Consider the following 106,216-nt stretch of genomic DNA (forward strand, 5'->3'; position numbering starts at 1 on the left):
CACCCCAGGTTTATAAGGTACCATTTGACAAAACAACCCGCAGTTGTCAACAAGGATTCTCTATCATGTTAGGTCGACTACTTCATCTAACTAAGTAGACCAGGTATCATGATGAGCCAGGACGATGGAACCATGGGATCTTGATCGGGTTTATGATCAGTTCCCCACTATGATGCACGGACACGGACACGACACGACACGGACACGGACACGGGACACGGCAATTTTTAAAAATATAGGACACGGGTGCGGCGTGGACACGACATAATATTTTTTTAATATAATATATAATAATTTTTAAAAATATAGGACACAGACATGGCGTGGACAGATGGCTCTTTTGAACCTTTACCTAATCCACCCCCGCTAGTAGCAGAGCTCATTTTGCTAACAAACCAATCATACATATGAATACATCAAATTAAATTGATATGAAGTGAAATCAAAATATCCCAATAATAAGACAACATGAATACAACAATATACCAGTCTGCCGGGGGTCCAAGGGGGCGCTGCCCCATGGCGGGGTTCGACCTGCCCGGTCAGGTCGCGGGGTCAAGGGGCAGCGCCCCCGGAACAAAATTTTATTGTAAGAGTAATTTTGAAGTTCTGCTTGTTTTTAAAGTTCGTAAGTTGTTTCTATGGGAAGATACCGAGTGGTACCGAGCATGTACCTAGCAGTACCGAGCATCTACCTAGCAATACCGAGCATGTACCTAGTGGTACTAAGCGGTACCGAGCATGTACCTAGCAGTACCGAGCATGTACCAAGCGGTACCGAGCATGTACTGAGTGGTACCGAGCATGTATTGAGCAGTACCTAACAATACCGAGCATGTACCTAGCGGTACTAAGCGGTACCGAGCATGTATCTAGCAGTACCGAGCATGTACTGAGCGGTACCGAGCATGTACTGAGCGGTACTGAGCATGTACTGAGCAGTACCGAGCATGTACTGAGCAGTGCCGAGCATATACTAAGCAGTACCGAGCATGTACTGAGCAGTACCGAGCATGTACCTAGCATATACCTAGCAATATCGAGCATGTACCTGGAAGTACCAAGCATGTACCTAGCAGTACCGAGCATGTACCAAGCGGTACCGAGCATGTACTGAGCGGTACCGAGCATGTACTGAGCAGTACCGAACATATACTGAGCAGTACCGAGCATGTACTGAGGGGTATCAAACATGTACTGAGCGGTATCGAACATGTACTGAGCGATACCGAGCATGTACTGAGCGTTACCGAGCATGTACTGAGCAATACCGAGCATGTATTGAGCAATACCGAGCATGTACTGAGCGGTACCGAGCATGTACCTAGCGATACCTCATTTAATAACCGGACATGCGTGTCCGACACGCGTGTCCGATTTTAATTTTAATTTTTTTAATTGCGACACTCCAATGCCGTGTCGGACACGTGTCCGACGTGTGTCCGTATCCGACACGTGTCCGACACTGCATACCCTCTCTAAGTGTTGTGTCGGTGCATCATAGACACCATCTGCTTTGAAGTGCAATGTGGTGACCTATTTTAAATATTAAAATTTCAAATACTAAAATCATGTTGATACTATATGCTAGATACTATGTATCTGTGTATAATATGTATCTATTTGACAACTAGCTTTAAGCGAAAGTTCTATCTCGTTATCTAGACTAGTAATTAACTATAAGGGCTTGAGCCTATAGGAAACCTGAACTCAGATCATAAAGTCTTCGTAAAATGAGGACGAAATCTCTAGTTAATGTCTTATTCAAAACCCAATCTGTCTTCTAGAAATTTGCCTCTGAACTTATCTCATTAAAACCCGAAAGAAAGAAGGCCAACATGTGATTTTTTGGAGCCCACACTAACCATTCTTCACTCAATCTGCTTATATTATCACACCCTCAAACTTCACAATCACACACAAGTATTGAATTCTTAACATTCTCAAAGCTAATGATCTCTTCATACAATATGTTGAAAAAAAAAATTGTAAGAGGGAGGGAAAGAATAAAATGTCTATAAAATTTAATCCTCATAATTAATCATCGCATTTATACTCTTAAAATTCCTAATAATTGAATTAATTGTAAGCACACCTTTTTTGTACAAAGCAAGTATGGGATTTCCTCCTCTTCTACGCTCATGTTCTCTTGCCTCTTTGAATGCCTTGTTATTGCTTTCTCAAGTCTCTATTAAATTTGCATAACATGTATCTAATTTCACCAATCCCTAAATTTTTACGATCCATCAAATTTCTTTTTTCATTGTCATATTATTCATTAGGCTTTGGCCCTAATTTATTGAAACAAGAAGGCTAGTCAAATATCAAATGATAGAACAAAAAACTCACTGTGCGTAAGCGTCCACCAGGATTGTATTTCCTGAACTATACTTTGTGGTTTTTAGAACATAGATCTTGTCCTGTTTGTGACCTTAATCTGCCATGTTCAAGCAGCTAACAGTTTGATTATGGCTTCTCAGAATTAGTTTTAGTTTCTCCATTTACATGTCTCTGTGATGCCTTTCTGCATCCAAGTTCCGTAGCAATGCATCTGCATTATACAATTTCTAAATTTACACGAGCTGTGCATGTTAGTATGCACTAACGTTCAAATATTAAGCCTTAAAATATCCATTATTCTCCACTGCAGATTAATGCAGCTGTTCTCATTCAACTATGGACAGCAACCTACCTTTGCAGTGCTAGTTGGCTGAAGATACTTACAGTTGCATACTTCTTTGGCTCTTTCCTCAACCACAACCTCTTCCTTGCCATCCATGAGCTAAGCCACAACCTTGCCTTCTTAACCCCTTGCTACAATCGCTGGCTGGGGATCTTCGCCAATCTCCCCATTGGCGTTCCGATGTCCATCACATTTCAAAAGTACCACCTCGAACACCATCGCTTCCAAGGAGTCGACGGCATTGACATGGACATTCCTACCTATGCTGAGGCTCATGCTATCAAGAATGCTATCACCAAATCCATCTGGGTCATCTTGCAGCTCTTCTTCTATGCGTTCCGGCCGCTCTTCCTAAAGCCGAAGAAACCAGGCATGTGGGAGTTCATTAACCTTCTAATCCAGGTTTCCATGGACTCCTGCATGGTATATTTCTGGGGATGGAAGTCTCTTGCCTATCTTATCCTATCAACATTTGTTGGTGGAGGAATGCATCCAATGGCTGGTCACTTTATCTCTGAGCACTATGTGTTTCGTCCAGGACAGGAGACTTATTCTTACTATGGCCCTCTGAATCTTATGACTTGGAGTGTGGGTTATCACAATGAGCACCATGATTTCCCCAGAATTTCAGGAAGCAGGCTTCACAAAGTGAAGGAGATAGCGCCAGAATACTACATGAACTTGTCGTCATACAGATCATGGAGCCAGGTGATCTACATGTACGTCATGGATCGAACAGTAGGACCCTTCAGCCGGGTGAAGAGGAAGTTGGATGCAAAAGTGAAGAAAGCAGCATAGATTGCTCACCTGCTATTTGCTTGGTTCGACCAAATTCGATTTTCTTTTGATGTTTATATCATTTTTTTTAAGAAACATTCTTATAAAATTTTGTATTTCTGTTAGCGGCTGATCTAATGAGTTCAGTTGTGTGATTTCTGTTGTGTAATATTATTTATTCGTTATTTGAGTAGTATACTGAAGTCTTCCTGGTCCATCATATTTGGTTGGTTATTATTATTATTATTTTTTCACCAGAGATATTGATGATGATCGGTGAGTGCCAAAAGCATTGAATGGTTTCTCAATTTATATAATGCTAGTAAATGCCTGTGCGTAAATTGAATTCAAATTGAAAAATAAGCCCATGGGGCAATTTAAAATTATTCAGCAACCTGTTCATGATCCGTCATTGTAGATTCAACAGCAGATCTTTCTCCTCATTCAAGTGTGCTGTTCCATTCAACATTTGAACATAGACTTGGCCGTTTTCTTCTTGCTTTGGATCGCTGCAACAATGGGTAAAATTTTAAAGTATCTTAATAATCTAATTTATGCGGTTAACCAATGAAAAAAAAGAAATTTTGATATCGCTAAAGTCGCCCGTTTATCTTAAAGAACAAATTGTCTGTTAAACGGGCGACTTACCCTTGTCACTTTTATCACATGAAAAGCTCTATTTTTCGATTTCGTCTCTCTAACAATCCACAACTGCCAAGTCCAGGCGAGGAGCATTGTTCTTATGTATGGCATTAAATTGTCTTTAGATGATAAGTATGTATCAACATATTTTGGGGGAAGTTATCATCTCTTGCAAGTGCCAGCTAACATGGACTTGGAGCAGTTGAAGTTTAGGATACTCAAAGAACTGAAGTATAATACATCGAAGTATACAACCTTCCCTCCAAAGTTTGGATCTTGCCCCTCCATCCACTTTTCGCCCATGGATCCTAGCTTCGTTAGAGTTGATTGGTGTGGGAAGGTTGACAAAGATTGGGCATTGTACCACCAATCCTAAATTGCTATGTGGGAGAGCAAGAGAGCAAGCATAATAGCAGCAGAGGTTCATGGTCTTGACTATGACTACAGAGTGACTAAGTACTTGAGCACATTCAAATTTTGGGCAACACTATATATGCTTAAGGCACTGATGGATCTTCCAAGAATATATTATCCCAAACCACCATCAAAATGGCATATGGTGAGTATCCTTTTATTAAATTACATTATCTACTGTTGAACTTAACAAATTTTACAAATATGTGTTGTGTGATCTCTTTCTGACAATGGAGAGGAGATTACAACCATATATTGGAGGGACTAAGGATACAACCATGCAACGGGATGCTTTTTTTGTAGGTGACTTATGTCATATGATAGAATGAGCTGCATGATTGTATGATTTTGATGAGTTTTGATTGTACGGATTTGATTTGTATCAATTTTGTGCCCGAATCCTTAAGAGAAATGTACGAACACACCTAAGATATGACAACTGAAATATGAAAATATTTAATAAAATTTACTGCTACTCTCTATATGACAAGACAATACATACCTACAAATATAATTTGGTGATACACCATAATTTGATAGGCAACTTTAAAGCTCATATAATATGACTTCTCCCTACAACTTACAACTCAAAAAAAAAAAAAAAAATTAGCTCAATAACTATGCATCTGTAAACCATATCTTTAAAACTTAACATTGAATGACTAATATATATATATATATATATATATACTTTGGCGATTTCAAAAAAAAAAAAAAATTCCGTTGATTAGCTAGTTAAATTAGATTAATTAGATACTTAGTTTAAAAATTTCTACAGCACTGAAGACTCTAGATAAGGTTTCGTTATATCTTCTATGTTGTACTATTAATTTGGTTTTCACTGCTTCATTAATGTGAAAAAAAGAGAAGTAGGACAGTTTTAAATAATAGGGTCCAGTTGTGTTTTTTGTGCCAACCTTAGGACAAGTCAAACTTGGCAAATGGGCTACATGCCATGGAAAACCACTGTGGAAAAAGTTGATCTTGATCATTTTGAATAAAGTCAAGCAATAATTTTGGCCCTGTTTGGATAGTGAAAATTCAGATGAAAGAAAATAAAAATGAAATCAACATCTCATCTAACATGAACATCAATTGAATAAAAACAAATTTTAAAGAGTTGATTTAGAGTAATCCTAATTTCAATTTCAACAAATTTATAATGAAAATAAACGTTTCGGTAAGATTAGCTTAACAACATGACAAATGTCTTGATTTGAGTCCATATGAATGACCAAATGATTTTTAAATACTAGGGGCATATAGTCAAAATGAGTTTTTTGACAGGAGAAATTTAATAAGGTTAAGATATCTCAATTCCAATATCATTAAGTCATTTAAGTGCTTAAGAAATAGTTTATGATTGAAGGAACAACATGGGCCGGATAGAATGTTTGAGAATCCTAAATAGAATGACTCCTTTGAAGTCACAAATTATAGATAAAGGCTTCTTTTAGGCCAACTTTCTTACTATTTTTTAGAATAGATTTTTAATGCATTTTTAATAAAAATTTTGTACTAGAAGTTGCTTTAAAAAATAAAAAAAAAGCCATCACAAACAAAACTTAAGTTGAAATTGTGTTTTACTACTTAATTCTCAACCTTCCTAATCTTATAAGTTTTGTAGGTTGCAATATTTGCTTGAAATATAGTCCACAAGAACATTATCTCATCCTCTTGATTCCAACCTTAATTGAGTGTTTTCTTTTTCTTTTTCTCTCTGTTCTTTGTATCATTAATGTATTAAATTTATTCTTATTCTTTTAGATTTTGGATGCCCCTCTTGAACTTTGCCACTAGTTAGGTCCATATCATGAAACCATCTGATTTGCCCCAATAATTACTAGTGCTCACCATATTTCTAAGCTTGTAAAATGCAGGGTTGGTTAAATTTTTTTTGGAGGGGAATGGGGTATCCACCCGTAGTTACCCCCGAAAGGGTGCTTGACAGCATGACTAATCCTCGGCTTACCTAGAAGAGGTACACACCCTAGAAACCTCCTGACTCGCACCTGATTGGGCCCCTCTTAAGAGGTGCTGCTGCTCGAGGTGAATCGAGCACGAATTAGGAGGTTCTCAACAATATTCGACCATCAACCAAGCTATAAATTGATAGGTGGGTTGGTTAATTTCAAAGCTTGTATGTACTCGTATTTGTGATCCTTTCATTTGGTTTTTGTTTGTGAAGGAATTAAACTGTCAGTCATTCTCTCCTTTTGTAAGCCAAAGTATTTTGTTTAACTGTCAATCATTCTCTCCTTTGTTTGTTATTAGGGGTGTTTATTTGGGTTAGCAGGTCGGGTTTGGGTCGAACCTGAATTGACACAGCTTTAAACGGGTCAACCTGAACCCTACCCATTTTTGTAAACGGATCGACTTTTTCAACCTGGACTCGACACACGCGGGTTGCCTGGTTGACATGACCCGACTCGGATTTTTGAAATACTCATGGTGGCGCAATAGCAGTGGCAGCGGGAGCAACGAAAATACGGGTCGCCGCTTCGCGTTTGGGACGCACTACGGAGTCGGGACGCATGCGCGCGGTACGCGACTCGACGCTTCGCCACTTCGGCCTTCGGGACGTGAGTCGAGGTTTCGGAGTTCAGGCGGCACCGCGCAGACAGCACACAAACTCGGGTTCCACCGGGCAGGTCGGTTGTAAGCTATTGTGCTTTAGTTTCTTATGCATTATGAGGATTCGAAGCAATTATTTCCTCCTTTGAAAAATTCAAGAGTATATTAATGGGTGTGATATTAATAATTACTATTCAGTATTAGTACAAGATAAAGTGATACATGAGTGTAAAATGTTATTATGAATCTATTATACAAAAGAATTATGATATAAATAATGGTATAATTTCTAAAATTAATGTTAAATGAAAAAACATCAAAATATTATTATATATGAAGATTTAATAGATAAATTTCATAAAATTAAGTCAATAATGATTTTGGATTAAAACGTCTGGCATAAAAATTTGCTGATATTTATCTTTATTAAGTGTGAATATTGAGTGTGACGTAACTAACAATGTTAACATAAATATATGAAAAAAATAAGATGATAAATTAAAAATTGCTTACATAATAACTGAAAATATATTTAATTGATTTGGATATGTAGGAGAATGATATACAGTGTGCTCATTAGTGTGGGCTCCGAAAATTAACTCCCCGGCCTCTCTGCGGACCCCTTTCTTTCTTTTCGGGTCGTCGAGGAAACTTTTAATGCTCAAGTTTCGAGGCAAATTTTCAGAAGGCATATTGGGTTTGAAATAAGACACTACCAAGAGATTTCACCCTCATTTTGCGTGGAATTTATGATCTAAGTTTTAGTTTCCTATAAGCGCAAGCCTCTATAATTAATTACCTCCTGATAACGAGAGAGAACTTTTGCTTAAGGCTAGTCGTCAAACATATACGTAGTATCCAACGTATAGTAGTAGTATATTTTGGTATTTAAGAATTAAATATTTAAAATTAGAAATTTCACCATCTTGCACTTAAAGCGGATGGTGGGAGAAATGGTGATGAACCCGATCAAGATCCCATGGTTCTGTCGTCCACGGCCATCATGGTCCCTGGTCTGGTTGGTCAGAGGAGGTAGTCGACCCAACCTGACAGAAGGATCCTTATCGATAATTATGGATTGCTTTGTCCAAGGATATATTGTAGAGTTGTAGTGAATATTTATCTAAGGGGATAAATTTGAATCTACCTTAGCTAATAGAGTGCTTTGTGCTCTATCGATTTTATATTATTGATTCATATCTCAAGGACTTGAAGCCATTGGGGAACATACGAGCTCTAACCATGGTCATAATATAATGATGTCATTTTGTGGAAAAATCATCCGGTCATAATCGTTTATCTGTGCTGCCATTTAGCGGCGAAACCATCAGTGTAGTGCCATTTGGAGGCAAAATCATCGATCAAATGACATGTGTCATGCTCTTACTGACAAAAAATAGATTGAGAATGAATCCTAATGATATTCTTGATCAGAATTTTGTTCTTTGTGAGCTGAAGTAGTTTTCAGATTTTGGCTACGTTTGGGACGACGTCTGGGCTGCTTCACGGCTTAAAACGCGCGCCCCATGTTGTTTGGGGCACTGCGTTGGACCGGAGGTTTAAAAATTTGTACGGTGGCAGCCTATTTTTTGCGAAGCAAAATACCTCCCGCGGTCCCGCCGCGTTCTGCTGTTCTGATATGCTAGAAAGTTGAAATTAACCTTCTTCTTTTCAGTCAGGATCCTTCTTCCGCTTTGTCCATCTGCACACACCCCACGAAGCCATCGTTTCTCCTCTCTCTCACGGCCGACCCAGACGGAAGCCACGCCTCTGCCTCTCATCCGTTCGAACTGTACCAGGACACCACAAAATTCCCTCCGCCTGTCAACCCTCTCTCTCACACAAGGTAACTGCATACTCTCTTCTTCCTTCTCCTCCTCTTCTCTCTTCTCTTCTTCTTTCCCCTTTCTTCTTCTTCTCATTCTTCTCCTTCTTCTTCTCCCTTATTCTCTCCTCTTCTGTAGTTAGGTTCTCAATTTTTCTTGCTAGATGTCATAGATAGGATTACAGTGGTTGTTAAGATGCTCAACCAGTATGGTTTACAGGGACAAAAGAAATGGCTTGTAGAAGTAAAGTTTCTTGGAATTGTTGATCACCCAAATCTTTTTTTTTTTTTGATTAAATGCTTATTATATGATCAGTAAGTTGTTTTTAAGACAAAAGAAATGGCTTGCGAACAACGACGATGATGTGTTAGTTATCGGACTTTGAATGATCTCTTGCTGTAGGAGATTCCTCTATCCTGCTTGTTTGCATTGTTTTAAAAAATTAAATATTTTCTTAGTTTATTTTAAAATATGATATTACATTGTTTTAAAAAATTAAGAGTTCATTTATATTTAAAATTCATAAATTATTTAGTTTAAAAAAAAATTAAGAGTTCATTTATATTTAATAAAAAAAATTTCATGCTAATATATAGAAGGGTATCAAGGTAATTTGTTGTTATACAGCAGCAGCACAGCAGCTCGGCAGTTATACTACCCAAACAAAATTTATTAATTTACGTATAGCAAATGTATAAAGCAACTTTCTGGATAACAACTTCACAACCTGCTTTATCGACAGCAGCAGCCGTCCCAAACGAAGCCTTTGTCCACCTCGGTGAACTATTGTGGATGATGGATGTGTATTTTTGCTTTAAGTGTTTGATGATTTATTTTAATTTTAAATATTTTAAATCATAGTATTTTTATGATTTTGAATTCTTATGGGCATCTATGAGACATTATAATTTTTTGTGGAGCCATCCAGTTGAGATATTTTGTAAACACGACCATTATTGGGGTTTTCAAATGTTATTTCATTTTTTGTTGATTGAACCTTGTCAACTCTGTTGACTTACTAACAGAGGATTGTGTTCAAATATAAATTCATTTCTTAACCTGCATAACTTTCTCAGCATCACATGTGTACCTACAACATGTTTGTCGGGATCCATGCGGGTATAGGTTGTTACATGCATTTTGCATTATATGATTGTTATACGTATGCAGTGGGTGTATGTGATGCATCTACATGTATCACATATATTAGCCTATACATTTTATATTTTGCATTTGCACACTATATAGTTAAAGTGTGCGGCCTTTTTGCATGTAGATAGAATACTGTAGGATATTACTTGAAAGAAATCCTCTGCATCTACAAATACATATAGGAGGACACTTGATTGCGCATATACAACATATCTACATGTAAATGCAATATTGAATGAGATATTTGAATAAAAGCCTCTATATTCTATAAATTTATGCATGAGGTCACTTTAAAATGTAATTGTAACGTCAAATGACACACTTGAATGAAAATCTCTGCATCCTACAAATGCACGCAGGAGCTCATTTTGAATTGTGATTGCAATGTCAAATGACATACTACAATGAAGCCCTTTGCATATCACAAATGCATGCAAGAGGTCATTTAAAATTATGATTGCAATGTCAAATGACGTACTGATCAATGAAATCCTCTGCATATCATAAATGCATGCATGTTATGGTTTGTATATGAATGCACGTTTTAATGCTTGAGAGGGATATTTTACATTTTTGGAGGTAGGTAGCAATGCAGGTAGTTATTGTTGACGAGTACACAAGACTTTATTTTGTGCTTTGTTGACACTTTTTGTCCGACTGTATGAATGTCGTGGATCCGATAGCATGACACATTAGTATAGCTTTCAATACATTTATGTAACATGCATGTACGCTTATTGTTCTGATGAGATACTTCATTATTCTGATGCAAGCTCCATATTCTTATCCTTCAAGAGATCAGATCTGTGAATCTTCTAATCCTTTCTTAGATTAGATGAGGACTTTAAAATTGTATGAGGTCATTTTGTGATAGATGATGTATCATAATCCGATGAGACCAAAGGCTCGACTGATGTGCTATTAAATTCCTTTGTCTCCTCTTCATCACAAGGTAGTCTCCTCAAAGCATGAATATGAAAAAGCACAAGATAATTTTCAGTATCCCAACGACATTCTAGCATATGATATGCACATGGTATATAGTTCTTTATAGCCCTTGACATGGCTACTAAGAGTAGCTCCCTTCAATCTACAACTACTTCATTTAATGGTGCACGTGTAGGACGTTAGATTGTGAGTCTTAATTTCTAGATCTTCATTCAAATGATGTAACATTTCTCCAGAACCTCAATATTTTTGAAGAGATGATAGAATGTGACATTTCTTCAATTCATCATTCTTTGAATCTATAGAATCATTTGACTTTGCATGCTTAGTGTCGCAGTTAGGGCTTTCTACTAGTAACACATCAGCTAACCTTATCTTTACACCAAGTTGTTTTTCTTTATCCCAATTGCCACCATCAGAACCTCTAAGGTTATCAATTGGAGGGTTTAATTATTCTTACTCAACAAAACCTTCAACTCCAATGTGAGATGAATGCGCTTCTTCTTAGAGTGGTCGTTAACTACGAAGGTCTTCTACAATGGTTCTTAGGCACTTGCAATTGTTGTAGTTTTCCTACATTTACTATGATCTTCAGTCCTTACTCGCAAATATCATATTGCATGTGAGCATCCATGCAACATATCTACTATCAGCGCTGCTTAAGGATGTTCGCAATGAATATTATCATTTGCAAGCAAGTATTGTATGTTTGTTGGCATGTTGATGTGGGATACTGGTTGTGCATCACTCCTTATGCTTGTTAGCTAGCGAATCACTACATTTGCTATTTTTGCTCATTAACTAGCTACTATTGAATGGAAGCAGGGTTGTGTATTCATTTGCATGTCACATTAACCACCAGAAAATATTGCATTCATTACTGACCTTCCTTGCCAGTTAACTGTTGTTAACTGTAGGGCATTATTGCATTCACTGTCTATCAATGATCAATGCCCCCAGACATATATATTGTGCATACGTCAAATCTTCCATTATTGTTAGTAGGCATTTACATTTTCTAAGATCTTCTATCTTATACTTGTAGAAGATCCATCACATTGGTGGTCAATTCATCATTATTGCTTGTAGATAGAATTGTTGTATGCATTACAAGCTCTTTGCTATTGTATGTGGGCTGCAATAAACTCGATTTGATTTTTTTAATTTTGATTTGATTTTTTATTCTCATTAATTATTAATGAAAATAATAATATTATCACTATATATCATAATTTAAATAACATAAGTTCTTATCTTGATTTACGTGCCATTTCTCGAAATTCGCGAGCCATTGCTTCGGGGTGCATGTCAATTTCTTCGTGTGATTTCCATTGAGCGAAATTATAGTCATTTTTTAGTATTGATGATGCTCCGAATGCAACTGCGATGTCCATTTTGTGATCGGATATGGTTTGAGCAACATCGTACATTGATTTTGGGTGTCGGTCGTCCCTTTTGATCGATCTAGTCCGATTAAACTGCGAGGGGTTCCCTCGTAGGCAAATTCGACGTTTTGATTGCAACGACACAGTTTGTTTGGCAATTAAAGATCGTTCGGCCCTTCAAGTGATGTGTCGAGTCGACACGCGCATCATTTAATTCGCCGATTTTGCTCCATTTGCGCTCATTTTAGTGTAGGGATAAACAATTTAATAAATAGAGAAAATTACAGTTGGAGGCCTTGGAAGGAGAATGACAGATGTAAGATTACATTAATATATAGTTAGTACAAAATGATTTGAAAAGAATAGATTTAACTCCTCATACTACAATTAACATGAACGAATGAAAAATTGGGATTCATAAATCTGACTACAAATAATTGGAATATGGATAATGTTAATGATGATTAAACAATAAAAAACCTGTACCTATCATTATCATCAATTAATCAAAAACATTTGTATTAACCCAACTATTTCTAACATAATTTTTGTACCTTTTTCTACTTTAATCTTATTGAATATGCAAACATTCCACGCCAAATTAATAGGGCTCATTTGGTTGCTTGTAAATAGAAAATATATACCAGAAAATGATCATTTAATTTTGTTTCTTTTATTTTAAGCATGAAAATAAATTTTTTATATTAATAAAGTTTGTAAAGTTTAAAATCTATATATATATATAAAACTTATCCAATCAAATGATTGAATTTAATAAATTTCATCAATTTTGTAAACAAAATTTCAGTTTTTTATGTTGCTAGAGTCCTGAAAGGGAGAAATTATTCTATGCGGACGCCAGACGTAGCTCTATGTCCGGATACCGCGGTACCGAGCAATACAGAGCCGTGGTATAGTAAAAGGGCGATTTGATGCATTTTGATTGGCCTCTAGACCGCATTCGGTGTCTGCACTAAATAATTTTTCCTTAAACACAGATAGAAAATAGTAAAAAGCTAGTTTTGGTCCAGCATCTGTCATGTTCATCTCAGATTACAAGTTTTACATTACAAGCTTAGCTGGCAGATAATTGTAGATATGCATTGCTGGGAATGGTAGGTAGGTAGTCATAATCCTTTATCATCAAAAGAAAGAAATGGCCGTCTCTTTTTATATAAGAAAATCACATGCATCTCAAAGCTCAAAGCTACTACTTTATTCTTGCACACTCAGCCTTCCATTTTTATCCATATCAACATTATTTATTATTCTTATTCATTTTGAGAAAGATGTGAGCGAAGATTTGACCTCAACGAATATTACAGATCATCTTATTCCGAACCATGTGATCAGTAGTAATTCTATCAATCATTTTATCTCATTTTATGACTTCAAAAGAGCTATATTTCTCTATGAATTTTTGTGTGGTAGCTTTTCAAAGTAGTCTTATTAGCTCTTTCTTCCCAGAAATCATTTTGGTAGAACTTTTTACTCGTTTTCAAAGCTCTTTTTGATTTCTATGAGAAATGTGCTATGAAAATATCAGTTTGCATGTGAACTAATTTAAGAACCGAGGAAAAATACTGAGGAAGACTGGCAAGCTTGTTGCAAGGGATCTCATTCATTCCTCCATCATATCCTTCTTATCTTCGGTAGCAGCTGAGGTTTTGTTTGAAACAGTTTTTTATCATTGTTTATTCGCTGTTTACAAATAATTTTTTACTAAAAAATTGTTGTTAGGAAAACATAAAAAAGGTGTGTCAAACCAAATCTAAGTATCTCAAAAGCACTTTTTTTGTAATGTGCAAAACTCAAAACACAAAATTGTCAAAATTTGATAACATTCAACCATTGATCAGTAACAATTCTGTTCATTATCGTCATAATAGTGCTCAGTGTTCAAACAGTGGCAAATTTCGTAGGATTACTTTTGAAAAATAGTACTTGTAATCATTATTTGGTCAAAACTAAAAAGATGTGGCTGTAATTTATTCTTGTGCTATCCTGTTACTGGTTCTTCAAAAGCTGTCCAATTGTACAGCTAACTATGTTTTTTTTGGAAAGGGTATCCATTCGTTGTCATTTTTGAAAGAGTGTTTGGCGGCGTTACTAATATTTGGCTGACCTTGAAGAGGCACCCACCCTAGAAAAATCATGGCCCGCACTTGATTGAGCCCCACTTAAGAGACGCTGTCGCTGGAGGGGAATCGAACACAGATTGAAGGATTTCCAACCGTACTCACCCATCAATCAAACTAAACAACGATGGTTATAATGTTGAATTTAACTTATTTAAAGCTTCAGTTTTTTTACTGTTTTAAAATAGCTTTTTAGTATAATATATGCCATCAATTTCTCTATTTCTTGCAGGATCTTATGGAAGGAAAGATAGCATGCACTGAATTTTGTTTGATTTTTTATCTTTTGACTTTTTTTTCTCTTTTTAATTTTTATTTCATGCTGAAATTTTCTGGCTTTGTTCTTTTACGTGCAAGTTATTGTAAGTCACAGTAATGGCTAACAAAAGATTATTATATGTTTTTTTTATTAATCAATGAATATCAATCACTCAAGCAGGAGGTCAACATGCATGCTTATTGATTATAAATTATGTACTAAACTATTTTATTAAGTCCATAGTTGGGTTTGGAGCTACTAATTATTACATTATTAACATGATAACACCAATCAAAGTATCATACTATGTTTCTATTTTCTTAGGCACCTTAATTACCAAGTTTTATGTTATTAATAATAAGTAATCAGTTGGAAGTATTGAAATTGCCAAGTCATTATTTAGTACAAATATGCATGTTCATTAAGGCACTCATATGGGAGTCATATATATTTAAATAGATTGATATTTATTTATATCAAATTCATATATATTTCTACAAATATTTGAATATATTTAAAATGCAGTAATTTTGAGAATATTGATGATATATTTGATGTAAAAAAATGCAACATAAAATTCTAAAATATTTAGAATGCACATTTGTCAATTTAATGTATTTGAGAATTTTTAGACTTGGTCAAGTTCCATCTGTCATTTTCCTCGCAAGCTACCACCAGCCACCACCTCTGTCATCAGCCACCGCCGACTGCCACTCGTTGGCCGATGCTATTGTTAGCCATCTTGTCATGCCTTCCGTCAGCCATTAAGCGCCATCATTTTTAAATTTTATATTACATTTATTTTATTTAAACCCAGATAAAAAATGATTATATATATTTTATACTAACTCAAATAATTTCAAATATTTTAAATACATTATATTTCTTTTACATTGTATCCTCTATTTTTTTCCCAAGCAAACTAAGCCACTCTAAGGTAAGAACTTTTATTACATCCAGTGAACGTACGCTCCTCTACGTTCGGTTTAGGCAAAAAAAGCGCCTGTACCGAGTACCGAGTTGTACCGAGTTTTTGCCTAAACCGAACGTAGAGGAGCGTACGTTCACTGGATAAAATAAAAGTTCCTAAGGTAAACCCTTTGAAGTCAGAAATTATTTTGTGCGGAGTTTGGACCCAGAAAAATCGTTCGGTTTTATGACTGTAAACAATAAAAGCATAGTAAAAGCACAATAACAAATAATAATTGCTCTTTTACTATTTATAGTCATAAAATCCAATAATTCTCTATGTCCAGACTCTGGACATAATAATTTCTACTTCGAAGTAAACTCTTATAACAACTGACACATTGGGCAGCTGGCATTGCCAAATATTCTGCTTTTTTGTCGCATTGCATACCATCATTAATCATTATCTACAGTTTACATATTAATAATACAACTAAGCCAATCATTAATTTAAAAAGATAATATTTTATTTTGCAGAAAAAGCGTGAAGATATGATTTAATTAATTAACAGGAGACAGTTTAAAGCCTTTCATTACCTGTAATGTACGTTTCAATAGTTTATTTAATTCAATTAAACAAGAAACATAGCATCTCTAGCTAATTTTTTGAGGAAGCCTAACTCTATAAATTAAGCACCAAGATGCTGAGGGACTATTTGGTTGATTAAAGTTTAGATTTTTTTAAAAAAATTAGGGATTATTTGATTTGATAATGTGATTAGATGTAATTGTACATTAATATAGATTTTTAATTCTAGAAAAATCTGTAAGTATACAAAGTGATGATTTTTTTTTTTGAAATAGAAAAATCCTTTTTTTTTCAATTATTATGTTTTTAATCTAACAGGAACCAAATTAAAAGCTTTTCCATTATATTTATTTATTATGCTTCAAACTTTAAAGCTGATATTTTTGAAAAAAATAAAAATTCAATCTATTTAAGCTTTTTTTAAATAAAATTTTCTGATACCTTAAGATTTTTTTTTCCTTGATGCTTAGTTGCATAGGCTCTTATATTTCATTTGGGGCAGCTTTTTTATTGTTTTAATTTTTTGATTGTAATCATAATTTTTATTTGATCACTATTTTTATACTAAGAAGCTGCTTTTTTCTACAGCTTTCAAAAAAAAATTTCTCTTCACAACAGCTTAATAACCACATGGCCACTTCTTTTTCACAGCTTTCAAAAAAGTTTTGAACTAAGAAACTGTTTTCTCCAATAACTTGAAAAAATAATTTTTTCTACAAAACCACTCTGGACGGCTCTCTTACTGCTTCCTAAAGTAGATTTACAATTTTTGTCCTAAAAAATTGTTTTAAAAAACAGTAAGAAGGCCGTCTCAAACGAAGCTTTAAACTTATATCGAGTACCTCAATGGAAGCGACAAAGCTTGGAATAATAGAGAATGTAATCCCACATGTAACAACTTTTCAAATTTCATCAGTTACAAATTTTAGCATCAATTTTTTATCATCCATCCTAGGTTACAACAGCCTCACATGAATGAAACAGATCGATGACAAAGAAACATAAATACTAGCTTGGTAATAGAGTTCTATAGTTAATACTTTCATAGAATTAATATATCTGGATGGATATTCACTTATGAGAATATATTGACTTTTCTTGCTCGACTGGTAGATGCAATGTCATTATACAATTAATAATAGACCTCACATAGATGTGATACTAGATTTGAACACATTATAATGATACAAATAAGTATTCTAATTATTATGATGAATGAAAGAGATTAGCATCATCAGTATTAAGTGGTTACTGGAATACTCACAAAAACATAGAAGGGGATATTCAATTCTGTTAGGGGAATAAAACTCGCAACGAAACAAATAATGAATAGAAAATGCAGTAGAAAAGAAAGAATACTAGGATTTATCAAGGAAAAACTCAAAACTGGGAAAAAACCATGGAGCCATAGTGCACCAAAAAATTCACTATGAAAATTCGGGAGAATTATTGCAGACCTTTATTCTTTCTCACTCTCTCATTCTCTTCTTCTTGCACCATTCACACACTAGAACATAAAATGAGATACAATAAAAATCACTGATGGCCACAACACTTAAAGAAAAAATGAGAAAGAAAATTGTTCAATCAGTCACGCAACGCTGAGGCGCCAAGTTGGAACGTCGTGACGCTCCCACTCTCTGATTTCATCATGCACGACACTACACAACACCGGGTCTGAAACGCCATGTAGCGGCGAGGCTTGTAGAGACACGTCACTCTGGTTCTCTGCCATTTTTCACCAAATTATACTGCATTGAGATGCTTTGGTACACAACGTCGAGGCCTCAGGTACACATCGGGACGCTGTACAAAAAAACTTTTTGGATGACACCCTGCAAATCCCTAGTGAGCTCAACATATTGAATTGAGGTCCGAGGCAACAAGACAACACAATCATATTCAAATAAATGGACCGAATAATCTTTGTTCAAAACACCTTATGTGTGGTTTCAACTTTCTATGTGCATAAGCACATTCATATAAATGGATTGTAAGTTATAGGAGACTGATATAAATGTAATAATAGAGATTTTATAAGAGAAAAGAAATTTAATGGAAAATAAGACTATTAATTCATTAATGCAGACATATTTTTCATTAATTTTCTTTTCTATCATAAAATCTCTATTGCTGTCCTTTTATTAGCCTTTTTTTTTTATTTCAGCCATCAAAATGGGCATGTTTGTGTATGTAGGAAGGTGAAATCATAAAAAAGCTAATTTGAATCATGTTTGCATGAGATCTGAACCTCCTTCAAATAGCATTTGAATATGGTTTTAATGTGTTTTGAACCAAGTTCAAACATTATTCGAATCTTTTTCAAACATTGATCCATCCTCGTTCATGAAGTTTGAAACTTATTCAAGGATTGCTTTGAACCTAGTTTCACATCTTTTATTTTTTTTTATTTTTTTAGTTTCGTATCTATTTAATGGTTAAACCCTACATTTGAAATAGATATACAATCTTTTGTTCAAACAAGATTCATCACTCAAAGTTTTTTTGTTTTCAAGCCTCGGGGACTTCATTCAAACATCTATAATAAAAAAAATATTAATACTAACTTTTATTTATTTGAAAGAGTTCATGTAAGGGGCAGAACTCCCTTTAGATAATTTGCCCATCTCCATCTATTTTTTAGTCTTTATTAGAAGGGGTTCTAGGTAACTGCCCCCCCCCCCCCCCCCCCCCCCCCAAAAAAAAAAAAAAAAATCATCTGTAGCTACAAGTGATCTTGCCGCCCACGCGCTTGCCTGCCAGCTCGCCCACCCGCTCACGCTCGCTCGCGCGACTGCGCGCTCCCTCTCGCATGTCCGTGCCCGCGCACCCACTCGCGCTCGCCCTCTAGCGCACCCGCTAGCTTGCGCGCGTCCATGCCCGCGTCCACGCATGTGTTCGAGTCGGGTCAACCTTTGTCGGGTCGGGTCAACACGGCAACCCGCTGGGTCGGGCCCGGGTTCGGATTTCCGACCCGTCTACCTACCCGGGTAGGGTTAGGGTCGACCCGTTTGAACCCGAGTCGATTCCGGGTTTGAACCAAACCTGACCCATGACCTGAAATTGACACCCCTACTTATAAGTTTGTCCCTCCTGAAAATTAAGACTAGTTCCACCCCTCGTTCATGCCAAGACTTTACAATATACAGATTAATGATGACTTGAAAGAGATGAACGACATTGCTTGGATGATGGAATTGGCACTTGAAAATAAGATGTTTCAACGTACATCTCTGTTGAGATGTTACGATGACTAAACTTTATGTTTTCATCCTAAGTGTAACTTTGTTTGAAAGCAATTTTTAGACATATTTTCGTAAGAAAATGATTGACAAAGACATTTAATTTGGCCGATTATTTGTATTATGAAACACAGAAATTCAAATTTCCCTTTTTTCTCAACTTTGCTTTCAAATTTTAATGACTTATATGTTTTTAAAATATCAATATAAAACTATTACCGCATTTTTTGTTTTCCCTAAACATATTTATTGAATTTCGATAATAATTTCTGCCTCTAAAAATTTTTATGGCTGAAAAAATTAAGAATCTATCTTTTTACTTTAAAATTTGTGACTAAAACGTATAATATTTAGTAGCTTTTTAGCACCATTCTGCACGTGGTAACTTGAAAACTTGGATTCACATTCAATATAGCTATAGCCTCGCTTACTTAAGAAATTTCTTAATCATTGAGGTTTGAATATACCTCATGATCTTTTTTTTAATTTTTTTATTATTATTATTAGGAAGCACTGTCCTTAGGTCAGTAAAAAATCTAGTCGACCTAGCATGGAACCAACACCAATTTACACGTACCAACACTTAAGACTTTCACTTCTTGCAAAGGGATTCAAAACAGGAACCTAGGCTTTGCCCATCCAGTTCTTCACCACCCAGACAAGCAGCTGTGGGTACCTCATGATCTAAGATACTAAGTTTTAAAGAATAGCCTAACAATTACTAGCTTATTATTTGAATCAGGTTACGAAGTGTACATTCAAATATTTAGAAAATTAGATTCAAGTTAAGTCAACTTAGTTCGAGCTATAAGTTGATTTGGTGCACGCTAAGTTAACTTGATCTAAGACTCATTGGTCTACAAGAGAACTTATATCGCCAGTTCACCTCATGATCCAGAAACTTGTCCAAGTCAGCTAGTAAAGCCTATTAGTTAGCCTTAGTGACAACTTCTCTAGCTAAGCTATTGATCGATAATACAACTACTTGACTACTCGGTTGACGAGTACATCTAATCAGACATTTTGATCATGCTACAAATTTTATTATTTTTTCTCTTATTTATGTATGATTATGTATTTGGTCATTTTAATAGGGCTTAATACCCAATAAGAATCCATAATTAGCGGGCTCGGGGAGGAGCTCAATTTAGCAATTTTTACATAATTCATCTAATTTTGCGCTTTTTATAGAAATCTTAGAGCTTCCTACTACAAAATTTTTTATTTCCATGTTCATATGCTCTTTCCACCAAGTTTTTTTAGTATAGCCGAAAACTCTGAAATCAACATTAAAGACATGTTTGGGATGACTATAACTTTTTAAAAACTTGGTAATAAACCTATTATAATGAAAGCTTTTTTTTTTAGCTGTTGGGAAAAACAACTTCCTAGAATTTTTTTTTTTTTTTTTTGAAAAGAACAAAAAAAAAGCACTGAAACATAAATTATAGTTGGGGTCTGAAAAGTAAAACAGTAAGCTGAAAGCTATATCAAACGAAGTATAAGATCTATAAAACAAAGATTTAATGAAACTTTTAATCCCATTTGACATTGCTTAGACAAAAAAAAATTGAAATTAATTCCATAAATATTCATTCTGAAGAGAAATAAGGTATTTCATAACTTGTTTTGCAAAGCAACTTATATCAGTTTCCATATACCCACCAATACAATAAAGATCTCAACCAACCAATTAATCACTTTTAATTAAATCGGAATTGAGAAAAGTAGAAGGATTTGACGAAATTAAAAGGAGGAAGAATAGACGGTTTTATTGCAGAAAGAGGAAGAATTTGGAGTGGCTTTAAAGCTCAGCAAAAAAGAAAAAGGTTGGAAGAAGACAATGGCGTCCATTCCTCGCCATGCTTTAATTGCTGGTGGACCTACTTAACTTCGGGCCCACGCTCGGTTCTAACCAACGCTCGCCAGCTACCACCGACATAGGCCGAAGGACCACATTGGCATTCTCTTTACCGCTAGTTCTCCTCATCTACAGTTTTTGAGTTTTTCAACCAAGTTCTAAATTTTAATTTGTTAAATAAATTTTATTTATTTTTTATAGGCAATGGTAACTAACTGTGGGCTTATATTTCTTTTTTTTTTTTAAATTCTGAGTGTATTATTATAATTTCTCTTGAATACTATTATTAATTGTCTTAAAATTATGACATCATCAATATAATAATTATAAAAATTTGTATAATTAATGATAGGGCTGAAATTCATAATAAAGATAATTGTATGGGGGTATCTTGAAGCATTTCGCATAAGGATGCGAATATTGTTTTTGTCATTTGCCTTTAATTTAATGTTTCAGATTAAAATCTTAGATAATTTCATTAAACTATTAAACAATTAAAATAAAATTATTAGACAATACAATAAAATAATTAAATATTTTAAATATTTTTATTGATCATGTCTCATAGTTTAGCTATATTGTCTAATGGCTTAGATTATTTCTCCAATAATTTAATTGAATTTTCTCATATTTTACTTATTGATATGTCACAAAAAATCATCTTGATCGAGCACGAACCTCGATGCAAATATAAGTTGGAAGCTTCAAAAATTAAAATTGGGACAATCCGAACTCTGATTCCAGCAAGCTTATAGTCAAATTGAATCTCAAGGAGACAAACCCAACGACACCAAATTCAATCTTATCCGAGCCCAAATGGGTCCAAATCAAACAACCAAAGCCTATTTGGAAGATTCATAGTATTCATTGGATGATCAAATAATATCCAAATGTTACGTGCTTATAGTTGAATCGAGCGGCTTGACGTGAAGAATCTAACGAGCCTAATAACTTTGAATTCTAACATCATTTAGACACTCAAATGCTAGATAAATGATCTATAATTGAGGGAGTTGATATTGAATGTCCATTGAAACACTCCAAACATATCATTGATCTTCTCCTTATTTACTAGCCAAGTCATTCTAAAAAAATTATGATTTGAATTCTCATTCTTCATTGAAAGGACGAGAAAGGAGGAACATAAGAGGAGCAAAATTAATGAGCTCTCTTACATTTGCCGACATCATTGCTGTCGACGATCACCATATACTACCATCGATAACCACCATCATCATCGGCCTTCAACATCAGAAATCATCAACATCTCTAGAATACTATCAAGATGTGACCCTATTGTTAGGTACAAACTTTTGATCTTTGGATTTTCCTCCTCTTCAATAGTGAAAGAAGGATTTTTGTATCATTTATTTGTTGAACTGAGTCAAACCCATGATTTCTCCCTTTGTAGGTTTTCCTCATAAAAAATTCTCTGATCTTATCATTTTTATTTATCCGTATTGAATTTGTTGTGCATTGCTAAGACGTGAAATGCAATCCTTATTGGCTCAAATTTTCTTGCACGTAATAGTTTGTTGTCGTTTGTGGGAAACTATCCCACTATTATAAGAATAGATGAATCCTTTTCAATGGTCAACAGGCGTAGTAATCACAACATTTGACCTCTAGCTCCAGCACTCATAAAAAAAAAATTTAAGAACAAAAAATTCCATTAAGATAGAAAGATACAGCACAAGTCCATAAGAATGACCACAGCAATAGAATTACAATTAATGCTAAAATAAAGAAAAGTATTAGCAAGGAAAATTGAGATTAGGAAAGATAAAATCGGAAGAAAAAAATAGCACATCCCAAACCATACAAAAGAAGAAAATCATTTCTTCTTGGAATTCTGTTTACTTTGCCTAACAAAATTATCGAACGAGCTCGTATCCAGGGTGTTATCAATAAAGTCCTCCTCACTATCAATAGTCATGTCATCATGTAGCCAATTACATTGCCACCTAACATCTCTAGCAACATGGGCTAACATATTAGCATTAGAAATGATAGAAATAGACACATCCACAAGAGGCATCATACTACCTTCCTCCCCAACAGCAGCCAAGGTTACTTCACCACAATCAACAAAAGAAAAAGAATTATCAACAGACAATTCTGCACCATCACCAACAATCGGACTATCACTAAGATTAATACAACAATTACTATTAGATACAGCCACAAGGGCAGAAGCCACATTAGGAGAAACAACCCCATTCATCAAATGAACAACATCAGCAGGCGCAGGGGCTGTAGGGGAGAGAACAGGGTAAGACAGTTGCCCGACAGAAGGCACACCCATAACAGAATAATTAATAGCAAGGATAGGAAAATCCAACATAGCAACCTGCTCCACCAAAATAATAGGAGAGCCACCCGAACAAATCCCAGCAACATAAACAGGGACAATCGGATAGTGAAATTGGCAAGACGGAATTAACTCAACCCCTACATCATCAATAACGGGCACAACAACCAGGAGACACAGCCACATAACTGTCCTGACACAGAGGCGGAGACCAAGTATAAGATTTTAGTAGATTAACTTAATTTTAGTATATTAACTTAATTTTTACTATGTTTAGGTAACATTAGATGGATTTATATTTGGAAGGAAGGAATGTGTTGAGCTAAATAATCATTTTATTGGATATAGTACTGAGTTGCTTATTTGTATGACAATTCAAGCATGCTCAATAATTTGGCTACTAAGACTTTATTAGAGCTCTCACCCCTCATCCCTCTTGTTTATATCAAATATAATAGGTGCAGAAAATGACATATGTAAAATTAAATCATAATGAATGTAGTATTGTGGTGTTGCACGCAACGTAGATGAAGAAGAGAGGGAAAACGTGTCGTGGGGCGGAGTGGGCTGACAACAATGGCGAGGGGACCACAACGGTCATCGTCGCTCGTCCCATGAATTCATTGATAGTTGACACCTGGACACTCGTCCACTACACTCTTCACTTTATGATTCTTTGGTCCTCACTCGCCAGCTCAATCCGTCGAACTAGGTCTTTCAATCATAAAAGGCTCGACCATCGGCCCATTGCTTTGTGTAGTAGATATTACTCAGAATTAAGGGTATAAATGGAATAATAATTTTATAAATGCAATTTATATGAAAATAAATTCATAATTAGTTAAAACATTTAGAAATACGAGATAAATATTCAAAATTAAAAATTATTTAAATTTCATGTTAAAAAAATTAATCTATGATATTGTTTTTTTATTTATATTCAAATACTTTTTAATTTTGAAGCATTGTTTTATAATTATAATTAAAAAAAAATATTTAAAACAATAAATTAAGTGTTTAATATATTAGTAATACAACTAATTTTTTCTATTAATTAATTTAAACTTTTGACTTAATATGTATTTATTTATTCGTGTATTAATTTTAGCTTGAGTTGCCTGATCATATTCCACCCTCTTCATCAACACCCTTAAATGCTAACAAATGGGTCTATTACCTACATGTTAAATATGAATAAATCTCAAATTCATGAAATTTAGAAGAAGAAATCAAGTTCGTTGCAATTATTTTGAGATAAAACGCTAGCATCACACAAAAGGCAAGTTGTGCCAATGACATTGATGCATTAACAGTATTTGATTGATGGTACTAATTATAAGGGAAACAATGAGTGGTTTTCATGTCATATTATGTTTAGAATGTCGTACATATTTGATATATCATCAAAAAATTATCTTGATCGGGCACGAATCTCGAAGCAAAATCAAGTTGGGAACTTCAAAATTTAAATTGGGAACCATTTGAACTCCGATTTCAGCTAACTTATAGTCAAACTAAACGTCTTGAAAATACAAACCCAACGACACCAAATTCGACCCAATCCGACCCATTCCGCTCAGATGAATCCAAATCAAAGACCCGAATCACATTTGGAAGGTTCAATCCATAATTTGGATTAGCAAACAGATTCCAAACGTGACATGATTATAGTCGACTCAAGCTGCTCGACGAGATGAATCCAATGAGTCCAAGATCGCCAAATTCTGATATCACTAGGACATTCAAATACTAAATAAATAGTTCATGATCAAGGGATTCAATATCAGTCGCCCATTCAAATCACTCCAAATTCACTCTTGATCTTCCTCTTATTTACTGGTCATACCACTCTCAGAAAACTATAAATAGACCCCTAATTTCTCATGAGGGGGGAGCCCGAGAAAGAAGAGAAGAGAAGGAAGAAGAAAAGAGAAGAGAATGAAGAAGATAAGAGAAGAAAGGAAGAGAAGGAAGGGAAGGAAGAGGCTCCTCCTCGACCTCCTCGGCCACTGCTGGACTTTCACCCGGTAGCCAATCAATGCCGAAATTAAACAAAGAAGCAAGAAGAGAAGGAAAAGATTCCTCCTCGATAATCGTCGGACTTCCACCCGACTGCCAACTGACGCTAGAATTCTTCCCGACTACCGATTGGCGCCAGAGTTCTGCCTAACTACCGACTGGCACCGGAGTTCTTCTTGACCGTCAATTGAAGCCAGATTTTTGCCCGACCACCAGAACATCATTGGATTCCCGATCGCTATTTGTAACTGAATTTCGATCGGTCCGGGAAATGATTATTGTAATCTGATCGTCCTCAATTTCATGGAAGAGTTAGCCACTTGTAATCTAAGGAAACATAAGTGAAATCCTTTCAACTGGGAGTGACCCCATAGTTTTTCCCTTTAATTTCAAGGGTTTCCACGTAAAAATTCTGGTGTTCCTTCTTTTTATTCTATTTGTGTGCTGGATATCCGTACAAGGCTAAGACAAAAAATTTTCTAACTCTATCGCCGTGTATATTCTAGCTCGTAACAATATTAAAATATCTTATTTATTGATTTAATTTTTTTTCATAATTTGTGGATGTCGAAGTAATTCCAAATGTCATCACCAATTTTCAATTTTACTAAAAAGAAAAAGTCCTCCTCGACAATCGTCGGACTTCCACCCGACTGCCAACTGACGCTAGAATTCTTCCCGACTACCGATTGGCGCTAGAGTTCTGCCTAACTACCGACTGGCACCGGAGTTCTGCTTGACTGTCAATTGAAGCCAGATTTTTGCCCGAACACCAGAACATCATTGGATTCCCGATCGCTATTTGTAACTGAATTTCGATCGGTCCGGTAAATGATTATTGTAATCTGATCGTGCTCAATTTCATGGAAGAGTTAGCCACTTGTAATCCAAGGAAACATTAGTGAAATCCTTTCAACTGGGAGTGGCCCCATAGTTTTTCCCTTTAATTTCTAGGGTTTCCACGTAAAAATTCTGGTGTTCCTTCTTTTTATTCTATTTGTGTGCTGGATATCCGTACAATGCTAAGACAAAAAATTTTCTAACTCTATCGCCGTGTATATTCTAGCTCGTAACAATATTAAAATATCTTAGTTATTGATTTAATTTTTTTTTTTCATAATTTGTGGATGTCGAAGTAATTCCAAATGTCATCACCAATTTTCAATTTTACTAAAAAGAAAAAGTAAACTAAATATCGAAGGATTCAAAGTTACAGTTAAAATGATTACTTTATCAAGATGAACTCATCAATATTAAAATTACCTAATTTAGATGGTTAGAGGAATCTAAACTATCTTGACTTGTGCCAAATTAGATCAACCAAACCGATCTTTATTATATGTACAAGGGGCAAGATCATGGATGCTAATGATCCCACTACTACCAATAAGTTTATTGTTGTTCTAAAGTGTTGTCAAATGAGCCTCCCCTAAAAACACTCAGTGAGTGCATAAAGCTAATGCTATATGATCCTACTCATAATTTTTGTAATTTGATTGACAACTTTTTGACATTCTGAAGGCTACAAGACTCTTCCAAAACTTTGGCTTTTGTTCCATTAATCCAACCAACATTGGTTGCCCGAGTTTGATCCTAACAGGGTCAATTCGATTAACATAGGGGCAAAAGACATATGATCATATTTTGATTATGAATATAGTTTACAACATTCAATATTTCTAAGTGAAATAGTAGATTATAAAAGTCCAAAAAAAAATATTTCTCGAAATCTATAAATAAGCCTCATATATACTCATTTGAGACATTCAAAGTTATAGGATTTTTCAAGCTTAATGGAACCCAAAGTAATGAGAAACCCCATGACCAATTGTCACTAAGGAGCTATAGGACTTTTCAAGCTAAGGAGGATTCAAAGCTAAAATAAATTCAAAGAGTATGCCACATTAAGTGGTTGTGTGATTTTAAATGCATAAAGGAGCCTAGAGTTAATTAGGAGAAATTCAAAATGTGATTGTCTTCAAGCAACTACAAATTTCTTAAGGGGGGAGGAGTCCAAATACATGGAGAAACTTTTTAATATCTATTTCCTATAAGACTTGCACCAAACTATATTTGTGTTGCAAATTTATCCTTTAAGACCAATGCTTCAACCCCTCTTATGCAATATTCATCAATTTATTTAGAAATATGGAGCAACATTACTTGTGTAATAATTGTCTCCTTTAAGATCATCACCACAACTCCACTCATATTATAATCATTACCACATAGAAACCTACGTGACATCACTGGTTGCATTATAATCATCCCCCTTTAGACCTTCATGTTAATATTGCTTGTGCCTTAAGCACTCCCAGATTTACACCATAGTCTCACATGTATGATAGTTTTCTCTCTCAAGACTTATGATATAATCTCTTTTATATTGTATTTTTCATAACATCATGATATATATATAGTACACAATTTCTTGAATCGTAGCCATATCCCTCCATGAATATATATATCATATAATACTAGTTGCATTAAAATTGTCTCCCCCTAAATCTATATTAATATTACTTAAGACACAACTAATTCCTTCTATACTTGCACCACACATGGATTATATAGATGTTGTCTCCCTTAATATTTGTAACATAAGGTTGCATATGTGAAATTCATTGGCACATATAAACCAACACTGTCATATTGCTTGGGCCATAATAATCTTGCTCTAGTTTTGTTCCACAACACTATATACTTGGATTAGTTCAATATATTTTTAGATGTGTGTTGCAACCTTGTTTACATCACAATTATCTCTAAATACTTTCACCATAAGATTGATTGCATCATTATCATCATCATATTCAAACATATACCACAACCTTGATTGTATTAGAGGCATTTTCTCTAGTTTATACACATCAAACTCACTTCCACATTATTCATAGTTATCTCAATACCTACGTCACATTCTCACATTTATTTCAACAATCTCTTTGAGGATGTATACCACAACATCACTTGTGTCATAATTATTATTTCATCAAGACATACCACACCCTCAAACATGTCATATTCACCCCTTAGTCTTCAAGACATTCATCACATATATCTTACCATATGTTCCACATTATAGCCATCTCTAGTAAGACTTGAACCACAACTAACTTTAAAAGGGTTTATATATACTAATGAACTTTAGTCATGTCAAAGTTCCTAGTATTATATACATCTCTAATATTAATAGCTAATGCATGTGAACAATAATACATTGGCTCAGTTTTATATTCTAAAATTACCTAAGAGCATCTCTTACTAAAATTTCTCAAATTACTTGAAGGTAGATCATTATTATAATGATCTTCTATGAATAGTGAAAGTTGTTAAACAATATTTGGCCCATGTTTTTTCCATCTAAGGCTATTCAATGCTAAAAAAAAAAAAATCCCGCTCACTATAAATTTGATGTGTATATGTTATGATTAGTAGCTAAGATGATCAAGTTTTACTCTCCGTATTAGCTAGATTTACTATATGCAATATTTTAGTTCCATTTATGAGAAACATACCTTTACACCTTTGAAGAGTTGCTAGCCTAATGCTTGATAATCATCTATGTCAAAGAATCTCAATACCTCATATTTAGATAATTATAGCCAATCAATTTCTTTTAGCCAACCATTTATTGGAGGATAATGCTCAACCTAAATAATATTATAAGAGTAAATAATGATTTCTCCATAGGAGGCTAATACGTGAAGATGGAGAGTAACCCTAGATGGTAACCCTAGATGCAACCACAAAAAATATTATTGTCCATATTTAGGTATTTTTCAAATATAATCGTGTGTGTCTATATATATATATATTGTTAAAACCCACAAAGGGGCCTACGTGTTAATATCAAAATAACGATTACATAGTCCTTAAAAGGATCCACAGACTCACTAATGCTTGACTGAGCTACAATCAAAAAGTAAAGAAAACCTACGAGTCTGTGGTTCCTATCATACTATTACAAAAAATAGAAGCGCTAAAACTAATGGTGCTTTGAGCAACGGCACCCAAAAGAGGAAGTTCTGAAGATAAGAGTTCAGCATCCACTCCCTGCAAAAAAGAATAAACCAAAAAAAGGAGCCCAAAAAGAAACAACCAGAAGATTACCTGGATAGCCAAAAGGGTAAAACTCGAAGGAACTAAACGAAACCTGCACAGAGATCTCCAAAAAATCCCATAAGAGCAAATGAAAAAACACAGCGAACAGGATATGGAAAGCTGAACGGAAACTCCATTCAGGGAGCAAGATTTCAACGACGTTAAGCACCAGTTCATAGAGCTCGGCCAGCATAAAAGATAAATCAAAACATAACGAGATCTCAGCTGCATGTCAATCAACCTAAACTCCCAATTACAAAACATTGGACAGGAGCAAATATATATGCTTATTATTATTAATATTATTAGTTCTGGTGCATACCTATTTTATCTATTTTTTGATTAATTAATTAAGCAATGACCCAACTAAACTAAAAAAAAAAAATTTAAGTATACTTACATCATTTGCCTTTTCTTTTAAATATACAATGTGAACTAAACCATACCTTCTCTAAACTCCAAAATGAACAAATAAATACCAGTTAAATAGCAAAGTAAAATGTACGTGTGCATCATATTATCACAAAAATTTTTATAATATTTAGAAATAATTAAAGCATATATGTAGCACGATAAAACAATCACAATCATAGCACTGATACTTATAAAACAAATGAGTGAAATTTGATTAAATTACTGTTGGAAGTTGTCTTTGCTTGCAATTGGCACGTTCACCAATAGATTATGTTCAGGTGCTTACAGCAGAAGATTGTGCACGTTTCAAATAATAATAATATATAAAAGCCTGAAGACTATCTACGTAAATGACTTGCATCATAAGTAGCGTATCCGTAAATTAAGGAACATTAGTACAAATAGTTGTTAGTTATTCTGATGAGAAAAAAAAAAGGTTGAATGAGGAAACTAATTAAGCTTGATTTTTAGATTTATTTATGGTATTCAAACTATACTCATCATGAATATATAGTATATATTAATATTTTTTAAGTAAGTTAGTTTAAAAACTTAAATATAATCTCAATTTATAAGCCATTTTATTGAGTTGATAGCTAAATTATATTTTTTTTAGGTCATTAAAAAGTCAGAATCAATTGCAATTATTGAAACTTAGGATTTAATTAATTGTTTGAGATGACTCTAATGCCTTATAAAATTGGTTGTAAAGTTATTGTTGAAAAATAGATAAATTATTTTAGTTGAAAAAATAATAATTTTTATTTTTTTAATGATAAAAAAATAGTAAAAAAAATAATAGTCAAATAAAATTATAATAATTGTCTACCAACAAAGCATAAAATAAAAATATCCCAAGCATATCCTTAAACTTTATTTGGAACAGATTATTGACACTTTCATGATAATAAAAATAATTAGTAAGAAAATAATGTATATTTAGAAGATATTTTTTATTGCTATTTCAAATCTATGGCTTCGTTTTGAACGACTTTCTTATTGCTTCTTAAAGCATCTACTTAGTAAAAAAATTAAAAATTTTGTGTTAAAAAAATATTTTAAGAAATATAAAGAAAACCATCCCAAACTAAGCCTATGTCTTTAAAAAGCATATTTGAAAAAACTTTTTTGAAACTACACTTGGCAAAATCAAAAGGTGGAAACTTCTAAAATTAAAGTTAGGACCATTCGAACTCCGATTTCAGCAAACTTACAGTCGAATTGAATATCTCGAAAATACGAACCCAACGACACTAAATTTGACTCTATCTGAGCCCGAATGAGTCCAAATCAAGCCCCGAAGCAGTGTTGGAAAGTTAAAATCACAATTTGGATTACTAAACGGTTTTCAAATGTGACATGCTTATAATCGAATCGAGCGGCTCGACGAGATGAATCCAACGAGCCCAACATCACTAAATTCTAATATCACTAAGACATTCAAATATCCATCAAACGGTCCACGATCAAGGGATTCAATATCAATCGTCCATGCAAACCACTCCCCATTTACCCTTGATCTTCCACCTATTTATAGGTCATACCACTCCAAGAAATCTATAAATAGAGTCCCCTTTCCTTTTGGAAATAGACCCCAAAACTTAAGGAGAAAATAGAGAGGTCGGAGATCGTTCTTGTCTCCTTGCCTCCTTGACCACTGCCAAGAGTTTCTTCAAACCACCACTTGAGGCCCTAAGCTCCGCCAGATCACCATCTAAGGTCCTGAGTTCCATCGGACCATCACCTGAGGCTCTGAGCTCCGCTGGACCACCACCTAAGGTCCGAACTTTTGCCGGACCACCACCTGATGCCCGGAGTTCCACAGGACCACCACCAAACGCCCTTGAGCTCCGCAGGACCACCTCTTGACACCCTGAGTTCCGTTGAACCATCTATTGATGCTCGGAGCTCCACCTGATGCTCGGAGTTCCGCGAAACCATCACCTGACACCCGGTGTTCTGCCATACCACTACCAAACGCCTGAATTTCTAAGTATCGCCGGACTTCCGACAGACCACTAAGTAATGCCAAACCTTCATCACCATTTGTTGTTAGATTTCAACCATACAGTTGGCATTTTTAATCTGATCGCACTCAAAGAGGAGTCAGCTTGTTGTAATCTACTAAAATTTTACTGTAATCATTTTCAACTGGGACAGGTCCCATGTTTTTTCTCATTCCAGGGTTTTTCATGTAAAAAATCTCATATTCTCTATGTGTGAGCTGGATATCCATACAATGCTAAGACGTGTGATTATAACTCTATCGGCACATATATTCTAGCCCACAACAATAAGTATTAAAAATAATTATAATTAAAACCAAAATTAAATAACAAAATCGTATAAACCAATAACTCCACGGCCGGGCCGGGTTTAAAAACCCCCCTGATTTGAAGTTTCATGCCAGGTTCGGTTTAATCCGTGATTACTACGTCAGTAGAATAGATCGCCCCCACTGACACTTACAGGAAGTTCAGAATAATTTCTTACCGTATTATTTTATTAGGAACAAAAAATATTATTTTATAAAATTTCTTACCACATTGCAATATTAAATTAAAGATGGTGCAAAAATGACATAATCAGAACCCACTTAAAGTCACTCTTATCATTACAGAGAACCAATAACAATTATTGGAGAGTTTAAATCACAATTTGGATTAATAAATGGTTTTCAATTGTGACATGCTTATAACCAAATCGAGCGGCTCGACGAGTTGAATCCAACGAACCCAAGATCACTAAATTCTAATATCATCAAGACATTCAAATGTCCATCAAACGGTCCACGATCAAGGTATTCAATATCAATCGCCCATGCAACCACTTCTCATTTACCCTTGATCTTCCACCTATTTATTGGTCATACCACTCCAAGAAATCTATAAATAGAGCCTCATTTCCTTTTGAAAATAGACCCCAAAACTTAAGGAGAAAATAGAGGGATCGGAGATCGCTCTTGCCTCCTTACCTCCTTGACCACCGTCTAGAGTTTCTTCAAACCACCACTTGAGCCCTAAGCTCTGCCGGACCACCATCTGAGGCACTGAGTTCCGTTGGACCACACCTAAGGCCCTGAGCTCCGTCGAACCACCACCTGACGCCCGGAGTTCCACAGGACCACCACCAAATACCCTTGAGCTCCACAGAACCACCTCTTGACACCCTGAGTTCCGTTGAACCATCTATTGATGCTCGGAGCTCCACTTGACACTCGGAGTTCATCCAAACCATCACCTGACACTCGGTGTTCTGCCAGACCGCTACCAAACGCCTGAATTTCTAAGTAAAGCCGGACTTCCGACGGACCACTAAGTAATGTCAAACCTTCATCATCATTTGTCGTTAGATTTCAACCATACGGTTGGCATTTGTAATCTGATCGCACAAAGACGAGTCAGCTTGTTGTAATCTACTAAGATTTTAGTGGAATCATTTTCAACTGGGCCATGACCCATGTTTTTTCTCATTCCAAGGTTTTTCATGTAAACAATCTCATGTTCTCTGTGTGCGAGCTGGATATCCATACAACGTTAAGACGTGTGATTATAACTCTATCGGTGCATATATGCTACCCCACAACAATGAGTTTTAAAAATAATTATAATTAAAACCAAAATTAAATAACAAAATCGTATAAACCAATAACTCCACGGCCGGGCCGGGTTTAAAAACCCCTGATTTGAAGTTTCATGCCAGGTTCGGTTTAATCCGTGATTGCTACGTCAGTAGAATAGATCGCCCCCACTGACACTTACAGGAAGTTCAGAATAATTTCTTACCGTATTATTTTATTAGGAACAAAAAATATTATTTTATAAAATTTCTTACCACATTGCAATATTAAATTAAAGATGGTGCAAAAATGACATAATCAGAACCCACTTAAAGTCACTCTTATCATTACAGAGAACCAATAACAATTAGAACCCAATAATTTATCATATTAGCAAATAAAATAGAGATAAGATAGCGGCGACAAAACATGAAACGCGAAAGAAGGTTGATAGCGTTCCTTGGCCGACGCTCCTTTCCCTCCCATGGATAAAGCTTATCTTGGGCTAATTCTGTAATTTTTTTAAATTTACTATAAAAGAATTTTATTTTCTTAGTTAATTAGCATTTGAATTGTAATACTAATTATTTTTTATTTAGCTATGATAAAGACAAACATTTCTCATTAAATTAAAGAATCACTGCTCACTACATTTCCAACTAGCAAAGACTTAACCCATAAAGTCCGTGTGGGCCCTCTCGATGTTAGATCCGTCATCCTGAGTGCTCTGTCAAGTTGGGTCTTGTAGTCTTTGGGCGAGTTTTCTTATGACAGATGGGTCAAAACAGATCAATGGGTAGAATTCAGAATCAACCTATTTAATAAATATAAGTCATCGAACTTGGCACTCTAATAACCCAAACTTTACCTAATAATCAATTTTAATTAATTGATTAAAAATAAGAATTTTATATCAATAAATAAAAGAATTTAAGAAAAAAATTATCAAATGTGTCATTTTTGAATCAACTCAAATCCAACCTATTTAATAAACGGGTAAAAATGCATAACCTGAACTAAACCTGTTATTTAAACGGGTCAAACTGAACCCGAATTCTTTTGGGTTGGATTTGAGTCGAGTTAGCATATCAGGTCATTTATTTACTCTCTTATCTTGTGGGTCCATAAGATATGAGTTCATTTGTTATGACCAACAAATTACCTATTGAATATCAGAAGATATATATACAAGTATACAAATATAAAATCAACAAAAATTAATGTGATAGTGGATATAATTAGAATTTATTGTAGCCCAAGCAAAAAATCAATGCAAATTTTGTTTGAAAGAAGTGAGCTTAGAACTAACAAATACATGTACATTATTGTAACTCAAAAGTAATTTAAAATAGCTCTTTGAAAAAACGATCCTATAAAAAAATTTACTTAAATTCCAATAAGCAAGACCAACCACCATAGATTTTACTTTAGAATAAAATCCATGAGAAAAAAAGTCACTAATTTCAACAATCCTAAAGTAAGATTTAATCGGGTATTCCTTACAGAAATGAATTCCTTATCTCTCTTTTTTTTTCTTTTTTTTTGAAAAAAATTGAAAACAAAAATTATAATAAAAAAAGTTTGTAATTCAAAATTACTTTAACCTACTAATTTGGCTAAGGAGAAACTAATGTTTCATTTGAAACAGCTTTTTTATTATTTAAAATAATTTTTTAGTAAATAAATAAATTTTTTAGCTAAAATAGCTTCTTTTAAGTAGTAAGAAAGTCTTTCCAAATAAAGCCGAAGTATAGTCTCTTAATTTCTTATTTATTTATAAAATTTTGAATTTTTTTAATAAATAAGATATATATGAGATATACTAATTACATTTTTTTCTCTTTCCCATTTTCATTGTGATGTGGATAAAGAATATTCAAATAAAAATAAATTATTCTCAATTTCTAAATAATTTAGTTTGCTCATTAATAAAAGTGTGATATAATTATATAAAAGTCTTAGCTTTCTCTCAAATTCTTTCAAATAAAACAGAGCCTATAAGATTTTTACTCCAAAATCACTCCTCAATATCCTCAACCGGTTTTTTCTCACTATTTTCCTCCCCACCCCTTCGCGCGCGCTCTCTCTAACTCTGTCCATTCAGTTTTATCTCTTCTCATTAAAGAGAAAAAAAAAAAACAATCATAATAAAACCAAAAAAGAAAAAGGAAACTCCATCATGACGATTCTGTAGGTTCCTTTTTAAACGAATTTCGATTACCATCGCCCACCTTCCTTCTTTCACATGTGCTCTTCATTTCTACTCCTTGCAACAATCTTCCTCCTCGTTATCCCAATTGCCTCTCTCTCTCTCTCTCTCTCTCTCTCTCTCTCCTTTTCTTCTGGGCAGGGAAGGAAGGGACCCTTCTAAAAAGGTTCCTGAGACCAACATCTCTCTCTCTCTCACTCTCTCTCTCTCTTTCTCTTTATCTTCCTCTCACAACCACCGCATAAAGAAGACCCCTGCCGTGGCCCTCTATCTCCATCACCATATATTTCAATAGCAACTGGTCGATCTCCAAATCTCCCTTCATCCAAGATGATGCAGGGAGACCCCCACCAAGACCTGGGTATGCATATCTCCACAGCAGCAGCAGTAGGTGAGTGCTCCTCCTCCGTACCGCCTTCAGCCGCCGCAGAGGAGGAGCACCGCCGTCTTCTCAAAGCTGAGATTTCAGTACACCCGTTCTTAGAACAGCTTCTCTCAGCCCACGTCGGCTGCCTTCGCGTCGCCACCCCCATCGACCATCTACCCCTCATCGACGCCCAACTCTCCCAATCCCACCACCTTCTCCGCTCCTACGCCTCCCTCCACCGCCCCCTTCTTTCCCCGCAGGAAAAACTCGACCTCGACAATTTCCTCGTTAGTATTCTCTTCATTATCACTCTCCACACATTCAGATTTCGATACATACTATTTAAATCCAAAAAAGTTCTTAATTTTTTTAGAATTTATATATCCTATTCCTTCCTCTTCATCAATTCACGCATATAATTTCTTCCTTAATTCATGCAAATTAATTCTACTGTATACATATATTGATGAAGATGCAGTATTCGCTATTATTGTGCTCGTTCAAGGAGCAGCTACAGCAGCACGTCAGAGTACACGCAGTGGAGGCTGTCATGGCTTGCCGCGAGATCGAGCAATCCCTTCATGAGCTCACTGGTACTGAATCATTTCCTCATATTATTTCATTATTTTTTTGAGCTATTTTGATTTAGATCGATCGATAATCTCTTATACATGGTGTGATGCTGAGCTAATTATCCCTATATGAAATTATAAATGGTGTTAAGTAAATTAACATTAGGTTAATTTCCTTTATTTTTTTTTCATCTCCCTTGCCTTACCATATGGTTTAGAGCATTGAGGGGACCCGACGGGGATGTTGGTTAAGTTAGGTGGGTGGAATTGGCGACAAAAGAACGCATTGTCATGTTTCTTCTGTCACTCTTGCATGGTAATATAGCAACCGACGGGATAGCAATATGGAGTTTTGTAGGTGGATTTAATTGTTTAATTCTACTTTATTATATTTATATAAGAGAGAGAGAGAGAGAGAGAGAGAGAGAGAGAGAGAGACCAAGATAACACGAGTGAAATTCGTATGTATATATATAGGTGGCTCGTCCTTCCTCATGGATCATCCTTTCTCTTTCCTCGCATGTTTTCTCTTTGAAATAGTAACACGAGAGTGAATGAAAGAGTGCATTGCATTCTTACATACCTTCGCAAAACTTAGGAAGTAGACCCATATATATCCATGCATCATGAAGAAAAAAAGTTAGCTCAAGATATCCAAAGAGAGGATAATCTCATCATTTGATATATATTGTTTTTAGATTAATATAATATATAAAAATATGTGTAATTATAGCCTATTTTATGATGTTCATATTCTCCTTGATTAGGACACCTTGAGCTAACACTTTCATTTAAAATTGGTTCAGGAAATCTGAGCGTTATTTTTCAATATCCGATTACTTAATTAGGTATATAAACCTAATGATCCTATCAATCCAACAACCGGTGGTTGAATACTTAATTATTAATTCCTTGTATTTAGTTATGCTGCTGCTATCAAGAGGCAGTTGTGTATGATATGAAGCCTCCCTCGTTTAAAGTAAGAGAATAAATATTTAACCATCAATTAATCGTTAATTAGGAGCTTCAGATCAATTAATTAAGAGGGAATGATTGTTTAATCTTGTTCATTTGCATGAAACAACAGTTCTTTGATACGTGAATGAGTATAAAGTTTTGCTTAATCGCAGCTTGTTAAGGCTGTCTTAAGCGAAATCCAAGATGAGAAGCTAGATTAATTGTACGTAGCTTTTGAGTTTTACATTGGATCTTTTCGTTAAGAGGATTTATTGGATAAGCTAAATTTTAATTTCTTTGTAGGTTGAATCTATTCATTTAGTATATTGCTTAGTATTAGTTTCTTTTGATGTTGGGTTAATTATTAATACAATTATACAAAATAATATAGATTAATAGCATAAATACAACACAAAATAAAAAAGAAACTATATATCTCATTGGATATTTAATATTGCACGTTGGAATTAATTAGCTTGCATTGTACCTGCAATCAATGCACCGAGAAATTAGAAGTGGTTATATTTCACTTATAATTATAATTAGAAGCAATTGATGTTGGCATTCATAATTAAGATTTTATTTAAGATAATTTTCTTACTATTTTCTTAAGTGTTTTTTATTTTAAAAAAATAAACTAAAAATTTTTACTAAAAATTTACTTTAGACAGCAATAAAAAAGTTGTCTCAAAATAAAATCTAAAGCAAAAGTAGAAACTCTTATGTATTAATGAGTCTTATCCATCATCTTAAAATTGTGGGCCAGCTGATATCCTTCTACTAATATATTGAGCTAAATTTGAATGAACGATGATCCACCTCAAATAGCTTTCCCAATATCTTAGATCTATCTTTTTTTTCTTGGGTGATTATAAGAAATTCCACCCAATGTGATGAAATTCCTTTTTATTGTAGCATATGTTGTATGATAAGTTCTTTTTCTTAAGCCTTGCTCTTTACAATAAATGAATTAAGTATAGATGAACTCACCACCCTAATCAGCCCTAAAAAAAATTATTGTTTATCAATTTAGTTTTCAATTAAATTATTGAATTTAAGATTAATGGTGAAGAGTGAAGGCATTTTATAATTAATATTATCACATCTAAAATACTTCTGTTTTGAGAAACTAAAGAATACTCAGTTGGCATAACAAATGGAATGACTTTATTTTTTAGTCATTTTCACTTTTATGATAGAAGTTTTCTTATCTTTGTCCTAGATTTTGCATTCATCGTCATGAAAAATAATTAGATAGCCATATTTTAACAATTGAAACATTGTTAACAAGTTTTGAATTCAACATGATACAAAGAGAACATAACAAACGTCTTTTCATACCTCCATTTATGTAAACTATAACGAACCTTTATCGTTGACTTCAACTTCATGTGGGACAATCTTTTGACTGCTTTCTAAAGTAATTTTCTAGTACAAAAATTTTAGAAAATTTTTTGAATTCAAATTTTTGCACTAGAAAGCTTATTTAAAAAATTCTTAGAAAGCTATCCGAAAAAAGCTTTCATGTATATTTTTATCACCCAGATTGACTTGAGAAGAGAAAACTTTGGTCAAGCTTAAGAGTTATAGATCACTTTTGATATAAGAATCGCAACCACCATATATATATATATATATAATTCTTGATGTGTGCTCATATAATATAATCCATTGCAAATTTTACTTGATTCTCTCTCTCTCTCTCTCTCTCTCTCTCTCTCTCTCTCTCTCTCATTCCAACAATCTCTTTTAGTGTGATTAGGAATTTTGCAATCCGTCCGTCATCTATTTCTATAATATCTTTAAACAAAGGCTTTCATTTTTTGCAAATAAAATATAGATTAGGATTAGGATTATCATTTCTTTGATAGAAATTTTCTTTTTGGCCTTTGCCTTTACCTTGAAAGTTATTATATGGCTATTTTCCTCTTACTTTTTCTTTGGTTCCCTTCATGTTGTGAAATTGGTGATTATTTTTCTCCAAATGCAAGCTTAAACTAAAATACTTGCTCAAAAGTTAAAGCAAAGAATTTGCTTATCCTTTGTTCATGCACCTCAAGAAAGCCCACTTAGTCCATACAAAGTGAGAGTACTGGATAAATCCTTCAACTTTTTGATTATAACAATGATGTGATCAATCTAACATACAAGCTTCTTAATTTTTTTTTCAATAATTCTCTTTTCTTGAATTATATCTCCATAGCTTCTAATTTGATTAATAATTCCAATAGCTTCAATGAAGAAATTTTTAATGCTCCAACTCTTTCATATATAAATGATCAAAATGAAGTCACAAGAATTGTAACCTGATTGAGAGAAACTTTTCAATTACTTAAATCTCTCTTTTAAGAATTTCCCATGCATTCTTAATTAGAAAGACCTCTTGTTGGATGAATAACAATACCTTTTCATTAGTCTTTTGGTTATCCTTGAACTCCTCTTACTTTGCTTGTTGGCATGCCATCAATGTTTCTTGATCATCTAGTTCCTCATATCCTCCTTTAATCGAGTCCCACGAGTCTTAGGAGATGAAGATACTAAAAAAATTAAAGATTACTCGAGTCAATAGCATGCGATGGACTAAAAAAACTAAAGAGTACATAAATTATATAGTACTACATATTCTTATAAAAGGCGTGTTAGGCTGGTAGTTACCTGTTAGGTAGTAATTTTGATTGAGTATTGCAAGAAGGGTGGATACCTCTAAAGTAATTATCTAGTAAGATCCCTAAACAAGACTTATCAGGAACCCCTACTTAGTGTGAGAGTATACTTGATAAGTGAGGATTCTAGCTAGTTTAATATTAATGAAGCATTAAGTGTTGGCTAGAACTTATTTTTCTTTGTATATGAATAATAATAGATTACTCAAGTCCATATCTGATTTCTAAGTTTATCAAGTTATGAGTTAGTTAAGTTGGTTAAAAATTACAAATTGTAGAATTTAGTGTAGGCTTATCAACTAACCTGAACATTCGGACCCAAGCTATTTTAGGTGTGCATTAGCTTCAAAATTTTATTGCACTTCATAAGAAATTAAAAAGAATTTGAGAATAATTTTACATAATCTACTTTGACATGAGTGAATTATTACATATGGAAGGTTTTGGTACAATTTGATAATTTTTTAATTTCTTAAATTAAGGTAATTATATATATGACACTTGACAATTAATTTATCATTATTCAAAAACTTAAAAATATCAATTATAAGGTTAGACATAAGAACTATTTAATTATTCTTCATTTACAATGTTAAAAGCTCTAAACTATGATTGTTGATCTTCAGTGTTTTAATAAGTTGAGGAGGTTAGAATGTCTTTAGAGTTAGCATATTTCTAAGGTTATTTAAAAGAGGTTTTGTGAGGCATCATTATGCAAAGCTATCAAAGCTATTGAAGTTGCTGCTAAGTTCAAATGTTCAATGAAATATATAAATATTGAATGATCATAAGAAGGTGCTCAAGGGAAAGCTCTATCACGTACCAAACTGATGGCCCATTAGGAAAATTTCAACTAAAAGGAAGTCACATCAAATAAACCCTCCAATTAGGCTAAATTCATTGAGAAGTTGACCTTGAAGGATATCAAGATAATTAAGGTTGTTTCTAAAAAGACATTAAACAAGTAAGAAGTCAATGTTGATAAACATCAATAAGGCTTAGGTCATTACTATGGGTATAGCGTGACTTTGACAATCATAATGGATGTTCATAATTAAGAGAGTGGTTCATGTGCAAGTCAAAGTTGGCTTCTACTTCAATGGTTAGTTGATAAGTTAAAATTGGAATCATCTTATCATGGAATATTTGGTGATTTTAAGAGATATTTTGGCCAAGTAGAATGATCGTTGATGGTGGCGAGCAATTAAAGAGACAACAACTACAACAACAATACATGGGGTCAGCTACATGTAGGGTGTCAATTTTGGGTCATGGGTCGGGTTCAGGTCGAACCTGAACTGACCCGTGAACTGACCCGAGTGCAAACGGGTCAACCCTAGCTAATCCGACCCAGGTAGATAAACGGGTCGAAAATTCGAACCCGGACCCGACTCGTCGGCTTGCCGGGTTGACCCGACCCGACACGGGACCAGCGGGGTGCACGGGAGAAGCGGGTGCACGTTGCAGCCCTAGCTACATAAATCATTTTTCTTCATTGTGTTCTATTAAGAGTCAAATTCTTATTTAAATATAATAAATTGAGTTGAATTAGATTGTTGTGGCGAGTGTGAGTTCTCTTTACGGGAAGATAGTAATGCTACACATCAATATAAATGTTTTGGTTTCTCAACCACTTGATTATGAATCCATGAGGTAGAATTTTGCTCACTTTCATGTCACTCTCTGCATGCGTTCCATATGAAGCACTATGAGTTGAAATCTTCCCATACGTATTATAATGGTGAACATCATACTAAATATATTACAACATATACTTAAGTTAATGTTTAGAATTTAGGTGTGATTCCTATATTCCAATATCTAGTCTAGGAACTAATGAACATGAAATCCATCAATGATTTGTCTTCATTGGTAATTAATAAAGAATGAGTTTTAATAGCTAAATTAATAAATCACGAGTTTTAATAACTAATGAGTGTTGATTATTATTGATTCATCTAATTTTTTTATTGGATGAAATTCATGTTTTAAATCAAGTGTTAAGAAGATTGTGTTGCCAAGTGTGGACTACATGACTTATTAAAGTCACTTAGAAGGAGCAATGTCACATTGTTTGATTCAAAAGACATTTTTTCCCTTTAATTGTTATAAAATTTACAATTTTGTCAAAATTTTTTAAAGATATATTCCCATTTTCTTTCATTGATAATCACCATTGTTCGAAGTTTGTGATATTTCTTTTTTAGTATAAGTTTAGAGTATGTAAGAGTCAGACCCGAGTTGTTCATTTATAGTGTAATATATTTTCTAAGTGGATTTGAGTTTTTTTATGTATGTATTGATGATCTTCTTTATCAATCTTATGAAGAGTAAAATCTCAAGAGTGGATGCACTTCTTACTAACATTAGCATCATAATATCATGCTACTTGCCGTTTTTCCCCTTTTTCTCCTCAGTGTGATGCTTCAAGCCACAACTCTTCTAGCACTTTTAAAAAAGTTTGTAACATGCATTCATTAAAATTTCTCCACTTGTTGATTTCTTCCTCTTCCAAATAAATAATAGCAATAATCATTTGACTCCATAAATGTTAAAGGTTATTCAAATCCATAAGAGAGAATGAAGGGAGTTTGACCAGTTGCCAAAGATGACATAGTTTGAAGGTTCTCAAAAAAGATATAGTGACATCTCAACTCGCTTATCTTTGGCACCTTTAACTTTTTTTTAAAAGAAGGTTTATGATATGCTTGTTCACAACTTTGACTTATTCATTCTTCTTAGGGTGGTGCACCAAAATAAAATTAAGGAGAATGCTTCAGCTCTAGTACATTTCTTTCACTTTTAATTAAAATTTTTAGGATCGTTATCATAAATGAAAAATATAAGAATATCCTAATGATAAGTAGTATGAGCTTGAGATAGGTTAAATGTAAGAAAGTTAAAGTAGTATGGGAGTAAACTTTTGATACTAAATTCATTTCTTTGAGAACACCTCGCTTAATTTCTACAAAAATAGTGAAAGCCTTATCTAAATATTTAATTTACTACAGTCTTCCCTCCAAGTCAAATGGTTGTTACATACTCTCCCAAATGAATCTCCTTAAGGATGATGATTATTTTGGTCTCATATACATAATAAATATTATTCAAAGTAGTTGATCTTTTTAAGTAACTCATCATCAATGAGCATTTCAAGGGGCCATGATTGTAAATCTTCTTGTGTATTTACTAGAATTCAAAATTTGAGAAATATAAATTATTTAACAACTAGGTCAACCCAACTATTAGTGGCCTTAACTTGTGCTTTAACTTCTTGAATTCTCAAGCAAAAAAATCTACTTCATGTTACCCATAAGAGTTGCAACTCTTTGGTAATAATTATTGAATTGATTATTTGCTTGAGGGTATGATTAAGGCAAATGTATTTGAACTTGTTTATTTTAGCTTTTACTTTGTGAAGATATGTTTGTATTATTGGATCATTCTTCTTATTTATCATTAAGTTAATTTATAATAAGTTTGGAGTTAGAGAAAATTGTGTGATATTTAACCCTTGAGATAGAGCAAATTAGAAGCTAGCAAGTATATATATTTATGTATATACTTTGCTTGATTATGTATAACTTGGGAGCGAGTTTTCAAAACCTGAGAAAGAATGATCCCATATGGGTTCTTCAAAAAATCCCGTCGCACCAGCCAATAGAACAGAACAAACTCATTTTAAATGTGAAGTCTTATTTAAAATTAGCTAGTGATTGCACTTTAATAATGATCCTTGGAATATAAGAAATCTAAAATTTGTCTAATTTAATTTATAGTTTAAGATAGCCTAAGTTAACTAGCTTTGACAATATATTATCTAGAGGTTTTCTAATGGCAGATTGAATTAAATGAGCTTGAATGAAAGAATGGAGTTGAAGAATGGGGATGATTGTTGCCTAGGATGGTTTCTTCATAACCGAGCATCTTAGTTTATCCCCATAAAGGATTTTATTAATATAAAGATTAGGAATTATTTTCTTTCATCTTCTCTACTATGAATAAAGTGAATTACATAAATGAAAAGTAGCAAGGAGAGTAGTTCTTTCAAATGATTGTGAGCTTGGTTACACACTATAGGAAAATAACCCTTTTGCGGCGAAAAAATCCGTCACAAAATAAGGGAACATTTTCGTAAAATCAAATTTGTGACGGATTTCTTTCAGTCGTAAAAAATTGCGTTGCAAAATCATTTGCGATAGAAAAAAAATCCACCGCGGCGGAATTTAAAAAAAAATAAATAAAAACTAGAAATTCGAACCTAAAATGGCTACCCGCTGCCCGAGCCAAATCGCCCTCCTAACCGGCTGTCAGAGCCTGACTGAACACCCACTCCCAGGTAACCGCGCTACCCGCACTTGACCGGCTAACCGCTCCCGCTTGACCAGACTGCTTGCGCCGCATGACCTGCCCCGGGATTTGAACATGCTCCTCTTGCAAACCAACCCCCTTCTCCACATGCTCCTCATAGTTGAAAGCTTTTTTTGTTTATATTATAACTCAGCTTACGGTGGATTTGCGATGGCAAACTCCGCCGCAAATCTGTCGCAAAAAATTCATCGCAAATTCATTGTCATTTTTGATAAAAAAAATAATCCATCGTAAAGTCCTTTGCAAATCTGTAACATTCTTGTAGTGTTATTCTTGTTAAAGTCCTTTGAGCTCCATTGAATCATAAAGAAAGGAGAGAAGTTTTTGTTGGAGTTTAATATGAATTAATTGAGACCAATAACCTACTTAGTAAATCATTGGAGTTCTTTGATGATTCTCAAAGGTGATAACTAAGATGGCCTTAACCATTGAGATTTTTATTGAAGCCTTCAACTATGAGCAAGAATCCTAGAAACTTCATGAATCGTACTCTAAAGGCATAGTACGAAATACTTAGGCTCATATTAGCTTTCCTAAGCTTGGATAATCTTTCATAGAGACAGAGAATATGGTGGGTCGATGCCTTGCTTTTGATTAGTAGATTAACTTGTACTTTTATGTTACGATCCCTTTAATCTTTAAAGATGATGTCCATCATTTTGTAGTAAATGGTATCAATATTATTCACTTTGAATGATATGATGTTGTAGCATTATAATCAATTATCAATCCTGAATGTTTTCTTCTTGTAGTCAATGGCATGTGTTTAGATCTAATGACTAATTGAGAAGGAATCCAAAATTCTCATGACGGGAGCCAATAATAGATTCAATTTAAGCATTTATTTTTGGAAGTTATAACTTACCCTTAGGACAAAGCCTAGTATATGAAGTCAATCACTTTTTAGCTCTTATACCTCATAACAAATAAGTTTTCCTATGGTATTTGTAATATTTTGCTTAATTGGTTTAGGCAGCTTCTTGATGTTAAGTTAGTGGGGTAGCAGATATTTCTATTATGCCTAGCATTTCAGTTGTAATCTAATAAAATATTTTAAAATTCAATTGGATGGTTGTGGGTTTAATTTCAATACTCTAAGTTGAAGAAAGAATTGATGCACAAATGGGAGTTTTGTTTATATATATCACAATGATTTTATTATGATATCGGAGGCCTTAGAATCGAGCTCCCAACTAGATCTTGTTTTGTAGCACCTCATTCTTGACATTGCCATCTTGAAGTAGCATGAATAGGATTGCAATAACTTATTTTAAATAGATATATATACTTTGCTTCTCACCAAGAATTATACAACCCCATTGTTGGTGGAGATGACTGGCTTGATTCTTTTTATGAGTGGATAATTAGTATTATATTATAGGTAATGATGCATTTTTTTAACCAAATTTTTTAAAAAAAAAAATCTATTAATATAGAAAGATACAGCACAAGACCTCAAGAAGGACCACATCAATAGAATTACAATTAATGATAAAAAAAAAACAGTAGTAGCAAAGCAAACTGAGAATAGGAAAGACAAAATTGGAAGAATATCATACTCGGACCAACACCAAGTTGCCAGGGAGGGGCCATCCATGGAGAACAAACAATACATCCGAACCAAAGGGCCATCCATGCTAAACAACCCTGGCCAACCAAGGCGCATGCAGCAAAGCTGCTACCTCATCGTCCATTTCAAATCGAATCCAGCATCGCAACGAAAGCAACATAAATAGAAAAAAACCAATTAGCACATCCCATAACTTCCAAAAAGAAGAAAATCATTTATTCTTGGAATTCCGTTTATGTTGCCTGACAAAATTATCGAGCGAGCCCGTATCTAAGGTGTTATCAATAGAGTCCTCCCACTATCAATTGCCATGTCATCATGTAACCAATCACATTGTCACCTAACATCTCTAGCAACATGGGCTAATATATTAGTATTTGAAATGATAGAAATAGGCACATCCACTAGAGGCATCACAATACCTTCCTCTCCAACAGCAGCCAAGGCTTCCTCACCACTATCAACAAAAGAAACAGAATTATCATCAGACAATTCCGAACCATCACCATTGACTATTATGAAGTTTTCCATGTTAATGTTTTGATATTCACTCTTATCCCAAATAAAATGAAGCATAATTTTTCCTACAATCTTATTACACTCACAAGAGAGATTATTGAGTATAATAGGTGTCAACTGAGAAGATTCACAAGATTTATCTGATAGAAAATATACTTAAAAAATAATTTTAACACTTATCCATGTATTGAACAAAATATTACTAATAAGAAAATTGGCAATGATAAATGATAATGGTAACATAATTACAAGGTTGCAAGTTGGTATTCAATTAACATTTGAGAAGGTTAGGGGCACTACCTCTACAGTTTTGTTGAGTGAGAAGTTGATATAGTTTAGACCTCGCTTGACTAAAGTCACTTAAGGTTAGCTTTTCTTGATGTTTTATCTGTTGCTCCATAAAGAATACTAGAATGACCCTATTAACCTCCAAAAAGTCTCCAAGCAAAATCTTTTGTAACATACACATGATCATAAACTATTTACTATTGACATACTTGGTAGATTTCCTTAATAGTTTCTTCATATCTACATTCTCTATAGAGGATTATTGGGTACCCTAAACTTGAAGGCTCTAATCCTCAATCCCAAGATGGAAGATGTCTTTTCGATGAACTTTTCTTTATTGTTATTTTATATGGGATTGCTTTTGAATCCATAAAGCAAATGAGTGATTGAGAGGTCTTCAATAATTATTTTTAACATAGAAAAATGGACTAGAAATTAATAAAACAAACCTTAAAGTAAATATTACCCTAGAAAGGTAAACTATATTGAATTACCTTTGCATTGGTTTTATAAAGGCAGTTGTAAAAATTATGCACTTTATAACATCAAAGATGTTATATAATTAAAGCTTATTATCGAAGCTATTCGTTTGATAAGTAGGATCAATGCTTGCTTTATATTTTTCAAGTTGAGGAACATTGAAGTTTAGTGGGATAATCTCCTCTAAATTTGTAGAGTTGAATGTAGAATTATGCAATTAACTTTGATATGAGTGGGTGTGGAATATGTGATAGAATATTATCAGTTATAATTACCTTATCTTTATGAGAAGACTAAGGTGAATGAATTAATTGCAAGAAGGTTGGGAATTCAGATAGCATTGATTACCTTAATGATAGTAATTTCTCTTAAGAAACAAAGGTGTTATTATTGATGGCATACCAATAAGGGACAATACCAAATTTTGATCTATACTGAGCATCATTTCTTTGTGGTTATCATCATCCATTTCTCATTTTCTTATGAGTTAAAGTTTATCTTTCCATAAATTGTACCAAAGATGTGAATGTGAGAAATTAATTGTCACGTAAGATGATAGAAAATAATGAGAAGGAATTATACTTAGGGAAAATAGTAAAAAACTTCTGAGCAAATTCTCATTAGAAGTCTAAATATGCACTGATTTCAGTATTACATATCTATATTACTCTATAACAATTCCTCCTCAAAAGCCAAAACTTCTTCAAAGCATGAATTTACTCATATTACATATTATTCACTTAGTTAAACATATAATCATTATTTTAGTATAAATATAAGCAATTTGTACAATTTACAAGAGATTTTGTATACATGATTTTAAAATAATTGATATACATCACAAAGTTGTTTGTTCAGCTTATATTTTATATGCCATGTTTATTCTCATTATCATCCATAAAAGTTGGTTCTATAAACATAATATAGAACTCCATGTTTCATCGCTATTCCTTCTATATTTAAATCACCTACAATATCCATGTAAGCATGGTGCTCCCATGCGCATATAATTATGTTAGAACTTCTAGATACCTAGTTTTTTTACTCATATCAACCTTCATAGAGGTTTTTTCCTTTCTTTTCTTTTTTTTTTTTTTTTTTTTTTTTTTTTTTTTTTGGTGTATTTGTGCTCCATATGATTGATAAAGTGAATTGGGGATTAGGGGAGTCAAAACAGGTTATTGAATTTAGGTCCAACTTGAAATTGATCTTAATTGAATCATGTCAACCTGAACCCAACTCGTTTAATCAATATGTCAAAAATGTGGACCCGGACCTAACCCACTAGCAACCCGAATGACCCAAATGTGACTTGATAACCCAATTTTATTTTTAAAAAATTATAACTTTTAAACAATAGATTTTAAACTAATTAATAAAAAAAATAAAACAAACATACCAACAAATAAAAAAAAATTAAGGAAAACAAAAATTAAACTTGTCAATTTGGATCAAAATTGGGTTAACAGGTCAACCAGAATCCGACCCTTTTAAAAACAGGTCAGAATTCGAAACCCGAATCGAACTCATTTATTAAACAAGTCAATCCAAATCCGAATTTTTCAAATCGGGTTTAGGCTGGGTTGGTGGATCAAGTCATTTTTTACACCCGTAAAAAGGATGAATAAGGATGATGGAAGTGCATTTAGTCATTTATCATTTTCATCTTTTGCTTAGAGTTCAAGACACTCAAATGATTGATGCCTAAATAAATACAAGGTTCCTATGATTATAAGAAAAAAGAAGCATAAAACAGTACATTAAATCAAGAAAAAAACTAGCAAATACTGTTCATAAAATGGATACCAAATGACCCTATGAAGTATAATTATATAGGCAAATATCATTTGAACCATAATTCAACGAATCATACCATTGGTACAGAATATAATCATACATATAAGTAAAGCTCTCTTTTCAAAAATCATATTGGTAGCTGCTCTAAAAAATTTTGTTTGGGCATTTCCTGCAAGTAACCAAAAAAATTTGCAGGAATAACCCTGGATGAAGGAACCGGAGCAACCATGTCAGATGACGAAGATGATCTCCAACTTGATTGCTCTCTTGATCCTGCCATGGACGGACATGATCTGATGGGCTTCGGCCCACTTCTACCTAGCGAAACAGAGCGATCTTTAATGGAGAGAGTGAGGCAAGAGCTCAAGCTTGAGCTGAAGCAGGTTTTGTTACTATTTCGCATCTGCATTACAAATCTAATTTAATGGTTGTAATGTGTAATTTTATGAATTATGACTGGCACTCTTCTGTTTTATTTTTATTTTTATGGTCTTCTTTCAGGGTTTTAGGTCGAGAATTGAAGATGTAAGAGAGGAGATTCTGAGGAAGAGAAGGGCAGGAAAACTTCCAGGTGACACCACTTCTGTGCTCAAGCAATGGTGGCAGCAGCATTCCAAATGGCCGTACCCAACAGTATGATTTGTCTATTTTTACAGTTCTAATCATAGATTAGATTTTAATAAATATGGTACTTTTGGGTCTGAAGTGTTAAGAGGAGACAACTTAAAAGCATTGCATTGTCACTGAAGAAATAAGAAATACAGAACAAAAGATGCTGACTTGAACTCTAAGATGGAAATTCCATTGAAAATCTGATTTACTTTTATTTTGATTTAAATCATGGAGCTGACTGATGAGTACTTAGATCTCACCTGAACTAAGCATTAACTGAGCTAAGACATCGAGTCAAGCTAGCTCGAGTTCGAATCAAATAATGTATCCTTGTATGCATTATTTGATTTAGCCTACAGTTATGTAATGGCGGAGCCAGAAATTTTGTTCGGGGGGCTAAATTAAAATAGTTATGTTTGCCGTCTTATTTGGAAGGTTAGAATATATTAAAATAGTTTCGTTTGCCCTCTTATTACCGGAACCAAGAGGAGCTGTAAGATCAAAATTAAGAATATAAATAACATGACCCTTAGAGCTCATAAGACATAAACATCTGTCATGGACGGTCTTCGTTTGGGGGCGAGAGATGAGCGAAAGGAAAAATGAAAGCCGTACTTGAGGTCGTGACCCGTGAGTCGCGAGAGAGGAGTAAAAGAACAAGATGAGGGGAAAAGGATCAATGATTAGCTATTCTGTTAGTAAGCAATTAAGAGGACTAACTACATTTTAATTAATACTTAATGCTTTCTCTACTAACATAAGCTATCAAAAATAATATTTTTAAAAGAGTAATGCTTATTAGAAGGTAAAATATCTTACATATTTTTGTGTACAATAATTTATATCAGAGTACTGTTTTATTTATGAATATATAGTTCTGGCTCCTTCTAGATTGTGCCTACATTTCTCTGCTATTAACATGGATGATTTGGCATGCAGGAAGATGACAAAGCAAAACTTGTTGAAGAGACTGGCCTGCAACTCAAACAGATCAACAATTGGTTTATCAATCAAAGGAAGCGAAATTGGCACAATAACGCCCAGTCTGCAACAAGCTGCTTGAAGTCTAAACGCAAAAGGTATTTCTCCTCTATATAGAAAGTATGGATCATTGGTTAATGACACAATTGATTTTGTTTACAGGTAACTGAGAAGGAAGCCATGGAAATGATCATCATATCATGTTATTTACTTAGTAGTTGTGGATGGGATTCAAACATGACAGATTTTTGGTAGCAATGAAAAGGATAAGTTTTTGCCCAAAAGAAGAAGGTGACAAGGTGGAGTACTAAGTATCAGTTTGAACAATCTTGTATAAAATAAAGTCCATAGAGAAAACTGGAAGCTGACAATGCTGGATATGTAAAGTATAATCGCTCAACCCCACCCACAAATATATACACAGACTTTTTTTTTTTTTGCTTTTCTAACAATGAAGATTTGCCAAAGTGCTGTAGTAAATACTATAGTGAAGACAATTAGTTGTTGATAACTCAATTTCTGGAGATGTAATCTTGTGGACATGTATAATGGTTGATCTCTTGATTGTCTAATTTTGTTCATCTGCAGTGTAAATTTGCTCGCATATTTTCTCATCTCCTGGCACCTCAAAATCTCTCTCCTGTGCGTTAGGTGGTGGAAGCTCTTTTTCTAATTCAACAAGCAACAGATTATGAGACATTTTCAAAATTTTTACTGTTACTACTTCAATCGAACTTTGAGATTTGCTTAAAAAAGAATATCGAGGTACATCTAAAATAATGTGTTAAGTTACAGACTGTTTATCATGATTTTTAATGCCTTCTTTATGAAACTTTCAAAATTTATTTCAGATTTTCTCACAATAATTATTTCAATTGTGAGCCAAATTAGATCATATGGAGAGGAATTATCATATAAAAAAATCATTAAGAAAGTTTTAAGTGGTTTTCCAACTAAATATGTTCAGATTGTTGATGTCATAGAAGATTCTAAATGTTTATTTGAATGTTCAATGAATGAACTAAAGGGTTTTTTGCAGGCTCGTTAACAGAGATTAAATAGGATTGTAGAAAATTTAAGGTGCAGCCATTTCAATCAAAGGTGAATTTTAAGAAAGATCTAGAAGCTGCTGGAAAAGAAAAGCAAGGTGAAAATGGACATGGTTGTGGTGGATTCCGAGGAAGAGATTAATATGATGGCATTAGAAGTCTTCTTCTATGGAAGGTTCCTATTGTGGAAAAATAATCATTCTTTAAAGGATTATCACGCAGTTTATAAATAAGAATAATCAAAATAGGAACTAATCTATCATTGCAAAGAGTATGTACATATTAGAAATTTATAACTGTTACAAGAACCAATTTTCATGATGAGAATAAACATATTATTTTTATTCTGCTTTAGTGCGATATATCATCAAAAAATTATTTTGATCGGGCACGAATTTCAAGGCAAAATAAAGTGGGTAACTTTCAAAATTAAAGCTAGGACCATATAAACTCTGATTTCAGCAAACTTATAGTTGAACTGAACATCTCAAAGATACGAATCCAACATCACCAAATTTGACTCAATCCAAGCCCAAATGGGTCCAAATCAAAGACCCGAACCACATTCGGAAGGTTCAAATCATAATTTGGATTACCAAACAATTTCCGAACATGACATGCTTATAGTCAAATCGAGCGGCTCGACGAGACGAATCCAACGAGCCTAAGATTTCCAAAATTCGGATAACATTATGACATTCAAATGTCCAATAAACAATCTATGATCAAGGGGATCAACATCGGCCTTCATTTAAACCACTCCCACCTTATCCTTGATCTTCTCCCTATTTACTAGCTAGCCATGCACTCCCACCTTACCATTGATCTTTTTTCTATTTCATGATCAGAAAACTATAAATAGAACACTCATTCCTCATGGAGAGGGGGATGGAGGGGTACCAAAGCAAGAAAGGAGATGAAGAGAAATTGCCACCAAGCTCCTTCTTGTCTACATCTCGGCCATCGACCGTCATTGGATTGACGCTGAACTTCCTCTTGGCCACCAGCTGAAGTTGGACTTTTGCCCGGCCATCCACTGACGTCAGACTTTTGCCCGTCCACCGACCGACGCCGGATTTCCGATTGTCCATCAAATGACACCAAACTTCTGCCTGGTTACTAATTAATACCAGACTTCCATCTAACTTTCATATTTTGTTGGACTTTCACTAGACAGGTCTTTTTGACCTCCATTGTCTGTCGACTATGATCCTTCCAAGCTCCATTGCTAGACAACGATCATTCCGACCTCTGTCGCCAGACAATGGTACGTCTTTCCTACCTTCGTCACTCGCCAACTATGGTCCTTCCGACTTCCATCTCCAGACAATGGTCTTTCCGACCTTAGTCGCCCGCTGACTACGGTCCTTCTGATCTCTGTTGCCCTTCGACTATGGTCCTTCCAAGTTCTGTCGCCATACAACAGTCTTTCTGACCTCCGTCACCTTCTTACTACGGTCCTTTCAATCACTGTCACCCAACTATGGTCTTTCCGACCTCTGTCACCTACTGATTATGATCATTCCGACCAAGCGAGCATGTCAATAGTAATTCTTCCAATTCCCACCATTTATTGCATTCTATATGAAGTAAATTTGTTACATCAAGCCAAGGTCTTCCAAACAATAAAGGTGCTCATTTGTAATCAACTGCAAATACTAATGAATTCATTCAAACTGAGTTGGACCCTGTCGTTTATCCCTTTTTAGGATTTTTCACATAAAAATCTTAGTGTCTCTTATAAATAATACACCCTCTCTTTTTAGCTGATTGTGTGTTGGATCTTCATACAAAGCTAAGACGTTAAACTTTATATTTCTCTATCGCCGTGAATATTTCAGGATGCAACAAGTGCCAATGATGAATAAGATGATATATGGTCATTAATAAATAGGTATAATAACCATATCACCCAAAAAAAATTATTTGAAGAAATTGTTGAAAACATTAAACCGCAAGTAAGGATGGTTAAGATAATGTTCACATTATGATAGTGAAAATATATTCATAATTTGTTGTGTATATCCATCTTATTTGTAAAATGAAAATGGCTAAAGAAATTCCATTGATTGAAAATGATGACCGGATGCATGAAGCATGTATAAAAGGAAAGGATCATCGTGAGTTCCTTCCCATTAGCAAGTCAAGAAGAATAAATAATACATTAATGCTTGTTCTTGCTGATATTTGTCGTCCCAAGGTGATATTATTTTTTAATGTTTATAAATAACTTACCATTTTTATTGATGATTGTAAGAAGATAATTTAGGTTTTATTTGGGACGGCTTTTTTATTATTTCTTAAAGCATTTTTCTAGTACAAAAATTAATTTTTTTATTTTTTATTAAAAAATTACTTTAAGAAGCAGTAAGAAAGCCATCCCAAATAAAAACTTAGATGAAACTCTTCAAAAGTATAAAGCTCGACTGATTGTGAAAAATATGAACAATAAAATGGAATTTATTTCTTAAAAAATTTTGCTTGAATTTTTAGAATTGATGCCAATATAGATATTTACATTAGTAGCTAAACAAAAATTAAGAAATAGTTCACTTAGGCTTCGTTTGATTATCCGGTACCTTTTGTAAAAGGTAGTTTAAAAAATGAAGTTTGAGGGAATGGGGTGTGTAACGGAGAAGCAAATATCAAAAAGCTTATCAAACAGTAGAAAAATGGAGTTATTGAAAAAACAATTCTGCAGAAGCGTCACATACAAACAGTGAAAAAAACATTATGTTGTTTCGAAACAGTAAAGATAAAAATAAGTTGAATCAAGCAAGAGCCCTTAGATATCATATTAACTTTTCTTAATGGTGAACTTGGGGAGGAGGATTTGTTCCTCAAACTCAAGAGTCAAAACTGTGAGTAATGGCATGGAGTATAAAATAGAAAAACTAAAGAAAATATTATATGAGCTTAAATACTTTTGCCAGGAGCATGGCAAAAAAAACTCCAAATATTATTTTCAAATTTATGCATGATCCAATAAAATATCATTTGGGCACAAAAAGATAATTTTGAAACATATGGAAGGAATGCTCAATTAGTAAATCTAGAAGAAATAATACATTAATGGAAGACCTTGCCTAAAGATTTAACCTCAACACATTTGAAAGATCTATTATACAACACTCTCCAACTAGTAGAGTCGTTAGGCCAACAAGGCTAGCTAGATCTATCAGGCTGGTGCTAAGCAAAATATAGAGACTGTTAAGAGATTTAATACGAGTCATTAAGAAGAGTTGTTAACAATATGCTGGTAGGGAGTTGGTTTTGAGCCAACAACATTAAGTAGATGGGCCATCAACGTTGAGTCAATGATTGCGAGCCATCATCCACTAAGCCAAAATATTACAGTGAATGATCATGAGCTATGAGGCTCGAGGTATTGTCTTCGATCCTTCCAAAATGGCAAGTAGAATGGGGCAGGTTGTTAGTTAAGAGTTATCATCACAATGTCGGTAGTTAGCTAATTATAAACATAAAATGAACCAATGGATGAGACTAACCTAATGGGCCTTCTTAATATTGACTTTTTAGAGGGTGTTAACTTACACTACCATATATGTGATCTTAGCGAAGAGCAAAAACAAATTGCTATAGGAGCACAATCATGATTCTCCTCCCAATAAAACTTTAATATTGCCTTAAAAAATAACATCAAAATCATCTTTCCTCTTCCACATCATCTATACAAATGGCATAAATCGTGTCAAGAATTTTTTAAATCATTTGATCATCAAACATCAGCCAAGTACATTAAAAATTTCATAATAGAATGGTTCAATTGAATGGAAAGATGATTATGATTTCAAAATGTAGAAAATTTTAAATAGCTTGAAATCAAAAGCACAAATTTTTTATGATATACATAAACATTTAATAAGGTTTCTATATGTCCTTTTATCATCATTATTCTTTTTTTTTCATGTATGAGTTGAAAAATTAAATGATTATTCTAAACATATAACTAAGAATTAAGAATTTGATGAAACTCTATCAACATATAACTCTTATATTATAAATTATCAAGAAAAATGTGATCATTTTCACAATAAAATGACTTTAATTGCATCAAAAAATAATTAAACTTACAAATTGCAGAAGAATGGTTTAAAATTTCATTACTTTAAACTTTTTTTTTTTTTCATTACTTTAAACTTGATTTAAATGTTTTTTTTCTTTTATTTGGCTCATATTCTAAACATAAATTTCATTAAAACTCTTCAGTAGTCATCACATTTTTACAGAAATTTCTTCACAGAGCTCTCATTAAATATTATTTGTATTGTAATTTAAATCTCAATCAGATAATCTTCTTTATTTCATATCATGAATATATTTTTAGCATATTTATAACAAAAAGGTAACAGAATAAACAACCAAAAATAACCTCCAAAATTAATGAAACTATTAAAATGGTCCATACTAAGCCTCATTTGATTGGGCTGTTGCTGTTATAAAAATTTATTTAAAAACAGTTGCAGAGAAAATAGAATTTCAAAAAAAATAAAAAAAATTGTCCGAATAACGGAGTTAAGTGCATAATGTTGATTGATAGAGATGAGATTGAAATCGAGCTTCAAAATATTGGTAGAGAATTCCAAAGGTGTTGAATCAAAAGCATTGGCTATTGATGATCTGTTGAATGTATTAGATAATTTTCATTGATGAAAAATAAGAAAAAAAAAACTTCAAAGCCTTATCGAATAATCCTTGAATTCTTTACATGTTTAATGAATAGATAATTATTGTTAACTACACCTGAACGGCTCAAGTTCAAGAACTTGCCACGTCATCAAACAGCATTCTTGTTATGTCGTTACCTGCCTGTATCTCTGTATTTTGTCTATATATAGAATATTGTAATCTCTCCTTACATGAATGAAAATTACTTTAATCTTCCTTGTCTCAGGCTGTGTACGCTCGCTACTTTCTACATGGTATCAGAGCCTCTTTAAACCCTTCTCCCTGTTTCTTTCTTTCCCTCCCTGTTTCTCCTTTTTCAATCCCGCAACTAAGTGGCCCTAGCTCCGCTCATGGCGTCCCCACCCTCCTCTCAGACATCCGACGCCTCAACATCTACGACATCACAGCCAATGCCGCAAATCCATACTGTCCCAGCCACCCTCAAATTCCTGATGACCACCATCAAGAACGTCATTACTCAACCACTATCCATAGACAACTTTCCGGTTTGGCGAACTCAGGTAATAAAACTTTTCAGAGCAAATTCTTACGAAGGTTTCTTGGACGGATCCTCTCCTCCTCCGCCCAAGAACATCGCCGACTCTACCGGTCAGATGATACCAAACACAAAAAACGCCGAATGGCTTCACGTGGACCAGAATCTTGCAGCATCCTTGTACTCCGTCATCTCCTCTACTATCCTTCCCTACGTCCTCTCCGTCGAGCATTGCTCGGACATTTGGACCACGCTCGATCGACGTCTTCAATCAAGCACCCGGTCAAGAATTGCTCAACTCCGGCATGAACTTCATTATTTGTCAATGAAAGACAAAAATATGACTCAATACCTACTCGACATTAAATCCAAGGTCGACTCCTTAGCTACAGCAGGTGCTCCTCTCAATGCCGAAGATATCATCCATTACACTCTCGACGGTCTTCCCAACACTTACCAAGCCTTCAAAACTGTGATTCATACAAATCTGCAACCATTAAGCCTGGATGATCTCTACACTCTTCTTTGCAGCGAGGAATTGAATCTTGCGCGCGAAACGTCAAGGGAGCTTCAATCCCTTCAAACATCCGGAAACTCTATGGCCCTCACGGCATCTCGTGGTCGTGGACGCAATCGCTACAACAACAATCGAGGTCGTAACACATCTCAGAACCGCTTGCCGCAAAACAATTCCAACCACAATCGCCGCAACTCCACACCAAGAAATCCCGTCAACTGCCAAATCTGCGGGAAATACAGTCACTCGGCAGTCAAGTGCAGGCATCGGCACGATGAGCAGTACAACACCAAACAAAACACAGCTGCTCTCTTCAGCACGCCAAACCCATCCTCATCAACGGAATGATTTCTTGATAGCGGCGCCTCTTCCCACCTACTGCCGACCCAAACCAATTCCAAACAACTCAAGCATACACCGGTACTAATCAGGTAATTCTTGGAAACGAACAACAAATTCCGATCCACAACACAGGTAGAGGTATCCTCCCCACGCCCCAAGGTACGCTAATGCTATCAAATCTTCATTTAGTTCCAAATCTTTCATTCAATTTGCTATCTGTTCATTAGCTAACAACAGATAACAAATGCCTTATAACTTTCTCTCCAAATGGCTATGAAATTAAGGATCAGAGGACTCTCCGCCCTCTTCTCAAGGGTCCATGTATTAACGGTCTTTATCCGCTGCACTCCGCCTCACCGAAACCAACACACCCGTCCAAGCTCGCGCTTTTATCAATTCAAGCGATTCCGGATCTCTGGCACCAAAGGCTAGGCCACCCCTCCGCTCAAATCATCTCCGGCTTGGCTCTACATCACAAAACAATTTGTAATTCATCTACTCGGTCTATGTGCAATGTCTGTAGAATGGCAAAAAGCCAGCATCTCCCTTTCCCTAACTCTAACACTGTTAGTAAAGAATCTTTTCATCTTGTTCACTCTGATATATGGGGTCCGTTTTCCGTGGCGTCTAATAAAGGTTTTCGCTATTATATCTCCTTCATAGACGATTTTTCTAAATATGTTTGGATCTATCCACTGGTTCGCAAGTCTGACGCCTTAACTAGTTTTCTTGAATTTCATCGTCTCATTGAATGTCAATTTAATACTCGCATCCACACCCTTTGCACGGACGACGGAGGCGAGTTCACCGGGAATAATTTTAAAACTATTCTTAAACACCTCGGCATTGTTCACCAATTCACCTGCCCCTACTCCCCACCTCAAAACGGCGTCACCGAACGCAAGCATCGCCACTTAACCGAAACTACTCGGGCTCTCCTTATTCAGACGCACATAGCTCAACACCTATGGGTGGATACCATTCTGACAGCTGCTTACTTAATAAACCGGCTACCCTCACCCAATACTCTCAACAAATCCCCTCACGAACTCCTTCACGGCCACCCACCCTCCTATGATAACCTCAAGGTCTACGGCTGTCTATGCTACCCTTGGCTGAAGCCATATGCCAAGAATAAACTCTCACCACTATCGCAACCTTGTACTTTCATCAGTTACGCCAGCCCTCAAAAAGGCTATCAGTGCCTTGACAATAATACCAACCAAATTTACACATCACGCCACGTGATCTTCAATGAGGCCGTTTTTCCCTTTCACACAGCCACCGCAACTCATTCCTCTTCTAAAAACATTCAGCCCAACATACCCACTATGCTTTTAGTCCCTTCCACTGGCTTACCTATCACGCTTAATCAAAATACATGTCCTATACCAAATCCGTCACACATACCCATTGCTGTTACTCAACACACCACTCTGCCTCCGCACAATGATCCCGCTCCCGTTATCTCTCAATCCCCTACTACCGTGATCGACAACCTTTCGCCCCAACCCAATATTCCTACCGGCCACACTGCTAACTCGTTCCAAAATCGGCAAGCCAAACCCAAACAGATTTTCGACCTCGCTCACATTCTTCAACCAATTGAACCCACTACCTACAATGAAGCCTCAAAATCTAAACACTGGCGCCTTGCCATGTCGCAAGAATTTCAAGCACTACAAGAACAAGGGACATGGGAACTAGTCCCTCCCGCATCCAACCAAAACATCTTCGGATGTAAGTGGATGTTCCGCACAAAGCTCAACTCAGACGGCACCATCGCCAGGTATAAAGCCAGACTCGTCGCCAAGGGCTTTAATCAAGAACACGGGATCGATTACACAGAAACCTTTAGCCCCGTCGCTAAAATGCCTACGGTTCGCGTTTTTATTCTCATTGCTTTACACTATAAGTGGAACATTCACCAACTTGATATTTCCAACGCTTTTTTACATGGAACACTATCTGAAACTGTTTGCATGCAGCAGCCGCAAGGCTTTCAAGACTCTCTCCATCCAAACTACGTTTGCAGGCTCAAAAAAGCTTTATACGGACTCAAACAGTCACCCCGCGAATGGTACGCTACCCTCTCCAATCATCTCATTACATTCGGTTTTAAGCTTAGCCCCGCCGACCCATCTCTCCTCACATACCAAAATGGCAAAACCCGCATGTACATACTTATTTACGTCGACGACATTCTACTTACTAGCAATTCCCAGTCTGAACTCAACCGTCTCCTCACCAACCTTCACTCCCGTTTTCACATGAGAAACCTCGGCACGCTAGCCCAATTTCTGGGCATCCAATCCATCCCCATCCCAGACGGTGTTATCCTACACCAAAAACCATATGCTCAACGCATATTGGATAAGGCCGGCATGCTCAACACCAATCCCGTTTCATCACCCAGCTCCTGCAAAATCAATCTCACCGCCCAAGCACAGGAAAACTTTTCCAATCCCCATCTCTATCGTCAACTCCTCGGCGCTCTTCAATACCTTACTCTAATCAAACCCGATATCCAGTTCACCGTCCAAACTTTAAGCCAACACATGCATAAACCGCTCAACAAACATTTTGACGGGCTCAAACGGCTGCTTCGTTACATCAACAGCACAACCAACCTTGGTATTCCTCTCCGACAAGGTCCTCTTCAATTACAAGGCTTCTTGGACGCCGACTGGGCAAGCGACTCCGACGACCGTCGCTCTATATCAGGTTATTGCAATTTCTTGGGACCCTCTCTTATTTCGTGGCAGGTGAAAAAGCAAACAACTGTAGCTCGCTCGTCCACCGAGGCCAAATACCGTTCACTTACAATGGAGGCAGCTGAAGTACTTTGGCTAAGGCAACTTCTAGCAGATTTTCACTCACCGCAAACAACACCAACTATCATTCATTGTGACAACACATCTGCCATTGCTCTAGCTAACAACCCAATTTATCACGCTCGCACCAAACACATAGATGTCGATTGTCACTTCATCCGGAACAACATTCAAGCTAAACACACCTCGGTACACCACATTTGTACCAATGATCAGATCGCTGATATCTTCACCAAGCCACTTCCCATTCTCCGGTTCAAACAGTTAACAAGAAAACTCACTGCTGAGTCATCATTGGTTTGAAGGGGGTTGTTAACTACACCTAAACGGCTCAAGTTCAAGAACTTGCCACGTCATCGAATGGCATTCTCGCTATGCCGTTACCTGCCTGTATCTCTATATTTTGTCTATATATAGAATATTGTAATCTCTCCTTGCATGAATGAAAATTACTTTTGTCTTCCTTGTCTCTGGCTGTGTACGCTCTCTACTTTCTACAATTATTACATGATTTTTAAAGGCTTGCTTTTATTGTTGTAATATCATATGATCGTCATTCAACGGTGTAGATAAAAGCATCCGTGCGATGGAGTCTTTTCTCTTGTAATTAACCTTAGCTGTACAAAAATTTTAAGAGCAGCAAAATAATAACGGTTAGATAGAAATTATAGTTGTGATTTAAAAAACAAAAAGAACTATCTCAAATGAAGTTCAAGGCTTTGTTTAGAACAATTTTCTTACTATTTTTTAAAGCATCTTTTTAATATAATTTTTTATATTAAAAAATTACTTTATGAAACAGTAAGAAAGAAATCTCAAATGAAATATATACTCTTATTAAGGCTAATGTTAATTTTCCAAAATCTAAGCATCGATTCCAACAAGTGCTAGATGCGTTTTAATTAAAACAAACAAAAAAAATCCAACTAACTTCAAGCCAAATACATCGCAATAAACAATCAGAAGTGCAAAATAAACAGCGTCCATCTTCTTAAAATCTTCATAGCAACTATATGTTTTGCACACAATTGATGCTGCAATGTCAATTAGTCCTTCTGCACTGCTAAAACAATGTATAATAAGAGAAAAATTCCACCAAGGAAAAATGGAAAACATCTTTACGCCAAAAAAAAACCCCAACAGACATTAAAGGCATGAAACCAGAGCTTAACAGGTAATCTCACCATTTACTTCGGATAACCAGAATATCCAGGTGGAGGATAAGCAGCTTGAGGATAAGCAGCTGGAGGGTAGCCCGCATATGGAGCCTGAGGTGGAGGAGGGTAACCATAAGCTGGTGGAGGAGGATAGCCAGCCGAAGGTGGTACAGGTTGGTCAAATCTGGACATCTGTTGAGCTGGGGGAACGGCCATCATTGGCTGTGGCCCAAACTTTACATCTCTCTTATCCATTTCGACCTTGTGCTGTGTCTGCACTTGTGCAGCAACCAAACGTATCAGCATGATTTAGGTATCATTTGAGGGGAAATTATAGGTTCGGACACCGGACACAGCTTACCGTTTGGTACTTTACAGTACTGAGCTCGATACTATGAAGTACGGAGCTCAGTACTGAGCAGTACCAAGCATACTGAGCTTGGTACTGCGGTACTGCTTGGTATTGCTTAGTAACGAGTTCAGTACCGAGTAGAGGGTGATGTGGCGCATTTTTATTGGCTCTGGATGGCGTCCGGTGTCCGAACCCAATAATTTCTCTCATTTGAGACAGCTTTCTTAGTGCTTCTCAGTTCTCAAAGCAGCTTTTTAGTATAAAAATTAAAAATTTTATACTAAAAAGCTGTTTTAAGAACCAGTAAGAAAATTGTCCCAAATGAAACCTTAACGAAACCAAATCAGAAGGCTAAAGAAATTGGAAACAATGTTGTACAGTTTATATTACCTGCATGCAAGCACAGACCCTGCAAAAGGAAAGAAATAATATTAGTTTAAGAATTCATGGAGACCAACTATGGTGCTTAAAATAGGGTAGTCTTACGTGCAGTAAACGAAGTCTGAGAGGCAGTTCAGTATCTGAGAAGCTTCTTGAAGTTCATCACTACCAACAATCATGGCTACAAGAGAAAAAATGCAAGCGACTTGCTGAAGGCAGAACATAAATCCCTGCATATTAAATAGGACAAAAGGAAGAGCCTTGAGCATTTGAGATATGGGAAGGGAAGGCAGAGAAAGGGGATGTTAAGAGAGCAACATACAATGATGCAGTTATCACATTGCGTAGTCTGTATATTAAACTCATCTTGAAGCAAGAAGCGGGTGGAAGCCACCGAATTGCCAAAGCAGAGGAAGACCTAAGGAGAAAATGATGGTCAAGTTTCAGGTAAAATTTACAGATAATTAATGATGAGATCAGGCTTGCCATATATTTATAAAAAAATCTGCAATGCACTTTTATATGCATGAGGGGAGATAGATTAGCGTAAAACTAGAACGTTTTCAACAGGACTTAAATAATTTATGTACTACTAAAATAATCTGCGATGGAATAATCGATACTCTCAAGTATGCTATGATGCATAGACACGAATACGACACGACACGACACAGGACACGTCAATTATTGAAAATAAAAGACAGACACAGGTTGAACAAGGTATTATAGTTTTTATATTTTAAAAATAGCGTATAAAAATTTAAAAAAAGTATAATTTTAAAAATAATTTAGAAATAATAAGTCATTTAACTAGAATTTGTATTTAAAATAATTAATATTAAAATGTCGAGAGTCGGGCGCCGATGCAATTTATCAATCATCGAGAGAGGAGATCAAAATACCTTCAGTGCCAAAGAGAAATAAAAATGAGAATATTCGATGAATGGGGAATTAAGTGCGAGCAATTGATTTGGCATTGTAGATAGGAAATAATAAATTTAATTTTTATTTTTTAAATAAGTAAAAAAATTTAAATACAAGAAATTATATTTTTAAAAAAATTATAAAATATTTAAGATACGCGTGTTGGACACACAAGTTCAATTTGTATTTAATATATTTTAATCGGACACATTTTCGGCGTGTCCAACATGTGTCAGTGTTGGAGGCGTCTTGTGTCGGATACGTGTCAGACACTGCACACCTCTTTAAGGAGAAGTGTCAGTGCATCATAGCAAGTATATTGTCACCAACTACTCGGTTAAAAATGAAATATAGAGACTAAAACTCAATTTTTATTAAATTTATCAATATTATAGGCCTTCCCATTATTGCAATGAAATGTGTGGGCTTCATTGTCTCTACAGGAGGAGAATGCAGAAAAAGCAGCTAAAGGTCAAGATAATCCTACTTACCTAAAACATTGGTACAAAAAGTTAAAACCATATAATCTTGAAGTCATTGGACATGTAATCAATAAGAATCTGTTCAACTTAACAGTGAAAAGCAAAAATAACAAATACATCGTTTGTTGGGTTTATGAAGCAGGGCAAGCAGTAGCTTCATAGGCCTCTAGTTACTAGAGAATATTGAAATTGGCATATGAGAAGTAAAGATAAACATCACATATACATCTGTTGTATATATTGGATTGTATGTGCAAAAAAAAAAAGCACAAAAAATGTGATGTAAGGAAAAGAATAATTAGTAGTTGAGACGATGATGTTTATCCAATTCACAAGTAGAGCATTCAAATTTGAAGGGAAGGAGGCGATAAATTCCGAAAGTTGAGGGGTAGGAACATAGCTGAAGTGGTGGTTCCATTAATAAGAAAAAAAGATTTAGCTAAACGTGGACGAAGTGTCAGTTGTTAGGTGATACATATATTTAGATTAAGGACCGTCAGTAATTATCTTCTTCAAGATGAGATAATAAAAAATGGTTAAGTTCAATAAATGGTTATAAAATAATTACAAAATATAGTAAGATAGTGTATGGATAATAAATTTAATAAAAATTCAAGAAGCATAATACATCCAAGACAGTAGGATATCTATAAAATAATTACAAACTATAGTAAGATAGTGTATGGAAAATTATTTGTTCTTTAAAAAAAACCATGGATAACCATCACCGATAACGATAAGTGGTAGAGAAGACATGCTCCACAAAGAAAATAACTGTTTATTGCATATCATATGTCAAGATGCACCGAACTCTGAAACTCAGGATGTACCAATACAAATTACGATAATAGAGCTCAAGGAAGAAACTAGCTATGAAACTCCTAGGCATTTGATTGCTGGAGAAATCAGTCATATTCATCATGAAGAATCGTAGTGCAGATAGAACTAGATAAAGATAATAACACAAAGCAATCTATGAATACATTCTGGATAGTCTGGCGATAACTATATTTTTGCTAGTACCATTCACATAAATGATTGATGCAAATACAATGTAAATAGACTTTTATAACCCTGCTTAGGGGTGTTAATAAATAACTCGACTCGAAAAATTCAAGTTTGATTTGACCTACTTAACTTTCGGATTGGGTTCAAGTTGTTCTAAAACCCTAAAATTGACCAAATTTTATTCAAGTTTCAGTTAAACATGTCAAGTTTCAGTTAAATTGGCCATTTTCGAGTTAAACGAGAGATATTTGGGTTAAACGGGTCATGTTTATTTAAAAAATTACATGATCTATATGATAAATGAGTCCAAATAAGCCAAATTTGGGTTGGTTGGCTTCTATTCGAGTCATTCAGTTTAAATATTTTGATTCATATGATAAACAGGTCAGATTCATATAAGCTTCTTTGGGTCATGCCAATTTCGGGTTACGCTAGAGACGACCCACCAATCCGAATTGATAGTCCCACCAACACCAGCCTGTCCTCCTTGACCACAACCACCCTATCACCCCTTGAACTAGTAGCAATGGGAGTACTGATCATGGTTGAAGATTAAGGATTGGAGAGTTTTGTAATGCAAAAAACACAAAATAAAATGGTACCAAAGTTTGGAAATATGAAGTTAGTTGTTAATCAAGATTGTATACCATGAAGAGTGGAGTAAAATTAGAGAAAATTTTACAACCAAAAACTCTTCATTTTTTCCCAAAAAAAAAACTAAATCAATAATAAAGGGTTGATGATACAGATCAATGGTGGGGCTTGAAAATATGAAGATGAAAAGGAATATAGATGGTATTATTCATATGAATAATAATGAAAGCTACAATAATTATCGGGATAGAAGCTCAACAAAGTCTCCAAGAATGAGAGAGCCATTAAACTCTATCTCTATATTACTCTCAAGCAAAACTGATCACATAATTCAACCCAATCTATTTTCAATATATGGAGTGCATATTTATAAGCCTTTTTCCTTTGCATAAAAAAATAACTTACATTCAATTAGGTAAAGGACACTTCATAATCACATGGAATTTTTAATTCCAAACTTAATGCCTGATTGCTTAGTTCTACTTCAAAATAGCTTGGAAATCATTTTTTAATTAAATCGTTTTTGGCATAAATAACCAAGACCTTCCTTCCTACATTGCACCTGGCACCTCTAAGGAGACGTACACGAGAGAAAGGGGAGGTTAAACCGTGCAAGCTTCCTTGTATGGAGATTTTGATAAAGCATATAGGGAAAGGGAGTGGCGCATATAGATGTCTTCATATTGATTAAGTTCTTTTTTGCTTGATCCCACTCTTGATGAATATAATGTGCTAATATCTTCTTTATTTTGATGATAACAATGAAAGCAATATCTTTCCATACATGATACATATACCATGATGTTAACTTGATTCTTTTTATATTTGAATAATAATGATGCAATCAACTTCATTATGTGGATGGTGATGATGAAGACAATACTAATATATCCATAAGTAAATGATGACGATGAATTGATTTATTTTCATATATTGATGATGATGAAGATTAATATTTTCTTTCTTTATTCTTTCATCATTCTACCCTACCTCAAAAACTCTACTCCATAGAGTAAAAACAATTGTGGTAGTTTAAGTCATATATTGCATGTGTAGAAATGGAAGTAGATACATCCAAATGGAACAAGGATAGCAAGAAAATGGAAACTAAAATTTTAAAAGAATGAAACTAGAACTAGATACCTACTATTAAACTCAACAAAAGGAAATAAATTTTTAATTCCAAGTGACATTCTAAGATGAGTTGAATCTAACCAAGATCAAAACTAGCTAGCAACCGAGTCCTCAACTTCTTATAAGATTGACAAGAGGGAAAACAATTGACTTTGTGCAAGACCAATAACAACTATAAAGAACATTACCGATAAAGAAAGAATAAATTTTCTCTCCGAACAATATTCCAAATAAGTTTGATCCTCAACTATAAATTAAACAAAAGATGAGAACCAAGTTTAACTATATGTATGATTGATGATAGAAAAATAAAATTAATTTTGTTAAGAAAAAGAGCAATAACTAAAAGGAATTTTGGAAGCACAACCAAGAGCAAAATAAATGTTGAAAGAAACATATTAAAAGAAGAGGATCACATGCACTAGGTGTTCCAGATTTTAGCCTGATAACAAATGATAAAGATTAGTAAGGATTGGAAAAAATAGAGATGTAAGAAAGATGGATGGCATTGTTCATTTAATTAATAATAATGAAAGATACTAATAATTATTTTGAAGGAAATTCACCACGGCCTTCATGAATTTAGGGTTACTAAGCTCCATCTCAGTATTTCTCTCAAGCAACACTAGTAACATAATTCAGCCCAATATACTTTTCATACAAGCTGGTGTGCATATTGGTAAGTCTTTTTCCTTCACATGTAAAAAGTTAAAATCAATTTAATTAAGAAGAGTGGCACTTCATAATCACAGAAAATTTTTTATTACAAACTTGAGTGCTTGATTGTTTGTTTAATTCTCCTTTAGAATAGTTTGAAAATAATCTCATAATTGGATCTCTGATTGAAATAAATAATCAAGCCCTTCCTTGCATCTAGTGCCTTAAAAGGAGAGAAGAGAGAGAGGGGTGTGGTTAACTATACAAGCTTTCTTGTATGGAGATTTTGGCCAATCACTTATGAAAGGAGAGAGTGGATTCATATTGATGTCTTCATGATGATTAAATACTTCCTTGATTGCTCTCATTCTTGATGAATATGATAATAATTATTGAATGCTAATAGCAATTTCTTTCCATACATTTACGATGATGATGATGATATTTTGATTATTTCCATGTTTGGATGACAATGCTGAAGATAATAAATACCTTTCATTATGTGGACAGTGAAAGATGAGGACAACATTAATCTTTCCATATTATAATTATAATAATGGATCTAATTTCTTTCCATGTATGGATGATAATAAAGATTACTATTTAACTTCTTCATTAGGCATCATGAAGATGGAAAGGTCAGTTCTTGATTGATCATGGAGCAATGGAGATCTGCAAGATTGAAAGCAAACACTAGCTAGGTAAGAGGTAAATCTACATGCAACAAGGAAGAATAAAGAGGCACATATGTTAAGTGAAATAACATGCAAGAAGAGAAAGCGGCACATATGTTGAGTGAAATAACATGCAAGAAGAGAAAGCATACAAGCATAGAGCAGCGAGTAAGGGAATGCTATAGGGCCCATCAGCAGTGGAATCCACTGCAAGCAAGTATGCACGCATGTGTGAGCTACGAATTCATGCACTTTGGGTGTGAATGATGTGAACCACTGATGCAATCAAGGCTAGCTATTTTTATGTTTTCTTTATTTTCCACGTGAGTTTCTAGCTATCTTTCTATTGTGGTTGTTTGTTCCCTACTGTCTTTTCGTTTTCCCTGCTGCCCACTCGGTTTCCATTCCACATCTATCTTTCTTCTCTAAAATAATTCTAAGTTTTAAGTTGTGTCGTGTCTTGTTCTATTATAAGTTGTAAATGATGTTAGTATTGCTCAATTGTTGTGTTTGTTTGAGTTATTTAAAGTTTATGTGAATGAAAAAGGAAGTGCTTTTTATTTGCATTCCTAGAGCAAAGTTTGTTTTTAGGTTGCATCAATTTGGTAAATTGTTACGGTCAAGGCTAGCTATTTTTAGGGCTGCAAATGAACCGAGCCGAGTATGTGAGTGTTCATGTTTGTGTTTGTTTATTTTTAGCTTATTCAAGTTCGGTTCGTGTTTGTGTTCATGTTTGATTCGTTTAAATTAATGGTGTTCATGTTTGGTTTGTGTTCGGTTCGTTTAGCGTTTATCGAGCTTTAAACAAACAAGCCTTAACGAGCTCTGTTCGTGAACATATTTAGCAAATTTTTTTAAACATCAAACAAGCATGCTCATGAACAAATCTAACGAGTAATATTCTTGAGCTATCAAATGAGCAAAATCTAACGATGTAATATAATAAATTAGCAATGGTAAGAAAATTAAAACTACAACATATATTATAACCTTTAATTACTTTAAAATTTATTAATTAAAATAATTATATCATTAATTAAAAATATATCATTTATCAATTTTATAATTAAATATTAATCAAGTTTTTGTCGAGCTTATTCATGAGTTCTGAATTGAACACGAACTGAGCTTCTTATCGAGCTTAATGTCAAGCATGTTCACGAGCTTCAAATGATGTTGTTCGCAAACATAAATGAACCGAACACATTAGTGTTCAAGCTTGTTTATTTAAGGATCGAGTATTAAAAAGGATGTTCAAGTTTGTTTGTTTAGTTAGTTAAACGATCACAAACGAGCTTTAATCGAACAGAGCAACGAGTAGCTCATCGAACGTTTGGTTCGTTTGCAGTCCTAGCTATTTTTAAGTTTTCTTTATTTTTCACTTGAGTTTCTAACTATCTTTCTATTGTGGTTGTTTGTTCCTTGTTGTCTTTTCGTTTTCCCTGATGTCCACTCGGTTTCCATTCTACTAGTATCTTTCTTCTTTAAAACTATTGTAAGTTTTAAGTTGTGTCGTGTTTTGTTCTATTATAAGTTATAAGTGGTGTTAGAACTACTTTATTGTTGTATTTGTTTATGTTATTTAAGGTTTATGTGAATGAAAAAGGAAGTACGTTTTTATTTGCATTCCTAGAGCAAAGTTTATTTTTAGGTTGCATCAGCCACCTGACAAACATAGGATGAATATGGGATGGATGAGAAAAGCGTGAGCTGGCGGGATGAGAAGGGGCATTGGGAGCAAGCAAACGTGAGATGCAAAAGCATGCGAAGAGCGATGATAGCTATGTTAATTTGGTGGCACATAAGAGGCTTGTGCCAACTTGGGGATATGTGCGATGGGGACTGACTCTAATACCATGTTATGAGAATAGAACTTTATAATACTACTCACAGAACACATTTTTATTTATAGGCATAGATGATGAATAAAATAGAAAGCAAATAAATGAAAAAAATAATTATAATAAATAATTATAATGTATTTTCCCAAATTATACAAGCACTTAATATAACCCTTCTCTAATTTTATTTTTCTAATAAGCAACATATGCTAACAGGAATCACATTCATGATCTTAAAAGCAAAAAGCCCATTTGATGTTAAAATTACTGATAATACATTAATAGCAAAAACATATGAATAAAAATTAAGAGAAGTTCTTACTTCAGTGCAAAGACACAGCTCGGGGCATTTACTCTCTCCACACTTGCCACTACATGGCAAATAACCAGCGCAGCAGACATATCTAAAAAAGGAAAACAGCACAAAAAACCTGTAAGAACACAAACAGAAATGCCATAAAAAAGTACTTGATGTGACACAAACAAAAGAACATAAAATTACCTTGACATATCATTATAAAGAGCTCGTTTTCTAAGCATGTAAGACACACATGGTCCACTGGAACAATTCAAACACAGAAAAGAAGGATGAGACTAACATATTCTAGAATTATAGAGGATATCAATCATCACAAAAATACACAATAAAGATGGGAGCTGAAAAAGGAACGTTGAAACAGAAAGGGAACGGGAATACAACTGCTGAGCACTCCGGCGACATGTATTGAGTGAAGAAATAAATAAATCTTTACATACCTATATGTATATATACGAATAGATGGACATAGGACTTTCCAGTGCATACAGACTACTAAATGTGCTCAGAATTCACAAGGAAACACACACACACACACAAAATCTAACCAAGAACGAAGTAAAACACTTAAATATACTCAGATTTCATTGTAGTGAATTTTCAGGAGGTCAACATTTGGCCTTTAAAATGCACCCTTTAATGTCAACATATACCAAACAAATCCTACATTATTTATTATTTTCCACATGGAAGCTTAATTTAGCCTGCCTTTTTATTGACTACCAAAAGGCAATTATTGATATTGTCGTTGCCAAGTTTCAAGTCTTAGATAAGAAAAATAGAAGGTTGCATTAGGTAATCGACAGCCAACGTAAAACTTATCGAATAATCATGACATGATCCCACGTAGTGAGATAAAGACTTAATGTTTTGTTGTATGTGGCCTGACTAATATTTGCCAAGAATTTCTTTATTATCAAAGTTCCAACCAACTTTTTGAGAGAAATATAGATTATAAAAGATAATTGACACGGAGACAAAATTAATTAGCATGTATATGAATTTTATTTATCAATGTTTCTTCTATTTTGAAGACTGAAGTTAGAAAGGCTTTAAAGAAAATAAAGGGTGGAAAAGCTGTTGGACCTGATGATATTCCAATAGAGGTGTGGAAATGCTTAGGAGATGAAGGAATTTCTTGGCTTACTAAACTTTTTAATACTATTTTGAAGACTAAAAAGATGCCAGATGAGTGGAGAATGAGTGTATTAATTCCTATTTTTTAGAATAAAGGTGATGCAAAAGATTGTGCGAATTATAGAGGTATTAAGTTAATGTGTCATACTTTAAAAATATGGGAGCTGAGTTATGGAGCATAAGTTGCGACGTGATACTAATGTTTCTCAAAATCAATTTGGATTCATGCCGGGTAGGTCGACTATGGAAGCCATACATTTATTAAGATGTTTGATGGAGAGATATAGAGAAAATAAGGAGGATCTACATATGATATTTATTGATTTAGAAAAAGCAAATGATAAAGTTCCAAGAGAAGTGCTATGGAGAGTTCTTGAAAAGAAAGGAGTCAATAATGCCTATATTCAAACCATTAAAGATATGTATGCATGAGCTATTAATTGTGTTCAAACACAAGGTGTATTGACCAAGTATTTCCCTATTTCAGTTGGGTTACATCAAGGATCAGCCTTAAGCCTATATCTTTTTGCTTTAGTCATGGATGTTCTCACTAGACATTTGCAAGACGATGTACCTTGGTGTATGCTTTTTGCTGATGATATTCTTCTTGTTGATAAGACTAGAGAGGGAGTTGAAGGTAAACTTGAATTATGGAGGTCAACCTTAGAGTCTAAAGGTTTTCGCTTGAGTAGATATAAAACGGAATATATGGAGTGTAATTTTAGTAGTAATAGACCTAGTGAGGGGATTATGACTTTGGGCGATCAAGTCATTCATAAGAGTACACGTTTTAGATATCTTGAATCTATTGTTCAAAGTGATGGTGAAATAGATGGGGATATTATCAGCAGAATTCAAGTTGGATGGTTGAAGTGGAGGAATGCATCGGGCTTGTTATGTGATAGAAATGTACCCCTCAAACTTAAGGGAAAATTCTATAAGATGGTAGTGAGGCTTGCAATGCTTTATGGTGCCGAATGTTGGCCATTAAAAGAGAAGCATAATACTAAGTTAAGTGTTGCAGAGATGAGAATGCTCAGGTGGATGAGTGGCTTTACCCTTAGAGATAGGATACGAAATGAGCATATGCGTGAAAAGGTTGGAGTTGCTCCAGTAGAAGATAAGATTAGAGAGAGTCGCCTTAGATGGTTTGGTCACATAAAACGGCGGCCTTCCGATGACCCGGTTAGGAGAGTAGAGGTATTAGATTTGATTTATGTTAAGAAAGGTAGGAGTAGACTTAAAAAGACTTGGTTAGAAAATATTAGGAATGACATTTCTTTATTAGATTTAAATGAGAATTTGACTTTTAATAGGACACAATGGAGAAAAAAGATTCATGTAGCCGACCCCACGTAGTGAGATAAAGGCTTGTTGTTGTTGTTGTTGTTGTTGTAATGTTTCTTCTCTCATTAGGGAAAGTGGGTAACTCTAGTTATTTCTTCTTGTATGTATAAAGCCATAGGGAGGGCTGCTTTTTCTATTTTATACCCTTGAATTTTTCCTAAATTCTAGTGCAGCTTCTTTAAAAATAACAAGTTTGCACTTTTTATATTTTAACTTCGTTTCTTGTTAAATTTACTCCCCAACCTTAAGATGCGAATTATTTTTTATTTATGATTTTTTTTTTCTTCTCAGTTCCATTCAATCAGACTTGAAATGATCTGTTAGCGTAGATCCCTATCACAATTCTACAATTTCTTATAATTGAACAAATGATATGGGAAATATCTCCATTTCATGATTTTTTTTTGTTCCAATTACCATTCAATCACACTTAATCGTTCAGCATTGACTCAATCACAATTCTATAATTTCTAATAATTGAACTAATGATACGAATAGTGTTAAATCTCTATCTTTGTATCCTTTAATATCATTTTTATAGCAAATTTGGCCTAAATTATGTATTATTTTTTGTATGATCAAGCTCAATATATCCTCTGTCAAAATGTCTATACCCACCAAGAGAAAATTTCAAAAGTGACATAAGGCATAAGTGAGAGCTGAGGATTCTTAGTTAACAAGTTTGAAGGTTGAAACAAGTTTTTAGGGTAAGATATATTGCGCTAATTAACATGTGGCAAAATTCAATTGGCATGTATGCAATTTATATTCATTGTTTATGTTTCTTATCTTGTTACAGTAATGCTAATTAAGTTGATTTTTTTTCTATTTTTTTCACCTAAATTGTAAAATAGGCTTCCTTGGTAAAAATATCTCGCACATTTCTATTTCACTATACTTCTATGCTTCAAATTTCTTATCATAAATGAGATGACTTGTTTTATTTTTAGTTAGTTAAATTTCTTTTAACTATTCAAAAACTTGGTTTCTTTGTTCTAGCTATAATTTCATCTACAACCGACTGATCATCAAAATCTTCTTGTTGGTATTGTGATTTCCGGTATGTTCAATTTTTTATTTTCGATTTCCATATAGTGACAATTGAAGTAATCTCTCAGCACTAACTCCTACCATAATTAAACAATCTTATAATTGAACTAATGATACATATATTGTTAAATCTCTTTCTTACAATCAACTTTTATGTATTTTCTAGGAGTATTAGTAACATTAATTTGCAAAAGAACTCAGTGCACTTTTCTTTCCCTATAATTTACTAAAGTTATTCAATATTCTCGGTGTATTAGATTCTTTTTTGTTCAAAAGTGATTTATGTACCATGAAGCACATACTTTAAAAAAAAAATTGGGTAAATGTCAAACTCGCCCAGGCAGGTATTCACCATGCTGAGAACTATATCTAACATGTTTTTTGGGCAAATGTTGCATTCATATTCAATAATAATATGAAGCGGGTACGGTTTAGTGGTAAAACTATAAATTGTTCTATTAACAACCTCAATGATGATGGTCTTTTCTTTCTTCATATTTCATATTTCGATGATCAATTTTATCTCTTAAAAGATTTACTTTTTTTTTTTCTTAAAAGATTTACTAGCTTACCCTGCAATAGAATATTTGGACACGAATAATATATTCTCACAATTTTCATCCAAAATATCAATAAGGCTTCTACTAAAAACAATGGATTATAAAATCAAGAGACATAATTTTTTTAATGTTGCAACTCTTCCAATTATAAAGAAAATCGGAAACACAGTCTTTCAGGTAAGCAAGCTTTATAATGGAATAAACCATTCGTCTACTTCATGTGGCCCATCTATTGCTCGTTTTCTTAAAATTAAAAATCTATAAATAAATAAAGGCCAATCAGCTATGTAGCCTACACAATATAAAAATCATTATCAATCACCCAACTCAATTAAGGGGAATTTTATTCCAAAGAATCTCTCCTTAGACCAGTACACAATAATTTTGTTCTAGGGAAATTCATTTCAGAACAACTTATTTTTACAAAATTATTTTATTTTCACTGGTCTCTACCTATGAACCAATAAGGTAACTGGCTTTTATGAAGCAAATTTGAGCGTCTCAAGCTACAATAACTAATCTAACCCTCTGATCATGTTACTGTAGTTTCGACCCAGATCAATTCCTTCATTATTTTTATTTGACTGAAAAAAATAAATGCGGTTCTTAATCATCGGTTGTAGTATCTTCCATTTCTTCTCTCTCCATTGGTGGTGTGTATATTGCCCAATTTTTTAAGTCTTTTTTAATTTCATATTAGATATTTACATTAATAATTTTATAATTATGAGAGGAACACATTGTTGACCAAGTATTCCCAATCAATAATATCTTTTTGCATTTCATAGGAAAAGCAAACCTAACCTTTCCCACAAGAGAAGCGAGCACCTATGGCCTAATGGCAAGCCCCCTTTGCCTTCCTTTCATTTATGGGGTAATGGATTATGGTTTTCGAGTTGCTACATAGATAATTAAATTATATAGAATATGAATCTAAGTTCTCTAACTACTTGAGATATAGTTTCTCATTTTTATTTATGGGAAGCTAAGTTCCACATCCTCGTAAGTATGGCATGAAATATTTCTAACTCAAGTTAGAGTATTTTCTATTGTATTTCTTTATTAGAGTAGAGATTTTTATTCAGAACCCGAACCTCCAAGGAAACCTTCATCCACTAGTGATTATCATGGGCGGAGGGAGGGCGGGGGCAAGGGGGGGCACGTGCCCCCCCTAAAATGCTATGATCCATACGTCCATACAGTGATCAGTTAGCATAATTTATGTAGAAGAAAAAAAAAGCATTCATATCACATTCCTGACCTCTCCTAAATCCTGGTGTAGCTTTCCCGTCCAGCCCTTTGCCAGCCCAAATGAGACCTTACTTTGGTTGGAATTTCCATCGTCCTTTCACCTGAGTAGATCTCACATGCTCTATTTTTAAGCTCATGAAGCTGAGAAATATATTTATAAGAAAATATATTTTGATATTGAAATATATTGAATAGAGAAAAAAAATGTTTAAAATCTGTTGGAATTGTTTTAAAAAATTTTATAACATTTGAAAATTTTATACTGCACTCATCTCAAAATAAATCTAATAGCTTCGAAATCAAAATTGTGTCGAAATATCTTAGCACCATGCTATCTAATTTCTATTCTACGCTAGGGTTGCAACCGAGTCAAGCTAACTCGCGAGTTGTCCCAGACTAGATCCGATAATAGACTCAACGAGTCGAGCTTATTGAGCTCGTGAGTCGAACTTGAACACGACGATTACGAGCTCATGACGACGACGACGGACACAACTATGATGGACGAGCACTCGACAGAAGACGAGCTCAGGACGACGATGACGGACATGACTACGAGCTCGAGACAACGACGACGGAGCTCGACAGCGGACGTGACTACGAGCTTAACAGTTGACGTGACTACGAGCTAAATGAGCCGCTCGACATGAAAGAAGATTCGAGCTCAAGCTCGGATTTTTGAGCTCGACTCGTGTTCGAGCTCAAGCTCGAGCTCGACATTTGATAGTCGATTAAATGAAATTAGATAATAAATGTGTGTGCCCCCTCTATAAAAAGTTTCTGGCTCCGCCACTGGTGATTATACTCTATGCCCTTTTTATGGTTTCATCTTCCCTAATCTTTTCTAGATACAATTGATATTCCTTTATTTTATTTTATCCATTCCTAGTCCTATTTTATGTACAATTACAAAACTGAAAACCCTATCCTTCTACTTTGGGAAACACATGAATCAAATCCTTGGTCTTTGGTTTGATGTTGATTTAAGTTATTTCCATCTAGCAATTCTATCCAATTTAGATGTTCATTTACAAGACTGACAACAGTAAAGAGTTTTAGAGCTACAACATGATGATCCGACCGATTTGATTGAGAGGGAATTAGGAAGTTTCCTAATCAAAGGAAAGATTCTTAATCAAAAGGGGAATTGTTTAGGAATGTTTTAATTACAATTGGGAGATAATTATTTAGGGCATAAGTATAATTTGAATTAAAAATTTAAGAGAGAATTATTTAGGGAAAAGAAGGAATTAAGGGGGGATTGTTTAGGAATGTTTTAATTATAATTGGGAGGGAATTAATTAGATAAATAAATTTAATTTGAATCAAATCTAAGAGGAATTATTTAAAGAAAAATAGGAATTAAGGGGGGATTGTTTAGGAATGTTTTAATTATAATTGGGAGGGAATTAATTAGGAAAATAAATCAAATTTGAGAGATAATTATTTAAGGAAAAGAGAGATAATTTGGGAGAGAATTATGAGAGCATATTTAAGGCTAACAATAGGGTAATTTCATAATTATGTTTTGGAGTTTGCTGAATTTAGTTTATTCTAGGTTATTTGGGCTCTAGCCGGCAGCTAGTAATTTGGGAGAGCCGGATCTTCCTCTCCAATTGAATATCCAATTGTATATTGCATTTCTCTTTATAGTTCTTTCAATAAAAATTATTTTGGGGTGTTCTTCTTCCCAATTTTTCGTGTTTCATCGACTAATTTTTTTGTAAAAAGTGCATCACTTCCTATCACAACACCAAGTGAATATTGCATCAGTTCAGTGCATCATTCAATGCCATGTCACAAGTTTAATTCATAATAGTCTAGGCAGTGTAGCAAAATAGAAAGCTTCTCACTAAAGTTCTTATTACTTATTGTATAGTAGACAATTTTGAGGTCATTTTTTGTGCCATTTTCCTACCCTTTGCATATTGTTAGTCACTTGCTTTCCATTTATAGCTTTAGCTTTAAATTTTTCGATTAACAAACAAGAAGAAAGCAATCATGCAACGCTTCAATTCTATCTTTCCTCATTCTTCTTTGCCTTTAACTACAGCCTACCACTTTTTATTGAATGCATGAATCCAACGCAATTTACAAATGCATTTCCAAACATTGAAAAAACTCCTCAAAAATAACTTTTCTTAGCTCTCTTTTGGAGTCAAGAAAGATAGAGAGAATAGGCTGACCCCAATACACAAACTTGCTTACTATAATCAAGCTCTAGCTTATAATGGAAATTACATTTAATAAAGAAATACTTCCTGCTTTCCCCTATTTGCAATCTAGTCTAGTATAGCTCTTTTCCTCATCTATATTGCACCTCCCCACCCCCCTTCTCTAAGTTCTGAAAAAGAAATGGGTGCCATCATTTCCATATGATCCTCATTTTTTCCCCTTTTTTTAGCTTGAAATGAAGTAGAGGGATAATGCAAGGGATTTTATTGCTAGGAATAAGACAATAAGATTGGGGACTCAATTACCAAAAATTAATAGAACTCACCCACCCTTTCAGAAAATAAGTCTAAAACATAAAGAACTAAGACTCGCAGCACCAAACATATCATCTAAAAGAGTCAATAGCAATCAAAACCTTATCTGATTATTCAAAAAATTATTAGTCACATAATACAAGAATGTCTGCACCACCAAGAATGATGGATATGCATGTGCACATGCATATACTGACAAATTTAAGGCGCTAATGCAACATCAAAACTCCAACATGTCAAGCAACTAAATTCTCCTAAATAAAGCTAATTTGATGCAAATATCAAACTCTAAATTATTGGAAGCACAAAGCATTTGAATTACAACAATCAAATTGAAATTTGAACTTTTGCAATTAATATTTTGAATTTTATCCTCATCAATTAAATGGTCATCAAATTGTTCCTAGGAAAGACTACTCTTAAAGCCCTAACTTTACGTTCAATAGAATTTTGAAAGAAGTTAAATAGTGCATGGAACACCAACACCCAATTAACTCCCCGTCCACGCCTCTAGGTGCCTTTAAGCCAACAAAATTCATAAAAAAAAGTTCAAGAGTTATAATCAAATCTATAAGATAAATATCTACTAAACAGTTATTAAATTCAGTTTTCTAAGCCATGAAAAATTGAAGTGAAACTCGCCCTATAGCCATTGAAAACACAAAATTTAGTATTATATAAAGCACTTTGAAATTTGAACACTTGCATAATAGTATTTTTTAATTTATAAATTTAGTCGTAATCAATTACTTGAGTCCATGAGAGTTTGTATTTACATGACAATGGTATTTACATGACAATGAAATTGTCATATTTTAAAATTAATTGAAGGTTATGAGGGTTCCGAAAAATTCCCATTTTTAGATGATCCCGGCCTCTCCGCGCCATCGGTCTATTTTTCTTTTAAGTATTTATGTGACGATGACGGCAGGGAGTTTTAACTAGATTAGGTTCCGGGGGAATTTTCAGAAGGCAGATTGAGTTTTAGATAAGACACTACCCAGAGATTTCGCCCTCATTTTGTGAGGACTTTTTGATCTGAGTTCTGGTTTCCTATAGGCGCAAGCCCCTATAGTTAATTACCCCTCCTGATAATAGAAGAGAACTTTCGATTAAGGCTAGTCGTTAAAAGGGTCGAATAGGTTATAAACCTATCATATAATAGCAATAATTTTAGGGTTTAAATTTTGAATTTGGAAGTTTGAAATTTGAAATTTATAGTTTATCACCATAAACTTAAAACTGGTGGTGGGGGGAATGAAGACGAGCCCGATCAAGATCCCATTGTTCCGTCATCCCGGGCTGTCATGATCCCTGGTCTACTTAGTCAGAGGAGGTAGTCGACCCAACTTGACAGAAGGCATCTTATCGGCAGCCATGGGTTGCTTCGTCCAAGAATACCTTGTAGACCTGAGTTGATATTTGTCTAAGGGGATATATCTGAATTCACCTTAGCTCATAGAGGGCTTTATGCCTATCGAATATACCCTATAATCCATCGCTCAAGAGTTTGACGTCTTTAGGGAACATACGGGCTTTGGCCGTGATCGTAATATAATGGTGCCATTTTGCGGCAAAACCACCCGATCAGAGGGCACGTGCCACGTCCCTGTTGGCAAGAGACTATTCGAGAATGAATCGTAGTGATACACCCGACATGCATTCGCTCTTTGTGAGCTGAGGTTAATTTCAAATTTATCACCCCTAACAAACGGTTGCGGGAGGTGGATAATTTTTAGTTTTAATTTTAAGGTGATATATTTCATTTTAAGAATTTGAATTGTTGTTTGATTTGAGATTTGACCCCTCCGGTTGAGATTTTCTATCAACGCGGCAATCATCGGGGTGACATTAAGGTCACTTGTATTTTTGTACGATTTTGGGAGGCATTTTATGATTCAAGTTAGGTCAACTCCAGTCTTTTCGAAGAGGAGGATGAAACTTGAATATTAGATCCGCGCAGCATTCTCGAATCGTTGGATTTTAGGACTTAGAGGTGGTGATTGGAGCACATGCGGGTTGTAGCATTTAACCCTGCGCAGCATTTTCGGTCAATAGTATTTATACTTTTAACATGTTGACCGGAGCACATGCAGGGATATATTTAATTTAAGAGATCATATTTAATACATAAGAAGAGCATTTAAAAATATTTAAACATGATCAATTGCGCAAGTGATTTTACTTAGAAAATAGCCCGGGATTTCATCTAAGAGTCTATGAACACCTTTTGTCCGCTTATACACATGTTGCGGATCCGATGGCGTGGCTTTCAACTTTTTAGACCAACACAATCAAATGAATATAACTTTATTATATCTATAGGTATCTTGAATTAGCACATAATTATTGAGCCTCTAATAATCCCGACGTAGCTTTTAACTTTCTAGATCAGCACAATCAAATGAGTGTTCTAGTATATTTGAGTCAAAGGAGACATCTCATAGCATTGACAACTTATGAAAAATTGATTTAAACATGTTATATAAATCTCCAACAACTGAAGGGAATAAATTAGTCCATCTTTCTTTTCATAGGAATTAACTCATTATTTTCCTATGACATATTCATAACAACTCCTAGAATATGGGTTGTGAACTTCTTGCACACTCGCAATAGTTTTGAGGGGAAACAATTTATAAGAATATGCATAACTGAGTGTGAAGGTAAGAAATTTCATTCCTAAGATAGATCTATCATTTGATATTACTATTGAATAGAGATATGTGAGACTCAAAACTACTCAAGTTTCCTTTGAGTGCTAATTTAATATATGAATGTATAAAATCTCAATATGTTTGAACAACATTGATCTATGCTACATAAAAACCTATTTGGAAGGTTTCGCGTGGAACTCCTTTGGAATGACGCCAAAAAGGTATTTTCTCTGTCTTCATGATGTATTTCAATTTGATTTGCAACATGTAGATGTGTTGTTGGTTCATTTGTTTGAGAGAGCTATGTAAAAAGTTTGTGTTCTTATGTTTGAGTTAATTTGTAGCCCTTAGGATAGTTGCCAATTTGAGGGTTTGTATATAGACTAGACTAAAAAATTTTCATTCTACACTTTATTTGATTTTTTGATTGCATTATTTAATTAAGTGAATTATTCGTTAATTGGTTTTAAATTAAATTCTTATTTTACAAAATTCACTTAAGTCCAAAAATTCAAATAAGTGCAAAAATCCAAGTCCAAAATTCAAATAACTCCAAAATATTTTTTTTTTTTAGTCCACAAATTTTGAGAAAATTTCAGCAGCCTCTCGGCGTCCCCTCCCCGATGCCGGGAGGTAAGGGAGTGCTCGACTGGCCGGAGCAAATCAACGGCGAGGAGATTTGGGAGAGCGAATCAATCCCATAATGAGTCTTCGAATCTTCTAATACATGTGATCTGCTGATTGAATAGTTCAATTGATTGATCAAATGATATGTTTAAATCATTACTAATTTAATTATTTTTGCTTAATTGAGAGTTCTCCACTTTTCTCAAAAATTCGAATAAGTCCAAAAATTTTTTTCAAGTCCTGAAATTTTGAGAAAATTTCGACAGCCTCCGGGCGTCCCCTCCCCGATGCCGGGAGGTAAGAGAGTGGCTCGACTCGGCCGGAGCGAATCAACGGCGATGAGATTTGGGAGAGCGAATCGATCCCATAAAAGAGTCTTCAAGCCTTCTAATGTAGGCAATCAACCTGCTAATTTAAACAATTTAATTTAAATTTAAAAAAAAAATACTTTCAGTCCCCTCGAAAATTCAGCAGCCTCCCGGCGTCCCCTCCCCGATGCCGGGAGGTAAGAGAAAGGCTCGACTCGGCCGGAGCGAATCAACGGCGAGGAGATTTGGGAGAACGATCGAGTATATCGGTGTTTGCCCTCCCTCGATCGGATAATCTCGACGATCGAGGGCTTCAGGGGACCGGATCAACCTCGGGACTTCCTTCAAATTTTCATACCTATTTAAAAATGATTTTTTCTCTCTCTCTCTTTCTTTTATTATTATCATTTTAAATTATACATTATATTACAATTATTATAATATAATATAACATTATATTATACTGTTATATTATATTATTATATTAATATAATATAACATTTATATATTATAATAATATATATTATACTATTACATTATAGTATATATAATATAATATATATAATATACATATGTAATAGAGAGGGAGAGAGGAGGATCGGGAGAAACAGGGAAACCGAGACAGACACGGCAAGGCGTCAGGCTAGGGCACGGTGGTTTCGTCGGCGGCGGGATCACGGTGAAAGCTTGGCCGGCGGCGTCGGCTCAGGAAGTTGACGGTAGGAGCAGGATTTGAACTTGGCTTCTCAATATGCACGGATTGCGGCTAGGGCACGAGTAAGGAAGCAGTCGCGGTGGTCGTCGGAGCAGGTGAGGTTGACGGCGTCGAAAGAGGAGAGGTCGCTTGGAGATGTCGGAGTTGTAAGAACAGGAGATCGGAAGAACGTCAGTGGGTTTCGGCTGAATGAGAAACCAATGAGAGCATCGGTATGGCTTCGATTTCCTATCTCTGTATTTCTTTCCTTCGGCTCTGAGTGCGTGTATGTGCGTGAGAGAGTACCGAATGAGAGGAGGCCAGTATTTTTGTGTCGTGAGGAGTTGGTTTTGAACGATCGTGGGGGATCGTGAGATCGTGGGGGTTCCGGTCGATTGGGTAGTTGGAGCCGACGGCCAGTTATAGGTCAACAGGTTACCATATCATATCAAATTGTTTAATGCCATTGTTTTGTTTTCCTCTGCTTCCACTCAATGACACGTTATGTAGTTTATTCTTGGGGCAATTTCCCTTGTGACTAAAAATATTGATATAAAAGCGCAGAACGAATATCATAATTAGATGCGGAGTCAACAATTTTTGTTCTCCAACAAAGCCTTTAATTATAATATGTCTTACTTTAGTTGTTGCTTCTGATGCTGTCCAATTGGATTCTATTTGGTATTACCATAGGCATTAAGGCATATAATGAAAACAATCTTAATATTTATTTATAAATCATTCCTTTTTCTGAGATTTAACTCCTTGATAAAGTATCAGACTCGAAATCCTCCTCTTAATCATTTTTTTTATTATTGATTAAAAATGAGATTTGATTTTTGTCAAATTTACTATAATTTGAATTTCCTTCCATCGCATCAGATTTCATTCGTGTGCATGAATTCTGTGATCTGTAAATTTCTAATCATACTTTCAAATAGTAGGCCATTGATCTTTCATCCGAACTGAATTTTATATTTTCATCTTCATCAAATGTAATAAATAATTATTTAAAGTGTAGAATTTTTGTCGTCTGAATTTCCCTTGTTAGCCGTGTTCTGTGCTTGCATCTGAATTTGTATAAAGAAATCCAGAGACATAAAGGTTTTTATAAAAGTAAGAACAATTGAAACCATGCTAATATGAAGATGTTTTGCAGTACGTGTTACATTCCATGACGTGATTTGTAGTACTATTTTATGATATCAAATCATCAATGTAGTCCAAAAAAAATGCCGCATCGGTAAGCCCTTTGTCCTTCAGAAATGGCACCCAAAGTTCAAGCCAAAAAGAGAAAATTTCTCATCGGTTCCTATATGGGTAAAAATTCATGATCTTCCGTTGGCTTGTTGGAACTCAGAGGGCATTTCGCGAATAGCTAGCAAAATAGGCGTTCCTCTGGCTGTTGATCATCTTACGGAGCAAAAAACTCGCCTAACTTTCGCCCGGATTTGTGTCCTAGTTGACTGCAATGCAACATATCCTGATGAAATTAAGGTTTCTTTGGATGGAGATGTGGTTGAGTTGAAGGTGCAATATGAATGGAGGCCTGTTCCCTGTGAACACTGTAAGTCGCTTGTTCACTACTCCTCCTCTTGCCCCCTGAATCCTAAACCTGCTGAGAATTTACAAGGGAACTCTTTTCCAAACAACCGTGGTAGAAGTCAAAGTAAGAAACCAGCTAACCGTTTCCCTTCTAAACCTCCCTCCTCCAACAGACCTCCTCGGTCGGATTCAAGACCTAAAGATGTGCCTGTCCCCTCTTTGGCTGGGCCTTCTTCTCTTCCATCCACTAATATTCACACCAATAGTATTGGGCAGCCACTACATTATCAAACTCATTCCCCTCCCCCTTCCCCCAGCAAGGTCACTACGCAACCTAAACAGTTGGCTGTTGAAAATCCGGCAAATAATCCTCCCATGCAGCCTGGCTCTTGTAATGTGGAACCCGAGACTGTGACTGCTGTTGCTAGTATTCCTAATCTTAATATCCCTACTGAAGAAATCTCTGATTCTTCATCTTTCATGTTGAACAAGTCTCATGCTTCGACTACAGCCATCACCTCTCCTAACAAATTTGAAGTGTTGAACTCTCAATCTGATGTGGATCATCAGGACATTTTGGATAATAGCCACGACAAAGTTGGTAATTCTCTAAAACAGCCGGGGAAAAACAAGAAGCAACAATTTGTTGAAACATCCAAAAAATCTGCTAAGGGAAAGCAGAGTAAAAAATCCCAAACTCAATCATCATTCTAATGTTTCTTCCTAACATTAGAGTTTGGAATGTTAGAGGTTTTAATAAGCCTGAAAAAGTTCTAAGCTGTAAGCAGCTTATTTCTTCTTTTAAGCTTGACCTGCTCTGTCTTCTTGAAACCCGTGTTCATGGATCTTCCTTACTGGATCCTTTTTTTGATGTTTCTCACTCTCTTTTCTCTAATGAAGCGAGTCACAATAATTTTAATCTATCATCCTCTGGGAGGATTTGGATTAAATGGAATTCTAAAAAGATCAATTTTTCCCCCACTCTTGTCACCCCTCAGATGATCAATGGGATTATCACTGCCGGTTCCCAATCTTCATTTCAGATTACTTTTGTCTACGCCGCTAATAAAGCCACGGATAGGAAGGATCTTTGCTCCTCTATTAATATGGTTGCTCCCCCCTGTGATACTCCTTGGGCGGTTTTGGGGAACTTTAACTGCTGTCGGTATGCTAATGAGAAATCTGGAGGTTCGGCTCTTCATCATTCCAACTTGCTTGATCTTAACAATATGATCTTTTCAAATAGTCTGGTGGATCTACATTCTGTTGGTAACTTCTTTACTTGGTTTAATCAGCAAGCTGTTAATCCTATTTTTATTAAACTTGATCGGGCTCTTGTTAATGAGGAATGGATGAAGAAGTTCCCTTGTTCTTTTTGCTCTTTCCAGAGTCCGTCCTGTTCGGACCACTCCCCGATTATTCTGCACCCGGGAGGCTCTTTTACCTCTCATCACCATTTTATGTTTAAGAACTTCTGGACTAAACATGATAGATATTGGGTTTTTTCTTTTAAATGCCTTTTCTATGCCTTTAGTAGGAAACCCTATATCTCATTTATGTAATGTTCTTAAACATATCAAAGGTTCCATCAAAAATCATGACTGGGCTAATGCTAATTCTCTATATGCACAGCTTGATATCCTTCAAGTTAAACAACATAATCTTTTAGATCTGCTTCAGGTTAATCAATCTGATGTTTCTTTGGTGGCTTCTCTCAAGCACATTAATTCTCAAATTTCTGAGGTTTCGGCTATGAAGGCAAGTTGGATAATTCAAAGGGCTAAACTTAACTGGCTTCATTATGGCGAGGATGATCTTAAATTTCTTTATGCCAAAATCAGGAGTAGGAGGAACAGCACTAAATCTGTTGTCAATTTATTCTCTTGCAATCCTAATTCTGAGAGGGGAGAGGTGCTCCAATCCATTATCTCCCATTTCTACGTGCTGTTTAATCCTCTCCCTCCCTCTTGTGTTAATGTGGATCTATTTCCTATTGGGACCTCTATTCCAAATTATTATGCTAATTTGCTCACAGGTCCTATTTTAGATGATGAGATTAAGGCTGCTGTTTTCAAAGGGTCTTCTAAATCATCTCCCGGCCCGGATGGTTTTAATTATCACTTCTACAAAAGTGGTTGGCATATCATTGGTCCTCTTGTTAGTAATGCTATCAAATTTTTCTTTCTCAAAGGTTATCTCCCTAGTGGGATCAAAGCTACTGCTCTTGCCATCATTCCCAAGCATCGCAACGCCACTTCTATTTCGGATTACAGGCCTATCTCTTTATGCAACACCTTTTACAAAATTATTGCTAAGATTATTGCAAACAGGATGAATCCGATTATGCCTATCATTGTTAAAGATACTCAAGCTGGTTTTGTTAGAAATAGAATATCTACTGATAGCATTCTTCTTGCTAATGATATTCTTTCTTTGGTAAACAAGAGAGGGGTTGGTAACATGTTTTGTGCCAAGATTGATATCAAAAAAACTTTTGATTCAGTTTCTAGGGATTTCCTACTTGCTCGTATGAATCAAAAAGGTTTCCCTAAACCTTTTATTAAGTGGATAAAAGCTTGCATTTCTAATTTTAATTTCTCTGTGGTCATTGATGGTGCCTTGGAAGGCTTTTTCCCCTCTTCTGCGAGGCTTAGGCAAGGCTGTCCTCTTAGTCCCTACCTCTTCTGTTTAGTGATGGATGCTTTTTCAAATCTTATGGAGGAAAGAGGTTTCAAAGGTTTTAAAGATGGTGATTTTCATTTATCTCATCTCTTGTACGCGGATGATGTTCTTATTTTTGGAGAAGCTACTGTTGATAATTGTAGGACTCTCTCTACAATTCTTAATGATTTTGCCAATGCTTCGGGTTTAAATATTAACTTCGACAAAAGCTCTGTTATGTTCTCTAAGAACCAAAGAAACCAGGATTTGCTGTGCCAAGCTCTTTCTATCTTTAATGTCACCTCTAAGATCTCATATCTAGGAATTCCTATTTCCTTCAACAGATTAAAGGTGGCTGATTTTTTGCCTTTGATGGATAACCTGCTTAAAAAATTTACTGGTTGGAAAGCTGACCTTTTGTCCTTGGCTAAGAGACTGCAGTACTTAAAGTTTACTATCCAAAATACTATAGCCTATTGGATCAGAGGTTCTATTTTACCAAAGACTGTTTTTAAGTTTTTTAGAAAAACTTGTTCAAAATTTCTGTTTTTTGGAGACATTGCTAGCATGAAAAAATTGCATATGGTTTCTTGGGACACGGTTTGCATGCCTAAACAAAAAGGGGGCTTGGGCATTCCATCTTTAAGCTCTCTTATTTTTGCTTTTAACTGCTCGGTGATTTACCGCATGTATAACTGCCCTTCTCCATTGTCATCTTGGTTAACTGAGCATTATGTCTCTCCTTGGCGCCCTTATACTCCTAAAGCTAGTAAATTTTGGATTGTTGTTTGTAAAACTGCTGCTGTTGTGAAATCTCATTTTAGATTTGTTATTACACCTAATGCTCCCATTTCCTTGCTTTGGGATCATTGGTGTAATAACCTGACTCTTACGGAATTTGTGGGAGGTGTCTCCCTGGATTGCTTTTCTCTGCCGTTATTGAGGAACTATATTTCTGGCTCCTGTTGGTCTTTGCCTGATGACATTTCTATGGCTTTAAAAACTGCTGTCTGCAGTTTTGAGATACACGACACTTCTTTTGCCTGTTTGTTCTGGAAAGATTGTAAAAAGGCTAAATTCAGAGATTTTCTTGATGAATACTACAGCAACCTATCTGATAGTTGTTGGTATAAATTTGTTTGGCACAAAAAGAACATTCTGAAAAACTCAGTTTATGTTTGGCTTGCTCTTGTGGGAGGTTTGAAAACTCAGGATGCTTTAAGATTAAGGAAAATTCAAGTGCAAGAGACTTGTTCTCTCTGTTTTTCGGCTCCTGAAAGTGTTAATCACCTTTTCTTGGAGTGTCAATACACTTTTTCTGTTTTGAATGCCATCATTCCTGGAACAAAGAATTTTCTTTTTAGACCCACTATTATGCAACTTTTTCAATGGCTGAAATCTGAGAATCTTCTCTCCCCTCTCAAACTGGATTTCAATCTGTTATCAATCTGCTGTATCATCTATCATTCTTGGAGAGAAAGGAATTTTAGAAGATTTGGGAATGATTTTCGTTGCCCATCCTCCCTTCAATACTATGTTAAAAAAGTGGTTATTGAGAAAGTCTCTAAATGGAGAAATTCGGCTGCATTGCTGGAAAATTTTGGAAATGAATAGCGGGTGTATCTGGTTCTTGATGCAATTTTGCTGGAAGGGTGATGTTAACCAGGACGATGATGACGCTCCACTTCATGTCGCTATCTGTCTCCCCCTTGGATGGCCTGCGGGCAACCGGGGGTTATGCCCGTTCTTATGTTGATTTTTCTGAGTCCTGGTTAACTTATTTACTGGAGCTTGGATTCGGATTCTCATTTGTTCTTTATGGCTGCAGTTTTGCTCTGTTTTTTGCTGCTCTCTTTTCTCAGGTGCAGTGAAGATTGGCTGGATGGTACCTACTTTTTTGGTTGCTCGTTAGATGATGGCACCTTCCTATTTCTGGCTCTTGACCTATGGCGACCTGGACATCTTTTGGACCTGTAGCCTCTTTTTGTCTTCCTTGAGTTATTTCTAATTGTAATTTGGTGGTATAGTTGAGGTTTTTTCTGACTTTGCATAAGTTTTTGTTTTATTTGCTTATGCAAGGTTTACTTGCTTTTATTCCCCATTACACTTGTAATCTCTTTTGCTTTAATATAAGGGCTTAGGCCCCAAAAATTCCCAAAAAAAAAAAAAGAAACAATATAAAATTCATAACTTTCTGATTATGCTACTTTTTGCAGAAGTAACTGTTGTTAATATTTTCAAATATGAAACTCCCAGCATAAAGAGCGCCTCTTGCACAATAAGATGTGTAAGATTAAAATTTTATTATCAAATCCAACATATTAAAGCAAGCTAGTAAATTGTGAGAACTAAAACGAATATGAACAATTAATGTATGGAGCATGTCTTAATTGCGTAAATAACAGAGTTTTAACATTCAAGCCAATGCAACCAACAAGCAAAACATTAATATTTTTATGTCTCAAAAGTGTGACGTTCATCAAAGATCATAATTTATCAGCTATTTTTAAATACCGCTATGCTCGGTTTCAAAAAACCAATTGAGCTTTTCCCTCTTTATTCTTTCCAGGTTTTATTTCTTCATTCTATGATGACAGACATACAAGTTTCAAACAATTCCGAAAGAACTGCTAGCAGAATTTTTGTATGATGGGCAGCTGATACAATTAACGAGAGAGAAGCAATAGGTTTATGGCAGCCTAACAAAGGATGGGGCAACTAGACTATAATACCAAAAGAGAAATTCAACCAAATTACTAACCTAAGCAGTTCCTATCTCCAGCCCAACCCAAGTGTTAGAACCGTTGCTCTTCTCCAGATTTGAAATCTGAACAAGTTAGAGATTACTATCATCAGATCCAATTTATCAATGTCAGTAACTATTTTTATTAGCTTTTGTATCTATAACGTTCGATTTACAGTAACCGTAAGTCTAGGGCAATAACTCTTCCGAAGATCTATTATCCAACTTTCTCGCTCAGCAGCCGCTCAATCAACCGACAGCGTCGCTGCCTTCTTCCAGCACGACAGCACCTGGATCAATCCTAAACTATCGCCACCGATTAATTACTGTAAACGGCGTTGCCTTCTCCAACAAATGCCACGCCCTCATCACACAAAAGGCAAATTTCAGATCTCGCCAGAAAACGAAACGAATAAAATGTTCACAAGCAAACCGCAGAAAGAAAATCGAGGCATCAAAGAAAAAATTCACCGCGGATAAGGAACTTACCACCATAGCGCCAGACAGCAAACTGCAAAAGAAAACGGAAAAAAAAAAACTCTTTTCATCACCGAGGTAGTAAGAAATAGAGAAAACTCTGCGATTGAAAAGGTGGAGGGGGGACGAATGTAGAAAAGAAAGGTGAGAAAACGAGTCTTTACAAGGGAAATCAGCCTTGATAGTGCTCATAAGATCGGTATGCCATAGGTTCCGGTAACTCTGCCGGAGCTGCATCTTGTCGAGGTAAGCCTGAGACGCCATGACTGAGCTTCAACCCCAGTCGCCGCCGGCGATCAAGGATCAAAGACTGGCCAAATAACAATCAAGATCCGCAGAACAGCGGCCAATAACCTTCCCGGCTTAAAAAATGAGGCTTCTGGAAAACGAGAAGACGTCAACTTGGACCGTGGTTACGAAACATCTACGGGCTTCCCCGAAATTAATGGAGGGAAAGACTCGACGGGGCCTAGCGTGGACTATGGATGGGAAAAGGAGTTAAAAGACATTTATGCAATGAACCTCCGACAAAAAAACAGCGACTCGAAACGCGTAGCGATATTAATTTTTTTTTTTTTTATTGAGCCCAATAAACTATATATATACCATGGTCAATATCATTGTTCAGCTACCAAATCGAAGAACATCGAGCAAGCCACCAATAACAGTAAGCACACCAGATTTCTCTCAGGGGAAAAGAGGGCAAGAAGAAGCAATGTATGACATTTAGTAGGGGTATCAAAACGGGTCAACGGGTCGGATTTGGGTCCAATCCGGCTTGACCCGGGTCCAAACGGGTCAACCCGAATCCGGCCCGGTTTTACAAACGGGTCAAGTTTCCCAACCCGAACTTGACCCGCATGGGTTGTCGGGTTGACCCGACCCGACACAGGTACGATTTGATTATTAGCGATTCAGTGCGTGAGAGGGAAACTGGGAGAGGGCCGAGTGGTTTGGAGAGATCTTTGAGAGCGTACGGCTTGGGGAGATCGGAGAGATCGAGAGAGCTCCTTCCACCTATCGGTCTGCCTGTGTGAGCCTCAGCATCTAGTCCGAAAGAGATCATAGAGAGCTCCTGTGTGCGGCATGGAGAAACCGGAGAGAGCAGAGAGCTCCTGTCGTGAGCCACTCGAATTTTTTCGTCTTCCTGCATGCGGCTCAGAGAGATCGGATCATCGGAGAGAGAACGGACTATGGGAGAGGGAACAGAGCCGAGCGAATCTGCTTGTGTGCGTTGTGCGAGTAGAAGGAGTTCACCTTGGTCTTCCTTACATTTTTGCTTGTGAAGGAGCAGCAGTGGAAGCCCGAAGGAGCAACAGTTCAGACATTCGCACTCACCACATGAGACAAAGTCGCAGACTATGAAGCATTTTTAGAGTTCGGGTCAAAGTCGGGTTAACGGGTTGACCCGAACCCGAACCGATTTTTCAAACGGGTCAAAAATTGCAACCTGAACCCAACCCGTTTGTTAAACAAGTCAACCCAAACCCGAATTTTTCGGGTCGAGTTCAGGTCGGTTATCGTGTCGTGTCAACCCCTAGCATTTAGTATTGTTGAGTCATAGAGTATCCTCGGCTGTAGAAAAATATAAAGTTAACGTCTTATCTTTATACGAAGATCCGGCATACAATCAAATAAGAGAGAGTGTGTAGTATTCATAGGAGACATCAAGATTTTTATGTTGAAAAATGTAAAAAAGGGAAAAAAAATATAGGGCCTAGCCCAATTTGAGCCCAATTTGAATGAATCAACTAGTATTTGCAGTTGATTTATAAATGGGGCCCTTCACTGGAAGGAAGACCATGACTTTATGTAACAAATATACATCATATAGAGTGTGTTACATTGTGAAAATAGGAAGAATCATTGTTAACGTGTTCTCTTGGTCGGAAGGGCCATAATCGGTGGGTGACGAAGGTTAAAAGGACTATAGTTGGTGGCCAATGTAAGTTGGAAGAACAATAGTCGGCGGGCGATGGAGGTCATAAAGATCATTGTCTGGTGACAGAGGTCGGAATGACTATAGTTGGTGGGCGATTTAAGTCGAATTGACCGTAGTCCACGAGCGACGGAGGTCATAAAGACCATTGTTTGACGAAGGAGGTTGGAAGGATGGTGTCAGGTAGAAGTCCAGCTTCAGATATAGGTCCGACGAATGTCCGACGATGGGCAGAAGTCCGACGTTTGGTAGAAGTTTGTTGATGGACAGAAGTATGGCGTCATATAGAAGCTCAATGAAAGTCCAACAATGAGTATAAGTCAGGTGACGGGTAAAAATCTGGAGACAAGTTGAGGTGTGGCGTCAGGTAGAAGTCTGACGTCAATCTTCAAGTCTGACGTTAGTCTTCAACCGGACAAAACTCTGGTCTCAGATGGCATATGGGCAGAACTCTAGCGTCGGTAGGCTACCATGTGGAAGTCTGACATTGGTCGAGGAAGAGTCTGGTAATAAGAGAGCTCGCTTTCTTTTCCTTTTCTTCCTTTTATTCTTGCTTAATTCTGGTGTCAGTTGGTAATCGGGCAGAAGTTCGACGTCGATTGGTTGTCGGGTGAAAGTCCAGCGGTGGTCGAGGAGTCTCTTCCTTCTCTTCTCTTCTTACTTGAGCCTCCTGCCCCCCCCCCCCCACCCCCATCTTCTTCAGTCTCTTTCCCTCCCCCCCCCCAATTTGGGGGTCCAAATTATGGATTGAACCTTCCAAATGAGCTTTGAGTCTTTAATTGGGACTCAACTGGGCTCGGATTGAGTCGAATTTGGTGTCGTTGGGTTCGTATTTCCAAGACGTTCAGTTCGACTATAAGTTTGTTGAAATCGGAGTTCAAATAATATCTAATTTAATTTTTAAAGTTTCCAGCTTGATTTTTAACTCGAGATTCGTGCTCGATCAACATAATTTGTAGATGATATATCAAGTGTTTTAACTAATCATAAACATTATGGTATATTTTGAAATCCTGAAGGTATACGTATTATCTTGTTTTGTTGTTCTTTGTTAAGTTTTCAAACTTGTTCTAGTTTATGGCATATCAAGAGGACTAATTATTCTATGTGGATGCCGAACGTCGTCCGGAGACCAACTAGAATGTGTCACATCACCTTTGTGCTCGGTACCGCGGCTCGGTACTGCACCTTAGTACCGCTGACCTATTTTTTCAAACGCGTCGAATCAAGGAAACGGGACCCGACCCGTTTGCGAAACAGGTTGACCATAACCCAAAATTTTTAGGTCGGGTTCAAATCGAATTTTCGGATCTTGTCAAATATTGACACCACTATGTATGACCCAATTGATTAAATAAAATGTGACGAAAAGAGTTATGATATGACATTAAGTGCGATTTTCACAAGATAGAGATTAATGTAAGATCAACTTCCTAATATTAAAATATGATGACATAATCATTCAATAGTCACATGCATATAAATCAAGTTAAGTGTAATATGAACTAAGCCGGTCTATAAGCAAATAAAATAGAATGGCATTTATGTGATTTGGCCTAACTCAGCCTATATTCATGCTTGAGCACACTCTTGATTTAAATTCCACTGCCATCACTCATTTGTCAACAAGCTGACGAAAAAATCATCATGCCTACTTTCATCATATGGGAAGAGCACCTTCCTTTGAATTATGGATAAGGAAACCCCTCTAAGCTAACACTCTTCTTCTTCTAAAATCTTCCAAACTTTTGATGGAGAAAACAAGGATTTTTTTCCTTTTGATGAAAATTTTTACTCTTTGAGATGATAAACTTGTATGCTAAAGTTACTCCTAATATTTTATTTTATTTTAAGTGGAATATTTAGCAATGTATTATATATATGGGGGATGAATGGAGATTAAAATTAGTTCAAAATATTAATTTTCAAATAACTATGGATTCAATCATAATATATATTGATATATCATCAAAAAATGATCTTGAATGGGCACGAATCTTGAGGAAAAATCAAGTTGGAAACTTTAAAAATTAAAATTGGGATAATCTGAACTCTGATTTCAACAAACTTATAGTCAAACTGAGATTCTTGGAAATACGAACCCAACGACACCAAATTCAACTCAATCCGAGTCCAAATCAAGGACCGGAAGCATTGTTGGAAGGTTTGAACCACAATTTGGGTTATCAAACAATTTCCAAACTTGACAATCTTATAATCGAATCGAGCGGCTCGACGACACAAATCCAACGAGCCCAAGATCGCTAAATTCCGACATCATTAAGACCTTCAAATGTCTGACGAATGGCACACGATCAAGGGATTCAATATTGGTCGTCCATCCAACCACTCCCCATTATGTCTGATCTCTCATCTATTTACATATCATGCCACTCCATAAATTTATAAATAGACCCCTCATTTCTCTTGAGGGGGACCCAAGCAAGAATAAGAAGGAGAAGAGAAGAGAAGAAGGATAGGAGGGAAGTAACTCCTACTTGACCACTGCCGAAATTCTGTCCGACTCCCACGGGCGCCGGAATTCTGCCCAACTTTAACAGGACATCGAAATTCTTCCAAAGTAACAACGGAGCTCTACTCAACTCCTAAACTCTGCCCAAGTGATGCTAGAATTCTGTCCAAGTGACTCCAAAATTCTGCCCGAAGCCCAAGTGACGTCGAAATTCTACCCGATGCCCAAGTAACGTCGAAATTCTGCCCGACGCCCAAGTAACATCAAAATTCTGTCGGACCTTCACTCATCACTAAATTTCTATATGACGCCTTCCTTCTGGCCTTCGTCACCCGCCGACTACGGTCATTCTTACTTACGTCGCCCACCGACTATAGTCCTTCCGACCTTCGTCGGTCCTTTCAACTTACGTTGCCCACCGACTACAGTCCTTCCGACCTTCGTCGTCCACCGACTAAGGTCCTTCTAACTTACGTTGCCCACCGACTATAGTCCTTCCGACCTCTGTCGCCCTCCGACTATGGTCCTTCCGACTTATGTCGTCCACCGACTACAGTCCTTCCGACCTCCGTCGCCCGCCGACTACGGTCCTTCCGACTTATGTCGTCCAGTGACGAATGGTCCTTCCTTGCAAACAAACACATCAACAGTGACTCTTTGTATGGTTTTTCCCTAGTTTGAATGAATCCACTAGTATTGCAGTTGATTACAAATGAGGCTCTTCCTTGGAGGAAGGCCTTAGCTTGATGTACATCTTACAGAGTACATTACATGATGTGAATACAAAGAGTCATTTTTGAAGTGCTCGTTTGGTAGGAAGGACCGTTTGTTGGTGGACGACATAAATTGGAAGGATTGTAGTCGACGGGCGACAGAGGTTAGAAGGACTGTAGTCGGTGGGCGATGTAAGTCGAAAGGATCGTATTCAGAGGGCAACAGAGGTCGGAAGGACTGTAGTCTGTGGGCAATGTAAGTTAGAAGGACTGTAGTCGGCGAGCGACGAAGGTCGGAAGGACTATAGTCGGTGGGCAATGTAAGTCGGAAGGACCATAGTCGGCGGGTGACGGAGGTCTAAAGGATTGTAGTTGGTGGGCGATGTATGTCAGAAGGACCATAGTCGGCGGGCGACGAATGCCAGAAGGAAGGCATTAGATAAAAATCAAGTGACGAGCGGAGGTCCGCTGTCAGGCAGAATTATGACATTACTTGGGTGTCGGGTAGAATTTTGGTGTCACTTGGACAGAATTTCGGCGTCACTTGGGCAGAATTCCGGTGTCACTTGGGTGGAGTTTCGGTGCCGGGTGGAGCTCCGGCGTTACTTGGGCAAAATTTTGATGTCCCGTGGAAGTCAGCAGAATTCCAGTATCCCGTGGAAGTCGGACAGAATTCTGGTGGTAGTCGTGGAGGAGTTTTTTCTCTCCTATTCTTCTTCTTCTCTTTGCTTGGGCCCCGTCTCAAGAGAAATGAGGGGCTATTTATAGTTTTTTTAGGATGGCATGACCCGTAAATAGGAGGAGAATCAAGGGCGAATGTGGAGTGGTTCGGATGGACGGCCGATATTGAATGCTTTGATCGTAGACTGTTTATCAGACATTTGAAGGTCTTAATAATATCATAATTCGGCAATTTTGGGCTCGTTGGATTCGTCTCGTCGAGCCGCTCGATTCGATTATAAGCATGTCATGTTTGAAAACCGTTTGGTAATCCAAATTGTGGTTTGAACCTGCCAACAGCGCTTCGGGTCTTCGATTCGAACTCATTTGGGCTCAGATTGAGTTGAATTTGGTGTAGTTGGGTTTGTATTTCCGAGACACTCAGTTTGATTGTAAGTTTGCTGAAATCGGAGTTCATGTGATCACGGATTTAATTTTTGAAGTTTCTGGCTTGATTTTTGCCTCGAGATTCGTGCCTTATCAAGATAATTTTTTGATGATGTATCAAGGAGTTATGTATGTAACTCTCCTGATCTCCTGTAAATTTTTTTTTCCAATTGATTTGGCTAATTTAAAATGAGATCATATAGCATCACTCGTGCAATTGTCCTAATTTATTATATATAAATTGCCATGAGAAGTTTAAACTTTACAAGAATAAATGGGAGGAAAATGCTGCATGATCCATAGAAATGACAAAAAAACATAAAAAGCATCGCACTTGTTCAGACTTTTTGATCATTATAGACAAAGATGGGGATTAAGCATAATCTACTTATTAACAAAGTTGGCTTAATCGCAGATGCCATAAAATTAGGGTGCTTTTTAGTATATTACATAAAGCCAAATGAGATATTAATAATTTATATGCGAAAAAAAAAAATCATTCATTAATGATGTTGAGTAATCAATGGGTGTCAATATTTAACAAGACACGAAAACAAGACCCGAAAATTTCGGATTTGAGTCAACCTGAACTCGATTCGGGTTGGGTCACCATGATGCCTCTGCCCGCGCTTGCTCGGGTTTACCCGGTCGCGTACCCGGCTATCCGGGTCGTCTTCCCAAACGAGCGAGTCGATGTCGTGTGTAGCCCGTTTCCGCGATGTTGCCGCTGCAGCGCCGCGCCGCTGTCGCTGTTGCGCCGCGTCGTTGCTGCTGTCGCTTTATGGTATTTTGCTGAATAAGCGTGCAAACGAGCGGAAGTCGCTGCCACTTAAGGGTCGGGTCAGGTTTTAGTCCAAAAAATTGAAAGATTTTTAAAAACGTCTCGGGTTCAAGTTGACCCGAATAGTTCTAGGTCAGTTTCGGATTGGACCCGAATTTGACCCTTTGCCGAATTTTGAAGCCCTTATTCCTGATAATGAGAAGTTGTAGCAAAGAATCATGGATGCTATTACGTAAGATACTTTGTAGCTTTATGGTGTAATAATTTATTAATGCAGAAACTAATATGGCTTGCGACGATAACAGATAAGAAATTAGTATGAAATTAATGATGGGCATGTGGAGCTTTTTGATACATCAAGGGCTTGGCTTATACCCCCATTGTCTCGGCTCAAAAGCTTAAGCAAAATGTTTTAATAAAACTCTAACTGCTTCGTAGTTAATTAGGCTTTGAATGACGGGGGATAGTTGCCAGTCACCCGAATTCCTTCATCATACTGTTTAACTCTTCAAGATGACTACCCTGCAACATCGTTGCGCCCGAGCTTAGCTGCGGGCGGGGGGAGTTGTTGAAGAGTAAGGCTTCATTTGGGACGGCTTTGTTATTGCTTCATAAAGTAGCTTTCGAGTGCAAAAAAATTAATTTTTAAATTAAAAAGTTTCTTTAAGAAGCAGTAAAAAAACCGTTCCAAACGAAGCCTAAGATAAAGGAATTTTTATTGCGTCCTCCCACCTGACGTAGAGATACGTCCTCCCAGAACTAAATACCGAGCAATACAAATAAATACCTAGTTTTTCCTAGAAAGAACTCGGTATTTTTTTGTATTGCTCGGTATTGCTCGGTACAGCTCGGTATAACTCGGTATTGGTCTTCACATGATGATATTCCTCGTTATTATCAAATAATACCTAGCAATACTGAGCAAAAATCGAGTTTTTTGGCGGTGGGAGGACGTATCTCTATGTCAGATGGGAGGACGCAATAAAAATTCAAGATAAAGGGGGTAAATGATAGAGAGAAAAAGTAGATGAATTGCTTCTTTTGAGAGGAGCGAGCTTCAAAAAGGGAATCGTTGTATTTAAATAATGAGGATGCAAGGGGATTATTGAGAGTGAATCGTGGCCATCAAATTGGATGTTGGGGATGGATGGACAGATGAAGAATGAAGTGACACGCAAAGAATGAAAATTGTAGGACCGACAATAGGGATTGATTTCTCCGTAAACTTAATTGATCATATTTTAAAAATTATAAAGATCCTAATATCAAATTCATCTATAATTTGAATTTTTGAACTAAAATTCTCAAATAAAAAAGTAAAAACTTAAGTGTTACATCATTCCATTGGAAGAAGAGATTCAGATATACTGTGCTTAGGTGCTTATCATTTTAAATAAAGTTAGAAAATTAAAATGAATTCAGAGCTGGTGGCAACGCGGAAGTGGCTGAAATAATGGAACTAGCTAGCAATTGAACCATTTGTAGTCTATGGCAAGGTCTTTGTGAAAATTGGGAGAGAATGTTAGAGACATCATTATTTTTACATGAAAATTTTAGAAAGGGGATACACTACGGGGTGTAATCTAGCTAAAATAGTTCAACTATGTGAGCATTCATTATAATTTGTTCGGTTCCCAAAGCGCAGAAGTTAGAATTTACAATAGTAAGAATTGGTGGCCTGTCCTTTTATGAGAGATGAAAAATATCATTGAGGCAATAAGGGGTGGTGGGTGTCCAAGACTCCAATTTGTTGTGGCCAAATGATGGCAGTGCAATGTTAGCACTCAGAAAATGGCAATTTAACGTTAGAACTCAAGTGATGGAGGTTAAGTAACAGTGGTCTAATGATGATGATTGAACAACGAAGATGTAATGGCGAATGTTGGATGACGAAGGTCCAACAACAACAGACCAAACAAGGATGTTGGGTGGCGTCAATTCAATAGCGGCGATAGACTATGACAGTTTGTCAACGAAAATTAGGTAGTGGCATTTTGATGATGGAGGTCGGATGACAATGTTTAGATGATGGTAGATAAGCATGAAAGTCCAATGATGGAGGTGGTTGGATGACACTGATGGTGGTGGTCAGGAAGTTGCTTGACAACAATGGTCGGGCAATGATCGATTATGACGATTATATAGTGTTCATGCAGTGGCCGAATGACGACGGTCTGATGATTGTGATTGGGCGTTGGTTTGATGACGATGGTCATGTGGTGGTTCAACGATGGTGGTGAATGGTGGTTTGGTGGAGCTTCGGGATTCTTATAGCCTCTTAACTCTCTTAAATTTTAAATATGGGTCTTTCTCATTTCGAGAGTGCGGGTTTATCTATTGTTATATATTAAGAGTGACATCTTTATCTATAACTATTAAGAGTGGCAGCTGACAAAAATATAACCAAAATTTAGAACATTCCATTGGATTGTCTATATTAATTAAAAAAAATTATATTTAAAAACTATTTTTAAAAACAATAAAAAAATCAACTCGATCAAAGCCTTATAGAAGAAATGAGCACTTGGCTATTTTTTAAATCATAATTACAATTTCATTTGGCTAATATTTTTTGCTGATTTAAAAAAAAAATCTGTGTTATAAAACAATTTTTTATAACACCTTTCAAAAAATTACAATCCACATAATAACTTTATAATCAATTTTATAGACTCAAATATGCTTCTATTTTGAATAAGCCGTTTTTTCCCCGCATCACATTGCTGAATGTATGGTTGGGGACTTGTGTCTTCTATCAACCAGTGACATGCATGATGGTCTATGTGAACGATGACAATTAAAAGTTTTTATGCTTGAATTGTCTGATTAAATTTTTTGTCACAATAAGCTTAAAATTTTAACACAATAATTATAATATATTTATGAAAAAAATATATGAGATTAAGATAGATACTATGAAATACATATAATAAATATTAAGATATTTACATATTAATAGTTAAGAAATATATTTGAATTTGTTAGAATAGTAATTGGTTACACAACTCATTTTGGTATGTTGGTTGCGAGCTTAGGCTATCAACTAAGAGATCTCGGATTCAAGTCATGTGTATGCACAGCTTTAAAAGCAATAGAAGATAAATAAAGAGTCATAATATGATTGCATAATCACCTTAGAGAAGTAAATCTATATATAACACCATGTTTAAAAAGTAAACATTGTAAGAGTTTTACAACATGAAGAAGAACTAGAAGAAGAGGAGAAGAAGAATATTACCCTATTTTTCTCTAGGTTTCTTACAACCTAAAAAATCTTCTTTTATTAGATAACCCTTTGTTATAAGCTCTTCAAAGAATCTAAAAAAAGAGGCAATTTTTTATTATATTTAGACATGGTACTTTCAAATTATGTTCATTGAGTCTAAGCACCTACATGTAGCTCTTTATTGAATTTAGACATGGTACTTTCAAAGAAGTGCATCAGAGGCTCGTTGGATATGTATAGTGGTTTTATAATAATCGATTTGCTTGTAAGGGTCGGACGATCCATCGTAAGATTCTATTCTTAGCAATTTGAATCATGAAGAAACGGGATTTTTAAGGATGGCTTCAATTATGGGAGATAACTCTTGAAAGCCCTAATGATGGAAGGATTGTCTTCCACCTCTTAAAAGGAACTCTTCCAAGAGTAGTCATCACAATTTATCTCGTAGAACATTGTGCAGGTTTTCATCAATGTGAGGTTGAGCCAATCCTTTGATAGCAGCTAGAGGAATACGTGTCAACCGTCCTGTGCTAGAGGGATGTGTAAAACTCACTATATCAATAACATCAATTTCTTGATGTGATAGGGGATGAATCTTTGATTGAGGGAGAGGGGGCACTGCTTGAAGATGTTTAGATTAGACATCCCTAGCTAGTGGTGGATCCCGAGGGAGATAAATCCCCTTTTGTTGTATTAGTGTTGATTGGTGAGTACCTTGCAGAAGTCGCAATATTTCATTATGAGATTTTTCCATCTTGTGGATACGATCTTCCAGGGACAGCCCAGATGTCCCTTCCTCAACAGGATTTCTTCCTTTGGGAAAGAAAAAACTCAGATACTTGGCATCATTGATTCATGGACCAATTCCTGGATTGGTGTGTGTTAGAGCACGAGCCTCCAATGTTGCGATTGCTATGCCTATTGATCATTAAAAACTATTTAGTTGTGTTTATAATAGTGGGATTGTATGCCCACAAATAGCGCCAAACTATTATGGGCTAAAATATTCACAGTGGTAAAGTAAGAGAATTTTTCATCCAGTGTTATGCAGATATCCAACACACTACACAAATTTTTTTCACATGGAAAATCCTAAGAAGGGAAAAAAATCACGGGGCTATGCCTAGTCTAAATGATTACACAATTGTTTGAACTTATTGCAAAGATTGACCTATCCCTAAATTTGAGGACGATCAAATTATAATAATATTGGAAGTTAGCTGAACTTTGTGTGAATATTTGTGATGACAGTCAGACAAAAGTTTGATAGTGCTAGAGCGGAAGTCCAACAGTTTTCACGAAGAAGTCCGGTGATGGTACGACGTTGATCAATGGTTAGGCGGAAATCCGACGATGGTCGATGGCAGGACAGAAGACCAAGGATGGTCGGCAGTAGGGTGGTGGTCGAGGAGGAGTCTAGTGGCAAGAGAGCTTCAAGATTTCTCTTCATCTCATCTCTTCTTTCTCTTGCATGCTCTCCTTTTTCAATAAATAATAAGATGTCTATTTACAATTTTTTTTGGAGTAGCATGACTAGTAAATAGGGAGAAATTCAAGGGCATGTTAGCAGTGTTTCAATAATCAACATATATCTACTCACTCAATCATGGACTGTTTATCAAATATTTGAGTGTCTTAATGATGTCATAATTTTACAATCTTGGGCTCGTTTGATTCGTCACATCTGTTAAGGAACCGGTTCACCTATTAAAACAAACCGGTTACAGTGTACTTTCTTGGCATGTATTGTTCCTATAAATACAACTTTGTAATACTATTCATAATATGAATAAAATCATTTTTCTTGTTTCCTCTCTCTGCCTTTCTCTGGCTTTCACCGGCTCTCGTCTTCTATCACGTCACTCTGTGCCCGTCGGCATAATAATCTCCTTATGACTCCCAATCGTTATATCAATGATCAATAGAGGATATCGCCAAACGCTTTTTAAAGGAAAGCCCGTCGGCCCACCATCCTGTACATGTCAAGTCAATCTCCAACCAACAATTCAACCAGTCTTCACTTGTCTTTCAGTAACAATAACAATAATTCAATCATATATTCACATTCGTATGCATATTCAATCATTCAAATCATCAATTCGGAAAATCAGAAGTCGTACGAGAAATCGACGGCATAACGGCAGTACACAGAATATACACAGAAATCACAGATTCAGAAATTTACCAAATTGTCACAGAATATCCACAACAATATTATAAAACTTTTACTGTACTGAAGCAACATTTTTCAACATCTAAATAATTTTATATGCGATAAAAATCGTACATAACTCAAAATAACCGGTAGAAACTTTACAGAAAATACTCAAAACGTTCAGACAGATCATATCAGAAACATATCAAAAGTTGTGCGGTAAAATTTTCGTCAATACAAAATTATGCACGTTTTTCGGTAACATAAACACAAATCTGAGCACAGAATTATCAAAACTCAAAGTCTTCGAAATCAGAAATAGGATTCGGAGTCCTTACTGCGAGACAAACAAATCTTCCAACTGCGTCGTCGGACGAAAAGCGCTCCGCGGGCTCCAAAACCAAGCTTTTTTCCTTACTTTCCTTCTCTTTCTCTCTCCTGCCTTCTCTTTCTCTCTCCTCCAAATGAATCCAAAATATCTCAAATCCGATACTTATCAAGTAGGATCATCCAGGACGATGCCCAGATCGTCCCGGGACGAACTCCTCTAGACACAGATCTTACAGACGAAAATTAATTCCAATTATTTCGTCCCTGGACGATGCTCTCTGTTCGGTTCGTCCCGACGGTTCGTCCCGACCCTTCCAGGTTCGTACAGACGAACATGTGTCGACCATCCTATGCTAGAGGGATGGGTAGACTCACTACATCAATAAGGTCAATTTCTTGATGTGACAGGAGATGAATCTTTGATTGAGGGAGAGGGGTCACTACTTTAGGATGTTTAGATTAAACATCCTCAGTTAGTAGTGGATCATGAGGGAGATGAATCTCCTCTTATTGTATTAGTATTGATTGGCGAGTGCCTCGTAGAAGTCGCAAGATTTCATTATGAAATATTTCCATTTTGTGGATACGATCTTTCAGGGATAGCTTTGATGTCCCTTCCTCAACAGGATTTCTTCCACTCTTAAAGAAAAAAAGTAGATACTTGGCATCCCTGATTCATGGACTGATTGGTGTGAGTTAGAGAAGGAGGCTCCAGTATTGCTATTGCTATGTCTATTGACCATTGAAAATGATTCAGTTGTGCTTATAATAGTGGGTTGTATTCATAGAGACAACACCAAACTGTTGCAGGCTAGAATATTCACAATGGTAAATTAAGTGAATTTTTTGTCTAGTGTTACACGGATATCCAACACACAACACCATATTTTTTACTTGAAAAATCTTAAAAATGAAAAAAAAAAAACCACTGGGCTGCGCCCAGTCAAAATGATTACGTTATTGTTTTAACATATTCAAAGACTAACACATCCCTAAATTTGAGGGCGATCAAATTGCAATAGTCCAGAAAGTGGGTTGAACTTTGTGTGAATATTTGTGATGAGGGTCGGGCAGTAGTCCTATGGTGTTAAAGTGAAAGTTCAACATTTGTCAGTAAGAAGTCCAACGATGGTCAATGACCAGTTGGAAGTATGACGATGATCAATGTTTGGGAGGAAATCCGTCAATGGTTGGCGGCAGGGCGGAAGTCCAACGACGGTCGGTAGCTGGGCGGTGTTCGAGGAGGAATCTGATGGCAAGAGAGCTCCCAGATTTTTCTTCATCTCACCTCTTCTTTCTCTTGCATGCTCTCCTTTTTCAGCGAAGAATAAGATGTCTATTTATAAATTTTTGATAGTATGATGACTAATAAATAGCGAAAAATCAAGGACATGTTAAGAGTATTTCAATAGACGACCGATATCTACTCACTCAATCATGGATTGTTTATCAAACATTTGAGTGTCTTAATGATGTCATAATTTTACAATCTTGGGCTCGTTTGATTCGTCACATCAAGCCATTCTATTCAACTATAAACACGTCGTCTTTGGATATCATTTGGTCATTCAATTCATATTTTGAACATTCTAAATGTGTTTCGTGTCTTTGATTTGGGCCCATTTGAGTTCAGATTGGGCCGATTTTGATATCATTGGCTTCATCTCTTCTGGTCATTCAATTTGATTATAAGTTCGCTGAAATCAAAATTCAGATGATCTCAAATTTAATTTAAGAATTTTTTTTATTTATATTTGTATTGAGATTCGCATATGATCAAGATAATTTTTTTGATTATACATCAATAAGACTTATCTTTTTTATTTTAAAATTTCAATCATCAAATTATTATTTGAGATGTCAGAACCCTAACATGCCATGTGACACACAATAAAGTGTGATTAGAGCCGCAGTATGGCCAAGAAAGATGAGGACAAAAGACACATGGCTGGGCGAATCATTTAATCACCTGATTTACAATAGGCAGAGAAAAATGTGCCTCTTTCTAGAATTTGTCAAATGGATTATGGCTCACGAAGCCTTTATCTTTGATGATTCCCGGAAGAATGACGACTTGGTGATGATCCTAATGTTTGACAAGTTTATATTTTCAATGTGGTCGTCTTCGGCTTCTTCATCAGTGCCGTTTCAATGTCGAGCCAAAAGAAGTTTCTCATCTTTTGAAGTTTGAATCGGTGGCGTTGACAGCTGCCTACAATAGAATATATATATTTTTATATTATGCATATTTTTAACATCTCATATATTATCTTTTTAAAATATAGTTAATTTAATAGACAAGATGCATAATAAAATTAATCTCATCCCTTATAAAATATATAATTATATCTTATCATAAATTTTTTCATCATAATAAGCATATGAACCCCACTAATATAAATGACTTAGGCTTCGTTTCAGACTGCTTTTTATTGTTTCATAAAGCGGATTTTTAGTACAAAAATTAAAATTTTTATATTTGAAAGCATCTTTAAGAAGCAGTAAAAAAACCGTCCCAAATGAAGCCTTGAGGCAATTTTCTTACTGCTTTCGACATCAGCTTTCTAGCATAAGTATTTTTTCAAGCTACGAAAAAATAGTGGCTAAAAGTTATCTCAAACGAAGTCATAGACATTTGCCCATTATCATTTACCATTAATCATTTCTCTTATTCAAATTTACATTAAAAAAGATAATCATAATGGATTATAAAGTTCCTGAATTTGTTTTATAATGAGTGCATTACAAAAATCATTTATATTTCACCCATCTTAAAATAAATAAAAAAATTTTAAAATCCATCATTGCATAATTCTTTTCCCTTAATGTTACTGGATGGCCAAAATTCACACCCAATTCATTGGTTGTGTTATGCTCGTATCACACTGCATGATTGATTGGACAGTTTTATCTTAAAATTTAAGCAGGTGGGATAATTTTCATGAATGGCCTGGCACGTACGACTTAGATTATAATCTTGTGCTGGATCTGAACCAACATGGTTATAAATATAATAATTTTAAAAAGATATAAAATTTTGTGAATAGCAATACTCAAAAAATAACTTAAAAATTTTTGAACTTCTATTTATAAATAAACAATTCAAAATTAAGAGAACTTTATCCACTATTAATTATAAAATTTTTTAAATAAATTTATTCTAACTCATATAATTAGATATATATGATAACACCTATTGCAATGATCAAAGCCTTTTTATTATTGGCCAAAACGCCTAAATCATATTTTTTTCTTGTTACACAAAATGTCACTCTTTTTACCTAATTAATTAAGATTAGATTAATTT

The 106,216-nt window shown here is 35.4% G+C and overlaps 3 protein-coding genes across 9 annotated transcripts in view; 2 read left to right on the forward strand and 1 right to left on the reverse strand.

The window, feature by feature from the left end:
- The window catches only part of LOC110104929 (sphingolipid delta(4)-desaturase DES1-like), a 13,732-nt gene extending 10,055 nt beyond the window's left edge, over window positions 1-3,677 (forward strand). For all 3 annotated transcript variants that reach the window (XM_020834233.2, XM_020834235.2, XM_028697453.1), the window contains one exon: window positions 2,651-3,677. In XM_020834233.2, the coding sequence (XP_020689892.1) occupies window positions 2,651-3,481 (831 nt within the window). In that variant the 3' untranslated portion in view covers window positions 3,482-3,677. The remainder of the gene's footprint in view (window positions 1-2,650) is intronic.
- Window positions 3,678-36,025: 32,348 nt separating this feature from the next.
- On the forward strand, window positions 36,026-51,786 carry LOC110104935 (homeobox protein knotted-1-like 3). Of its 2 annotated transcripts, none has more exons than XM_020834245.2 (6): window positions 36,026-36,669; window positions 36,861-36,975; window positions 49,795-49,982; window positions 50,101-50,232; window positions 51,151-51,290; window positions 51,355-51,786. In XM_020834245.2, the coding sequence occupies exons 1-6, from the start codon at window positions 36,346-36,348 to the stop codon at window positions 51,356-51,358; spliced, it is 903 nt and encodes a 300-aa protein (XP_020689904.1). In that variant the 5' UTR covers window positions 36,026-36,345; the 3' UTR covers window positions 51,359-51,786. The 2 variants fall into 2 exon arrangements, with proteins under 2 accessions (XP_020689904.1, XP_020689903.1); XM_020834244.2 differs by having other exon boundaries at window positions 36,029-36,669; window positions 36,855-36,975.
- A 10,182-nt stretch (window positions 51,787-61,968) lies between these two features.
- Window positions 61,969-90,681, reverse strand: LOC110104926. Of its 4 annotated transcripts, none has more exons than XM_020834229.2 (9): window positions 90,350-90,681; window positions 90,198-90,219; window positions 70,826-70,882; window positions 70,646-70,727; window positions 63,332-63,427; window positions 63,115-63,239; window positions 63,019-63,037; window positions 62,304-62,549; window positions 61,969-62,174 (listed from the first exon to the last, which is right to left on the reverse strand). In XM_020834229.2, exons 1-8 carry the CDS (start codon window positions 90,447-90,449, stop codon window positions 62,307-62,309), a joined length of 744 nt encoding a protein of 247 aa, XP_020689888.1. In that variant the 5' UTR covers window positions 90,450-90,681; the 3' UTR covers window positions 61,969-62,174; window positions 62,304-62,306. The 4 variants fall into 4 exon arrangements, with proteins under 4 accessions (XP_020689888.1, XP_020689886.1, XP_020689887.1 ...); XM_020834227.2 differs by having other exon boundaries at window positions 61,969-62,179; XM_020834228.2 differs by having other exon boundaries at window positions 61,969-62,182.
- Between the last annotated feature and the right edge of the window lie 15,535 nt (window positions 90,682-106,216).

The sequence above is a fragment of the Dendrobium catenatum genome, unplaced genomic scaffold, assembly GCF_001605985.2.
Source record: "Dendrobium catenatum unplaced genomic scaffold, ASM160598v2 fragScaff_scaffold_113, whole genome shotgun sequence".
Taxonomy (NCBI): Eukaryota; Viridiplantae; Streptophyta; class Magnoliopsida; order Asparagales; family Orchidaceae; genus Dendrobium; species Dendrobium catenatum.

What these genes read in the sequence shown, in the direction of transcription:
- LOC110104935 (XM_020834244.2), top strand. Translation starts at nt 36,346, where the DNA reads ATGATGCAGGGAGACCCCCACCAAGACCTGGGTATGCATATCTCCACA. An exon ending in TCGACCTCGACAATTTCCTC is followed by an intron (nt 36,670 to 36,854) that starts GTTAGTATTCTC and finishes ATATTGATGAAG; the next exon opens with ATGCAGTATTCGCTATTATT. An exon ending in ATCCCTTCATGAGCTCACTG is followed by an intron (nt 36,976 to 49,794) that starts GTACTGAATCAT and finishes AAAAATTTGCAG; the next exon opens with GAATAACCCTGGATGAAGGA.
- LOC110104926 (XM_020834229.2), bottom strand. Translation starts at nt 90,449, where the DNA reads ATGGCGTCTCAGGCTTACCTCGACAAGATGCAGCTCCGGCAGAGTTAC. An exon ending in TATCAAGGCTGATTTCCCTT is followed by an intron (nt 90,220 to 90,349) that starts GTAAAGACTCGT and finishes TTTCTTTTGCAG; the next exon opens with TTTGCTGTCTGGCGCTATGG. An exon ending in TGCTGTCTGGCGCTATGGTG is followed by an intron (nt 70,883 to 90,197) that starts GTAAGTTCCTTA and finishes GAATTGTTCCAG; the next exon opens with TGGACCATGTGTGTCTTACA.